General features: G+C 49.3%; 4 protein-coding genes, 1 long non-coding RNA gene and 1 other non-coding gene across 7 annotated transcripts; 2 read left to right on the top strand and 4 right to left on the bottom strand.

Moving 5' to 3' along the window:
* Positions 1–1022: 1022 nt before the first annotated feature.
* Positions 1023–48477, bottom strand: LOC144125646 (uncharacterized). Its single transcript, XM_077659221.1, has 24 exons — positions 48342–48477; positions 38981–39291; positions 35315–35546; positions 32848–32979; positions 30224–30382; positions 26015–26152; positions 25633–25812; positions 25004–25138; positions 22837–22971; positions 22019–22147; positions 20820–20931; positions 19768–19937; positions 19129–19253; positions 18075–18255; positions 17148–17224; positions 16171–16393; positions 13437–13624; positions 13112–13223; positions 10222–10392; positions 9138–9260; positions 7813–7919; positions 7319–7520; positions 5370–5499; positions 1023–2609 (listed from the first exon to the last, which is right to left on the bottom strand). The coding sequence occupies exons 1-24, from the start codon at positions 48406–48408 to the stop codon at positions 2441–2443; spliced, it is 3708 nt and encodes a 1235-aa protein (XP_077515347.1). The 5' UTR covers positions 48409–48477; the 3' UTR covers positions 1023–2440.
* Positions 48478–56000: 7523 nt separating this feature from the next.
* On the top strand, positions 56001–80201 carry LOC144125645 (oxysterol-binding protein-related protein 9-like). Its single transcript, XM_077659220.1, has 11 exons — positions 56001–56125; positions 57741–58033; positions 59018–59047; positions 63860–64022; positions 66463–66625; positions 68257–68341; positions 71055–71326; positions 72322–72444; positions 76956–77047; positions 78087–78222; positions 79871–80201. Exons 2-11 carry the CDS (start codon positions 57799–57801, stop codon positions 79997–79999), a joined length of 1428 nt encoding a protein of 475 aa, XP_077515346.1. The 5' UTR covers positions 56001–56125; positions 57741–57798; the 3' UTR covers positions 80000–80201.
* On the bottom strand, positions 64480–64551 carry TRNAS-ACU (transfer RNA serine (anticodon ACU)). Its single transcript has one exon. It is a non-coding gene; the product is annotated as a tRNA-Ser (tRNA).
* Positions 80202–81343: 1142 nt separating the features above from the next.
* LOC144125644 (uncharacterized) lies at positions 81344–97176 on the bottom strand. Of its 2 annotated transcripts, XM_077659219.1 has the most exons (7): positions 96925–97176; positions 93488–93576; positions 87616–87750; positions 85690–86003; positions 83372–83506; positions 82302–82401; positions 81344–81513 (listed from the first exon to the last, which is right to left on the bottom strand). In XM_077659219.1, the coding sequence occupies exons 3-7, from the start codon at positions 87735–87737 to the stop codon at positions 81396–81398; spliced, it is 789 nt and encodes a 262-aa protein (XP_077515345.1). In that variant the 5' UTR covers positions 87738–87750; positions 93488–93576; positions 96925–97176; the 3' UTR covers positions 81344–81395. The 2 variants fall into 2 exon arrangements, with proteins under 2 accessions (XP_077515345.1, XP_077515344.1); XM_077659218.1 differs by lacking the exon at positions 93488–93576 and having other exon boundaries at positions 96925–97175.
* Positions 97177–100354: 3178 nt separating this feature from the next.
* Positions 100355–110093, bottom strand: LOC144124316 (uncharacterized). The gene is made up of 4 exons (XM_077656950.1): positions 109817–110093; positions 106639–106751; positions 105151–105371; positions 100355–100451 (listed from the first exon to the last, which is right to left on the bottom strand). The coding sequence occupies exons 1-4, from the start codon at positions 110091–110093 to the stop codon at positions 100382–100384; spliced, it is 681 nt and encodes a 226-aa protein (XP_077513076.1). The 3' UTR covers positions 100355–100381.
* A 5752-nt stretch (positions 110094–115845) lies between these two features.
* On the top strand, positions 115846–117106 carry LOC144123539 (uncharacterized). Its single transcript, XR_013313111.1, has 2 exons — positions 115846–116421; positions 116916–117106. It is a non-coding gene; the product is annotated as an uncharacterized LOC144123539 (long non-coding RNA).
* The last annotated feature ends 2355 nt before the right edge of the window (positions 117107–119461 follow it).

Genomic DNA, 119461 nt, shown 5'->3' with positions numbered 1-119461 from the left:
TGCCACTGTGCGCACAGCGCGTCTCCACACATCGCACTGCATACGCATAGAAAGGCTCGTACCATTTTTAATATTTTGGTTGCATTTCGTGCGAACACACGCTACGAAGCAGAGCAGAGTCGACGTCGTGCTGGTCTTACGATGATGCAGTACAAATAAATTCGTAGAACAAGAGATATTAACAACTGCCATGAACCAATCAAACAGGGGGAGAAATTTGGAACCGGAAGTAGCGATAGCAGACGACTTTCCCATGATCCTCTGCGTCGACTCTGGAAAATAGACGTTTTTAGCATACCGGAGACGTACTACCGGAGACGTATGCCTGTTTACCGGATGCCGGCTGCGCACGCGCAGTGGCTCCCCCTCACCCTAACGATGCCATTGTGCATGCGCAGGGGGGGGGGGGGGGGGGGGGGGGGGGTTGGTAAACCGTTATACGTCGCCAGTATGCTAAAAATGTCTAATGAGAAAAAGTCATGGAGGAAGGAAAAAGAAAGAGGAGAGGCGGTTGAGAGAAGTTTTTTGAAGCCGACTCCCCCCCCTTACTTGGCCGCTTGCGCATTCGCAGCAGGCATTGCAGCAGACGACGCCGCTGCGCCCAGCGTTGCTATTGGCTGCACCTGCGGCCAAATACTTCCAGTAGTCCTTGCGAAAGCGCGTGACTTCCGGCACACTTTCTGGCATGCAACTCGGATGGTGAGGGCCTCTTCTGAGTTTTCCTTCCTCCGTGGAAAAAGCTATGTTCAGGCAGGTACAAATATGTCAACGCTTATGCGACAGGAAATAGCCCCTTTGGGAAACCAAACGTACAACAAATCAGCTTTATTGCGAGACAATACATGTCCTAAAAACAAAAGAAAACCGAGATGACCTTGTGTTATTTTTAGCGCTGAAAAGAAAAAAAAAATGTGGATTTCGGCCTATGAAACAAGGTTCTGAATATGAATGCCAACCCACGAAAGCAAAAACGAACCATTCTGCATACAACTTTTCCAGTCATATCACAGATGCTTCAGGAATTCTGTGCTTCCTGCGTCAGCCCTTCGCATTTATTGCACTTGTCGAAATGGGCGATGCAGCGCTTATGTACAACGAGGCGAAAAAAGTGATGTACATCAAGGGCGTACAACTGCCACGTAATGTGACCATACTCAAGCAGTGATAAAGCCCAGCAATTTGGAGAGGGACGAATGGCAGATAAACTGAAAAAAAACATGACTATGCCTTGAACCGTACGCATTCATAAGTAGTCCAAAATGATTTTGGAATGCCCCAAAGATTGAGTAGCATCCACCTGAGCGCATTCATACGTCTACAAAGAGAAAACTTGTTCACAGACCAGAAGGAATTTTTCCTTTGTAAGCGTATCGCAGCGCTCAGGTGGATGATAAGAGAAAGCTGTATAGCTTTCCTTTGTTGTCGTATGACTGCGCTATATAACTTCCATTATAATGAGTATTCGTACGTAATTGTTCTTGCAAAGCAAGAAATGAAATTTATTTTGATATGCTGACAACCGTTCCATTTTTATGTCAGAGGCAGACGAGTAAAAAGTGGCGAATGAGTGAAGAAAAAAATAGTAATACGTAATTATTCCACTTCTTTCAACTTAGTTTTTTTCAGATTGATGTATGTAGTCACATGTTTCATAATTTTTTTTTCGCCACGTATGTCTACCTGCAGTAATGGTTAACACGCCTAAAAAAGCATACAGTCACTGATGAGAAACATTCATGAGTGAACAATGACTACTATAGTGTATAAGGAAACGCCAAATAGATAAAGAGGAACAGTTAAGAGGAAATATTAAGATCGATGGATTATTCGCTACCATCGATCATGACTTCAAGAAGAGGGAAATTTAACCCCTCGGAGCGGGTTCGCTAATTTCGACGTTAACCGAATCCGGCTATGTCGGGACCTAATGGGCGGAGCATGCATTTCGTGGAGCTGTATTGCGTGCAGTGATCGAATGCCACGGAGCGTCCTTACTTATAGATCGCTGTCGATACTGCACACTCGATTGCATCGGCGTTTTTTCAGTGCCACAGCGAAGTGCCGCAGTGGTATACAGGGTCGTCCACTTGTAAGGTGAATGCAGGAGCGCATGATATCCTAAATCACAGTTCCGCAGAGCGCGATAATGGTGTCCACATCACTGAGCACGCGCATGGCAGTTTCACGCGACGCCTGCTTTTGCTCTTTAATTCGCAAGTATCCAAGACACGTTTTATCTTCGACCCTGTGCTTACCGAAGGCCATGCAGGATTGTCGTTGCCGTGGCAGTGGTAAAAAACACGTGCGTTCCGGAATGAGGCAAATGTCAGGACTTGCAATGCGCCAGAAAAGAGCAGCGAGCGAGTGGAAGAAGTGGTGCGGCAAGTTTCGCACTGCGGGAACTGCACAGCTGATCGACAACGAGGACAGAAGCGCAGTGCTAGATGTCAGTGCTCTGCTGGAGCGTCCTGGACGGACTCCAGCCAACGAAGTAGTCGCCTTCGGAGCCCAGCGAATGACGCTTGGCGAGCTCCAACTCGTCGCACACTGTCGTGGAGACGGTGGAGCTGGCGAATGTGCCGCTGCTCACTTCCAGGATGCGCTCCTTGCTGCGAAAGAGACACCCTAGTCAGGCACCGATTCGAGGACGGGGGACACCGTGTCCATATGCACTCCCTGTCTTTTAGCTCTGCTGGTATGCCTCGCCTTGTTCCAGCAGCCTCCAAGGTATGCCACCGAAATGTCCCAACACTGCTTTGGTTTGGTTAAATATTAATACACTGTTCTTAATGCTTTTTTTTCTACCCATTATGAAACGCTTGCCCTAACTTAATTTAAACATTTAAACTATAGCACTAAGCGGGGACCAGCAACGAGGGTGACACTTTTGAGCTCCATAGTACGGCGCATCCAATGCATGCTACTCCTATACACTCATCTCATCTGAACGGACACCATGGAGTCGTTCCATTACTGAAGGGTGCCCCATGAGAGATAGTGACTAATTGGTGACAAGTAGCGGTGTGCGGACAGTACTTTTTCGAATCCGGATCCAATAAGAATCGAATGTTTGCGTGATTATTCTCTAATTGTGCGAATATTTGTATAAAAACATTCATGCGGAAGAGCGAAGCGCTAAAGGGGCACCGTAAGTAAGGGGGGGGGGGGGGGGGGGGCGTAGCTGTCACAAAGACGGAACCCAGACCTCCGCTAGTGGACACCCAACATGAATTTAGTGTATTTACTCTGTGATCGTCTTGTCATGAGCAAAGAAAAATTTCCGTTTGCTTCTGATAACGACAGTGAACAAACTAGCTCTAAATCTCAGGTGATTACGAGGACAAAAGTTTGAGTTATGGCCTTCGTTATCAGGCATGAATGCAGAATTTGTTAAACCTGGCTCAACGCTGTCGCGTGTCTGAATCTTGAAGGCCTTCTGTATGATGAACTCCCCCACACGGATGGACCGTGTCGCGGCGCCGAACACTCCTTCTCGCACAGACAACGATCATGGCAGCATGCATGGTGCGGCATATTTTTTAAGCTGTCGTCGACAAAAACTTCTTGCAGTCATCCGAAAACTTGAAGACGAATCCAATTCGTTCCGAATAATTTTGGACACGCACTTTTTGACGCGTTCAACGAATCGAATAGAAGGATATTCGAGTGGCCATTCGAAAGTTTCGATTATTCGCACAACAAGGAAAACTTTGTAACAAAATCTAAAGCAGGCACAATCTAAGCGATTTGTTAGGTACTGCTATTTGAAGAACTTTATTACTACGGCGTTTTGGGACTCAGTGAAATATATTTCTAATTTGTTATAGTTATCATTCAGAGCACCGCTTTAGAACAGTGTTTAGTTTGAACGTTGAACTAGTGCTAATGTTGAAACAGCGCCAACTAGTCCAACTTTCCTCCTCAATTATTGTTACCATGGATTTAAAGCTGTAGCTGTCGAAAAACGCAACGCAAGGAGCATATCTATCTTTAGGTTTTCGAGAATGCAGTTCTCGTTGGGGCTGCAGCGCAGTAAATTCTGGCTCTCCTGGCGCTGGAAATCGAAGCGCGCACGCTACCTAACCTAGGGACGTGCGCTTGTGGGTGTGGCAGCGTGTAAAGCCCCTCAGGCTCCTCTATAGATTGCTCTGCGTGGACACCGTTGCCCAGGTTGTTATGCTATCTTTGTTTTGATCAAACGATAGTTACTACAATGCTATTAATTACCTTTTTTTCTAACGTTCGGGGAACGTTACAAATAAGCTTACAAGGGTGGAAGTCGGGGCGAACAAGAAAGGGTAACGACAGCACGAACACAAGAACCTCAGCTCTGTGCGTGCGTCCGGTTTTTGTGTTCGTGCTGTCCTTCTTTTTGCGCTGTGACAGCCATTAACACAGATAAGCGACCGGATAACATCTTCCTAACCTTATAGTATTTAGTGAAACATTTAAACAACATAAATGCCAGTTGCGCTTAATGGTCAAGTAACCCTGCAAGACCAGACCGGCCAATTGTGATCAGCCGATCTGATGACCACTTTGCAAGGAGCAGTTAAGGGCCAACAAGGGCGACACGCACTACAATGCACCACAACTAATGCATGCAACTCACACACCCACCTTCAAACGCATAGCATTGCCTCAAGCATACATAGCCAGCCTGAAGGGTGTCATAAGTGATAGTGATGAACGGGTTTTGTAATGAAATTTTTCACTGCGCATGAAATCTATGGCAGGCATCATTTTAAATATTTAACTCCGAAGTTCTGCTAGTTGAAAAGTATCATTACCTCACAAACATAGGGAAAGTTCTGAGCCACAATGCTTGATAATATCGGGAATGTTGATTTAGAGCTACGATTTGGACGTTATAACGTTACAGTTGGCAATGTTTTTATAGTTATGATTCCACTTCGAAAATAACATTTGATACACGGCAACGGAAATGCTTGGTTTTAACATTGAACTAATATTTACCACACAACATATAACGTAATTGCTCATTTCTGACACCAGAAGAACTTTCCAACGTAACGAGTAACTTTGCTGCAGCAATTTCATTACAAGATTCTCATTCTCGGTGATACCTATGTATATAGGTGGATGCTAAAACTTAATAGCGGTTTGAGCACCCACCTCGTATGCTGGAGGTCCGGGGTTCAATCCACAGTAGTGGGTACAAGATTTTCTCTGATTTGGTGCTCGAATTCCCTGGGGTTAAATGCTTGAAAGCTGGGGTCTTTGACCCCACGTCGAGCAGAGGAAGCACGTTAGCCATGGCCCTGGCTGGTTACTTTTGGCAAAGGCGGCGCATCCTTTCGACTGAACTGCTATGTCGTCCGTTCGCTCTCTCAATACCAAGTACTTGCCTGCGGCCGAGCGCTATGAGCACCGCCACGTTGACGAGCAGCAGGAGAACGGCGACACCGAAGGGGGCTGCGACCCACGGGATCAGGCACTGCAGGGACCCGTAGACGTCCCTCTGGACCGATGCGCCCACTGCGAGGGTGTCAGCCCGTACGAACAACATTGAGCGCATGCTCCGAGTTGCACAAGGATAACACAAGACAAAGGATAATGATGTGCAACGAGAAACGAAAGTGCCGAATATAACAAACCGCGCCAAGATACACGAACAACAAAAAAGATGTTTTGAATTATTGTTTCTTGCACGCGCATTCTACGGTCATGCCGAAATCACTCCAAGAGAATGTTGTGGCCTACTTTTCTACAAGAGGAGAATGTTGTGGCCTACTTTACAAGAGTAAGCCTGTCTGCCGGGCTTCAGGAATGCTTAATTCGGGGAACGTTTCCTTTTTAAGAGAATTTTAAGCGTGAAATTTTGCGAAAAGCGAATTTTCATCAGTTTTCGTGATCCGGAGTTCCCGGGCTCGAACTCGACCGCGGCGGCTGCGTTTTTATGGAGGAAAAACGGTATGGCGCCCGTGTGCTGTGCGATGTCAGTGCACGTTAAAGATCCCCAGGTGGTCGAAATTATTCCGGAGCCCTCCACTACGGCACCTCCTTCTTCCTTTCTTCTTTCACTCCTTCTCTTATCCCTTCCCTAACGGCGCGGTTCAGGTGTCCAACGATATATGAGACAGATACTGCGCTATTTCCTTTCCCCCCAAACCAATTATTATTATTATTATTATTATTATTATTCATCAGTTTTCGAAAAAAATTTAAGAGACGAAATTTTCCGTTGTTTTTCAACTTACTCTTTCCAAACTGCTGCAAGGAAAAGTGCCAGAAATAGAGATTTTTGGGTCCAGTTAAGGGAATCTTCGACTACAGCACGGAACATCACCACAGCCGGGCATATTAGTCTATACTTCTCTAGTCTTTCCTGCCGTATTGAGACTACTAGTTTTTGATGCGGAAGTTTTCTCACTTATTTGCTCATTACCATCCACTGAGCGCGAACAGGCGGCTCCAAATTACTCCCTTAATTTAAATATAATCGCCACACTAGAATACTCCAGTAATTACACCCTTAACTGAAATATGCTCAACCTTAGTGGATACCCCTAATTGGTTTGTACTGACACCACCCCTGCTTCTTTGTGCTAACACCACTCCTGCTTCAGCCGTGAAGTTTTCATCCACAGCAAATTTGCCAAGAAAGCTGTGTCACTTTCCTCTGTAAAAAGGAATATATACGCCCAGGTGGACTCTAATGAGCAATTACCCCACCACTTAAAATCTACTCCACTTTGGGGAGTCCCTTAAGATGGAAGTTTTCTCTTGGATGTATCGCGCCTGCCCGCAGCCTCGAGTTGTCTGCGCATGCGCAATGACATCGTGCAATCCAAAAAATCTTTATGGAATGCGAAGGCCACTCTTTCAGGCTTCTTTGTTCCTGCGTTTCTTGTGGTTGTTCGCCGTCATTTGCGCCCCCATCCTACTTCTTTGTTTCCTCTCCCAAAACAAAATACCACTAAGCTCTCCGCTTCCTTTGTGCGACAGGACAAGTGGGTACGCGTTCACGAGCGTTAGAAGGGGGAGCAGGACAGTAAAGTGCAATCGGCCACGTAATGCGTGTGTGCTGCTCCTTGAGCACCGGGACTACCCTTGCAGCTTTACAGCGCTGCAAGGACGCTGCAAACGGAGCTCATGGATGCAGGGAAACAAAATACGCGCTGTAAACGTGTTTTAGGCCAACTGCGACTATGAGCTCGAGCTGGGCCTCGTATAGCACAGGTTGTAGCTATGTATAGAACAGCGCACCGGATGCAAGGAATAAGTTTTCAAAACACGTTTAAAGAAGAAGAAAAAGACTCCGTTGGTTGCCAGTTGCTAAGGCGGCTTTCTTCACCTAGAGAAGGTGTGGCGAAGTGGACCGTGATGGCAGGTCCGTGTCCTACGCTGGTGGTCGCCCTGACGTCGACACTGTAGCTGCGTCCGGCCTCAAGGTCGTGCAAGAGCAGCTCTTCGACGCCGGGGCCAATTACTATGGCCTGGAGGGGAGAGCTGTCCTTCCCTTCAGTGTCGTTGCCGTCCCTCGCGATCACTGTGACCTGCGTAGGGAGCAAGCCGGCGCCTCGTTCTCGCTTCTGGCCCATGCACAGATTTGCTGCACGCATAAAGGAGGCGCGCATTCTTCGTACAAAGGGAGAGGAGCAAAGCTGGTGCGTTGTGACTATTTTGACAACAGAAACAGGAGCATGAAAACAACAACAAAAAAAAAGACAAGACAGCGCGGTGCAGAGCCTTCGTTCGGCTTCCGAGTGTCTTGACTGCCATTGCACGCTCAGCAGTAAAGAGGGGTATGAACCGAGGGCGTAGCGTGTGTTTCGATGACGTACGCACCTCGTAGCCGGTGAGGACTCCGTTGCGCTCCTCGGGAGGACTCCAGGACAACCGAGCACTTGTTTCGTTAACTTCGGCGACCACGAGCCACTCCAGCTCGCCAGGCACTGCGGGCACATGAAGCGTGCAGCCTTTATCGAAACAGGTCTGCTTCCGAGTGCGGATCGCTGGAAGGTGAGGTCGTCCAGACTCCACAACACAGCTTAGCGAGAAATCTCTTGCGACGAATATTTCTGAAGCAGTAGGTTTGTGCGAATATTTGAAATTTTCAAGTAGCGAATGGAATACCTCTCAGCCCGATTCGTTGAACGAATAAAACTACGCATCTTCAAAAATTATTTACGACATCAAGGGTTCGGACTCCACGGCTGTATAAAAAGCGGGACCCACTCCGACGCCGCACAGCACAGCTGTAATTTCATGATTACAGAGTCGTCGCTAGCACTTCGCTGTTTGGAAAGAATTTTCGTTTTGTACGAATATTTACACAAGTAGAAAAAAAGTCCCACAATTATTCGATTGGTAATAGATTTGGCTTTTGACTGCATTATTCGTATTCTCTTCTATTTCTAAAAATTATCGCACATCCCTAGCTGCATATCACCCATAGTCCACAATTAAAAACTAAGCAGCGCACCACAGGGCGCGTTCAGACCCAGTTAAAATATTGAAAACAAACAGACGTAAACAAACAAACAAAAGCTCCCAGGCTTCTTGCCTTCCTTGGCTCCCCTCAATGACAACGACAGTAGTAATGCACCCTTCCTCTAACTTAATGGATTGCATTTTATCTTCTTTATGAACTTATGTCTGATGATAAACTCGCAGGAAAAAAAAAAGTACTGCAGACCCATTGCGGGTCTGGGCCTCTGTGTCAATGCATCCGCAGTTGGGCTCACCTAGATCACGTGACCACAGAGCACACATTATCGGGAGCATCTGTCCTGCCCGCACGTTCCTACGTTCCTCTTGGCTTAGACCTACTTGAGGACATTTCTTTCTGACCAGCGCAGGAGTTTTTCCTTGCAAAATACCACTATGTCGATAGCGATGGCGATGCTGCTTACTCCGAAGATAGCACTTTTCACAAAGCTGTCGCTGTGAGCTGGAGCTGTGACTGGATACAGGTCAGTGCCTCCGGGACATTTGCGGTTATTGCACTATTCATCGTAGAAGCGCGTCGTAGAAGCACTCTTACAGACTGCCAAACACATATGCCGTTGTGCCGGTCCTAATGGCATCAACTGCAACGACTCAAAGAAAAGGAAACGTAAGCGAGAGTGTGAACATAAAAGGTGAGGAGAAAGGAGCATCGTCCTGCTCACCGTCTTCCGTGGTGCGAGCACTCACGCGAGGGCTGAGAGGCCCGTCCCCTGCACTGTTCACGGCACTGACCCGCATTGTGTATTTCTGGAACGGCTCCAGGCCCTGCAGCGTCAAGTTCGTGTCTGCAGGTAACAGAGGGAAAAGGTGAAAGCGTTTTAAACGTACGCCTGGTGATGGTTAAAGCCTATAGTTAAGGCTGTACTCCTACGACCATCTGCTCTCTGGGCCTTTAATGGGATAAAATAAGAGGTCTGGTATTTATCGTTAGCTCAGTGCGTCAGCGGCTGAATTGGTCGCACTAGGCGGAACAGTTGTGGCCATGTACTGGTCACGAATACATCTGAGCAATTTTTTCCTTTCGATGTCTTGTACTTCAAATCACACGTTGCTTTTAAGTGCACACTTTCAGCAACTCGTTCCAGCAGACACTTTCCCAGTCTACTACTCAATGATTTCCGCTGTAGAAAGATCTTTGTTTTATGCTGCTCGGCCCATTCGTCCGCCAACTGTCGTGACTCAATTAAGTACGAGGTTTACGATGCGCACGTTCGTCACTCAGAAAAAGAAATTACACCACTGGTTGGCTCAATGAAGACAAAAGCCCCTTAAAGAGCGTGCCATCAAAACAGGAAATAAGAAAGCAGCAGCCCCGTTACGCTTGACTGACCGATGATCGGGAGCGTTGCTCTTGCTGCTTTATATAGCTGCTATTGAAGAACTGTGCTCCGAGGAGAGCCGAAAGGGAGTTAGTCTTGCAGTGAAAGCACCTGCACTGCCAGCGAATGGAGCTGCATGACCGCTTTGAAACGAGTACATGTATAGCGCCATATTTCTGTGAGCTCGGAAGACTGACTGCATTTCGGCAGCTTACATGCATGTCCCTCACAGCTATAGCTAACGCACACACGGTAGACATAGAGAAGAGCAGTTCGACTCCTCGACATCCCAAACTTGAGCAATGGGCGGGACGAGAGTCTGCCGACTGGTGTTTCGATAGCACAGCTCGACTTTTTCGCACCCTTGTCGAAGTTCTGGCTGAGGTTTTCCTCCCCCCTCGAGCAGTCGCGCACCCAAAAGGCTGACCTGTGCTGTTTGCCCACTGTTCGTCCTCAGCCCGGGTGTCGGCGTAGAACAGCACGCGGTAGAAGAGCAGCGGGCCGTGCGTGTCCAGGCAGGCGGGCGCCTCCCAACTGAGGTGCAGGCTCCTCGAGGAGGCCCACACCACGCGGACGTGGCCGGGGTGCTTGCTGGGCGCTGCGAGGATTTCACTGTTTTGTTCACCCGCGGACAACTGGTGGCTTTGATGGCGGTCACTTCAACGCTTCAATAAGCGCTCGAAGGAACGATATAAAATGCCGAGTCCAGATGAAGGGAGCACTGGTACAGACGGCTGAGAGAACGAAACCAAGACATGTAAAAGCCATGTAACAATCGAACATACGCGCGGGCCCCAAATACCCCGTTTAAGATGCAGATATGCCAGCGCCTTGGTGCATATTTCGGGTACACTAAGCGCACGCGGGAATAAGCCTACCTGCAGCTAAGGCATAGTAAGGTGTAGGTTGTTACCCTCACACAATGGTACATGCCCACACAGGGGGATTGGCCAAGAATTGGGGGCACAGAGAGTTTTCCAGATAAATCTTCATGGACGAAAATAAAATGTATGCTGAGCAAGGAAGAAGTAAACAAATAGAAAGAGCGAAATTAAACGGGAAATGTAGGTCTCTGCCGGCCTACTTGGTTCTTTATCTTCTTCGCACCAGGGTGCTCTGTCAGAGACGGTCTTGCGACTGATTAAGATGCCGATATAAAAGGAGTACGACTTGGAAGTTTTAGGTACAAAGATCTCCAGAACGATTTTCCAGGCTCCGAGGCCCGGTTTTAAAGACCTCAGAGCCTAGCCCACATTTTGCACCATCCAATCAAAACATACTAACACATGATTGCATGGCAAGCCTGTCAGTTTCTACAACGTTCAAAACCCTCTCCCTAAAATACACAACACGAATGGAACATCAAAGTTGCTTTATGAAAATGGCGTTGCGGGAATGGGCCCCCAAAATGATTGGCTCACTAAGTTTACGTGCCACGCACCATACTTCCACAGTATCCAGAACGATTTTCCAGGCTCCGAGGCCCGGTTTTAAAGACCTCAGAGCCTAGCCCACATTTTGCACCATCCAATCAAAACACACTAACACATGATTGCATGGCAAGCCTGTCAGTTTCTACAACGTTCAAAACCCTCTCCCTAAAATACACAACACGAAAAGAACATCAAAGTTGCTTTAAGAAAATGACGTTGCGGGAATGGGCCCCCAAAATGATTGGCTCACTAAGTTTACGTGCCGCGCACCATACTTCCACAGTATCCAGAACGATTTTCCAGGCTCCGAGGCCCGGTTTTAAAGACCTCAGAGCCTAGCCCACATTTTGCACCATCCAATCAAAACATACTAACACATGATTGCATGGCAAGCCTGTCAGTTTCTACAACGTTCAAAACCCTCTCCCTAAAATACACAACACGAAAAGAACATCAAAGTTGCTTTAAGAAAATGACGTTGCGGGAATGGGCCCCCAAAATGATTGGCTCACTAAGTTTACGTGCCGCGCACCATATTTCCACAGTATCCAGAACGATTTTCCAGGCTCCGAGGCCCGGTTTTAAAGACCTCAGAGCCTAGCCCACATTTTGCACCATCCAATCAAAACATACTAACATATGATTGGTTAACAAATTGCATGGCACGCGTGCCAGTTTCTACAACGTTCAAAACCCTCTCCCTAAAATACACAACACGAAAAGAACATCAAAGTTGCTTTAAGAAAATGACATTGCGGGAATGGGCCACCAAAGTGATTGGCCCACTAAGTCTACGTGCCACGCCCCATACTTCCACGGTATTACTCAAACTCTCTCCCTTACAAAGTAACAACATAAACACACTAATATACATCAAAAACACATTCTCGTGTCGCAGGCTCCCTGGGAACCCGTGACCCTGGCGGTTCCCAGCGTTAGGGCAATTATCGATTTCACCCGAGCCGCCGGCGTCTCCCAAAATCTGCAAAGCGCCGCCAAGCCTGTCATTGCTGCCTTCGCGGCGGCATTCCTCTTCTCCGGCTACGTTTCGTTAAGCCGGCCCGTTCCCCCAGAGCATGCAACGCCCTTGCGCGTCGGAGTCGCCCCGGCGCCGACTAGTCGCGTCCGCACCCGACCGTACGCTACGCTTAATTACTCCCGGTCAAGCGCGAGCGTCCGGACCCGTCTCGCACGGCGGTTTTAGTCCTTCAAAAAAAAAAACAAAAAAAACCTCTGCCGACCTTTAAACCTAGACGGTCTTCGCTAAGACGGGGAGGCGGGAGGGGTGCGGCCGGCGAACAGCAGCTTTGACAGGGTCGCTGTTCGTGTCTCCGCGCGCAACCGCATCGTCGCCGCCACACGGGGGTCTCGGGTAGTTCCCGGCAAAATGCGCCTTCTCCTTCCCTCTAGCTTTGTCGTGGCCCTGGCTGGTGAACCTCGCCTTACCCGCTTCTTGCCGACCTACCGACGAGGATTAGCGAGGGGAAATCAACAAAAGGACGGATGGTTCCCACAAAGCCTCGGGCATCCACAGATCCCTTACAGGCATATTAACACTGTAGTCAAACCATCGCGATGGCCAGTGTGTGGTGCCTGCCTATGTTGTAGACAGCAAAGGCATTGGCCATTCGGGAACCTTTTTTACGCGCGAGCAGATCTGCAAGATCGGTCCTTGAGAAAAGCTGGCGCCCAATCTAAGTGCCTAAACGCTGCACAGAGTGTACGGTTTTAGAGAGCGCGTCCGGCGCCCAACTTTAGCAGCCGGCAGCCGCAACGGAGTTCCTGCACTCATCACCAGTTTCTTGCTACGGCGCGCAAGTTACGCAGTGGCTGGCACGTGCCCCATTCTTGCTCGCGTACGTGCACAACAGGGGTGCAACTCACGTGCTGCTGCTGTGAGGAAGCTCACCTCCCTCCTCTTGCCGTATCCTTGGCCGCTTCCGGCGCTCACGCGCACCTCGTACCACGAGTGCGGCACCAGGCCATCGATCTGGAACTGAAAGTCGTGCCGCGTGTCGGAATCGTGACAGCAGGATTCCCAACGCGAGCTTGAAAAAGCAGGCAAGGTAAATACGAAGTCTTCGTTTGTATTCTTACAAGAAAAAAATAGCCCTAACAGGACTCATATCGACGAGAGAGGCAAGAAACAGAGCCTACATCGATAGACCAGTCGCATGGTCATCTGCGCAGTCACCGTTGTTCTCATTACCTGTGGTGTCTGCGTGAGGAACACTTGTTCAGTGTTTCTGTGGCCGCAGCCTCCTAGGTCTCGAGCGACGACAGCCACGCGGTACTCCAGGTGGCGCCAGTGACGTCCTCCCGCGGGAGCATCCCACGTGATAAAGGCTTCGGTGGCATTTGTTCTGGCCGCACTCAAGTGCTCCACAGGGCCCGGAACTGCGCTTTCCAGAGTACGAGTGCCTGTCACGTGACCACACTACACAAACCAAATAGAAGAGACGCGATCGCTGCACTACGACAGACACGCGGCAAAGCCATCCTTCACTACCCTTGTGAAGTTTTTTTTCTTTAACATATATATACGCCATTTTAATACTCTGCATCCTTTTAACATATAGCGCTGCGCTGTGCAGATTGTGTGTCGCTGCAAATTCGGTGTTGATGCTCAAACCATGCCACGCAGTTTAAAAACATTCTGAGGGCACTTAAGCCTGCTTACGTGGAGGAATGCGAAAGCATGTATTTTGAGGAAAGGAAATGTTTATGATGAAAGGAAAGGGCGCAGCAGCTCTCACATCTTGACATCTCGGCGGACACCTCAACCGTGCCTTAAAGCATGCAACTGAAGGGGCATATGTCATCGGTCCGAACCCCTGTCGCAAGCTAGCCTCCAACTTGGCTAAAACATGTAAGCTATATGTGTCAACAGCGCGAACTCAAAAGCGGAAGAAGAAGGAGAAGCTAATACCGAGCGCTTCCTTCTTCCTGTTTTGTGTTCGCGCTGCTGATACATGTGGATCGAAACCGACTAGTCTGGCAGATGATTATATACATGTAAGCTGTATGCAAAGAGAAATGCCATGACACCATCGGGAACGCTGTACGACGAACGGTTGCTCAAAATTTTGATGCGAATGTATCGGCAATGCTGCCATTACATTGAGGTCAGCCAGTTATGCTATCGCTGAGATTTCATATACACCTACATGGATTATGGGGTGGGCAGTTGGAGACTTGGCATGAGGTCGCATTGCATCGTTATCATGTGACTATAGGTATAACGAATCGAATATCTCCCCGTTCGATTCGGTGCACGAATCGAATAGTGCAGGTTGGAAATTATTCGAAACGAATCGAATACGTTCTGAAGTTGGTACGGTGTTCGAGTAGCGCAAGTCATTGTTTTCTTCGACGGCTGCTTCAAAACCAGGCTCGCTCCGACACCGCGATCTGCCTGCTCGGGAACAACGAGGATTCGCCCACTCTTGTGGCGCCGTTTATAATGGCAGCAGTGGGAAGCCGGGTCCGACAAACACTGCCGCCTACATGCCTTATATCAGAAGCCGTGGCTCATAACTCTTGCCCGTCTCATCAACTCGGATATTGACATACCTCAATTGTTAGCCTGCAGGGGCAAAAAGATAGTTATAATATGCGCATGACGTGACGGTAGAAAAACTAATATAGTTACTTCGTTTTTCGTGCGCCCAAGCGGACATCGATTGGACGTCTTTCCACAGCTGCACCCTTAACTCCATGATTTATGGCAGCCGCTAACGCCTCCCTGTTTCGCATAAATATTCCTCTTTGCAAAAATATTTGTGCTAGTAGCGAATAATCCTAAAAATATTATATTCGTGTTCGAATCGTTCATTACACAATTCGTATCTTATTCGATTCGGGTTCGAAAATATGGCATTCGCACGCCCCTAGAGAATTATCAGAGTAAAATCAGTTGTTGCAAGCGTCGTCCGGTCTACTACTTCTTCTTGTGAACGCGTCTTTTTCTGCTGTTTTTTTCCCGTAACCACGAGCCATCTGGCCCAACAGGTTACGCTTCTTCAACAAGTACCATTCCTTTGTGTCAACACATTTGCCCACGACATGAAAAAATTGAAAAAAAAAATTGATCATGGGACCTCTATTCTTACCCTTTGTGCTGGCGAATACGGACATACATTTTCGCGTAATAACATGCCTTACGGTAATAAAGCAAAACGGATTCACCCGATCTGATCACGTAAATATGCAGACCGGACAAACGGACCGGAAAAGCCACTCGCAACCTTCGGGCATTAGACGTTAGACGTTTTTAGCATACCGGAGACGTACTACCGGAGACGTATACCTGTTTACCGGACCCCTCTTGCGCATGCGAAGTGGCATTGTTGGGGTGAGGGGGAGCCACTGCGCGTGCGCAGCCGGCATCCGGTAAACCGGTATACGTCTCCGGTATGCTAAATACGTATATTAGAAGTTTTTAGCATACCGGAGACGTACTACCGGAGACGTATACCTGTTTACCGCACCCCGCTTGCGCACGCGCAGTGGCTCCCCCTCACCCCAACAAAAGACGTTTTTAGCATACCGGAGACGTACTACCGGAGACGTATACCGGTTTACCGGACCCCTCTCGCGCATGCGCAGAGGCACTGTTGGGGTGAGGGGGAGCCACTGCGCGTGCGTGAGAGGGGTTCGGTAAACCGGTATATGTCTCCGGTATGGTAAAAACGTTTAATGCCTCTGCGCGTGCGCAGGAGGGGTCCGGTAAACCGGTATACGTCTCCGGTAGTACGTCTCCGGTATGCTAAAAACGTATAATGCCTCTGCGCGTGCGCAGGATGGGTCCGGTATACGTCTCCGGTAGTACGTCTCCGGCATGCTAAAAACGTCTAATGCCTCTACAAGTGCGCAGGAGGGGTCCGGTAAACAGGTATACGTCTCCGGTATGCTAAAAACGTCTATTGCTACAGTGGTCGCACCTCCGCGCGCCGTCTTGGCACTGGCCGAGGCGCTGTACATGCTGCGGCCCACGGAGGTGACGGCGAACACGGCCACGTCGTAGGTGCTGTCGGCGTCCAGGTCGTTGACCACGGTCTGCTCGACGTCGGCGCCCAGGTCCTGGACGCCCCTGGGCTCTCCCTGCGCGCTCAGGTGCACCTCGAAGCCCACCAGCTTGCAGCCCAGCACCTTCGGGTCGGGCTTCTGCAAACGGAGGACCAAACCGCGTCGTCGAGGCGAAACGAAACTCGCGCATACCTTTGAGAAGAGACAACAGATGCACTCGCTTGCAGCTTACCTATACCGCTCACGTCAAGTTATGGCAGGACAACGCACAGGGAGTGCAAGCGTGAAAAGGGTTTGAACGATGGCTGCAATAAATATATGCACCTAATTCTCACTGTTCGAAGTGCACACTGCACAATCGAATCTCTAGCAACGCGCCCTAGATGAAAATATGGTTTGGTTTAGTTTAGGGGGGTTTAACGTGCCAAACCGACTCAGGCTATAAGAGACGCCGTAGTGAAGGGCTCCGGAAATTTCGACCACCTGGGGTTCTTTAACGTGCACTGACCTCGCACAGCACACGGGCCTCTAGAATTTCGCCTCCATCGAAATTCGATGAAAATAAATGAAATTTATTCACTCTAGTTTCGTTCCATAAACTTACGACGCTGGGTGCACTTTAGAGAACACACTGGTTGACGTGGTATGCGGGACTTAAAAGTGCCGAAGAGACACGTCGGCTGTGAGGGACGGCGTATAGTGCGGTGCTCCCGATTGATTTAGACCAACCGGAGTTCTTTAACGTGCACTGATATAACGTTGTGCATTTCGCCCACATCGCAATGAGGCCGCTGCTGCTGGGATTTGGTCCCGCGAACTCGGGATCAGCACACCGAGGCGAGCACACACAACTCTGCCATTTCATTGTAGCGCATTTCAAAGGGCACGTCACCTCCCACTGAATGGAGAGACGGCGGTCCGAGAGAGCCTTGGCCACCACGTTCCTGGGCACCGCCTCGGGACTGTCCTCTGGAACAGGACGTGTCAGGCAGCAGCGTCATGAGGTGCTGGGATGGTAGACGCCTCATCGATCTTGTGCCTCCCCATCTTGTGAAACACGCTAACTCGAAGAAATCCAAGAATGGGAACATGTAATGTGAGGAACGAAGAATGAATGGCGCTTTGAGTTGCTTGAGGCGTCAGGCTGGCATCACGATCCATGGCTGAGATGTGCCCAACAATTCTGGACAAACGCATTTTTGAACGGGAAAGAGTTTATGAACGCAATTTTTCTTACATTGTAAGATTTCATTATAACAATCAATATATTCACAGCTCTCCCGTCGACAGGCTTGTAAATTGTCTTGTCATTAACGTTTTTGCTACCGTCAAAAGCATTCGCCATTGTTTTTCAATGGCAGTCTCAACTGCTCGTTGCTAGTGATGGAAACAAATTTATAAGAAAGATTTTGCTACACATCGGAAGAATGGACCATTAGCTTCAATATTTCCATAAGAGCACCTTATAATTTTTCATTTTTCAAAATTTTTGCCCAGGAAAGTTGGACATGATTCATGAAGAAAAACATATTACTGTAAACGTCCAGAACAAAGAAAAATTAAAATATGCTGTTCGAACTCGACATTTCATGTCACCGTTAAGAACCTAAACTGTTACGAAGTTTTCTTTGTGACTGAAAACAATATTTATATTTGCATCACCGGGAGAGAATGCTGTTCTGATCAGTGTGGCTGTCACAAAAGCATTTACACTCGCTCCGACTGGAAGACAGCTTCACCATACAACACTCCTCTGGCATCAAGGGTACGACCACGGAAGGCAACCAATTAAGCGACAAGAAGAATGAGAGGGCCAGACCCTTGCAGTGCGTGCGCGCGGACACCGGTGGGCCCCAGGCGGTCAGCTTTCCCCTGCGCAGCTGCACAGCGAACTCGTACTCTGTGTCCGGCTCCAACGGAGACACGCTTTGGCGGACGGCCGTCTGCCACGCACCCACCGTCGTCCAGTCACTGCCGGACGCCTTGGCGCGCACGTGCAACTGAACAAGCGAGCGAAAAAATACATGTACCAGTGCACTGATATGCACATGATATCTTGCATCTTTTGGAAGGTGGTTTGGTTTATGGTGGTCTCGATGTTTACTCCGTCAACGCGTTCGCTAAGGAACAGATGGGGGAACCTTCATTAACAGGCTACGACCGGGTGCGTACGGTTCGGTGAAAAATTGAGACTCAAGACCATAAGAGAGTCCTCGCAGAAGACATTTAATGCGGCTTTCAACATAGTTGTTTTGATGCCTTCTGCGAGGCCTCTCCTACAGTCTTGAATGATGGCGTTGATATTCAAACTCCTGGAGGTCCGTGTTGCTCGCTCCTTGTGCTTGCATTCGTACAAAGTTAACGTTATTACTTGCTTCACTCTGAACCACTCACCTTTGGCGCGGAGTACAGCTACGTTAAACGTTCCGAAATTTGGATGGTGAATTTTCTTGCGTGAGCACATCTTTAATGTAGCCAGCAAGCGGAGGCTCAACTCTTTCGTCTAGACTCGCAGAATGGTGAATCCCTGCTTTTATTTCTTACCGCGACTAAGTTAGCAGCAGGCAATCTATATACGTGGAAAGCAGGAGCACTGCAAGCGCTAATTTCACTGGTCCTGCATACATAAGAGCGTGAAGGGACATAAAATAAAAACATTTGAAGAAGTGAGCAAAATGACAAAGTTTCATAAGCCACCTTATCTGTCCGTTTTTAGCGAGTTCAAGACAAATGTGTGTGTGAATGTGTGAGATAGCGGGAGGGGGGGGGGGGGTAATGCGCTTTACAGAAAACCTAAGCTGCTTACTGACTGCAATTTCAAGACGCCACTATCACTTTGTGGGACATTTCTATAGAGCTGTTGCAAAGAGCACCTGATACTCGATCTGGTTGTTCTGTCCACCGCGCTTCTTCGTAGGTGAGTTAGAAGGCTCCCACGATACGACCGCTGAGTCGGCGGACATCTTCACTTGCGGCGGAGAGGTCAGCTCAGGGGGGCCTTCAGTGGACCGGAGAGAGAGAGAGAGAGAAAAGGTGTAATCGGTATGTAAAGTTGGCTGCGTGGAAACGGTTACTGTCCATCTGCATCTGCTCAAGTTAAATGAATCTCCCACTCGAACTTCGACATTAGTGCGGTATTTCTTGAGCGAGTCGTGAACAGCCATACAATACTCATTTTGTCTGAATTTTCTTTCCCTTCCAATGCATTTTTTTTCTGCCCCTTAGTGCACTCGTCCCGTCGCATTTGTGATTTAGTAATTTCCGTGGGCTTCACCGTGTTCTTTTACTGGTAAATCGCAGACGGAATTCAGCATTGTCGTCTTTAGTCTCTGCAAGCCACATTTTCCCGACATCTTCAGCAACACTTCAGGAGACAGCAGAAGCTAGAGGACTCACGTGGAGTCGGTTTCAAGCAATACTGTCCACATCATTGATTTCTTTCCAGTCCTAAATTCGGAATCCGCATCACGGTGGCAACGCAGTTCAGAGAGGGCGGGATTCATAGCACGCACCGAGAACCGTCACGTGCAGCGTTCCCACGTCTAAGCCGTGCTCGTTTGTGACCGTGCAGTGGAACTTGTGGCTTCCGGTTTCCATGCCCCTCGGAAGCACCGCCGAAGCCCGGTAGATGCCGCCACCTTCCTCTTTCATCGTCACGTTGCTCAGGATGCGCCGAGTTTCCCTGCGCGCACCGGAGACAGCGCTGGTCAACGCGCGCTGCATGTGAACGATGCAGACGAGAGTTTTATGTGCATCTCCTGCGGCCGGTTGCGGAAGCTGGCAGTGGGTGATCGCTGCCTGTTCTTTCTACTGACGTCAGCCACTGGCGCTTACCTGCACCCGCTAAGAACTGTGTTTTACTCGAATAGGCGGTACCGGCTCCTTCATAACTCCGAATTTCGTGCCAATTGGCATGCTATTCATGCATGCCGCTCATACATGCTATGCATAGGAACACTGCTACAATCCCGTTAATGCTCTTAGCTGGGCGAGTTTGCAGTGGCTTCCTAAATTATCCATCTTTTCTAACGGACTTGCATACATTACACACATACGCACACACTACGCGTAGCAAGACAGGGCACTCGCCAGACTTCAACTAAAGTTTTGCTCGCACTCACATACGTATATACATTTCATTGTGCACTCGGCATACGTGGCATGCGCCTGGTGCAGGTATCCACGTATTTCTTTGCCAACATTACAGACGGGGTGTTAACACACAGGTCGGGGTACATGTGTGTCAGCACCCATCCATAATATTGTCAATGGAAGAGGTAGATTATCTGCACCAAGCGCATACCACGTATGCCGAGTGCAGACTGCGACGTATATATGTCATGTCAGTGGAAGGAAAACTTTAGTTGAAGTCTATAGCGAGTGTCCTGTCTTGTCTTGTTATGTGTAGTAGTAGTGCGTGCGTGCGTGCGTGCGTGCGTGCGTGCGTGCGTGCGTATGTGTGCGATGTCTCCAAGTTCGTAAGAAAAGATGAATAGTTTGAGATGCTACAATCCAGTGGCGGCAAAAAACAAGGAAGGACAAAGTAAATGCAGGTCACACTGACTGGTTGCTGAGCTCGATGACAGGCTTGGGGCTGGCTTCGACAACGCACTCCAGCGTTCCCGGTTGTCCCTGGTCGATTTCAAGCTCCTCCGAAGGCAGCACCTCGGGCACCACTGAAACGGCAGTGGCGCAGCGCACATGACTACACCACACGTAACGCGCGCACCGAATGCATCCGATTCCTTGAGCAGAGCAAGAAGTTTAATATGTTCCTCCCAGTGCAGCTACTGTTTGACGTGCTCGCGTTGCACGCATGGTCATCGAAGCGTTTGTAATGGCAGCCTTGCTTGTGAAATAAAAGTGACCAAGTTATGGTGCACATGCCTGTTGGAAGAGCTAAACAACAGCAATAGGCACGCACTGAGGCACAGAGTATTTTACACATGTGTACCTTCTGTAGTACATTGGTATGCAGCTGACATAATGAAGCGAAGAATGGGAAAGGGGGTATTCAGCAAGGTCAGCCGCCCCCTGGACGCGCGCCTGACGCTCTGAGGAACTAGTATGCCCAGGCCTTAATAAAGACAATTTGTTTTCCGGCGCAAAATACTAGCGGTTGATTTTTTGCAATTGAGCGAGCAAAATTTAGTAGAAAGTGTCTTAATTGATGAAAATGGCAACATCGAAATTACACGACTGTCAAGCAAACATCAGAAGTATGCAGGAAATGATTTCAATTTCGAAGGCGCACATTACGGTTGAAATTGCGATAAAATAATTATGTTATTAATGGGTGCAAAAACTATCTGCACAAAAATGGCGGGCAATATGCTTCCCTTTTGCACAAAATATTATTTACTGGATTGGCTAAACGGCATAAAAGCCAGCTTATTTCTGAAATGAGGGGTGCAAATTTCACCTGCACCAAGGAAATCACTGCTGGGTGCAGTCCACTCTCAGGAAAAGCTGCTTGATTTCATTAGATCAGCCCACCTTTTTTCATTTATTTAAGCGTCTTACTCGTCTCTCATTTCATAACCTTTATGCCTTGAGGAATAAGCATCGTTTGAAAAAAGAAAAGAAAAAAAAGCTGCGAATTCGCTTACAACACAAATGTGCACATAGCGTGTCAGAGGGCTAAAGTGAGATTCAGAGAGCTGTTCGCAACTAGTTCCCCTGCGACAGCAACACGGTCAGTAGAAGCATTCAGGAACGCTATAAATGCAGCTACGAGGGTTGGCCACTCTCAGAATGACTCACGTTCATCGCACGAGTGTCCCCTGTGTCGTCCGGTGCACTGGCAACTGCCGTTGATGTGGTGGCAGGTCTCCCCGTGCAGGCAGGAGCAGGCCTCCGAGCAGTTCTCGCCGTACTTTCCCGCCTTGCACTCTGCATGAGGTGTACCGGTTGTGCAACTTTTATTTTATTATTTCCGTACCATGGTACGGAAAATAATCCCCGCCACCCGTGCCAAGTGATCTGTTCTTCCGCACTGGACTGCTGGCAAGGTCTCGCACGCTTGGAGACAAATTTGTGCCTTGCCTTGAGGTATCTTGCACTTGGGAACGTTACATTAGCAGCATGGAGTGACTGGTATTTTACAACGATCAGAATGATCACAGAAACAGAGTTAATCGCACCATGAGTTGTTTTTTGTGGAACGATCGCCAGCTTATTGCTGAGGCCCGTGGCTGTCACCGGGACGTGCAGCAGGCCGGCGCCACAGATCTTCTATAGTGCCCTGAGGCAGCGACAAGGAAAGCCTTCCCCACTCTGTGGAGCTACCAAGCCCGAAGAGTGCCTCACCACAGCCTCACTGCACTATAGGTAACTGCCCTTGACCTGCACATCATGAACGCGATTCCTACCCAGCCAGTGCAACGCTGGTCGAACAATCCAAGGAGCTCTTGCGAAGCTTCTGCTGATGCATCCATTATATGGAGTGTACAGCAGGAGTTCACCATCGTCATAAATTAGACTGCCCCGACACACAAAACATAATGAACAAGGGCCTCATTCCGCTAGCCAGCGTTTAGACAAGAGGACTTGCGTTATTCTGTGCATGGCAGTGGACTCACTCTCTTGACAGCTGAGGCCCTGGTAGCCGGGCTCGCAGGAGCTGCACGTTCCGGACACCGGGTCGCAGGCGCCACTGTCCTCGGCACAGTGGCACTCGTACGCGCAGTCCGGGCCGAAGGTGTCTGTAGAGCACGCTGGAAAGGAACGACAGGATAAGCCCTCTTTGTCAAACTGGCCTTGGGTAAGCGCTTTCGGAGAGGGCTGCTTAAGCCCTTATGGTTTATGCAGCCTGAAGCTGCGTGAACACGGCCGGAGTCCACAGTGGGTACGCCAGCGCTCCGTCTACGACTAATGGTAACCTCTTAATGCGAGAACGAAGTACTCGATGGCTAGGTATAGACAGCATTTTTTCTAATCAAATGACGTGCCGTTTATGGCCAGTTTATGAAGTACGGAACAGCGGTAGGTGCAACGATTTTCTGAGGCGCCATTTTCTGAGTGCAGCCCTTGAGCGCCTGTTGGTGAGTCGGCGTCCCACGCAGTCGGCCTCGGCGTAAGCGGCAGAGCGAGCGAGCAGCACAGCGCAGGATGAAACAGAGCGAAGCATAGGACAAGAAATGTGGATTAGCTCAGCTTATCCAGGATATACAAAGCGAAAGCTGTCGGCGTTCATTGTGTATACATTGGCGTTGGCGTTGGCAACGTTCTAGACTCCGATGATTTTGAGGAAAGGAAGGGAGCATAACTAGCTCTCTAGATCAGTGGACGCCTCAATCGCGCTTTGAGGTGCGTGGCGGGGGTGAGAGAGAGATAAAGGCTGCATGCATTAGCGCTGACAACGTTGTGGCAGACACGCGGTACTGCAGCAGTAGGTCGCAGCGTTCATTTAGTGACCAAGCTCTCGCGATCCAGGGTGGCAGGATGGGCGTGCTGCCTATCTAGTGTGCGGAACGCACTCAACGTTACAGGTGCTACAGATCACGTGGTGAGGCAGCAGCCGCTCCGCGGCTGTGGAGCCCCGGCGCAGCGACGGCGAAGACTCGGCTCGGCGGCGCAGCGAAGTCACATGATGCGCTGCTATGGCAGCGGCGCAGCAAGGACGTTCAAGGTCAAGCTGCAGCCCCTGGCGGAATCGACACCGCTAATCCAGTAAAGCTCGGCGAAAAAAAAAACGGCAAAAAATTGATGAGGGACAAAGAGGAGGAATACACACAACTACGACTGGCTTAATTGTTTACATTCTTTTTAGGCTGCCCCACCATACTTTTTGTACGTTATACCTAAGCCTGTTATACGTAGTGGCACAGGCAGGGGCTTAATTGTTTGCTTCTATTTAGGCTGCCCCACCATACTTTTTGTCCGTTATACCTAGTGACACGGGCTGGGGCATTTTATTTTTAAATCTTTTTTCTTGCCCCACCATAATTTTTGTCGTAGTTGTGTCCAGTTCACTTCTTACACCGTGGTCCAGTCGTAACTGTGTGTATTCCCACTCTTGTCCCTCGTATGTTTTTCAGTGTTTTTTTTTTCGCCCAACTGTGCACCAACTGGCCCAGATCTCAACTCTTTGCCAGTAAAACTTTCGCTTTAAACGTAGGGCCATAGCGAAGAGAGCCTGAGGAGGATAGCGGAGGAGGAGAGTTCGGTGGCAGGCAGAAGTCAAAATCTTCTTCATTTTTTATGTTTGTAAAGAACTTCCACTGTTGGTTTTTTTGTTTCTCTTGTTGGTCGACTATCAGATAAGAGTTATTCTAGTTTACTGCTATTTTTGTGCGACATATATACTATATTGTGATAATTTATTTTCTACTTGGCACGGTATTTATGTGTTATCTAAATATCCGTAAACAAGATGTATTGTTTTTCCTTTGTTTTGTTGATCGCACATCAGGCGATGCTTATTGCAGTTAATTGCTAATTTTGTGAAATCTATTTTTATGAATGCAAAAGCGTACAAATTTAACACTTACTTGTTACTAGTGCCTGAATATGTTGTTTTGTGCACTTATTGCATTGGCCCAGACTAGGAACTTGCTAAGGGCTCAGATGCTTTTGTCACCCAGTTTTATTTGTACATGTTAAAAACTAAATAAATTGAAAATTGAAAAACAGAAATGTGTGTTTAGGGCTTAAACGTCGTCTCATCTGTTAGAATAGATAAGACACATTCTCTCCTTGGTGTGAGGCCCTGCGGGAAGCTTCTGCTTACGCTCGATGTGGGCCTACCTTGCTGGCAGCGTTCCCCGGTCCAGCCAGCGGCGCAGCCGTCATGGCAGGTGCCGTCCGGCTTGCAGTTCTGGTTGCCGTTCCAGCAGTGGCACGTCAGAGAGCAGTCCTCGCCGAACATCCCGGACAGGCACTCTGCAGACACGCACCAAGCCGCAGACATAGAAGCGAAAGAACTCCTCAGCCAAAAAGGCCATTGCATTGGAGGAAGTGGTGCTCGGAAAAGCAACCGCGTAGGTGCATGACTTGCAGGCAGCCTCAAGAAGTGCATCGAGGGAAGCCTGTGCTGTTTTAACGGGGGAAAATTGGGGAACTGGGGAGGGTTTGTCCCGTGTCTGCAAAGGGGACAGGCAATCTAGTAAGCTGAAGTGACTTGTGAGGCCAGGAAAAGGGGGCAAGGATGAGTTTGGCCCCCAGCGTGTGATTGGTCGGTCTAGAGCGCATTCGGGTTGCCTAGACGGTGAGGGGCCCAGGAGCGTAAAGCGCCAGTTTTGGTCGGAGTGTGTCGGATGAATTGAACAGCAAGTATTAGTACAGAATATTGGTTCATAGATATTGTCGCAGTTGATACGAAAAATAAAAATAAAACAGCCAAGTCTGCGACACTACGAGGGCTGCTCGTCTCTCACCCGAGCACGTAGGCCTGGAGAAGCCCGGCTTGCAGGAGCCCGGGCACTCGCCCGAAGACGGATCGCATGCTTCATCGTCCGCGCAGTGACATCGCCGCGAGCACTGCCTGCCGAACCAGCCCGCAGGGCAGCCGGGCTTCAGCGTCGGTTGCGTCTTGGTCGACGTCGTCGGGCTGTCTCCTGCGCATGGGAATAGCGTTGCGCCGTGAACCGCTTGCAGCTCCTGCTCGCCACAGCAAAAAACGTCGTGGTTGGCAACACGGCCACAGTTGCCACCTTGATTATAGGATACTGGCATTTCCTAACCGTTTTTATCCCCTGCCCGATTGATCAGCTGGCTCTTTTTTTTTTCCACCAAAAGCCAAAGCTTTCAGGCACCCACCTGGCATGTGGCACGACTCTCCCGTCCAGCCGGCAGAGCAGCCGGCAGAGCAGCGTCCCGTGATGGAGTCGCACTTCCCCGGCGGGGAGCAGTGGCACCGCTGCAGGCAGTCGGCCCCGTAGTAACCTGGCTCGCATTCTGAGCGAGCACAGATGAATAAAGAACTTGTGAGCACTCCATTTTATACCTTTATTACCTTTCATTTATTTGCTTGTTTTTATAGTTCTTATAGGCACCACACTCCCGCCAGGCACTCCGCCGTCGGTTCTTCGTGGCCAGTTTTGTGTCCCGAAGGGGATAGCCCCCCTTAGGAATACATGTAAAAATTTTTTACTTCAAAGGAGTTTTATGATTTCACAGTGCGCCTACGATGTCGTCTCTTCGTGCTGGAAAGCCGAGCACAACGGAGAACACATTGTGAAAGTCTCAAACGTCATTCCAAAGGCAATTGCATTATTAAAACACAGGGACACGAGCTCGCGTGTGTCAACCTCGGCTGGGGGTTCCGGGGGGAGAGGAGGTGGGGGGAGTGCGACCCAAGGAAACACACATAAACAAAATTTTCCGCGCAATTTTTTCGTTTCGCAGTTCGCTTATGGAGTAAACCACGTTGTAGGGCTTGTTGGTGCATTGAATTAAGAAATTTAAACCAGCCAAAAGGACACACACAGGAAAACTGAGGAGAAGAACATAGGAAAGAGGCTGGCATCGTAACTCATTTCATCGTAAGATGCTGGTCGAGAAGAGCAACCTGGGTCGCACCTTAACCCAAGCAAACCAAATCCCTCCTATGGAAGCACCTGCCATACAAGAGCAGTGGCGTATCTTCACTTGACCACTGCACTACTGCGCCAAGAAGAGTAGAAAGACTCCCAGGGATATATGAATGGAAAGAATGACCAATTCCGCATATATGGGCATTAACCCATTATCACTATTCCAAAAACTCCCATCCGGGAAAACTGGATCTCAACACCAGAACCGGAGAGAAAACCGAACTGCTGGAGCAGCTGATTCGCATTTGGCCTAACTACTCAAATCGACCCTCATTTTTTGCTATAGCCTATTGTACTTCCACAATGCTTAGGCGCTCAAGCAACTGCGGCGTTCCGCTGCTGAGCACGAGTTCGCAGATTCAAATTTAGCCAAAACGGAGGCACTTCGTTGAGGGCAGAAACCACCAGTCTACCGAGGTTAATTATCTTTCTTTATTAAACAACCATGTCGTACACAATAATGACAGAAGCCCGTAGCAACAGCTGCCCACTGTCAGCTTCACAAAGCCCTGGACCGCCTACATTTCGTAGGCACGGCTTTACCCCTTTTCGGGGATGAGAGAGATGTTCTCCATTCGGGAGGGAGTGGACACCGATCCCTGACATGATTTATGTATTGTAGCAAATGGAGCTAGGCCGAGCCCGAACGGTTTGCCTACAGCTTCAATGCTTTGCGATCCCGACCCGGTGCCGTACTTCGGCGCATTTTAGACAGGGATGCCTCAAGTTCATGCAACGCAAAAGGGGCATCTAAACTTGATTTGGCTTGCCGGAGTACGCGTACTCGGGCCCAACCGGGTCACCTGTGCGACAGAGATACCTGTCGCACAAAGTGTCCGTACCCGTGGAGAGCCCGCCGGAGCTGTTTCTGCGTCTCCCCTCTCGCTTGAGCAGGGTCGATGAGGCTGCGAAAGAGACGCCAAGTCCCCTTCGAAGCCATCTGACGCGCGGCAGAGTTGTAGCGTTCTATAAATTTGGAGTCTGTGAGCTGTGCGGCATATGCCGCAGCCTGCTCTGTAAGTGGTGCAATGCGAGCTCTAAGGTTGCGATTCGTCTTTTGCTTCTGCCACCGTCTTCTCAAGCTCCGACGCGCCTCCCCCAGATGCAGGAGGTGACTGTCCATTGCGGGGATCTTGCCGGTGGTGTGGAATGTTTGCGTGTGTTGTTTCCGTATGTTGTTGACTTGTGTTGCCCACTCCACATAGCCGTCGGAGAATAGTACGGGGGGGGGGGGATGTCATGAGTTCGAAATGTCTGTCAATTGGTCAATTTGGCCTGTTCCCTGTTTTTGCGGGCTGCCTTCACCAAAAGCGTGGTGCAGTCACCGCCTCTTGGACCGGTTACATGTCAAACATGACAACCATACGATACAACAAGTTCGGGTGCCCGAACTGCGGAGACGAGCCCTCCACGTTCGACCCCTTCCGACTAAGATGGACAAGGAGGACCATAATGGCCGGCGCGAGGCGCGGGTGAATGCCCTGCACCGCCACTATGGCTCGAAGAAACACGTCTTATACGTCGACATTGCAGGCCCCTACCACCACTCCAGGGGGGAATGGTACATGGCTGCAGTCATACACGAGACAAAACAGGTGGACGGCTTCTCGTTCAGAGCGCCCAGCTCAACTCATGCGGAGGAGGTAGCGATCGCCCTCGCAACCTCCTATCCCGACTCTAAATTCATCTTCACAGACTCTCGCGGAGCCTGTCGTAACTTTGAGCTCGGTTGGATCCCTCCACTTCTCAGCAAATTCTTCACCAAAGTACTCGCGACTGCGATCCAACTCATCGTTCAATCATATGAGTCCCCGGCCACCAAGGCATGCCAGGTAACGAAGCCGCCCATGAGCCAGCCTGCGCACTCACTTACCGGGCACCAGGCGTTCCTTGGGAAGACCTAAACCCAGATCACAGCCCTCTTCTTTCTCTTAAAGATATTACTGAGCACTATCATGCCGAACATCGGCGCTAGCCGCACCGCGGCTCGGCTTCTGCGCTTCTGGCACCCCACCCATCCCGTAATCCTTATTTGGACCCCCGCACACGCAGGCCGCCCGGATAACGAGGAGGTCCACTCCCTCGCCCGAGGTCTCACTTTCCGGGCTGGAGTTGGACCTCCTCCACCATCCCAAGAGCGTCTGCTTACGTTCAAAGATATTCTTACCTACTACCGAGATACCCGGCGCGTTTACGCACCGCCGACTCCCTCCCAAACTTTAACCCAGTCCTCCCACTGGCGCCGACTCCGGACCCGAACTGCTCCCTACCCTATTCTCCTTCATGCCCGCTACCCCGATCCATTCCGGCTCTCTTCCTGTAAGCTCTGCGGGAAACCGGGAGACTTTGTTCACGTCCTACTCACATATCCTACCTTTCCACACCCTCCATCCCCAACCACGGCGGAGTCATACTGGGAGACTCCTGGCCAGCTCCGCTGCTGCTGACCAGCGCCGGATAATTACCGACGCCCTGAAGCGGATAGCCTTCCAAGGGCTGTCCTTTGCCCTGTAAGGGCAGCCACCTAAGGGTTGCCTCGTGGCAAGGGTTGCCTCGTGGGGTTTGCCCCCCTCTGTATTGCTTGGCAATACATGTTTCCACCATCACCGGTTCCTATGAAGGGACTGGGTAAAGCTGGCGAACGAACTCTCCTCAGGCCCTTTACAAACACCCTGCTATGCCCGGCGGTTCTCAAGCACTTTGATTCTTCTTTTGACGGCCCCCATCACCCCTTCCCCTACCCGAGAGGACTGGGAGGCGGCTCTGCTCGGCTGCCAGGAACTATCGGCCCAACAGGCCCTGGTTCGGCGGACCTGCGCAGCGGTCAGGACCAACGGGGTCCCGGAATGAGGGACTCCGCCTTGTATTGTAAGAGGCGAGACCCACTAGGGGCCTCTCCCCGAGCACCTCTCTGTACATATAGATAAATAAATGCTTTTCCCCACCACCGCGTTTCGATGGAGGCGAAACGCAAAGGCGCCCTTGTGCTGAGCGACGTCAGTGCAGGTTAAAGATCCCCAGGTGGTCGAAATTATTCTGGAGCCCACCACTACGGCACCTTTTTCTTCCTTTGTTCTCTTAGTCCCTCCTTTATCCCTTTCCTTACGGCGCGGTTCCGGTGCCCGCCGAGATACGCGAGACAATTACTGCGTCCTTTTCTTTCCTCAAAAACCAATTTTAGTACAGCAGAGCCAGTCACTGACATCTTTTTGACCAAAGGCGCGGTGAGAAGACAGAAAACGCGAAACCAATAGCACTCTTTCACGAATTGTGCGACTAGAAGTGGGGGGAAGGGGAGCAAGCGATGGAAGCCAAAGAGTTTATCTGTGCGAGATGAACAGTTCCGCAAAACTTTTCCATCTCGCTCACGTGACGTCACACCGCGGCATGTTTAGGCATGCAGGCGCAAGGCGTGAAAGAGAAACACGTATACCCTGGTTGCACTGCGGTCCCTTGAAGCCGGGCGCGCAGGAGCAGCTCATAGGGTCCGGCTTGCAGAAGACGTGCAGTCCGCAGCCCCGGCGATCGGAGTCCGGGGAGCCAGGGGTGCAGGGGCGGTCGCACTGTGCGCCCACACGGTTGGGCCCGCACGCTGCGCACGTGACGCGGGAAACGCATTAACTGCGGTCTTCGTGAGCGTGCAGGGAGGGCAACAGTGGTTCTTTGCACGATCATTGTTACGTCCGATTACCCCTGGTCGCTGCACGACGTCTGGATTGACTGATGGCTAGCCATGAATTTTCTCCGTTCTGAGATAACAAGGCCAGGCATAGAGAGAAACCAAGGAATAATCCTTACTAAATAGAGTACCAGGAGATAGTTTCTTTTCCGTCCCTTTTTTTCTTTTATCGCAGGATCACCTTGATTCAACACCAGGCTTAAACGTTTTAACAAAAAAAAAAATAAAAATAAAAGGTTTTTCGCTCTTCTGCAGGAACTAAAACCAATGTCCGTGGCAGAACCATTACATTGCGGCAAAAGGAGTTCGAATAATTTGGCAACAAAACAGAGCGTCTTTTAGACGTGTTGAAACGGGTTGGCGTGGCAAATGGTTAATGCGCCTAGCTACGCACTTACAAAACGTCGCTACTCCCCTTTCATAGACGATAACACTATCAACCCTCTGAGTATGTCATATGTGGCTCGGAAATAACATCTTATGAATGCCTTTTGCGTAACACACTTATCAGTGTCTGTACATGTACCAAAGATTAATAACGAAGCCAATCTGACTCCTGGTTATTCACCGTCGAAACTTGCGGCTGGCCTCTGCTTCGACTAAAACGTCTCTCGCACTTGTCCGCTCCATGTTGGACTGCGCATGCTCAATCTGGAACCCTCATCAACCTAACCTTTCCGTTCAAAATCGCCCAGCGCGATTGATTTTTCGGACTGCTTTTATTACTCCAGCGTCACCGCACTTCAATCACAGGCACAGCTTACTGGTTTCACCTCGAGACGCTGTATATTTCGCCGCACGCAGCACTAGTTTCAGTCATCTTGCCAGCTCACCCGCCAAGCCAAAGCCGTCTACCCTGCCCCAGCACACACTACAGCTCAAAGTTCGCTCATCATTCGTGAAAACCGCTTAGATGGAACAATCTGCCAGTCGTCGCTGCGCACCACTCCCGCCCACTTCAGCTCAAGGCTGCCACCGAATCTCTCTTCATTTGAACAATCAGCATACAATACTCCTTTCCTGGGTCTTTTGAGGTACTGATAATACAAAAATGAATTGAAAAGATTGATTGGTACGTTGGAATGGGGGGAGGCCTCCTTGATACGTTTCCAAAAGAAGAAAATTCCCGTAGATAAAATTTTGTCAAAAGATTACTTCCCAGAAAAGTTTATTTACCGGAGAGGCGCTCTCGAAAGTAGCGTCTTCCTGATTGGTTGGCAAAGAGCGGTAGGTGTGCCAGTTGGGTGAAGCGGGGCCCATAGGAACGCGCTGGCCCTTGGGCGTCCGGAATGAAGTCTCTCGGTACGACGTATGAGAAGCCTCCCATGCCTCACACGCAGACAACGGATTGTAACGTCATCTCTATGGAAAACTGAGGAAATTATCTAGTTTCCATTCAGAAACTCGAGAAATAAGGTAAAAAGCCTACCCTGAAAGCGAGTGACGCAGCCCCCCGCCGCGGTGGCTCAGTGTTTAGGGCGCTCGACTACTGATCCGGAGTTCCCGGGTTCGAACCCGACCGCGGCGGCTGCGTTTTTATGGAGGAAAAACGCTAAGGCGCCCGTGTGCTGTGCGATGTCAGTGCACGTTAAAGATCCCCAGGTGGTCGAAATTATTCTGGAGCCCTCCACTACGGACCTATTTGTTCTTCTCTTCTTTCACTCCCTCCTTTATCCCTTCCCTTATGGCACGGTTCAGGTGTCCAACGATATATGAGACAGATACTGCGCCATTTCCTTTCCACCAAAAACCAATTATTATTATTATTAGCTCACCGAACGAAGTGATCGCAGAGGCTCTCACGATTATCCGGAGAAGAAAAGAGGCAGCACTTTTCCGCGAAATGCTAGGAAGCGTGAACATCGCATTTGGCTAATTAGGCGTGATATAGTGGTGTCAGCTGCAGAAATATGAAGCTATATGAAATACGAAGAGATATGAGCTGCAGTTACAAAGTCTTTGAACTATTAGTGGGGGTTGCTAAATTAAAGAGAACGAAGCTGTGCACGCAACTCAAATCCCTCGCTTTTCTCACTTCCCCACTTGTCAGTTTCTTACTTCGTTTAACGTACTTCTCGCCAGTAAACATCTGGCATCCGACTTCGGAATTGATACAGCGCCGTCTGGGCCGTCTGTTTCGATATAATTACTTATTTATGCGTCCGAATATACGTTTTCTACCAAATCCAATAGCCGAGCCAAAAAAAAAAAGCCGTGATTTTCGGGCATTTCTGTAGTGGATCAACGAACTAAGCGCCAGTTTTGCGACTCGGTAATTAACCTCCAAACGTGGATAAAAAAAACAGCCAAATCTGGCAAGGCTAAACATAGCTGCGGTGGCCATGTTTAGCGTAGCCCAGTGGGTGTCGTGCACTCACGGGTGTCGCAGTTGGGTCCAGCGAATCCCGCGGGGCAGACGCACACCCCCCAGGTGTCGTGGCACATGCCCCCGTTGCGGCACGGAGGACAGTCCTCGCTGCACGTGGGGCCAAACTTGCCACGGGGACAGCCTGCGCATGCGCACCCACCGTGCGGGTGCGTGACTAAGTTGGATGATGATGATGATGAGGATGATGATGATGCAAAACGTTTATTTAAGGCCACAATGACTGAGATTAGGGGAAGGCTGATCGGGTCCCTAGTCCGGGGCACCGTTGGTAAAAACCGCTGCCCGTGCTCTGGCGACGAGGGCTCGTGGTTCCTCGAGGTCCGAGCTGGACAGGGCCGCCTCCCACGTTGGCTGGTTTATTATATCAATACTGCTGTTTTCCTGACAAGCCCATACCATATGGTATAAGTTTGCCTTCTGGCCACAAAATTTGCACTGTGCCGAAAAGGACTCGGGCTCAATGGCGTGAAGCGTAGCTGCATTATTAAACGACATTGTTTGTAGCCTTCGAAGGTGACATTCTTCTGATTTACTAAGACCCTTAGTGGGCCTCGGGAGTGTCTGCCTTTCAACGCGCAAATGCTGTAATATCTCTGAATATGTTGTTAAAGGAGAGGGGGAGCCTGAATCAGTAAGGAAGGACGTAGAGGGATTCCAGGGAAGAAAAACTCGGGCCGAAGCGTGTGCGCGCTCGTTTCCTTCAACTCCCTGGCGACCTGGTACCCATATTAGCTCCTTCCGTGCAGCTGAAGTCCTACATCGACTCAGAATTTTGCAGGCTAGCGGCGTGATTCTGCCACGCATATAGTTTCTATAAGCCGCCTAGCTGGGAACCTGTATCTATGTATTTCGATGCGGAGTGCGTTGCGGGTAGGGCTATCGCTACTTCCTTAATTGCTTGAGTATCCCCGTTACGAACTACAAGCCCGTCCACGACCCGCATTTGGTGTACCACTGAGATTGTTGATATCCCCTCTACAGGACCCGCAGCGTCCACGAAGAAGGCTCCTTCTTCTCTTGAGTAGCACTTGTCATCGTCATGCTATAGACGAGTGGCGAGGAGCAAGATGACTAAGTTGGATCAAATGTTTCCCTCAACGTGTGTTCATCCGTTGGCTTTCAGTCAGCCCTCCACTCCATGACTCCAAGGTGCTTTGTGTTTAGGGAACGAAATGACTGTCGAATGGGAGCATGCGCATGCTGTTGCTGAGGGTAAAGGTCGATTACGACAGTGAAAGCATACATCTCGCTGACTGTCGGTTAGGCCTTGGAAAAAAAAAAAACGGGTAGCGTTCGTTGTGCGCTCAGAAAGATTAGCGAATACTACGAAACAGGCACTGTCGCGATGGAAATAAACGCGAACAACGCGGCGCTCTTCTGCTGGAATTTTTTTTTTTCATCGCACTTTTACCTGGGTGGTAAGAAAATGCGTTAGAGTCGTCCTGTAATGCATCACGGACGACTGTAATGTCTTTTTGCTGCCACCGAAGTAAAATCGTGACGAAAAGAAATGCGAACACAAATGCGCTTAGGCTCCGCTCTGTTCACGTTTCTTTCCATCGCGATAGTATATAATGCTATGCCTCAGTTTACGCTGTTGGCCTGAAGAGTAGCAGCAAAAGTTTGAACAGATATTACATCATTCAAATGAACACTACACATGCGAAGATACCTTGCTAGAATGCATACAATTTTTATATGTACAAAATTCCAAAGCAGTGGCACTCTAGTTCACCGGCACCAAGCAAAAAACTCTTAGAGGCATGTTACTTCTTTGGTGCGCACCACAGTGTTCATATTTTAGTTTCGTCCACTCGATCCTCCTTAACGTGAAAATATTAATGTGAGACGCAAGGCTTCCGACTCCGATAGAGCAGCGAACAAGTTATGCATAAAGTGCCTGCACTCTATTCGGCACTGTAGGCATCCCAGGTGGTGAATAGTCGCTTACAAATATCTTTCAAAAGCATGACGCATATCTAATGGTCGTGTCTTGACAGCGCTTTCCTACGAAACTACACTGGGGACCATGCAGCGAGGGACGCAGAGGTAAACGATAACGGTAGCATCAAGAGGCAGCAAGAGAGCAGCATGGTTGACTGAGGTGTCCTTTCTGGAATCGAGACATGGACAGGGCATGCAATGCAAAGAGAAGATAACCGATGGTCGCTTAGGGTAAAGAGGTGGATTCTCAAGGAACGCCAACGCAGCAAGGGTGGTGAGATGAGATTAAAAATTGGCGGGGACAGGGTATAGCAGCAGCGGGCGCAGGGCAGGGTTAATTGAGGGCAGTGCACGTCATGATGATTGTGGTCACGATGGTGAAGGCCCTGCCGCACGCACGCAAATGCCGCTTCTGGTGACCAGTGGAGAATCGTGCGTACCATTGGGCATTGCGCAGTGCTGTGCAGGCACATCGAGCGGCGTTTTGAGCTGCAGCCAGGTGAGGGACCTACCGGCCACGACGAGCCGGATCCAAGCGTGAAGCCGGGCGTCCCTCTGGCCTCGGTAGTGGCACTCGTAGACCCCGGCGTCGGCGGCCTCCACGTTCACTATGGTCACGGTCTCGGTGCCCTCGTAGTCGGGCAGCTCGAGCCCTTCCAGCCGCCACACAAGGGGCTCAGGACGGTGCACGCGCTTGGTGACGCTCAGGTGCACCGTTTCGCCCACGTGCGCCACGACGTACGCCTGCGACAACACGTCACTGTCGGATCAAGAGGTGGTGCTCGCTCGAAACGAGGGGCAACAGCTTGCGACTTTGCTCTTATGCACTGGCGGGCGTGGCTAATGGCCTCAGAGGCTCACGTCGGAGCAGAAGAGTTTGAGCACTGAATGTGGGCAGGTGGAGCCGACCAAACTTTAGCACATTTCTGAAATGGTTTTTATGAATGTGGCAGCTCTGCCAGGCACAGAATCGCCCGAACACAATTCGTCACCAGTCTTTATGCAATGAATAAAATAAAACAATGAATCACAACGGTTGGACCGAGGTTCGAACAGGTGATCTCTCAAGTAATTAGTGCCTTATCAGCTCCGAGATAAAGGGGCGCCTTTTACCCCATCTTCATGTATGCTGCTCTATACTGCTGAGCTAATTGGGACCGCATGCCATGACAATGCAACGAGAGCTGGTTGCTTTTCGTCGTAGTGACCACTGAGCTCAAGAAAGCGCAGCACATGCTTTTACGAATGAAGCAAGCGGCTTTAATTATGAACCTCAGCGTTAAGAAACAACTGAACTCGAAGTACTTCAGCGATAGCAAACTATGGTCGAGCAGGACACACGCAAGGCAGAGCTCGGATAGCGCTCTGACTTGGGCGTTAATTGGTAGTAATCAGTAATCGGGTAATAAGTTAATTAGTAGAGCACCGGACGCGAAATTCGGAGGTCGTGGGTTCAGATCCCACTGGCGGCACGTGGTTGTATTTTCGTCAGGTTTCTAATCATTTATGTTTAAAAAAATTACCCTATTATTCTCCCGTTAATTAAAACCAGAAATTAAAATAAAGCCATGCCTTTATGCTTCTTTGATTCGGTGACTGTTGGCTTCCGTCAGATAACAGTAAGCGCTTTTTCCAGCATCAGATGTGGCGACGACAGCGCCATATTCAGTGTAGTGACAGTCTGCCTTTTCAAAGCATTTCAAGAGATGATGAAAAAGCAAGTGTAAGCCACGCAAGAAGCAGTGATTAGTTACAAGAGAAAAAAATGGAGGCCTCTGAAGTTCATTTCAGCAAAAATAGCCCCATGTGTTGCGCTCAGTACTATTCATAATGACAAGTGTCCACTCCAGGCGACGTCGGCGGACCACTTGGAGGTTTTAGTACAGCACGGCGCAGCGACCGTCTCTGCCTGACTTTCTTTGACAATTTAAAATACAAATTCCAACCGAAACCGCGAGCTCTGCCCTCCCTCGTCAAAGGGAAGCGTGTACAAGGATATGCCAGTATCTTTATACACGTTTCCGGCCCTGCACTGTCCCTCTGAGCAAATGACGAGACATAAGCCTGGTCTGTTTTGTTCAGCATATGACACGGCGTGACAGCCCAAAGACGACTGACTCAGCCAAAGACCTTCACTGCGTCAGACCTCATGTAACAGCGCAGCTGTGTGAACTTTATTCCCTGCGTTGGTTGCCCGTTAGTTGTTATCAATGCGATAGCACTTAGTCTGTCGTTTCACAAAAATTACCGGCTTCTCCGCAACAAAATTATCTTATTAGTCAATTCCCTGTTGACTTCATGTGTCACATGACACCAGTTGGCGAATCAGAGAGCACCACGAAATTTGAAATTCCTCATTGAAGTCCTTGACTGTTGGAGACAGGTCACGTGAGCTTGTGACGTCATCACAACTGGCCGACCGTTGCCAAAATAAAGGCAGCTGTCACCTGCCAACAGTGGCGCTGCGCGTGAGCCTCACCGGAGCTCGGGAAGAGCTCCCTGGGTGTCACAAGCACCAGCAATGGCTGTGTTTGAAACAGCCACCTGCCGGCCCAGTGGGGCATCGCTTAAACCAGTGGGGGCTTGAGGACTCCCCGCGATCTGTGAATACGACTGAGAGGGACCATGCAGAGAGCACCGCCAAATTTCCAATTCCGAAGCCCCCCGCCCCCCGCCTTCCCCAAATGTTGGAAGTTGGGCCGCTTCGAAAATGGAGGTGAATTAGTGGGTTGGATTAGCGAAATCCTGTTTTATAATTAGATGATAGTTACCTGTACACTCTAGAAGATGACTCATGCATACCATATAAGGGAAATGGAACTGGTTCCAATCGGACTTCTGGCCGGAAAATCGCAAGAACATTACATTCATTAATCACAGAAAACAAGAGAAGATTAGACTAAATGCTATCGCATTTTCTTCTTTACAAATGTGGTTAAGGAGGCCCCCGAAGTTTTTTTTTTTCATTTGAGACATACAAGAAATCAATTATTACAACACTTCAGCTCTCTGCTGGACTCACAGTTAACAAAGTTAGGAGCGCCGATTAGTCCGGAATTTGTTGGATAGCTGATTGTCAAGTCATTTGTGGTAATGAACAGCTCAGGGATGCTCAAACCGTGTAAAAATAAACGTAGCCCAGGACTCCGCAAGTAGCTGACTGCACAGTTCTTACGGGAGCCTTTGTCTGTTAGCCTCTAGAAAGTGGTCAAATTAGACACACCGGTATTTCGATGCTGCGCTCGACAAATGGTGTCGTTGCTTTAGTTGCCGACGCCGTGTTAGGCTTCGGCCATTCCGGACCGACCAAGTCGATGAATGGATTATCCGACGCCGTTCATTGAATACAAGCGAGAACTTATAAACAGCCGAACAGGATCACGAGACGTGCATGAAGTCATTGTTACCTAATCTCGTATACTATATAACTAGGGACCCTCGTTTTCTGGTTTTATTTTTATCAGCATTCCGGGGCTGAAAACCGGGCGATATATTTTGAGCTCAATTTCGGGAGGAAATCGGGCTATTCGGGGAAAAAAACTCCGTAATTCGGCTTTTCTTGGGTCATTTTTTTTTTCGTAAAGGACAGTTTACTATAGCAGCTCGTGCTTCTGCTAAATATAAAATGAGCTATTTTTGCACATTATTTCATGAACAAGCTCCGTTAAAAAATTATTTACTAATCAAGATTTTTCTTTCCTAATCTATTTAAAATATTTCGTCGCATACGTTGTTACCGGCCTCATACGGAGCCTTCTCGCATCTGAGCAAGACCGACCAGCCTTGATTTGTGCAATGCGAAAGCATTCAACATCACAGCGACGATTTTAGACGCGCAAAGCCCATGGTCGGGATGTCGGTAGAGCGGGTACTGCTTGTCTTGTTGGTAGCCACGTTATGGCCCCTCGCTTCTAACTCGCCCTTTCCGAACTTGTCCTCAAGTTCGCTCGTTTCATGAAAATTACGTTAAAAGAGGTTTAGGATCCCTTGTTAACCGAAGATGCCCCTCTTGAATAAGCACCATATATGCACAAATTAACTTGCGCAGTCTCCAGCTTTGTGAACAGGAAAACCGACAGCGTCTACTATGAGGTTCATTTTCAGGGAGAAATCGAGTTTAACCCGAATTTTAATAAATGCGCTCGGGGTGCAAGTACAACTCGCCGAGTAAATCCTACCTGCAGGGGCTCCACCTGTGCGTCAGCCGTGGGCGGCAGCTTGAGCGTGGCCACCGCGGAGGGGATTCCCCCGGACGCCAGGCGGCAGGAGAAGAGACCCGCGCGCGACAGACCCGCGCTGCCCGGCAGGATGAGGATGTGCGCCGCGGAGCCCTGCAGCAGCCGCTGCGAGGCCCGCGGGAGGCCGCCCGGCCGCTCGAAGCCGATGCTGGCCGGCGGGTGCTGCTCGCTCCAGCAGCGCATCATCGAGCGGGCGCGGTTGCGCAGGTGGCCGAACGTGCTCTGCAGCGTCAGGTTGGCGTCGAACTGGGCTGCGGAGATAGCATAGGGCTGCTTGGAGGCCGCGAGCTCGCGTCTCAAAAACCGCACCGCTGATTGAGCTGTCTCGCGCTACCTTTGTGGCTACCCAAGAGTCGTTTGGAAGTTTGATTGACGCAAAAGCTATGTGTGCTGGTCTGGTCGTTGTCGCATATGCCTCTCCGCCCGAATAAAAAAAAAAGAAGCAGCATGGGGTGCTTGCTGCACTTAAGATCGCAGGTTTGCAAATGGCGCGATTAATGGGGCATGAACGGTCTGAGGACGGACGTTATTTGAAAAACTCGCGACATCGCTGTGATGCCGAAGCTGCACCGCTGTTGCCAATGCTCGCGCAGTCTCACTGAAGAAAGAATGGCAGTGACAATCATCGCTGGAATTTTACACGTGCCACGTACGTTCAGAAGGTATAGGATTACAGGCACGTCTATACCTTGAGGCCTCATTTTGGCATGCTATGGGTTTGAATCAACTTGAAATTCATGATGGCAATAGAAAGGGCGCTTTTTCCAGAGTGATACGAAGGATTGGAATGGGCGGCTTTGACCACACATGCAGACTGGAGCGCTTCTTGCAACAACTATCTCTGCCGACTTGACACCAACCATGCGTTTAAAAGGTTAGGCGAACATCTGCGACATTACGAGGCTTGGTTTTTGGGATGAAGAATCGTGCCTTTCGCGCATGCACGTGTTGTGCGAGGCTAACAAGTATGTAATGTACACGATTCCCGTGTGATCCCATTTGTAAGGCAAAGATGATCGGTCGAAAATTAGCCGCAATTGCGCTTCAGCATGGCTTTGACGCTGTGACAAAGGGGGTTTGTGTTTTTCAAGAACACAGTGGTCATCACTGGCGCGGTTTGCATGGGTTCAGCTTCTCGAAGATGGGAGCGAGAAAGCGCGGTGAATCTCGCGACGCCCGGAATCTGTTTTTAAACATGGTAGAATTGTTTTTATTTTTCCCTGCGTAGCCACTTTGGGTCAGGACACCTGTTTAAATATTATTGCTCCTCCTCATTTGCGGCATACGTCACATGCCCGTCCCCTCTGAAGACAGCATACGTTGGTGCCCTACCGTTATATCAGAATCTTGCAAAACAAAAATGTGTTTCGTGTTGTGCCCATTCATATGACCCTCATTATCCCTGATCAGCTGGACACATTTATGCCATCACGTTTGCCTACGGTTGTTTGCTCAAACTCAATCGCCTCAGACTCATTCCTGATTACGAATGGTGGACAAAAATGTTATATATTACAGGGCAATGGTTCAAAGCCTGCCACTTTTATTATGAAAGAAAATCAGCAGTTCAGTTTCAGATGAGGTAGCGTGGTCATTAAATCACGTCTTTTTCTTACATCTTGTGTGGTGCCACGGGCGTACACTGCGGGACTCATGCTCACGCCAAAAGAAAAAAAGTCGACGTCATCGCAGTCTGTTTCCGAAAACAGTCTGCAGCGGCGATACATGTATTTATTTTCGGTCTTTCTTAACTTACGTAAGGTCTATATACAAAACAAAAAAACTACCTGGGCAATTGAGTCTCCTTGCGTGCTATGAATGCGAAAGCCTTGTGCACTGCTGCTGTTTCCGTTGATGCGTTTCTGGTTGATTATCTCTGTGGTACTCTCTGCGTTTGTGTAACTTAGTTCGCGTTGGACATCTAACTGCACAACATTCGGAGCTCATATATGAGCTCATATGTGGATATATGCCCACATATGCAAAATTGGTCATTCTCTACTTAGCATTCAAAGATCGCGGTGGGTCCTCATACCACTATCAGCTCAGTAGTTTTAAATTAATCTCGCCTGCATTTTGGCCTGCACCTGTGTATATGCGGCATATTTTTTCTCGTATCTTTGTATGCTCTTTTCACTTTTGCGTTTTCACAATCGCTCATATCGTTCCACGGGTTGGGTTGGTTTTAGTCGTTTTTATTGTTTCTCGGTTTTAGTGGTCTTATGTGATATCGTCAGTTTTACCCTGGCCTGTCTATACCCCCCCGGTCGGTTTTAGCCTTTATGTTGCCTTTTGCAAGCTTCGTTCACCATCACCGTTGCTTTTTCGTTTTGTGCCCTTCTTTTATTTTCCCCTCAGGTTTACGCCGTATTTCCATCTTTCATGAATTGCTCACTTCTGCATTCCAGCCTTATCAGTTTTAGTCACGTGAGTGCCTTTTTTTAACACGCGACATTTTTTAGGTGTCCCATTATCACACTTTGACGCGACTGCAACTGAAGGCGGCACCAGCGGCGCAACTAAAGAAGAAGGATGGAAGATAAAACATTTGTATAAGTACTTCCTTTCTGAAGTAAAATTCAATTGCAAGTCTAGCGTGTGTCATGTCTACCTACCTTCTGTGTGCGCTTTCTTTGTGCGCTAGTCACTATGTCGGATTCCAGTCTGTGAGGAGTTGAGTGGGGGGAGCAAAGATTTTGGTTTCGCGCATAAAGGTAGTGTTAATGATAAAGCGGTTGACGACGAGGTTACCTCCTACGACCCCGTGCGACTCGACCGTGGGCTTGCTCATATAAGGTCCGGAATGGTGTCCTTGATAACACGTGTGCCGATTATTGTGGATGTGGTTGGGTCTATTAAGAGTCCCTGACTATAATCAGTCATGGTGGCAGAGACAAGGTTGCCTTTAGGAAGGTTGGAAGGGTAACCCTATAGTGTGTGGCGGCCGTTAAAGTCTCCAGTGACGAGGAGCTGTGACCTGCGAAAGGAGCGCCGAATGCCTTGGATGGTTTTACCATTGTCTTTGGGGAGGCTGTAAAAGTTGAGGATAGTGATGCCACGTCCTTGTGTCGGGAAGGTGAGTTCGATAGCCGAAATCTGCGTACCTTTAGTCGGGGCATGCGTAGGAGTGCGGTCGATAAACGCTAAGGTTTTGAGGGAGAGGATGACTGTGCGAGGTATGGAATTGAGCTGCTCATAGCTAACCTTTAATGTTGTTGGCAATTCCTGTTTCTTGTAGGGCAGTGATGTGAGGAGAGTGTGGGGTTTGCGCCATGCAGAGGTTGAGTTGAGCTTCTTTTCGGCGTATGCTTCGGCAGTTCCATTGGCAAACCATACGGTGTCTGGTTGCGCCCTTTGGTTGAGAGGTGGTGTGGTTCCGGCGTCTATGTACTCGTGGTCTAGTTCTCGGGTCCATATTGTGAGGGTGATGGAGCTGATTGGCCAGGGTTGCTTGGGTGTGGGTGGTGGAGGGTGATGCGGTGATTTGAGCAATACGCTGCTTGAGGAGAAGGTCGTGGTAGGTCAGGTAAAATAGGTAGTCAGTGGCGGATTCCTGTTTTCAATGCGTCCGTTCACCATGATCTCTACCCTGTCCACCACAGTTTGCAAAAGTTGCGATTGTTCCTGGAGAAGCTCTTGTTTCATACTGGCGAGTTGTTCAGCGGCGACAATTGCAATCATGCGAGTGCGTTCAGCACGGAACTTTTGTATCTGAATCTATTGCCGGATTGCTTGGCGAGCGGTGGATAAGGTCTATGAGGGTGGAGTTGAGCCCGTGGGTTGGGAATTAAAGGGGTCTTTGGGGTGGGATTGAGAGAGATTAGCGGGAGTGGGGGGAGCCGCTCGTGAGAGTGTCTCACCTGAGGAAGCAGCGGCCCGGAAGGTTGAGGACAGTGACTCGGTAAGCATATCGGAAACGGACCAGTCTGGCTTCTCGCTGTTCGGCCGCATGTTTGGCGTTCCCTGTCGATGGGATTCCCGCCGAGTTACATCCGCAGGAAGATCGGATTCAGCCGGACGTTTGCGCTGAAGTGAAGACACCAACGGCCCAGCCGCCGCCGCACAGTCGATGGGCAGTCTGAGGAGCGAGCGCTGCAAAGCAGCTGTTTATCCCCTCTGAAGCAGGCTACGCGTTGAGCGGCGTGACGTCACTGACAGGTTTAGCCGGCGGCAAGACGGAGGAGCGAGCGCCGCGGCGCACTTGGCGGCGCAGTTGTGGAGTCACGTGATAGCGAGGCGTGACGCCACTACCATCTGCCAGGCTCGTGCTGACCCGGCTCAATGCCGTTTAATCGGAGATACATGACCTTGGAAACTTGGCGTAGTAGAGCTTACGCTCTAATAACTAGAAGAATAAGAATGTGGGGGAGCGCATTTGACAGGTCCATGAATGGCAGTTTACTAATCTCCCTCAAGAGAAAAGTACATAACAGCTGCATGTCACCGGTACCCACCTATGAGGCAGAAACTTGGAGGCTAACGAAACGTGTGGAAAGGTGGAACTTTTAAAAGACGGGAAGGAAGAGGGCAGAGTGGGTCAGGGAAAAAATTAAAAAATTGGTTCTTGGGGTGAAAGGAAATGGCGCAGTATCTGTCTCATATATCGTTGGACACCTGAACCGCGCCGTAAGGGAAGGGATAAAGGAGAGAGTGAAAGAAGAAAGGAGGAGAGGTGTCGTAGTGGAGCGCTTCGGGATAATTTCGACCACCTGGGGATCTTTAACGTGCACTGACATCGCACAGCACACGGGCGCCTTAGCGTTTTTCCTCCATAAAAACGCAGCCGCCGCGGTCGGGTTCGAACCCGGGAACTCCGGATCAGTAGTCGAGCGCCCTAACCACTGAGCCACCGCGGCGGGGCTGTGGGTCAGGGAACAAACGCGGATTAAGGACATCCTAGTCAAAATCTGCAGAGGAATAAATGGGCTTGGGCAGGGCACTAATGCGAAGGCAAAGTAACCGATGGTCCTTAACGGTAACGGAGCGGATTGCAAGGGAAGGGAAGCGTAGCAGGGGGCTGCAGAAAGTTAGGTGGGCGGATGAGACTAAGAAGTCTGCGGGAATAAGGTGGCCGCGGCTGGCACAGGACAGGATTAATTGAAGAGATATGGCAGAGGCCTTTGTCCTGTAGTAGGCGCAGTCAAGCTGATGATGATGGTGACGTAAAAAAAGACTGACCGAGTGAAGGCCGATTCAGAAGAGGCGACCTAAGAAAAGCGTGTCGCCTGGTTTGTACGCACAATGTTCTGTCGCATCATGGAAGATGGCCTCCTCAAAGGGCAAAATGCTTGGGGACGAGGTGTCTCATTGCGGGTGGACCCCTCAAAAGCGAAGAAAGGAGGAGGGCACAAAAAGCGCAAACGCACCGTTTAAGGAACGCGCAGGTGGGTGCACACCTTTGCCGGCACGAACTTTATTAACAAACTGATTACTGATGTTGTACAGTCGCGAAGAAAATAATACGGACCACGCTCCAGCGGCAAAAATTTTTTGACCCATTAAGTAGAAAACATTCCTTGTTGTTTAACACAGACATGCAAGTAATGCAACCTTGTGTCGCTTGCGCGTAAAGGCGGCCCAACTTTCCGTTTTCGTTTCATAGCTCGAAGGAAAAACTGGAACGGCGGAGCGTGGCCCACATTTGTCTGTGCTACGAGTCGCGCTGCGACGCGCACTGCAGTGGAGGGCTCCGGACTGAGTTCTGGCGCTCTTTACCGTGCACCGAAATCTTGGTAACCTGGTGGTGCTGTATTTCGCCTCCACTAAATGGCGGCCGGAATCGAAACCGCGAGCACGTGACCAGCGGTCCAACGCCTGAGCTTCCTGCACCCCCGTGTTCATGCAAGTCGCTACAGGAAGCCAGAAATCAGACACGCTCTTTTGTTCCGAAAATAGCTTCGAAATGTCAGCGAAAACTGTACGGCGGTACGTGACAAACCGACGTCAGGGGCGGCTTGCAACGTTATGCGAAACGCTGTATGGTGAATGGCGCAATAACAATGTACTCGTCAAGTTTGGGCTTGTGTGTGGTGCCGAAGTGCAAAGCGAACCTTTCCGCTGCAAAAGCCGTGTTTTACAACTGTTAACAATGTCATGAGTGCTACCGACTTCCATCACTGCAGGGGGATAATTGAAGGAAGGTCACAGACGTGATTGAAACCGCGTGTATTACTAACAGCGTTGTCACGTAGCAACCGATGAAGCGGACCGAAATATTCGCTGCGCCTGACCGGTAGTCGGATTCTAACTGGGGCTTGCGAATGCTTTGCCGCAGTGGTAACAGTCGCTGTAGTAAAACTCGCTGCCATTCAAGCCACAGTAAGTAGTCCTCGTTATTGTCTTTACTGCATGCGCTTTATCCTATAGGCCTCATGATTTTTGTCGTCGAACTCATTTTAATTGTTTTGCTTGCAGTCAGGTCCTCGAAAGCAAAAATGCAACAACCCCGAAAGTTTTCCCCAGAGAAAGCTGCGTGGAGACTTCGATGTGTGCACCGATTTCGTTACTGTGTCGCGCATACGTCGTCAGTCGGCTATCGATGGATGCGAACGCCAAACTCTTCCCGCCGTTCTTGAATCGCAACGTATACGCCCTTAACCTAGAAGGCTGCAGTTCAATTTTCTCTCTAGTGATTTTTTTAACCGCTTGTCAGAACTGCGGAGCTTAGAAGTCGAGAATGGCCGCCTCCAGCAGGGTGGCACGCTGCCGAAAATCAGGCGGATCTCGTGATTTAGCTGCGTTCATGGTTCCTTTAACCGATCTTGACGTCGACCTAGCTAGCGGTGAATCTGAGAATGCGGACTCATTATCCGACTTTACTTCAGAAGGCGAACAAGACCCGAGGTATTAGCCCGGAACATCGGTGCCCTCGCCTTGGTTAGTTTCATATTTGGGCCAGTCTTACTGGACTCCGCGCCCTTTTTGAAAATGGTATTGAGGATCCCGATGTTATTTGCCTCATTTGTAGGGTTTCCGCACCATTTGGGCAGGAAAAAATTGCGCTTACGCTGAAAAGGGTTTGCTTGTCTGTTTCGCCTAATGGCGTGCCGCACTATCGAGTCTGAAGTGATCGTTTTCTAGCCGAGAAACTGTACGAGCTAGAACTTTGTTTCTTTCAAAAGCATTTGCTATTGGATAGACAGACATTTTGTATATCATAAAGTTTCCTTAAAATTTTTTCCTTTTTTAATACAAGCATGTGTTCGAAATGTCTGTTCAAATTTTATCTCAGGGCGCCTTAGCGTTTCGATGGAGGCGAAACGCTAAGGCGTCCGTGTGCTGTGAAATGTCAGTGCACGTTAAAGATCCCGAAGGGGTCTAAATTATTCCGGAGCCCCCAACTACGGCACCTATTTCTTCACTGACATCGCACAGCACACGGGCGCCTTAGCGTTTTTCCTCCATAAAAACGCAGCCGCCGCGGTCGGGTTCGAACCCGGGAACTCCGGGCGCTCGGCTACTGATCCGGAGTTCCCGGGTTCGAACCCGACCGCGGCGGCTGCGTTTTTATGGAGGAAAAACGCTAAGGCGCCCGTCTGCTGTGCGATGTCAGTTCACGTTAAAGATCCCCAGGTGGTCGAAATTATTCCGGAGCCCTCCACTACGGCACCTCTTCTTCCTTTCTTCTTTCACTCCCTCCTTTATCCCTTCCTTGACGGTGCGGTTCAGGTGTCCAGCGATATATGAGACAGATACTGCGCCATTTCCTTTTCCCCAAAACCAATTATTATTATTATTATTATTATTATTATTATTATTATTATTATTATTATTATTATTATTATTATTATTATTATTATTATTATTATTATTATTATTATTATTATTATTCTCTCAGTCCCTCCTTTCATCCTTCCCTTACGGCGCGGTTCAGGTGCCCAAGGATATGTGAGACAGATACTGCGCCATTTCCCTTCCCCAAAAACCAATTTTCAAATTTTTCCTCGATGTCGCAAATACAACTTGATAATAAAACATGAAGCCCTTTAACGAAGCTTACGTCATTAAACGTGCGTTTTAATTAGCTTCACTTTGATGTGTTGCATTAAATTTTAACCTCATAATTCTTGCCCCCCCCCCCCCCCCTTAAAAAAGAGTGAAAAAAGTAACGGAAGCAACAAAATACGGTCATTTTTATCATGGTAGGGACCAATTTCTAGGTGAGAGTTTTCGCCCGCTTTCATTTTTAAACTGATAACGCACTCCGATTGGCGCTCCCGCAGGGACAACTAACCGCACCGTTCCCCTTTCCCACATCAAGGAACGCGCGCCCATCCGTGATCGTGCAACAGATCCACTTGCAATCGATGCCGATGTGTCACGTATTAACAACCCACGTTGGTGCGCAGCCTGCACATTTTGACCGCACACATGCGTTAGAAAAGGTGGCGAGTGTAGATTCTGCGTGCGCACGCATTTCTGCGTAAGGCAATGAGCGTCAGATTTCCTGCGTCGCTTGTTTTCTACTTCGGCGTCTCACTTCCGCCCGTTGCATCGCAAAAAGGAGGCAGTCGCTATTGAAGTATATTTTACTTACTGCACGACTACATTTGGCTAAGCCCAGCGATATTTATCGACCTTGATGGGATTATCAATGCGCTATTTTTGAAGTTGATTTTAATAATAAAACATTTGCGAAAATACAATTTTTCTTTCATGTTGCATCCTGGTTATCCCATGGAGCACTCATTCTATCTTAATGTGCAGCTGGTTTAGACGACAGAGTAAGAAAACAAATGAAGGAACAAGTGGCAAATGAAGCGTTTAAAGTGCGATTTTTTTCCCCAAAACTATAGGCGAATGGAACTAGCCTCCAACCGATGTCGAAATTTCTCCTAAGTAGTTATTTTACAAGTCTCTATGCTTACTGAAGTCAAGTAGTCTTTTTTTTTTTTTGCGCGTGTGCGTGCGTGAAAGTGTTGTGGCAATTTTTTTTCAAGCATACATTATGTGTTGTTGGTGTTGGCGATGTGCATGATATTTTGCGTTACTTGCGTTATTTTATTGGAGTTTTGGCTTCTTTCTGCCCCCCCCCCCCCCCCCCCCCCCCCCCCGCCCTATAATGCCCATGGGCGCTGTGGGCATTCTGATAAATAAATACATTTTGCCACTCGCAGTACCTGCATACAAGAATAACATGGTCAGAAGGTGATTTTTTTTTTTCCAGCGCACACGGTGGTCCCTGCATAATTTAGACACTTCACTCGAGATTTCACGAGAAAGAACACACGAGGCTGCAATGCGAGCGCGCACAGGGTTCTTTGCCATTCGCGAAGAAAAAAGAAGCGACATATTCACTCACCATCTGACACATGCTGAAGCAAAGTAAGCGACGCGAGCACCACGAGAGCCAGTAGTCGCGAAGCCATGGTGGCGGGTGACTCAGCCAGCGGAGAAAAAAAACGCCGCCGTCAGTTTTGGCGCGCGCGCCGCTTGTCGCATGCGCCGGAAACCCTCACTTCCTCGTGATGTGTTTTTGCTCTTTCCTCGCGAGTTCCGCCGGTCGGCGACGCAGTGATTAGGTGGGTATGGCGCAACCAAAGCAGCCCGGCTGGAGTGACTTTCTTTCTCCGGGATGCACTGGAAGGTGCACAGAACGGAACGACAACGTCCGTTTCCACACTGCCTAACTTGCAGTACCTTACGGGAACAAGCAGTGCGCGGCGCGAGTGAAAGAGGCCGCTCGCTCGCATTCGCGGCAATCCGAGGTATTCATGCGACGTCACAGCCGCCATTTTGTGATGCAGCGCGCAGCCTCCGAGGTGCAAACCGGAGCAGGCTGCGATTGTGGGTGCTTTCGCCGTGCTACATGCATCACAAAATGGCCGCCACTCCCTGGAATACTCCCTGTATCAGACTATTATTGTTTCTTCGGGTCACGTGCTCGTCCAGTACCAGTCGTCGGACCCTGGTGGAAAGCTTGGGGAAAACAATATATATATATATATATATATATATATATTTATATATGCACAGTGAAAAGGTCCACCGTCTGAAACCGTTGGTGAATAAACCTAGATAATCGAACCAGTTGTGACCTTTTCACTGCAAGTTTTCACTGGCCCGTTGAGCAACCCTGACTGCTTCCACACACACACACACACACACACACACACACACACACACACACACACACACACACACACACACACACACATATATATATATATATATATATATATATATATATATATATATATATATATATATATATATATATATATATATATATATATATATATATACATATCTCAGGAGGTAACGTCACAGGAGACAGTATTGAAGCCTAGACAAAAAAAAGAAATAAAAGGTATGAAGTCAGCTCCATGTCACGCTCCCTCAGTTTGGGTGTGCTAGCACTTATAGTAGCGATTCCCCGTATTTAGCCACTGTGTGCTTGTCTGAAGCCTGCTTCTGGAAGGTGGGCAACCTGCCCGGGTTTATATACCTGGCGGGTTGTGATGGCGTCACAAAGTCATGTGACATAGCTGGCAGGTGGCTCACCTTTTGTAAAGTCGCACCATGATAAACACTAGCGTAGCAATGCTTAGTCATGAAAAAATGAGACCTCAACCTCAACTGATGAGGTTGAGGTTGAGGGTGGTCGGCAAATACTTTTTGAGGTTTAGGTGAGGTCCAGATTTTTGACGTCAAATCCCGCCTCTGGTGATAGCACACAGTTAAATGTTACAAATATTTTCACACTTATAATGTTTTTACACTGCGAAATATATTTTTACATATATTGAAGCGTAAGGAGTGCAACAGACACGCGACCTTTCGGCGAGCGGTTACGTTGACGGCAAGGCTTCTTGTCGGCCGGAAATCGGTTTAGTGAGCAGGAACTTGACAAAAGTATCAAGAAAGCGCGAGAAAGCGATCCAGGTAATTAACGTTCTGCACGAGTGGACGACGCCATTATGTGACCCAAGTTGAATACGATAGCATAAACTTCGTATAAACTGAGGGGCGGTCCTTTGTAAAGAGAAACAGCACGTTTACAAAAGAGCGACAAGGATTTTTATCCTTGACCCCTTGGCAGCAGCGACCTGCTCTCCTACTCGTGAACGCTACAAAGTTTCGGTCAAAAGCACGGTGCGACCGTTTCTCACAACCGCTCCCAAGGAGGCCTTCCTCCCTCTTATGTTCGCGGTATACGGTCAGTCACCCCCGGCGGCTGACTAAACGAGGGCTTAAAAAGCAAGCTGCAACTCGCCCGCAGTAGTCACGCATGAACCGAGTAGGTCCTGAAACATCGTGTTTTTAGTTTTTTTTTCTTTTTTTTTCGTTGGCGCTCTATTTTAACGAACTGTTGTGAGGAATGTTTAGTGCGATAGCATTAGAGCTCACGTGAGGAGCAAAATCCGCCGTCCGATATCGCAAAAGTCTCTGATTGGCCGACAGAGGTCACGTAACATAGTGACGGCATCACAATCTGAAAGGTCACGTGACACTGTGACGTCATAACAAACTGCCCGCCGGGTTGTAACCTAATTTATAGCATGGCAACCAAGATAGCATTATAATTCATGTCAAGGGCAAACCGGTGTCGGCCGGTGTCCACGAAATTCGCTTATTGGTCATGTCAGGTATGACATCACAAGATAACATGACCCCATATGAGGTACGATTCAACAAGGTTACGTGACCTCAAAGGAACCAATCACAGGGCCCTACCCAGAGGAGAGAAATGGAAGAAAGGAGGGTAAACTGATCAATCGCACAAAACGCCATCTGTCGAATGTCAAGACTACTATACCTAGCCATGCGGGACAAAATGCTAATAAGAACGTTCCGCGAGGAAGCTAGGAACCAATAGAAAGCACTAGAAGGGACCAATAGAGAGGGGTTTTTCGGTTTTATCTTTCATGTTAATGATTGCAGCAACTTGTTCAGGTTGGGCTTCGGGCTTAACGTTGGCAGTTATGCTAGAGTGAACTCTAGTGCTTTCTTGGACAGCGTCATGGACCGCTGCGCTGGTTACATGTGCGGGTTTGAGATAAAGCCTATTGGCTAAGCTCTCGAGCGCTGAAACCACCCTGAAGGGTGCGTTTTCTTCATTTAGAAGGTTGGTCGTATTGGATGAAGTATTAACTCTGCCACCCTAGTCCTTGTCGCGTTTTTAGCGCTTGAAATTTTTTCTGAATATTTTGCACTGCGAACGCACACTAAAAATTTTCAGATTTTTATGGAGAAAAAGTGCGTTCATTATGGGAATACGCTATTCCTTCTTTAGACCTCTATAAGAGCGCTTGAGAGGGAATAAATTCGAGACATGTGACGCACTACACACCGATACCTTGCAGTGGATAGTACAGCAGCCCCCACCTTTATATACCAAAAGGAATAATGGAACTTCCGTATCGATGGCATTGGTGCCATCTGTGGACACCCAGGGGACTTACTCTGAATAACTGACACAGTACGGCGAGAGTTCTGTCGGGGGCAAAACTGGCACATAAGGCTCGCGGTTGCATGGCTGGCTGCTCGTGTGGCGCCTTTCGGTGTTTCTTTTTACTTTTTCTACTCACAGAGAAGACATTCTTTCAACCTTGAACGACCCTTGAATAGTTGTAAATCAAAGGAAGAACATACGCCCATTCATATCCAAGCAAAATAAAATAGTGCTGCTAAATGGACACATTGGCGTCACCAGTAGCTCTATACAAAGTACCAGTAATTGACTCTACCCCGTACAAATTAAAGAACGAAAAATGCGAAGCCAGTGATCTGGTGCCGGTGACACTGGCCTCAGTGCTTTTTGGCCTGTGCAGCTGGACCCTGTGTGACTCTGCTGCTGACTTCGTGGTCATAAACTGCTGTCAAAGAAAATGATGTCCTGTCAAGCTCAAACAGTTGCTCTTATCTCAGACAGCAGCACGGCCCGCCCAGTTCTGCGGCATAAACTTTACTCGCGCGAGCGTTGCTGCCCTTACCTACGTCAGGAGGAGCAGCTGCGCTGCCGCTGCAACAGCGTCCATTTTCGACGGCTCCCTTCACACCTGACAGTGGCAGTCTGCGAACAGCATTCCTTCCAGAGACTGGATGTTATGTGCTGTTGTTGTTGTTGTTGTTGGCCTTTGGTGGATAGAGAGCGAGAGAGATAAGTTTAATGACAAGAAGGCAGAGAGGTCGTTCTGCGCTAAAAGCCTGCATTTGCCTCTGTTCCTGCTTCGGTCTCGGTGTCTCCTCCGGACTTTCTCTTCACTCCTCCACAGGGAGGCCGTTGCACCTACGTGTTGGCGTTTCGGCCAGGCGTTGTTTTTATTTACGCGGTAGCCATGTTTAATATCTCCTTGTGCTTCAAGCTATGTCTTTAGCTCCCGCGGGTGAGGGTCCGGCACCCTGGTTCGCCAGTCTGCGGCCCAAGATTTTCCCCTGGATTCTTTCGGACGGAATGGCTTCACTGAGATTCCAGTGGCACTTGTACCTATTGGAGAAAGAGTCCCAAAACTAAAAGCTTTAGGAAGAGCTGAACGCTGTTACCAGCCACCACTTAGAAATTTCTGAGGTGCGTCCTTTCGGCAGAAGGGGCATTCCGTGCAGATCTTCGTATGTGCAGTGTGTGTCGGACTTTCTGCATTGCAGATCTTTCGCGTCTTTTCCAGTTAAGCTTTTCGTAGCTGAGCAACTTGCTTGTACCAAAGGCATAATCCGCGGCGTGGACCCATCAGCCTCTCTTCAGGAAATGATTGAGGACTTTCAGGACGCCGGTGTTGGCGTGATATCGGTGTTCCGCTGTACCAGAGACGCTGATGGGCTGATGGCTCTCGCGTGCCGACAGAGTCTGTGATTGCAACGTTTGCAGGGTCTTCGTGCCCTTCTGATCTTAAGTTATGGCCCATAGTGCGCCGCCTCGACCCGCTACATCGTCGACCGCTTTGCAATACAGGAATTGCTGGCGCTTTGTTCTTAGCAGCAAAGTTTGCAAATGAGCGACACGTTGCCGACTTTGCGGAACAGCCATTCCTCAAACCTTTGCACATCTGAAGTGTCCACTTGCAGTCTCTGTCGCGGCGATCATCCGACTGACGATGCTGGCTGTCCAAAACGTTCAGATATGATTCACCACAGGAGATAAGATTCAGCACAGAAGGTGCTCCAGAAATTATGCCTATGCACTATAGACAGGAAAAGGTATTTTTATGCAGGCCTTGCCCTCATCTCTTTCATTTCATTTCTCCATTCTGCCTGCTATCCTTTATTTCCGCTGCCCCAGCTCAGGTGCTTCAGTATCGGTGGCAGATCCCGGGACTAGCAAAAATCTTTTTCTTCCTTTTTATTATTATTAAAAAAAAACCACTTACTACTACTTATTCAGGCCTTGCTATGACATCTGGTTCAGATGTAGAGGCGGTGCTTGAAAAGTCTGTAGTCTCAGCTGTTGAGAGGGCGCTTACAGGCGTAATGGATCGCATGTTGAATACCTTTAGTGAGCTCTCCCAAGCCATTTCTAGTCAATTTGCACCTTTAGCTGTTGGTCATCCTGCACTACCAAATGGATTCTTCCCAGACTCCTATTCCTGCTGCGTCCTCGTTTGTACCGATACATGGTGCCGGGGATACTCGCCCTTCTACCGTTTGATCTTCGGACGCCGAGATGGCGAATTCACCCCAGAAGCGTCGAGCTTGTTCCACTCCGTCGAAGTCTGCCCTTCCAAACAACAAAAGCAAGAAAGGTTACCCTACCACTCCGCACGAGAACAGTGTGTTAAAATCTTGAGAATTAGAACTAACAGAGGAGTCTCTCTGACGCAATGATGAAATTATGCAGAATATCCCACACTGGCTTTAAGGTATATTCCTTGGCGCTGCCCCAAAGGAACCGGAATAGAAAGGGGAGGCACTCGATCAAAAGGAATCTGCAGATCTTTGTAGAGAAGCAAACCACCCATAGGAGAGGAGAAAGCGATCAAGTGGTTCAATTTCGCCACATGTTTCACAAAGGTTCAAGAAAGAGAGAAAGAGAGAGAGATAACTCCGACGAGCGCATATAAAGAGAGAGAGAGAACTCCGATGGGCGCATATAAAGATTTCTACTCAAAAAGCACCACGGTGTCATATCGCTTCCTCTTCATCCTCTTGCCTACATCTTCTTCTTTGTCCGTCTCTTGCAGAAGGGCCAGCAGCTCCACCAGGCGCCGAGTTCTTTGAAAGGCGTGGTCCAGGACCTGAAGATGGCCAAAAAAAATTTCTGGCTCCTTCAGAAGCCCTAGCCACTCGCAGCGCAATAGAAGCTGGCTAGGACGGCCTGTGTGGAGCCGTTGTCGCAGCCTCTGCCCCGGCCATCGGGAGTCGGCGGCGCGAGCATCGGCAGGGGCGACACTGCTCGGCAGGTTCCATCGACTGCCGGGGGCGCGGGGCCTTGCCGGTTGGGCCCCGCTACCAGCAACCAGGCTGCGGCGGCCGCGACCTGCGCCACTAAGCGGTTCTGACGAGCGGGCAGCGACGCGCCTGGCGTACGTCCGCGGGCTGCGTGGCCCGGCCGCCCCTGTGCCCGCCAACCTTCACTGGGCTCCGCAGCAATGTGCCGCCGCTGTTGGTGAGCTGCTGCTGCCGCCTACGCCGGCGGTACACGCCGCTTGCTCAACGTGCGGCAGATTTCCGATTGCGTCACACCGGGACAAGCATCGCGTCGAGTACAGCTCTGACTGCAAAGGGTTCTGGTTTACATATGCAGAAAGAGAACGCTGTGTTAATATCAATGCAACATGCCGCTCAGCCTGGAATGGCGACCTTTCTCCGTGTGTTTTCAGGCATGCATATTGTTTTTGCAACGTTAGCGAGGGAAACGAAGGTGGCGTTCATACATGTAAGGTGTGCAGTCCCCTGCATTGCGTGAGTTCTACTGTGGTTTGACGTGGCGTTGTTTTGCTGTAGAGAGCCTGTGAAGGCCCTTCATGCGGACGACTACCGGTAAAATTTATTTCGCGTAAAACGCTACATGTGCGCTGTCTTCAAAACGATGTAAAACAGCATGCGGCGAAAGGGCCACGGTGGTACCTGTTTAAAGAATTCACTAGAAGGTATTGTGTCAGGGAAGGAAGTCCACTCATCCGCACATCGCAGCAATGAGCCTCGTAGTGCAGTTTATGGCTAAAAAATTTATATATATAAAAACGCAGGTTTTTTTTGCATTCCTAGTGTGCGCCTATCACGCTAAATTAAGTACATATCACGTGCACTGTTCCATGCTTCCGTCTCATCTTAGAGAGTTCTTGTTCAGGAAGTCCTTCTCTCTGTACGAAGCTCGCTGCGCACCTCAGTGGGCCGAACGCTGAGAGGACAAAATTTCCGCTGCCAAATGCAGACGCCAAAGCGCGGCGCTGTCCTTTCCAAGTGTCACATCAACACGCTTGATTGATGCATTGAGGCTCACTGCGACATCTTTAATCTTGCGTCCGAGATTGCGCTTCATTCGAGCTGCTAGACTATAACGAGAAATGATTTGGTTTTTGGTTTTATGGGGGTTAAACGTCCCAAAGCGACTCCGGCTATGAGGGACGCAGTAGTGAAGGTCTCCGGAAATTTCGACCACCTGGGGTTCTTTAACGTGCACTGACATCGCACAGTACACGGGCCTCTAGAATTTCGCCTCCACCGGAATTCGACCGCCGCGGCCGGGATCGAACCCGCGTCTTTCGGACCGGCAGCCGAGCGCCGTAACCACTCAGCCACCGCGGCGGCTAACGAGAAATGAGCAGTAGGGGATTAATCACGCCACTGAGCCATTGGGGCAAACAGTTAGGCCTTGTGAAGACTAACTGTGGCTGACGTTTCTCCAAAGAAGGTCGCCTTTTGAGGGACTGGTGCTTTCGGCAACGCAGTTCACCTCCACAGGGCTGAGCGCTGTAGTCGCACGAGTCCTTTGTGGCTTTTAATTCCTTCGATTACGAGAGACTGTTCAGCACTTGTGCGAAGAGCAACGGCGTCTTTCCGCGCAGGCCCTGCTGGAGACAGAGCCCAAGCTCGCCCAGTTCAGCGTCGGTCAGGCGGAAGTGAGCCGCGCGCCGTCGAGTGGCGGGCCTTCCCACAACGCCGCTTCCGACAGTCGGCGAATGACGGCAGCTTCCGCCGTTGCTACTGGTGAGCATTTTTGGGACAGAAGCCGGGTCTGCAGTTAGCCTGCCTGAAATGAAAGCGTACCGGCGGCGGAGCATTAAGGCCAGTTGACGGAACCAATGGCAGGTACAACTGTAAAGCTTAAGTCATATTTTAAGAAAGACTTAAAAGGCCATACACTGGCGGTTATTTGCTATACCTGTGGCCTATGCCGCTTCATTTAAAAGAAATTATATTGGAGCTGCTTAGTTCATCGAACTGCGTTCGAAGTGTCTTTATCGCGCACGCTGTAGTAGAGAGGACTGCAGTTTTAGCCCAGGCATTTACATTTTGAATGTGTATCTTGAGGCCGTTGATGCTGTCGCAGGATCAAGTGTTAGCGTGTTTCTTTTCAAGGATGTGAGATGCTTAAGAAATGCTCTATTCGGGAAATTTTTTCACGGAATTTTATAAGTAAAACTTAAAGAAAAGAGAATATAGCTTTCCAGGAAATTTTAGAAACTGAGATATTTTAGTATTTTTCCCGACTTGCTGGATATTCTAAACTCTTGGAGGAAAAAAGGGTTAGAAACAGGGGCATTTGTGTCTGACTAAGAGAATTTTCGGTTACGACACGAAACATCACTCATGATGATTTCCCCGTTTGCTTGGCTCATGTTTTCGTTGTGCTAACTTAAAGAGGCAGTCTATAGCTTTGGCGTACTCTTGTCGATCTTTGTCGACGGCCACAACAGCGAGGGCAGGACCCTTGGTTCTGACAGGATTTTTATTTTAAATTGGCAAACATAGCCAAACCAGAACTGGTCGCGCGGGCTCTGTTGGAACTCTGCGACTCTGCAAATAGTCGGCCAACGTCGCCTGGAGCTGATATACTGAGCGCAGTACAGAACATCATTTTTTTTATTTTTGCCGGAAGAAACTTCAGACGCCTTAATTTTTTTTCGGCAAGTTGCCAGCGTATCTTGTATGCTTTATTAACCACGCTTTCTCGTAATCTGTTCTAATGTTTTCAGAAAGGCAGACTGCCACTATGCTGCCATTGGCGCTGCCGTCAGCAGCGCAGGTGCCAGAAAAAAGCGGTTGCTACTTTCTGTGGCAAATCGTCAGTTGGCTTTTGTCGACATTATTTTTAAAACCACCTTAGGGCTCTCAAATATAATTTTAATATATCCCATGCAAATTGGTTAAGCCCATGCTCATTATTGCCACTATATGCAGCTCAGTTGGCGCTGCAGTCGTCGTGTCCATATAGTTGCATAGAGTTACTAAACTAACTGCACATCGTTCCTCCTACGCCAGAGTTCGCAAATGATGTCGACTACGATGAAGCAAGACTTGCACATGAAAGATTTAGGTTTAAACTGTTCTTCCGGGCTTCTCAGTGCCACAGTCGGGTGTTCGTTTATTCGGGCAAGGGTCTTTCGATTGGCGCAAGAAAGATATAATCGATTAAAGTCAGTAGACTGCCAGTTTAAGCCTACATTGCGTGGCTAATTGTTTTTACCCCAGGGCCTCTCTCACTGCCAAAGGCGTTTAAAATTCCAGAAATGTCGAGAGCCACAGCTCGTGGCTGGGCAACTGTTTCGATCTCTGAGAATCCCTACAGAAAGCGGCCATCCCCATCGTGTGGCTCACACAGTTGCTTGTCTGGTTGTGGCGGCCGGTGCGACCGAGTCTCGTCACTCTGCGCGCCGGTGATGTCCGGGGCGCCGCCGGGCGGCTCTTCTTCGGGGCCCGGGTCGGATAAGTCCGCGGACAGGTCGGCGGTGGACAAGGCCTCCGACAGGTCCACCCAGAGCAGAGCGGGTCGCGGCGCCGACAGTTCCTTGATCTCCCCGTCGACCAGCAAATCGTCAAAGTCGTCTCCGTCGGCCAGCAAGGGAAGCCGTCGAGAACCGCTCGGAGCCGCTGCCTCCACTGACCCCTACGATGGTTAGAACTCCTCTTCACAAAAACAGCACCGTTCCCTGCCTGTTTCGGTCAGCCAGCCCTGCAGGTCGTCTTATGCCGACATTTACGCGACTTGAAATCTACATTTCCCCTGGAGTTGCGCCTCCAGGAGCGTTTGCCCCTCTTACCTTCACCGTCGGCCGTAGCAACCCGTCTCCCCAAAGCTGCCCTGCAGTATTACGTCATGATGATGCGAGCCGTAAGGGCCTTATTTTTCTGCGCTGTTTGTGAACGCCACGTAAGAGCGCGTAACTTGGCTGGGATGCTCGCGGAGGCGCAGTCTACCCGTCAAGCTAAAGGACAGGGGGTAGCTTAAGGCGCTCTTAACTTCACTTCTGTGTTTGCAGCGTTCTCGGGCAGGCATCGTGCGACCAGGTACAGTATTCGCAAGCATGTCGACGCCCGGGCGTGTTCTAAGCTAGGCCTTTCATGTAATGCTGTTATTTCTGCATTTTAATACCAAGTGCCATACCTGAATTTCTGTTTTGCTCTCTTTAGTGGCGAGAAAGCTTTTTCATCACTGCACTTCAAAAGAAAGGCATTTTGTAAGAAATGGCTGCGATTTTCGGATGAGAAGATTTGTTTTTGTTGACGGGCATTCTTTGTTGGTGCAGCATAGTTGTTGCTCTTACACGAAGCTATCGCAATCTCACGCACCCCGTGGAGAACACAAGACAAGGCCTTTCCTTTAATCGATGGCGAATGTGCAACTTGGTTGTAATGCGAGCATCTTTCTTCTGGTACTAAATCATACTGAAAGCCTGAAAGATAGCCACCTGAATGTTGCGGTCAGCGCCGCTGCATCGTATGGCACTTCCAGCTTTCTGAAAGTCGGGGTTGTGATGCAGTTGGTTGCTTCTGTTTTAAAAACGCATACCAATGGAGTTGTAACGTTAGACAGGTGATGAATGCGAGGATCAGAGAAACCTGAATGCGCATCTGATATTCTTCTCTACGCTTTTTCAGTTGCTTGCGAACAAGAGGAAGATGATGATTGTGAGTAACTATTTATGAATTGCAAGAAAAGTGTCAGAGTATTTTTGTCAAAAACTTTTCCTATGCGTTTGATTTTGCAATCGCTTTACGAATTGTCAAGGTAGTTGTCTCGCGTTTTTCGCGTGTTTTTCGCTGCTCTCAGTGCCTGCTAAGGGGGCCAATTACACCTCAAGCCGTGTTTGAACGGCTTTTTCTTTGGCTCCTTTTTCACTGCCTAGTGAGAAGTATGAGATAAATTGACTAATGTATGTTAAAATTCAACAAACACATCTTCTGTTTACCTGTCATCTGGTGTACGCCAAGAGTCGGTTCTTGGTCTTTTACTATTTCTACTATACATCATTGACTTACCTCAAAACGTCACTTTACACATACGCCTTTATTCGGACGACTGTGTTATGTATCGCGTGATTAACACACCAGAATATCATCTTGAACTAAATTCCTCATTTGACAGCTTCTGTACCTGGTGCAACACTTGGCAAATGAAACTAAAGTTTACTAAAACTGTGATAATGTCATTTTCTAACAGTGTCTCTCCTTCACTGATCAATTAAACTTTTAACGACTTATCCTTGCACAGTGTTTCGGAATACAACTATCTTGCGTCTTATTTACGGCTAACATGTCCTGGTCAAAACACATTAATTTCATTTGCACTAAAGCAATCAGTAAGCTCGAGTATTTGAGGCGCAATTTCAACAATTCTCCTGTCTGGAACCCTCATAAGCAGTGCGACATTAACTCCATTGAGAGCATACAACGAAAATCTATTAGGTTCATATATCGTCGCTATGATAACCATTTTTCATCACCTCGTGCCTTATGTTCTCCGAACCTAACCCCTTTATCCGTACGCCGTCACATTGAGTCATTGAAGTTTCTGCATGGCATCGCCAATTTTTCTTATCGTGTCTGACATCCCATATATATTCCTTCATATATTCCTCGGTCAAGTAGGAGTCACCATAGCCTTAATATTAAGCCTTACTTTGCTCGATGTAATAAATTTAAATACAGCTTTTTCCGACGTACTATTGAATTCTGGAACTTGATTCCCGGAACAATTAGGTCACTGCCAATAAACGATTTCCTGTTAAAAGTTAACTACACCTGAATTTATGCACTTTCTTGCAGTTGCATTGTATTGACTCATTCTCATTTCTGTACTGTATCTCAGTGTTGCTCTTATTTTGAGTTTCATTTGTGTCACCTGCCTTATTTCTCGTGAATTTTTAAATGTTATTGTTTACTTTGTATGACTTCTTTTTGTCTAACCCACTCCTGCAATAGCCCCATAAAGGGGCTGAAGTATGTGTAATAAAATAAATAAATAAATAAGTAAATAAATAATAAAAAATAAATAAACAATAAAATAAATAATAAATAAATAAACGTACAAATAAATAAATAAATAAATAAATAAATAAATGAAGCCGCACAGGAAAAAAGAGCCCAGTCATAAAAAAAGTCGGCAGCGACACATAACACCGCTTACTTGTGAGAAGGCGTAAGCCCGCCCGCTCACTTTGTGAATGCAGTCGCCGCGCGCAGCGGCGTGATGTAACCCGATGCCACGCAGCTGGCAATTCTACCTCTGCATGGCTATCGTAGAAGCCGCCGCGGCGCTCCCCCTTGATTGGAAAACAGCCCTAGTAACCTTCATCCCCCAGGCGGGAAAGGAAATCAACACAGACAACTTGAGGCCTATCTCGCTCACCTCATGTGTGGGCAAACTGATGGAGACCATGGTGCGGGATAGGCTCGCCGAATACTTGGAACAACAAAACACATTTCCAGACACTATGTTCGGCTTTCGCCCACATAAGTCGGCACAGGACGTACTCCTCCAACTCAACAGAGACATAATACAACCAGTCGAACACCCACATAGTGACAACTTCGTCTTGGCCTTGGACTTGAAAGGAGCCTTCGACAACATCAAACACAGCGTCATACTGACACACCTCATTGAGACCAACTGTGGCCGCAACACTTTCAACTATATTAAAGACTTCCTGACCGATCGAGCCACACTAATCAGAATCCAAGAGGCAGAATTTGGTCCGTATCAAATGGATAGGCGGTGGACACCACAAGGCGCGGTGCTATCTTTAATTTGGCGATGCTCCATATTCCGGACCACTTGAATGGTATCGAAGGCATACGGCATGCGCTGTCTGCCGATGATATCACGATCTGGTCCACAGAGGGAAACTTGCGCATGGAGGAATGCCTGCAAACAGCCGCTCACGTAGTGACTCGCTACGCAGAGCACGGTGGTCTCCAATGCGCACCCAACAAGTCTGAATTTGTGCATCTTAGGGCATCCCCTAAGGACACCACCCAAATACATTTCTCCGGATCATGTGGCCCCATACATGAGGCCAAAGAGATTCGAATACTCGGGCTCTTCATCCAGAACCAAAGAAGAGCAGACACAACATTTCCCAAACTCCGCAAAGTTGGAGACCAGGTGGGCCGTATGGTCCGCCGCGTCTCCAATAAGAGAGCGGGTTTGCGAAGCAGGGATGCCGTGCGGCTGGCCCATGCTTTCGTAATCAGCCGAATACTCTATTCAGTCCCATATCTGCACTTGCGGAAGCACGACGAAGGCAAAGTTGAGGTAATACTCCGCAAAATGATGAAGAGGGCACTTGACCTTCCTGTCTCCACCTCCATTGTGAGACTTCTTGCATTGGGAGTGGTGAACACTTTTCAGGAGCTCAAGGAAGTCCACCGCACAAATCAATACACGAGGCTAGCCCAAACGAGGTCGGGTCGGCACATGATAGCCCGGCTTCACATCCAACACGATTTTCACATTCAGGAGCGGGTCCGAGTGCCCGAACTCTGGAGACGCGTCGTCAGATTTCGACCCCTCCCCACTAAGATGGACAAGGAGGATCATAGTGGTCGTCGTCAGGCTAAGGCGGAAGTCTTGGCGAACCACTATGGCAACAAACATGGTGTCTTTTACGTAGATGCAGGTGGGCCGAACCGCGGTGGGTGGGTACACGGCCGCTGTCCTATACATCAAGAAATGCAGGTGGATGGGCTCTCCTTTCGAGCCCCAGGCACAAAAGCTGAAGAGGTTGCCATCGCCCTAACTGCTTCCGATTCAAAATCCAAACACATCATAACAGACTCGCGTTCGACCCACCGCGGTGGCTCAGTGGTTAGGGCGCTCGGCTACTGATCCGGAGTTCCCGGGTTCGAACCCGACCGCACCGCGGCGGTTGCGTTTTTATGGAGGAAAAACACCAAGGCGCCCCTGTGCTGTGCGATGTGAGTGCACGTTAAAGATCCCCAGGTGGTCGAAATTATTCCGGAGCCCTCCATTACGGCACCTCTTTCTTCCTTTCTTCTTTCACTCCCTCCTTTCTCCCTTCCCTTTCGGCGCGGTTCAGGTGTCCGCCGATATATGAGACAGATATTGCGCCATTTCCTTTCTCCAAAAACCAATTATTATTATTATTTTATGTCACAATTATGACACTGGCTGGATAACTCCACTAGCTGAATGAGGTTAAGGAACTGCAGCCGTGGTACCAATCCTACTCCCCGCTGCATAGTTTGGACTCCAGGCCATCACGGCCTAGCAGGAAACGAAGCTGCAGACGCGGCGGCCCGAGCACTCATTCATCGGGCGTTCCCATTGGCTCCTGAGCACCTGGAACCTGAAGGTGGCTGCTTACTCCTTCAAATATATCACATCCTATTATAAGGATATGCATCGCCTGTACCCATCCCCTGCAAAGGGACTGGGAAAACAAACGAACGCGTTCTGCTCCGATTATTCACGAATACAATGCTGTGCCCGGCAGTACTAAAACACTTCCATCCCGCGTTCACTGGCAGGTGTAAACACCGTGGGGAGGTGGCCAACACATACCACATGGTTTGGGCTTGCCAGCGCAACTCAGCTCTCTCCACCCACCCCAACCCTACCAGAGAGGAATGGGAGGCGGCCCTGCTTGGCTGCTCGGACCTTCAGGCCCAAAAGGCGTTGGTTCAGGCCCAAAAGGCGTTGGGCTAGGCTGGCGGCTTCGACCAATGGGGTCCCGGAATTAGGACTCCACCCATTGCGGGGCTCTTTAAAGAGCCTCACGTCCTTTTTTTTATTCAAAAAAGGCTTTTCGCCACCACAACCGACGCCGTCACACCCCTTCTGATGTGCGCACTAACTTCGTGAAGGCAGTCGGCGCCATGCCACGGGCCGCGCTCCTCCTCAAAGGTATGACGGAATAATTACTGAGTTAATGACCCCATATGCAGTTTCGGTCCTTCTCTACTTAACATTAATAGGTCTCTGGGAGTCCCCATACCACCCCTGGCGCAATGATGCAGCTTTTAAGCGATACGGCACTGTCCGGGGATGGCAGGCGGTGCCACCGGTGGGACTTGCGCGATTCAGTTGTTCCTAGCAACCTCGCGAGACCAATGGATAATTTAACTCCGACTTGCCAGGTTGCATGAGGACGCCATCGTTTATGGGTGTCATAGAGGGTCACCCCCCCCCCCCCCCCAGCACACACAAGCACGCACACAAATATCAACCTCTTCACTCAGCTTCATTATAGAACTCGGAACTTATATTAGGGTCTATGCGCTCTGATCAGTGAAATCGCTTGCATCCATCCCTGACTCGTTATGGCAACACATTGTTTCGAACTGAACATTTCGCGTCGACTGGCTCGCAGAGGCTAAAACATGCTCGCCTTGATCGGTAGCAAAGCGTGAACGCAGCTCGGGCCTGGTCCTTGCATGTCGGAACTGACGCGTCTTGCTTGGGTCGTGCGCCTGTCGCAGTGTGCAACGTGGAAAGCCAGAAGGGCGTGTTCTCGCACCTGCTGTCGCAAGTCCACTTCGGCATGGACCTGACTAAGGTGACCTTGCCGACATTCATCTTGGAGAAGCGCTCCCTACTGGAGATGTACGCGGACTTCTTCGCCCATCCGGATCTGTTCGTCAGGTGAGTCATCTGAAGGCAAATAGCGCGCGCACGTGGCCAGCGGCACGTTTCACTGTGTGACAAGGAAATTGAAAATGAAAATTGGTTTTGGGGGAAAGAAAATGGTGCAGTATCTCTCTCGCATCTCGGCTGACACATGAACCGCGCCATAAGGGAAGGGATAAGGGAGGGTCTGAGAGAAGAAAGGAAGAAAGAGGTGCCGTAGTGGAGGGCTTCATAATAATAATAATTTTGTATTGGGGGAAAGGAAATGGCGCAGTATCTGTCTCATATATCGTTGGACACCTGAACCGCGCCGTAAGGAAAGGGATAAAAGAGGGAGTGAAAGAAGAAAGGAAGAGAGAGGTGCCGTAGTGGAGGGCTCCGGAATAATTTCGACCACCTGGGGATCTTTAACGTGCGCTGACATCGCACAGCACACGGGCGCCTTAGTGTTTTTCCTCCATAAAAACGCAGCTGCCGCGGTCGGGTTCGAACCCGGGAACTCGGGATCAGTAGTCGAGCGCTCTAACCACTGAGCCACCGCGGCGGATGGAGGGCTTCGGAATAATTTCGACCACCTGTGGAATAATTTTGACCACCTGTGGATCTTTATTGTGCACTGGCATCGCACAGAACACGGGCGCCTTTCGTGTTTCGCCTGCATCGAAACGCGGCCGCCGCGATCGGGTTCGAACCCCGGTACTTCGGATCAGTATAGACGAGCGCTCTAACCACTGAACCACATGTCCAACATTCTCTGACAAAAAATTTGAATATTGAAATATTTTAAGATACTGTTATGGAAATACTAAAGGTAATATTCTATTATTCTGATGTGTACCAAAATCTCGTCGAGCATCGATCGCATCGGGAAGTTAAGAGTGCCATAGAAAGCCAATGGGGAACGCTTTTGGCGATAGTAAAAAATTTAAAAGGCTGCCGTCGGGTGGTCGGCGGATATACGGATTGTTATGCTGAAATCTTAGATTATATGAAAAAAATTGCGTTCGTAAACTGTTTCCCGCTAAAACATGCTTTTGTCCCGAAATGTTGGGCATGATGAAAACGATGCCGAAAAGGGATAGTTAAATGCCATAAGGAACAGAGGAATGGTGTCCTTGTGCATTGATCTTTGGCATGATCGAGCTCGAGTGCTTCTGTGGTTACCCAGGACAAAAAATTTTGTCCTTTGAAAATAATGGCATAGCGGTTAAAATCAGTTGTACAGTTCTCATCATGGGCGCTATTCTTACTTTTGTACGTCTTGCAATGCTTGGCCAGACTACCAGAAACTGGTTTTTTGGTAACATTATTTTCATGTCCCTCAAGTCTGATGTTTATGCAGCTACCTGTTCGACTGATGTACTACTTCTCGCACGACGTACTGAACAGGATGGGTCTACCCACGCCTATAGGGTGACGAGGGTTGTTCGCTTTTCAACCGACCGCAGAAAGTTTGTTCGGAGCCGAAAAGACAACATCCCCACTTGCGCGTGGCACGGCTGACATTGTGAATGTAGGGCGGTACAACTTTTTTCGCTAGCTGCTGTGTGCCCTTGCTGGATCCAGCAACGAGCGAAGGTGGTCTGTTTGCGCTGCCGCCTGTTCGAATTCTGCCGAAGATAATTTCTTGCTGGAAATCATTCGGACGGAACCATTCAGGATATTTCGGATTATTAATGCGAAAGAATTTCTTGGCTCTTGAGCGACGTCACTGGTAGCTGTGGACGGAAGTTGTGGACAGAGCGTATCCTCACGAACCGAATAAAAATGCAGTCGTAGCGCCATCGTGCGTCACCCACTGAAACACTCCCCTCGCAATGTACCGCGGTGGTCCAGCAAATGGCGCGCGCGAGATGACGGAGGCAAGTGGCGGACGCGTATGAGGGAGAAGGACCTGCCATAAGATAGAATGGTTTCGCATTACTGCACCTAAGCAGACTGAAGTGCGCCCCTGGAATTTCTCTGTGTTCTGCTTCAGGTTCGGGTGATGTTTGCCTTAATTGCCGCGAGTTGCATTCCGCGCTTAAAGGCGCCGTCCTCGGTGCATTACTGGTTCGGCTGCTGAGTACCAGGCGGTGGGATATAATTGTGGGCACGGTGGCCGCCGACTGGCCGCTTCAGATGGAGGTGATATGCAAAACGCGCCCGTGTGCGCTACGGTGTCATTGTAAGAAGCCGAAATTAATCTGGAGTCCAGCAATGCACGCTGCAGAGCCCATGTGCCTCTTCGTGACGATAAAGTCCGCATACGCAATGATATAAGGGCAGTCTGAGGCTAGAAGGCTTTATTAAAGCTCACTTGCCAAACGTCACTCCGTACTGCAGTGAATGCTTCTTAACTAGTGCCTGAGTTGCTGTGCAATCAAATACGAGCAGCTAAGTTTCCCGACTACGACTCCCCACGCATGGCTAAAGATGGTGTGTGATATCTTGTGTCACTATGTGATGTGCGCAGCATCGTTGACCGCCGGGACGCAAAAGAGCGCATGGTGGAGGTGGTGCGCTGGTACCTGTCCGCCTTCCACGCCGGCCGGAAGGGCTCCTTGGCCAAGAAGCCGTACAATCCGATCCTGGGCGAGATCTTCCGCTGCTACTGGAGGATCGGCGACAAACCGGGCGTCAGTGCGCTCTTTCGCGGTCGTGCACTGCGGCGCATACAACTATGAAACTTTCGCAAGATAGATGCGCATTAGTTGTGAATCGGGGTGCTTTGTTTATTTAAAACAGCAGGCATCTTCCTCAAAATCACTGCATATTCTTGGCCGTCAGCTTAAGTAGGTTTACCTCCGTCATACTGCTCACGCGCTTGAAGTCACCCTCTCTGCGAAATGCATGACGCAAGAATCTGCAAGCAATATGTTTATGGCCCTGTTTCGGTGGAGGCGACTTTCAAGGCTCGCATGCACTGTGCGATGTCAGTGCGAATCAAAGAATTGGGTCCAAATTATTCTGGAGCTGACCACTATAGCGTCCCTCACAGTTCCTGTCGCTTTGAAAGGTGAAGCCCCATCAACCAAACTACTACTACTACTACTACACAAGATACTTTTCATTTCACAAGGTGGAGTCAAAGACCCATTTCCCAAGCATTTCGCCCTAAAGAAGCCGAGCACCAGGCAGGGAAAAGCTTGTACCCATTGTATCACCGGTGGGTAAACGGCGGCACTGGGGATCGAATCCCGCACCGCCCGCGTGCGAGGCGCGGATGCTCAAACCACTAGGCCGCCGCTGCGGTATACTACTACCACTACAACTACTACTACCACTACTACTACTACTACTACTACTACTACTACTACTACTACTACTACTACTTCTACTACTTCTACTACTACTACTACCACTACCACTACTACAGCTATTGCAGCTATTACTAGTACCAATACTGCTATTTCTACTATTACTATTATTGGTGCTGTTGCTATTATTACTGCTTGTACTTTTAGTGCTACAGATACTGTTACCACTACTACTGTTGCTGCTGCTACTACATTTAGCGCGGTAGCGTTACAGGCCCCGTTACGCAGAAAATCTGGCGTCGGCGTTGGCAGCGTCGTGAGCGAAAAAATCACCGGCATGACTTTAGCAGGTGGTGCCCAGGAAGCAACCTAGGAGGCAGGTGGGCCACTTAGGTCACGTGACCTCGCGGCGTCATCACAACCTGCCCACCGGGTAGTGAGCAACTGCCCACTTAAAGCAGGCAGCAGCTACATTAATGATTAGTCGCTGGGGAAGGCACCCTGGGTGGCAGAAGTACCCACCGCTAGGAGCACCTGCCAATGCAGAGTGAGGGCTGAGTCATGTTGAACTGTACGACGAAACAGCGCTGACGGACGGGACGGAAGAGGAGACCGACACATGCGCTGGTGTCTGTCTCCTCTTCCGTCCCGTCCGTCGGCGCTGTTTCGTCGTACCGTTCAATGCAGGGTAGTGGCGCATCGCTTAACCGCTGCACCATTGCTCCAGGAGGGGTAATCTATGAATGAAAAGTAGGGAATGATCTGCTGCATACATGGCAATTAACCCATTACGCTATTGTGTCATGCCCTTCTAGTGAAGCTTTAATGTCCCCTCCAACTTTTCCTGCCACTGTCTCCTACTACTACTGCTTGTTACTGCTGAGGTCACCACCATTACTACTACAACTGCTGCTAGAAGAATAGCACAGACCAGTAGATGGCGTGTTCCACGGTGTGCCATGATTGTCTAAAATGCAGGGAGCTTTATCAGACACACCGGGTAAACGCAGGCACCAGTTGCCGACGGGCCAGTGCCCTGGGCTACCACGAACGATCTGGCCTTCATCGCTGAGCAAGTGTCCCACCATCCACCGGGTAGGTCTCTCATGTATGCCAGCGTTTACAAATTCATCGAAGAATAAAGGCGTGCGCATCCTTAAACATTTGCAGTGCCCCTTCGCTAATGCTATTTTCCGGGCTCCGACAGACGATCTTTAAGGACACTAATCGCTGAGACGTAACGAGAAACTGTCCAGATTGCTCGATCCTGTATACAGTGGCTTTGCTAGAACCACCCATGAAAACATTTCGATCAGCGCGCAGTTTCTCCTTGCGCGCTCCTATGCGCTATGGAAGCAACAAGTGAGCTAGAGACCACACGCTGACAAAAGTACGACACCGCAAACAAATGATCCGGAGTTCCCGGGTTCGAACCCGACCGCGGCGGCTGCGTTTTTATGGAGGAAAAACGCTAAGGCGCCCGTGTGCTGTGCGATGTCAGTGCACGCTAAAGATCCCCACGTGGTCGAAATTATTCCGTAGCCCTCCACTACGGCACCTCTTTCTTCTTTTCTTCTTTCACTCCGTCCTTTATCCCTTCCCTTACGGCGCGGTTCAGGTGTCCGCCGATATATGAGACAGATACTGCGCAGTTTCCTTTCCCCCCAAACTAGTAATAATTATTATTAAACAAGTGCTGCCCCGGTCGCGCGGACACATTTCCTTGAACAATGCCATTTTCATCGCAGTACATGGTATTAGGACGCTTCATATTGATCTATGAACAATTATACGCGCTCGTACATTTTTTTTCATTCTTTTGTAAAAAGACTTGTGCAAAGTAGTGATGTGTGCATGTATGCAAAAGTACTGACTCACGCCACTCTGCCTAAAGGCTGTTCCGCCGTTTGTCTCGTCGGTGGAAAGCAGCGCCGCTTTACAACGTACATAAAGCAATTGGAAGACCGCATTGAATAAAACGGAGAGAGTAAGAGCAAGTGACACGTTTAAAAGATTAAGCATTATGCATTTAGCAATCTATGGGTAATGTATGCTTACATGTGACCACGTGTTGAGATAGACGACAAGGGAACCAATAGCTTCATCGCACAACATCGCTTCGTTATCAAGCGTTTTGTGCCACCGCAATCTCTTAAGTTTTGGTCAGTTGTCGGTCGTTTCAGGCTGACGCTATTACAATAGTCGAGAACCGGTCACAGTACCGAAAGCAGAAATGTACAGCCAGGCTGGAATGAAACGCTAACATCGCTTGTGAATAAAACAAAATATCTTACCTGTGTGCTTCCAGCTGCTGTGTACAACTAGCCTGATTCATGTTTCATATTCATAAGCAAGTCGCAAAAGAATATCTCGCTGCAAAGTAGAAACGTGCAGCATATGCGTGTTCGCGTTTTTTCCGGCCTGACTTCTCTTGGCAAGGCATCAACATTCGACCCTGGATGCCGCAAATATCTTCAAGAATACAGATGTGACTCCAGAATTACGCACTTAAAGACGACTTGTTATTCTCTTCTTGCTCTAAGCTAGCGGTATGAGAAAGCAAGAACTAAAACGGAGACAGCGTCAAGTGTATAAAAACCGTTTCTCGAGCTTCTGCGAAATAGTGAGCGCCTTATTATACACTGTACAAAGGTAGCTTGGAGCGCCATACAATATTCCGCAGTCTTTTAAGGCGGTACAGTTTCCAAGTAGTTTCAGGTAGAATTACCAGTTTCGTCAAATTTCGCCAGCTACGACTCTAGCGGAGTGCAACAATGCTTTTCAGTGAAGGAAGCTTGGTAAAAATAATACCAGTGCTGCACGTTACGCTGTCTGTGTCACCCCACACAAAACAGTGCTTCAAGAAACTTAAATGTATTTATTTCCCGAAAAATGCGACCTATTCCTCGTGCGAACTAATTTTTGATGCTGTTGGACACACAGACACCGAAACTGCAGTCTTACAGCCATGTGTCTTCATCGACTGGTTGTACTGGCGTGAGCATAAACTCATCTACATCGGACATGGCTGTTGAAAAATCTAGGTGAATCAACCATAACATTTAAAGAATTGTGCAGTGCAGTTCTTTTTTTCCCCTGTAACTTGCTATATGAGTCTTTACAGTCCACTCAAGAAGTCAAATCTAATGAAAATGAAATCACTTCATTAATGAGAGGAAGATTAGGGGCTCAGAGGATCCAGCGCGTAAAGAACCAGGGCGGGCTAGTCGTCTAGGTGATCCCAGTGAGTTTAGTTCAGCTTGAGGTGGCGGTGGTTTTCAAGCTCTAGGCAGAAAAGGCTAAGATGGGAACGATAGAGTGGTGCTTGCGCAGCATGTCAGTCTCGTTGAAGCTAATGAGGCAGTATAGTTCGAGAAAGGAGTGGAACAACCATGTTCTGCTCTGACCTCGTTGTTGGCTACCCACATTGGAGCCCAAATTCGACTACGATATTGAAGCAAATATGCGTTTGAACTTGTCCGGACCAGTCCAGTGTGTAAGATTTGGGTGGATGGCTTATGCATCTCAGTATAAAAACCCAACAGGAAGTTTTCTGTCGTCACAACAGATTTCTTGTAGTATGTATGGCTACGAACTTGTAGGAACAACAGAAATGTTCGTAGTAACAGCAAAATTTCTGCAGTATTGTGCTGTCCCATGTAACGACAGAACTACATGCAGAAAATACTGCAGGAGGTGCTGCAGTACTAAAGAAAAAGCGGTTGCTGCGACCGAAATATTTTGTTTCATTTTGGGCATGATTTCGACGGGGAGGGTCCCGCACAAACGGGCTGCGCGTGTGCTGCAGTGTCCGCCTTCTACGCGGAGCACGTGGGCAAAGGGATCTGCTGCAGCGCCTACATCTGGACCAAGTCCAAGTTCCTGGGCATGTCCATTGGCGTGCACAACGTGGGCCAGGGCACCATCCAGTTCTTGCGTCACGACGAGGAGTACACGGTGAACTTCCCCAGCGGCTACGGCCGCTCCATCTTCACCGTGCCCTGGATCGAGCTGGGTGGCACCGTGGACATCAAATGCGAAAAGACCGGCTACAGCTGCACCATCCAGTTCCACACCAAGGTGCACCTGCATTCCGCCTTCACTTCGACTGGCTGTACACAGCCACACGAATAGTCTCTTTCAGCGTAGATGTACACGTGTTGGACATTGCAATTGTTTTTCTTTCGGTTCTGCTCCCTTCTAATGGCCCGACCATAGTGGAGCGTGGTGTATCTCGAGGCGACAAAAATAAGGATGGGGTGAAATCTAAATGAAATGGTTGTGTTATCCTTGCCCTGCATGCACTCTTCCTCTCTGAGATCTGACACCGTGAAGTAAACGAGGGAGGAAGTTAGCTACTTGGCGGGGGTGGGGGGGGGGGGCATATTGGAAACTGACCGATTGGTGGGAGAGGGGTGGGTAACGGGAAAGGCGTGAATAGGCGCACGTTGAAGAGAGACGGTTTCCTTATGTTTAAGTTATGTTTAGTCCCGCGTATTCACTAAGGTGTAATCAGTACTTTTGTTTGGGTGAGTTGGTTCATTTCTTCAAAGTTACGTATCTGCAGGGACAAACGAAGTAACGGAAGCGACATGAACCTGTACAGGCATTGACAAAAGTTTGCGGGACGCGGATACACGAAAAAAAAAAATCCCGCGTTGCCTCGCTAGACAGTCAACTGGTACTTTTCGATAGAATGAAACACGTATGTATTTTTGGACTTTAATGGGTTTTTTTTGCGCGCGAATCCGAATCTCGCAATCTTTTGCCCATGGCTGTACATGTACATGCCGTTTATGTTACTTTGTTTGCCCCTGTCTTCCTTGCGCAAGCACGTAGCTTTGAAGTTAGGTCTACTACGCTGACGCAGATGCTCACTGGATCAGCTCAAGTAAAGGCCCGAACAAACCGAAGGTAACAAGCGAGAGCGTGCTGACGCAGGTCGGTTGGCGCCCCCCATGGCTGTTCTAACTGGAGAACGCGGCAGCACGCATCGACTAGCTCGTTTGCGCATAGTGACATGCTCATAATTCGAGACATTAACTATTACTCACATCGTTCCGCCCCCGGTGCAGCCCATGATTGGCGGCCAGAAGCACCAGCTCACGGCGGAGATTTTCCCTCCTAACGACAAGCGCCCTTTCCTCACGGTGGATGGGGAGTGGAACGGCGTCATGACGGCCAGGAACATCCACGGGGTGAGGAGGCGTTCGCATGGCCCGCTTCATTCGCTGTTTGTGTGCACATTTTAACGCGAGAGTGTCAGTAGCTCCATGTAGGAAAAAAGTGTCCGGAGTGGGCGTAACCAGAATTTCGAGAAGTAAGCGCCGGCTTGTCGCCCCCTGTTGAAGAGAACGCATTGCAACTCTGGATGGCAGAACGGCCAACTGAAACATCCAGCAATACATCCACGTTTTTAAGAATAACAGAACAATGGCTGTCACGCGTGCATCTAGCGATGGGTGCCCGACCATAGTTGGGTTGGCGGACGGTTTGAAGTGGTGCTTCGCGCCCGCGACTTCGGTGCGAGGCGGCTGCCGTGTCTTCTGCTTGCTTCGCTGCCAAAAATGTTGCGGAATTGGATCGTGCCTTCCTTTTAATATGTGGTTAGGTTAATGTTTGGCGTGCAGCTCCCCGGGTGATGTCTCTCCCGTGGAACTCACGTGAAACGCAATTATCATTTGCCTTTTTTTATTAGTGCAAAGTCAAGTTGGGGAAAACGCCTTTACACCAGCGCGTCCCCTACACACGTTTACGTCATGCAGCTAAGCACGAGAAACGCTGCGCGCAACTGCTACAGAAATGCCTTTTCAGTAGGTACTCACAGGAGCACGCTGTCGAGGCTATTTTATTCAACTATTTTAACGAATATTCCCGAATCGGGGCCGAAGAACTACTCCAGCCGGCCGAGCGGGCGTGAGCAAGATGGCGAACCACTTCTGCTTGCTCGACTTCTCAGCCGTGTGTCGTTGCTCCTTCCTCTCCAACATCGCCTCGATGGCTTTCGTCAGGCGGAAGAGCTGAGGGAAAGGCCGCACAAAGGTTATGAGTATCACAACACTGAACAGGGTGGCATCCAGCCTCAAGCACGATCTGACTTGCAGTAGTGGCGCGGCTTCATCCGAACGACATGCACGTCTGTATACGCGGAGGTCGGTGCGATCAGCGAGCTTGGGTGTTGCTGGTAGAACTTCGCAGTCACGTCGCTGACGCGGCGGATAACACGGAGTGTCGGCGCAGTAACGGCGACAAACGGGTGTCCAAACACACACACGGTCGCCTGGCTCGTACGTAACAAGTCGCCATCCGAAGTTGTAGCGGCCAGCGTCTACGTTCTGTTGACAGTGTACTCGCTGTCTGTCCAGTTGCCCTTATTCTTCCACACGCTGAACAAAAACGGCGACGTCGAGGTCAGGATCACTGTCACACTCCGGGCCAACGGGCAACACAGCATGCAGTGTATACAGTAGCAACTGGACGACCGAAGACAAGCTGTAAGGGAGTGAGCGTCTCCTCCAGGGCCGTACTGTAAACGAACGTTACGTATGGGAGAATTTGGTCTCATGTACTATGCTCCACATCAACATACCCGGAGAATATGTCGGCCATGTTTGTGTTGAGTCTTTAAACCAAGCCATTTGTCTGTGGGTGGTATGCTGTCGTACGGCTATGCGCGCTGGGCTTCATACTGAGCACAGCCCGAGGTAAACGGGCCGTGAAAGCAGCTCCACGGAGGTATAGTCATAACCGCAGAGGCACCACGACGCAGGACAATGTGTGTACAAAAAACTCGGTTACTTCGACAGCAGTACCGTCTGCGAGTGGCATTGTCTCAGCGCACCGTGTAAATAGTCCGTCCCGACAGCAATCGAACGTTTTACGCTGGATGACTTCGGGAAAGAGCCAAGTAGGTCCATTCCGTAGGAAAGGGATCTTCGGAGGAGCTATGGGGTGCAGAAATCAGGCGGGTTTTCCACGGCGTTGGCAGTCGTGGAAGGCTTTAACCTAGGTCCATGCTGACGGAAGTAATCTCTGTCAATAGTACCTTTGCCAAATCTATGCTAAGGCACGGCGGTTTCCCAAGAGGCCGGCAGGTGGTTCGTTGTGTCAAGCGCTCAAGATATCCGGTCGCAACTGGGATGGTACGACGAGAAGGAACGCCTATTTGTTGCTGTCAGAGTTGCGCTTGTAGAGGACGCCACATTGCAGAGTGAAAGATTACAGCCCACCACCATTGCAGCCTTCCAGGTACTCGATGAGCACCGCTAACTCCGCGTCCGCCCTTTGAGGCTGCGCCATATCGGTTGCGCTAACACCACCAATTAAAGGGAAATCTCGGGCGATTTCGTGAGAAGCCAGGTGCACGGGCGCGCGTGATAAGCAATGTGCATCTCCCGTCCCGGCTTGTAAACGGAGGCTCCACTTTGACAATCGACAGGTCTTTGAGGCTGTCCAGCCAGCACAACGAGTAGTGGCCACTGACAAAGCGAAAGTCTCTTCCGTAGATGTATAGTCGACACTTGCTGATGGCCCAGAGTAGCGGCCGCAAGACATTCTTTCTCAGTCGTTGAATAGTTGCATTCCTATCGTGAAAGTGTTCGGCTCGCGTAAGCGATAACTCGTGCGGCGCCGTCCTGACACTGTATCAGGGCCGCCCCGAGGCCAACGTTTCTGGCATCAGTGCGCATATCGGTTTCAGTGTCTTCCTCGAAATGGACGCGTACCAGTGCATTTTGTAGGTGGCGGCGAAGCTCCTTGAAACCTTCTTCATGGTCGCTTGCTTCCCCACAAGAAGGGTGTGTCGTCTCTAGTCAGTATAAGAGCCCCAAAACCGTCGAACAGCCTTCTTGTCGGTAGGTCTTGGGAAACCGGAGATGGCAGCGGTCTTGTCGGGATGTGGAAGAACGCCAGGGGCGCTGACATGTCCGAAGGAGCGAAGTTCCTCAAAACCGAAATGGCATTTCTCAGGCTTGATTGTAAGTTGAGCGCATTTGAGCACTTGGAGCACTGTGCGCTGCCTAAGTGTTGGTAGAAGGTAAGAGAGGAAATGACGACATCGTCCAGGCAGACGGGGCACGGCTGCCACTTAAGACGAGATAAAACGGTGTCCATCATGCGCTGGAACGTGGCCGGCGCTAAGCAAAGGCCAAACGCGAACACCTTAAATTCGGCGTAACGAAAGCAGTTTTCTTGCGGTCTCTCTCGTCCACCTCTATCTGCCAGTAACCGATTTTGACATAGGAGGAGGAGAACTACCTGGCATCATGCAGTCTGTCGAGCACGTCCTCAATCCTGGGGAGCGGGTGAACGCCCTTTTCTTATCACGGTGTTCAGTTTCCTGCGGTCCTGTGCGCTCCCTTCTACATTCGTGTTGCAAACAACCTGAACGGTCATCCATAAAACTTAAGATCCACCTTGGCCACCACGCCTCTTTAGCGCCATCAAGCCCCCCCCCCCCCCCCCCCCCCCCTATACACCTCTCCCCCAATCTACATATACATCCATGACTGTTTACTACGACTGCAATCCACCAATTTCATAAGAATAAAATTGGGCGGATTGCCAGAAAATTGGTTGAAAATAAAAGCACACGGCGATGCAGTTCAGAAACGGTTCCACCAGTGGAGGCCCCTGGAATAATTTTGACCAACTGTGGATCTTTAACGTGCACTGACATCGCACAGCACACGGGCGCCTTAGCATTTTGCCTCCCCCCGACCGCGTCGGCAGCGTTTCGATGGAGGCGAAACACATAGGCGCGCGTCAGTGCACGTTAAAGACCCAGGTGGTCGAAATTATTCCGGAGCCGTCTACTACGGCACCTTTTTCTTCATTTCTTCTTTCACTCCCTCCTTGATCCCTTCCCTTACGGCGCGGTTCAGGCGTCAGCAGATATGTGAGAGAGATACCGCGCCATTTCCTTTCCCCAAAAAACAGTTTTCATTTTCATTTCATGCGAATTCGTGGCAGGTGTGCGCTTGACAGCTGCCGCCATCTGTCGATCGATCCTGTCGCAAACTGGGCATGCGCAATAGAAGCTGGTGGTTTGATTTTATCCTGTGGAGCTCGAGCAGGAGAAGGCCGCATGCGCAGAGTGAGTGGCCCTGTGAAAAAATGACCATTGTTAAAGCCGCACTCCCACACCGCCTCAGATGGATGGATTATATACGATGAATGGGCGACTATGCGGTACACATGGCTGCAAGCATGACGCACAGCTGCGAGCGTGATGCACTGTTGCAAGTGTGATGCATTGTCGCGCGTGTCGCACGCCTACTTTCGCTCCCCCCCCCCCCCCCCTCATCAGACCACAATCACCCTTCTCCACAATTCACTCTTCAGCAAATGGCTTTCAGCACAGTAGAGCTTAACCGTGCCGCTAATATGGGTGTGGATGCGTAAACGAAGCAGACTTCCCACACTCCTCCCGCCCAGTGCACGCTCCGGCTTCTCTTTATCTCCTTCAATTACTTTCATTTTCCTTTGAAACTCGTACTCAGCGCCGTCAAAACCCATTTTTCTTTGGTGGCGGTAACCTTCGAAGTAGAAAGATTTTAGTGAGAGCTCCCATCTAAACAATCCGTCGTTCGCGCGCAGACACACACAACGGCAGGCATGCTGGCGCACATGAAACACGGACGAGTGATACCCCGCGGCGCGAGTCTACCCGATGATATTCAACATGTGCTGCCTTTCGTTTCCCCGACAGAATGAAGTTACTTTTATCGACACCACCACGCTGCCCATTACCAAGAAAATCGTTCAGCCAGTCAAGGAGCAGGAGCCAAATGAATCACGCAGGTGAGCGACGGGCGATGTGAGGGTTTCGGTCTCTTCAAAAGGTCTCTTTCGACTGGCCTCGATCGACTTGACGATGCAAAGTCTCCCTGCAGCATACTGCCAACAAAAATAGTAAATGCACCACGAAAATGAATTTAAAGCTTCGGAGGACAGCTTAGAACTGCATTCAGAAGATGACAAGCGCTACAAATGCGTTTTATCATGCTTAGCATCTGCCGCGAGTGTCAACCGTTACTTCTGTGCTTGCTTTCTAGAAATTTATTTGATCTGTTTCCATGATCCATTAACATTTTCTGCCAATATATAGTACAACCTGCGTCACCCTTGCGTATAGAGCGCTCGAGTGGTGTCCTCCCCTGCATAAAAGTCGACACCATATCGTAGCGTCTAGCTTTTAAAGGCTGCGCTTGCCTGGAAGTAGAGCCACATGAAACTGCAAGCAAGTTGGACACAAGCAATTTACCCGCAAACCATGGACTGCTTTCGAATTTCACTTTACTGCGTGGTGCAGGCTGCTCAAGCGTTCTACACAAGGGTTACGCAGACTGTACATGAGTGGTGCCTATGTAGCTCACCATGCGACATGCAGGTTGATGGTTAAGGTGCGGTCGTAATTGGCAGCTCCGAGGTCATCGCGTCGACCTTGACGGAAATGCTCCGTATACTGTCACCACCCGCCGCGGTGGCTCATTGATTACGGCGCTCGGCTGCTGACCCGAAAGACGCGGGTTCGATCCCGGCCGTGGCGGGCGAAATGCTGGAGGCCCGTGTACTGTGCGATGTCAGTGCACGTTGAAGAACCCCAGGTGGTCGAAACTTCCGGAGCCCTTCACTACGGCGTCCCTCATAGCTTGAGTCACTTTGGGACGTTAAACCCCCTGTAAACCATAAACCATACTGTTACCAAAAGCGGTTTGAGGCCAGTATGGCCCAACAGAATGTTTACGAAACCAGGCGCTTTGGTGCCGTTGCGCGTAGGTATCGGGAGGCGATAGGTGTGCAGACTATCGACCCTAAGCGCGCACCCTTCGTCGCGCAGAATGTGGAAAGACGTGACCCTGCATCTGACGCGCAAGGACGTCGACAAGGCCACGGAGCACAAGTCGATTCTCGAGGACCAGCAGCGCAAGGACGCGGCGCAGCGGAAGGAGACCAACACCGCTTGGAAGACCAAGGTGCGAGCAGCCCCCGTTGGTGCACGGCGGTGCAGAAGCCGTGCAAACAAAGCACACGCTTGAGTCGTAAAGGTGTTTGCGTGCACGGCGCACGTACCCAAGCCCTGAACGCTACGAAACAAACACTTCAGTGCTTAAGTAACTCTATTTGCACAACGTGAACGATGGACACGGGACGAATGTCATTGTTTTGAGGAAAATCGGCCAGTGGCCACAGAATGTCGTCTTCCTCCACAACATCCCCGCCGCGGTGGCTCAGTGGCTAGGGCGCTCGACTACTGATCCGGAGTTCCCGGGTTCGAACCCGACCGCGGCGGCTGCGTTTTTATGGAGGAGAAACGCTAAGGCGCCCGTGTGCTGTGCGATGTCAGTGCACGTTAAAGATCCCCAGGTGGCCGAAATTATTCCGGAGCCCTCCACTACAGCACCTCTCTCTTCCTTTCTTCTTTCACTCCCTCCTTTATCCGTTCCCTTACGGCGCGGTTCAGGTGTCCAACGATATATGAGACATACTGCACCATTTCCTTTCCCCCCCAAAAACCAAAAACCAAACCAACCACAACATGTTTTTCAAGGCTCGCTGTGAGCCTAATGTACGGTAATCTGCATCATGTTTAGCTGTCTCCAGCATGCTTCTAGTATTTTTGGTTTTGTCAGTTTTTGTGACGATGTCAGAATGACTCTGAAAAATAATTTTGTGCACTTGCATGCTTTGCAATTACCAGCCGAATATCGTGGCCCCTGGCAGTAACGTGCAATGTTTTTTTTTGTTTTAGTTAAAACAACTCCCGCTCTGCAGAATGTTCAGCGCCTCGCTGTGTCTATACTTTGTCCTTTTTTTTATGGCGTTCTATTTAATTTAACTTTACGTGAAGCGCACTAACTTCTGATGAAGCCAATGTTGGCTTTCCCACACGACATCGGCATCGGGAAGTCTGAAGTGCGGGAAACACGGTGCAGCAACAAAATATCGACGTGGTCTTGAGCGAGCACGAAGCCTTTGCTGCTGCAATGCATCGCTGGAAATGCAGGGAACGCCGCGTGCTGTACACGGCAGACGCGGAGGTCACAACTTTTAAATGCTTGGGGTGTGTCTCGCGTGTACCGCAAGCAAGGGACAACCAGGCTCTTAACACATGTTCCGTACATGGTTTACGATGAGCATGCAACCCTCGCATCTCATGTGACTGAATATGCCCGTCAGCGGTGGGCGTTTCCTGCTCGCATGGAGGCGCAGCGCATGGCCATGTAATGCATCATGTGCACCCGCTGCAACGTGCACCCACGAAATTGGTGCCTTTTGAAGGCATTCAATGAGAGCTTTCGAATGGTGTCACAACCACACACGACCTTTGTTTAACATGACGGATGCGGCAGTTGTTTGATAGCATGTCAGTTTTCTGCGAATACGAATGCACGGGGCACAATTTAAACATTCATGGATAACTGAGTGAGGCAGTGCAGACGGACAAGCAAGAAACAAGGTGAATTCCGACCGCAGAGCGAGAGCAACCCTTTCAGCGAAGTAGCAGTAAGGAGTCTCTCTATACCTATTTTCACCACGGTGAAATGCATCTGAACGAGTAACGGCCAACCGTGCCAATTTTCAGGACCGCAGTTAACGGTTTTTTTTCTTTCTTGGTCGCAGTTGTTTGAGCCGCAGGGAGAAGAGGCATGGGTGTACAAGTTTCCCCTCAACAAGCGAATGGCCAGAAGAGGCGGCGCTTCGAAGAGGGACAGCAAAGACCTCAGCAGCACCACTAACGCGACTTCATGAGCAGGTGCAGCTGGCCCCCACGGCAGCGAACGCTTTGGTGTTCGTCGGTGTGATTCCAATGGCCAAACCAGCACCTTCGTTGCAGTGTGTAGCGTCTGGGGGAAACGGCCACCCCCGACAGCTGCTCTGGGTCCACACAGAACGACTTTAGTACAAGCCTGATGTCGGTGTTGCCTCACAAGACTCCGTGTGTCTCGTGAAATGGCTTGATCCTTTCCTTTCCGCCACCCAGGTCTCTATTTTTACACCAAACACTCCCGGGGACACCCAAGTGTACGGTACTTTCGTATATTGCGAGTATTTGCGCAAAAGCGATGTTGACGGCATCTACAGGCTATGATACTAAATTAGGCTCCTCGTGGGCGCCGCTGCTCGCGCCAGTTCAGCGCCTGCCGCGTTTCCCTTAGCGTGTCTTGATGAATAAATGCACTATGGTCGGGGCCAGGTGGTTCATTTTTGATGCACGTATTTGCGCGAAAAAGACCAGGACAAATGAGAAACATGTACTTAATGTTAACCACATGTAACGGGAACACGTGGTTTTGTGGTTCGTGCATCGAGTACCGGCGCCTCGCATATGCACCCTGACCATACAGTGTGACGAGGCTCAAGACACAAAGCCAGTCCGCCAGCTGAGCGGCGGGCTCACATTTGAGATCAGTGCTTTGAAAGGATTTATCGTGGCCGAGGCAGAAAAACTGTTGGTGGCGTGACTACGGCACTGATGTCAGATCCTCAAATATTTTGAGTGACATAAGTTTGTTGCGCGGGCGGCCTCTGATTAAGCCAACAGGACAACAAGCATTTGTGCAGTTGGTCCCAGAGTCTGGTCATTTTATTCAGAGTTCATTCATTCTGAGGCACATTGGGCCACAGCTAGAAAGGCACGAAAAGTTTTATCTGCTCGGATTAAGCCCAGTTATCTCCGAATTGGAACAACAAATGTGACTTAATTAGAGCGTGGCGCACTTAGTGGAAGGTCCCGACACCACAAACTAAGCTCCTTCGTGTTAGCATTATAGTTACCTTCTCTGATCTTCTGCCCACCGTATATTCAGACCTTTCGGACAAGAAAGAACAGTCGGGTGACACGAGATTACTCCGACAGAGAAGCTTGTGTGTACACCGTTTTGTTGCCCAGCGCCTTGTAAAATGTAGCTTGCCGTTCACAGAAGGCAATCAGTGGTGTATATAGTTTCCACTCGTGTCGTCTTAGAGGGAAACGCGAACCAGGAGTACTTCAAAAAAAAAAAAAGACAACACAGGCGCTTTTTCAAAACTACTACTGGCTCGCGCTTTCTTCTGAAGATGAATGATGTACAACTCGCCATCTTGCCACAATAAGTTACACAGCGTAACAAACCAAAAGCAACCTAATTTGTAAGGGACTATTTCACTACACCAATTCACAGGGTACGTGGGATGTCATGGCGGTGAAAGAGTTCCTCCTGGAAGCCGCATGCTCCAAGCCGTCGTCGTCCTGTACGTTCTCAAGAAGCGTGGATCCAGACGTCCTGATCAGAAGCACATCACAAAAAGAGAAGATTATTGATACGTAGCAATGCCTCACTTTCAAACGCTCGTCAATTTCGTCGCTAGCCGAATTAGGTACGGTGCAGGACAAAGGCTTTTTCCATCGAACCCGATATGCCGCGACAGCCACGGTCACCATAATTCTGCGAATTTCAGAATCTCCCCCCAATAGAGGCATGTGAATATGGATAGTGTATGTTTATTTGAATAAGATTTGAATATGTTATTATTCGGTTTGTATGGAATCGAGAAATTGGTATTGGAGAACCTTACAATATTCGGTAGCGATCGAATACCGCAGACTTCAATAAATCCGACCGTGGCAAAACCGCAATATCTGGGCAAGTTACTCGAAGATCGAGTTTGAAGTGTCATCATGCAATACAAAGGTAATTTCTTCACTCTCTTTTCTGTCGCTTACTGTGTGGAACAGTCACATACGGACGCTGCTAGGTCTGGACCACATGAGAAACTCCGAAGGTGAGCTTTCCCACATCAAAACAATGACTCCAGAGGGAACACGTTATATGAGAAGGTCGAAGACGTTAAAATTTTCTGGGGTTTTTTACATTTCAAATGTTTCACTGAGTTATTAATAAGGCCACAAGCCCAAACTACCCTCAGCTATACCTCCCAAGTGGCGGATGTGGTCGCTGTCGGCGCCCCTCGCCGGCCAGGTGGCCACGGTCCTCCTGGTGGTAGCTTGACCTAATTTCGGCCTCTCTCCCTCGTCGCGTGGAGATTCGAAAGGTGTTACCATTCTGATTACCTGCGTATCCTGCGTGCTGCCAGCACAGCTAGAGCCGCCAGCAGGACGGCCACTGCCACCGCGCTGGAGACCCAGGCCAAGATACTCGCCAGGTGTGGGCCTGCAGAGAAGGCATGCATCCTTGTTGCGGCTATATTCTTCTTACCGACACTTCTTAGCTTTCAAATGCAGCACATGCGTGCGCAGCTGCCCTGGACAAGTCATTATTTGTTCCTCGTGTGAGGCACTCCGCATGCGCTGGATAATTCAAATTTCTTTATGACGAAGGCTACAATGCTCATTTTGTTCGTTAACACGAACGCAAGCGCACCGTTGGGCAAACGATATTGACTAGAAGAGTAAAGCATGCATAACCGAAGTGCAGCACTGTAAATACAGTTGAGGCAGTTGAGACTACCTCCGTGCTGTAACCGCACGCCGTGCGCTCAGAACAGGCTGCGATAGTGAACATTCATCGAGGCTTTCGAAATCGACCAAATTCTCGGTGTTTTCTCTGCCAAAAACGTGGCCAAACTCAGTTGCGCAAGGGCTAGCGTCAGATATGGCACTCCCTCATAGAGCGGTTGAGGGAACATCTGCTGGACTGCACTGAACTCTCAGCGCGCACCACAAAAATAAGTCAGATTCACCTGAAGACCACCTCGCTCTGCTATGCTAACGAAAATAAGCGTGATGGAATGATAATTAAAAAAATGCAGCAACACTTAGCACTTGAGCTTGTCAAGTCTGACATACAGACGACGACTGTGAGAATGATAACTTGCAGCTCTTGTTTAGGCTACAAAACCTCTGCAAATATTACTGCAATTATTAGAACCTGACCTTCACGCTCGACACGGTGCCGAACCTAAGGAGCGACTGTTGATCTCTGCAGCTTTGTTTCCCTGGTCCCCAGACCAGGAGCGATCTTTCTTCAACTGTGAACTTTCTGCGAAAGCTATACATACTTTACAATTTTTCATCGCAGCCGTTGGCTGCGTTAGTGTGGATGCTAATGAGTATTTACTCCATAAACAAAATATACTTCACCTTTGGGGAGGTGGTGCTTCCCCTAAATACACTGAACTCACCGCCACTGTCTTTGGTGCAAGGGGTGGACCCGTCGGCACACAGGCATGACTGCTTGCCGTCGCACACAGCGCTCTTGTCTGAGCAGCCCGAGTCGCACGGTCCAGGTTGGTTCCCGGATTTGGCGGACACTTTGGCTGCGAGAAACAAGACCAAGAGGCAGTCATGAACTCACGCTTTTGCTCCACAAATATATTAGTGCGGAAGACTTGACGAAAAAAGAAAAAATCGCAAGGACGCCTAATTACCCCATCTGCTGGTCCTAGAAGCTGTCGACGCCCTTACCGGAAGTGACGTCGCCTCCCTCCAGCCAATGAGAGAATTTTTTATGACAGACGGCACATTTTATCCTCGACGGGGCTATAATGCTGTCACATCAGAAAAGTTTGGGTCCTCGGCGAGCACCATTAAGTTTCTTTGCAGAGGCAGCGAAATCAACGACGTCGCCGCGGCAAGGTTTCGCACACGATGCTTACATAGAATGTGGTCCAAAGCATGGTTAGAACTCTGTCGAAAAGGTGGCTCTACGGCGCGCAGTTGTGAATTCTTTTTTAGCTCTCCCGTTCTCCTGTGCAACGCACGAGGGCACCTACTATTCACAAGGCGAGCATGAGTCGGACTCTAAATATTTCCCTCGCTCCCTCAACTCATGATTCGGTAGTCGAGCAAAAAGGACCACGAAGAAAAGAACGTGCCGTTCGGCGCGAAATTTTTGACAGCGTCGACAAAGCCCCAAACTTCGTTCCTTTGTGGCTATACCGTGTTTGTGACCAAAATAATAATAATAATAATAATAATAATAATAATAATAATAATAATAATAATAATAATAATAATAATAATATTAATAATAATAATAATAATAATAATAATTGGTTTTTAGGGAAAGGAAATGGCGCAGTATCTGTCTCATATATCGGCGGACACCTGAACCGCGCCGTAAGGGAAGGGATAAAGGAGGGAGTGAAAGAAGAAAGGAAGAAGGAGGTGCCGTAGTGGAGGGCTCCGGAATAAATTCGACCACCTGGGGATCTTTAACGTGCACTGACATCGCACAGCACACGGGTGCCTTAGCGTTTTTCCTCCATAAAAAAAAAAACGCTAAGGCGCCCGTGTGCTGTGCGATGTCAGTGCACGTTAATGCACAAATCACTGTGTCGGGGTAAACTGTCGTTGGTAAGCTGGTAGGCAAAAAATTGGACGCCACAATTAAGCTCCGCCTTAAGGGCATGATGCAATTGCGTTAATGGGTGCGGAATATATGTGCGGAATTTGTTATTCTCAACTTCACATTCATAGATCGCTTGCAGTCCTCATACCACGCCTGACGCAGTGGTGCAGCGGTTAAGCGATGCGCTACTGCCCTGCGATGGCAGGTGCTGCCACTGGTACGTGGTGCTTGTGCGACTCAGGTACGACACCGGATTTTAAGCATGCTGCAGAAGGGGAGCTTGAACTCTATCGCGGAAAATCTGAGTGATGGAAGCGGAGGCACTGTGTGCTTAAATATAATGCCCCAAGTGAAATGAGCTGGGCGGCTAAAATAAATAAATGAATATATGGGTACACGATGTTCGAGACGAGACGAAACTGCGCGCCTATGGGCAAGTGCAGCCTTAATTGAGTTGGTTCTGTGGCGCTGTGCACAGCATGCAGGGGCCTTATAGTATAACCCAGAATTCGGTGGTCAGAGATCTCAGAACAGTAGGTCGCTGACTTTTCGGTACACCCGCACTCCCGCACCACGTATTTGACCGCCGAGGTACGATAATAGGCTATCAATAATAAGCAGACAGATTTAGAGGAAGTAATAGTGTTCGATGAAGATAGCCTCGAGTGGATATTGTTCCGTGCCCTAGCATTCACCGGCGCGCAATCTTCTGTACTGGGCGCGCGCCAATCGCAATCGCAGTTGGTGGAACTGCATTTTGACATCAATTGCACGCAGCGTTTAGCGAATGTGTCTGCAACATTTTCACCATCATCATCATCGTCATCTCCAGCCTGACTACGCCCATGCAATACAAAGGCCTCATCCATCCACCAAATTTTCTGCCGTCCCATGCTACGCTTGCCTTCTCTTGCAATCCAGTCCGTTGCCCTTAATGACCATCGGTTATTAACGACCGTTACGTGCCCTGCCCAAGCCCAGTTCATCTTGATTTGGATGTCATTAACTTGTGTTTGTTCCCTGACCCACTCTGCCCTCTTCCTGTCTCTTAATGTTACGTCATCCTTCCCATAGCTCGCTGTGCGGTCCTCAGCTTAAGCTGAACCCCCTTCATTAGCCCCCAGTGTCGCTGTATAGAAGGGTGCTCACGCTGGACGACGAGCTGCTTGCTGCGTGCCAGCGTCCCCATGCCGTCGCTGAAGTGGCAGGCGTAGACGCCCGAGTGCTGCGCCGACACGTTGGCCAGTCGCAGCCGGCTGTGCGTTAACGTCGCCCCGGACTCCGGGCTCAGGGGCGTGTGCCACACGCGCAGCGACGCCGCAGACGCGGGCTGTCCCGTGTGCGCCGGGACGACGGTGCCATTGTGGCGCCACTCGACTTTCATCGGCTCGTGGCTGGCAGCCGCGCACGTGAACGATGCCGCGCCGCCCTCTCGCACGTGCATCACGTCACGAGGCTGCGTGCTGCGCAGTGAAAAGTCTCACCTGCATACACTGAAGCACACGTCGTCGGGGTAAAAATGCAGATGACAAAGGGAGGAAGGGGTGCCTTTCTTCTCTTCAGAAACTCGCTGTTGTTTACACACCAGGCTTATCTTGCTTAAACAGACGAGCACTATGGCAGGACATCACAAGAGTTCTACCTCGCATAGCATAGCACCCAACGTAATTGTGATGGGTGATGCTGGTGGAAAACTTTTTTAATGTTTCAAACAAGAGAGTTTGGGAGTCAGAAGACCCCGCTACATGATCGGTATCCTTAGTCCTGGACACCGCACGACGAGGCCCCATCTCGCACCCGCGTTACCGGAGCTCTTTGGGACTCGAGTGTGGAGCAGTTGAGAAGGGCAGTCTCCCATGCTTCTCGGGTAGGGGTAGGGGAAGGGGGAAGTTGAGGAATATGAATACATGCCCACACCATGCGAAAAATATCGCAGATCTCTCCACAGTGCGGGCAACGGCGGTCGCTGTGCATGCTCGGTGGCCAGACAAAAGGGGCGACACTCGGCCGTGGGTTGGTGACGCCGGATCCGGTGCGAGGATGGGCGCCACGAAGACGCTGGTTGCAGTCGCGGAGCTGAGCAGCAGAGGTCACCCTTTCTAAATAAAGTTTTCCACCATCGCGACCATCCGCTTCAGTGCGGTAGCGACGATCTGTTCAAGGAGCTGGACAGAGTTAACCGAGTCCCGCACACCTTGGGTATGGCCCTTTACTTCCTCACTCCTTCACTGCAACCTCCTCCTCCCCTCGCCCGAAACTGTCTGCCATCCACATCATTACATTAATATACCCGTTACCCCAATGCGCTGTGAGCATTTCTGCATAAAACCATAACACACACACACACGCACACACACGCGCACACACACACGCACACGCGCACCCACACACGCTCGCACGCACACACACACATACACACACACATACGCACACACACACACACACACACACACGCGCACGCACACACACACACACACACACACACACACACACACACACACACACACACACACACACACACACACACACACACACGCTCGCGCACGCACACACACACACACACACACACACACACACACACACACACACACACACACACACACACACACACACACACACACACACACACACACACACACACACACACACACACACGCACACGCACAGACACGCGCACACACACACACACACACACACACAAACTTAACTTATTCCGTATAGTACACAGCGAACCCAAATTATGCCTTTATGGCAAGTGTGCAAAATAAAAAGTGACATTACTGCCAGCAAAACACGATTGTATTCCCTTTCTAAAAGTCGTTGTGAGCTGTTAATCGAGAGAAGCATGCGTGCGAGGCCACTGACACGAAGGGTCTATCTAGTCTACAAGAGCGATCACGAATACATTAAGTGCTCTCTGCTCACATGAAAAGACTCAGGGCTAGTCGCTGACAGTGAGCCGCTCTCTCTCTGCACGCCATGGGCCAGAAGTGTCACTTAGAAGGTCAGTCAGTGCAATCAGGAAGGGCGGCGGTGTAGTATACACACATAAGTCATGGCGAGACAAAAACCTACCGTTGACGCTGCGTGGGCGTCGCTCCAGCGGCATCCCTTCTGCTCCTGAGCAGAAGGAGCTGCTCGTGTGCCATGGCGCTTAGGATGACGGACAAGAAGATGGCGCCGTGGCCGGTCCTCATGGTCACCTTGTGGCTGCACGAATGTTGCGTAGGAAATTGAATCGATGATTTGCTTGGCTTGCTCTGTCTTCAGCGAATTTCGAACGCCGAAATCGGATGGAGATTTCTCACGCAACGCTTTCTCAGCTGGAAAAGAAATGGAAGCCGTAAAAAGAATCGACGACAAGAAGGAGCTCGGTGAACGTAGTACAGATGGCCGATAGAAAAAAAAATTCCTTTAAAAAATTCATTTCTGCACACTTCGGCAGCTTAAATTAGCAGTTGATGAGCGCCATCGCTAACGTTTCACGCTTGTGTCAGCTGACGCCGAACCTTACAAGGAAGCAAGCTAGAAGACTGAATTCCGCATCCTTCGAGGCTGGGTTATTTGGTGGTATCTCTGTATGCGTAAATTTAAACTAATTCTCTGTAGTTAAAAAAGCTCAGGAAATTCGGGCTTCTTCTTTGCGCAGCTGTCACCAAGTGCCAAGTGGCGCTGAACACTCAAAATAATAGCGGGAATTACGAATGTTCGGTACATCCCATGGATTTTCTATGCCCGTTAAAATAGGTGGCATGAGCGCAGGAAGCCTTTTGTAGGTAATAATTTGCAGCGAGGAAGAAGAGTCGGCCACGATAAAAATCACGTCTGTTTGGAATTTATCGAGACTGTCTAGTTTCTCAAAGTTGGCGACCAACAGATGCTGCTAGGTGCTGACGTCAAGTGCAGTCGAATGCATTTATAACGAAGCGCTCCAGCCTCCAAAATCCTTTGTCACACAGGCCCCTCGTTGTAAAGGTCGTGCACCGTATCGCGCGCAATATAGAGAGCTAAACGCGTTTAGCGGAAGAAAACATTTGTCTAAGGTGAATTCACGAGATGCCTAATGAAAGAAGCCACTAATTTTCTTCTAGGCACTTAGTCCTATATATGGAAGAATGTGCAACTGCAACCGCCCTTATTACATTGCGGCACGCTTCAACTGGCTGGCGGTACGCTTCATTTCAATGGTTTGGCGAGGTTTAATAGAATTCGTTGCAGCATTCCTGTGTGGTCGTGTGCCTTGGCAGACCGTGCCTTGGCAGACCTTAACCATGATCTAACTGCTACAACAATAAAGTACAGCTCGGTGACAAGAAACCACATTCATGTGCTCCAGCATCGGCAACTTGTTGTAAGCGGCACAATTGTCGATAACAAGGGCAATGTTGCGGTTCTGCAGCTGCATCATTTCCTCCACCTGGAAAAGCCTGCTAGGATTCTCCCGCGCAGCCTTCGCTGAGGCGTCAACCGGCGCTCCCTATGCGCATCGCAGCCCATTGGCGGCTGCGCAGGGCGGCTGCGCTATGTGCGTTCGATGTAAAGCAACAAATAACCCGCCGGGGGAGCCTAAATTCCTTCGTTATAGAGGCAAATTTGTTGCAGCGGTGTTCGCTGTAGAGCCTTCACGATACATATGAAGGGTAGGAATTTGGCCGGGACATATGAAATTCTTACTAATACAGGTCGTTTCGTCGTATAAGCTTTCGATTGCATATGAGCAATAATGTCCAGGAAAGGTGAGCATGAGCCAGAGTTGTAAGTCAGGCGTTACAAGTAAATTATTGCAGAAAATTTAATTTCATTGGAATTTTTAATGCATTGAGTACTTTCTGCAAGGGGCAACGTTCTCCGAAATCCAATTATCTTTTTGGCGGTAATCGATTACCATAGTAATCTGTTTTTGCGATTTTCAAACAATTGTTATGAAATGTGCTAAACGTTAGTTTGATCAACCCGTGCCATTTGCGAATAGCACGAGGGTCCAAGATGGGGTTCCTGCACTGGCAATACTCTATAAGCGGTGCATTCGAAACTGGTATAGAGTAGGGATCGCCCCGTAACCCATATCGAGGAAGCATGTGAGAACATGTGAAACGCATTAACAAAAAACTTGGACGACGCTTAATCTGCCCACAAGAGTACAATGCGATACCATCAGAGATCCCTGCTGAGCAAGTGCTGCTCTTCCATAAATTCTCAGGTTGCGCGGAGTCCTCATGCCACTACTGGCACAATGATGCAGCGGTTAAGCGATGCGGCCATTTCCGGTCGGGCTTTTGAGACCGAGGTTGCTCTTCCGAAGCTCTCGTGAGGCTCATTTTTGCCCAGATCGGGAGACCCGCCGCGGTGGCTCAGTGGTTAGGGCGCTCGACTACTGATCCGGAGTTCCCGGGTTCCAACCCGACCGCGGCGGCTGCGTTTTTATGGAGGAGAAACGCTAAGGCGCCCGTGTGCTGTGCGATGTCAGTGCACGTTAAAGATCCCCAGGTGGTCGAAATTATTCTGGAGGCCTCCACTACGGGAACCTCTTTCTTTCTTCTTTCACTCCCTCCTTTATCCCTTCCCTTACGGCGCGGTTCAGGTGTCCAACGATATATGAGACAGATACTGCGCCATTTCCTTTCCCGCCCAAAAAACCAATTATTATTATTATTGTTATCGGGAGGCGGGGTTTTGTACGGGAGGCCGTTTTTCTCGACCAGTGAGCTCATGCCCGGTGGACACGGTGGGCAGGTGGCAACTGCATTGAATTTACTTCAATTAATTTCATTGTCGCCAGCCACGCATGGTGGGCAGGTTGGCCACAAGCCGATGAGCAGGCTGCCACTGACTTTTTCCTGACACGGACGGACGGGCAGGGGCTATTAGCGCGATAGCGCTGGGGGTCCCGTCCAGGGGAAAATCCGGCGTCGTGCCACAAGTTCCGCAATTTGTTGCCATTCCTGAGGCCCGTTTTACGCTTCACTACTTTTACTCTCGACGATGACAGAGACGGCAGATTTTCCCCTTCAATGGTAGCTGGGCCTCCCGTATTGTTACGTGCAATTTTCGGCGAAGAGACACTTTCGTTCGTATAGTTGTTGCGCATTTCTGCTGCGCTGTTTGTGCGCCTAGTCTACAAATACGTTCCTTATACCCCACACCCCCCCCCCCCCAAAAAAAAAAAAAAACATTGGGGGGAAGTTAGCGCTTGTGACAGTGCGTTTTACGTTCGGTAGCGTTCGCATATACATCCAGTGTGATACACTGACCATTTCTAACAGCCACGGATCGGCGACTCGACTGTGGTATAACGCTGATAAGTATTGGAAAATATAACTCTCAAAAAATGCTTACGTAATGCTCCACGGTGCGGAGCGTCGAGCATGTTATTCGACAGTGTTCATCATCACACAACACACAAGTGCGGTCGAGCGTTGGCCTCCTCAGTTTTCCAATGCAGTCAGGAGCCGACCAGTAGAAATAGTATAACCATATCCGAGCCGCCGTCCGGATAAGAGCTGACAGGTATACGCGTGTCCATGGACGAGTCCAACCGTAGGCCGACAACACTCGGCGTTCCAATCTTGCGTCAGGCGTCGCTTGATGAAATCCCGGCCGCTGTTCCGACATACGTGCGGTGCGATGTCCGTGCACGATAAGGACGGTGGAAATTGATCTTACGCCCTGTACTGCTCTGTCCTTCACAGCACCCCCCCCCCCCCCCCCTAGTGCTGATTCGGGACGTTAAACCTCACATACCATAGGCTTGTTGTTTCCTCGCTTTTGTGATAGATGAAATGTAATGCCTATTATCTATCTGTTTATAAAGTATTGCAGCACGTAAGTGAAGCAGTTACAACACATGAGGACGTTGCATTCCCAGACGACTCTTTTAGTCTGAAAGAACGTGTGAAGCGCCGCAAATATCAGGGCAGGGGTCACGTACAGACTGAATTTCCACTACGGGCAACTGCGGCTGTATTAATATACTTCGTGTATATACAGTAACTACTTTCACCGGGGATGACGAACTAAACAACAAACTAAAAGAGCGGAGGCATTATTAACCTTTCTAAAGTTATTAGCACACCATGAAGGAAGTGCAGTTAACTCTGCAAGAAAATCGACACGTCACTGACACATGTTCTTTTTAGTGCGCTAGCACTCATAGTGGCCATTCCCCGCATTCAGGCATTGTTTGCTTGGTTGTTTGCCTATCTGTCCGCCTCTTTGTCTGAAGCCGGTTTCGTGGCAGGCTGCTCACCTGCCCACCGGGTGGTGGACAGCCTGCCCACCGTGTCAGGCGACAGCCCATTTAAGCTTGCGGGGTTCTCAGAAAGAGCAACCTGGGTTACAGCCCAACCCAAGTCCCACCGATGGCAACACCTGTCACAGCACCTGCCTTGTGCCACTTTGCCACTGCTCGCCTGCCCACCGGGTGGCTTACTTGCCAAGGTGCAGTCGGTAGCAACCAGGCGAGAACCTGGGGCGCTAATTAGGCGGCACCGCCCCTAAGCGCACCGAGCTAAGCGGAATGAGAAGCAGCGGTTAGGAGGGGAACGTGATTGGAATGAAGCTTGCACAGTAGCTAGAAGAAGCTTGCACAGTAGTAGATGTAGGAGGTGGTAATTAGGTGGAAGCCTGGTGCCACCTAGAGGGTCGTAGCTCCAACCGACAAAGGAGGTCAAGCTAGCGCATGTATCCGCATCTGACCTAATTATCTAAATCCACTGACCATTTTTTTTTACGTAATAGGCTTCCAGAAAACCCCACACAACCGCATTCTTCTGCTCAGTCCCACAAAATCTTTCAACCGTAGCTGCCGCGACAAGAAAGTGAAAATCAAATTCATGTTTCACGCTTGCTACTGATAGATAGGTCGTGTCCCCTCGCTATCTATCAAATAGTGTGGCTAATTATTTTAAGAGAAAATCCTTAACACTTAACGCTTAACAAAATGGGAAAGAACTCCAGAGACAAGTCACTTTAAGTGCACCATCCCTGCGAAGGTATTTATATAGCCTGCTGCGGTCGAGCAACCGGGAGACATAAATGCTGTTTCTGTTCAGAATTTCAAGCCTGGAAGAGCGAGGGCTCAGAATTGATCATCAGAAGTACCACAAAGAAGAGCAATCTTGGTAGGGATCTTCATAAAATTAGATTGGTAGAAGCTTACCTGCATCGTCATCATCATCATCATCACATTGACTACGCCCACAGCAGGACAAAGGCCTCTCCATTAGCTCTCTAAATAACCCTGTTCTGTGCCATCTGCGGCCACGATATTGCCGCAAACTTCTTAATCGAACCCGCGCCCACATAACCTTCTGCCGGCCCTTTCTACGCATGCCTTCTCTTGGAATCCACTCCGTCACCCTTAGGGACCATCGGTTATCTTGCCTTCGTATTACATGCCCTGCCCAAGCCCATTTCTTCCTTTTGATTTCGACTAGGATGTCACTAACCCGCGTCTGTTCCCTCACCCACTCTACCCTCTTCCGGTATCTTAACGGTACACCTATCATTTTCCTTTCCATGGCTCGCTGCGTTGTCCTTAACTTAAGCTGAACCTTTTTCGTTAGCATCCATGTTTCTGCCCCATAGGTTAGTACCGGTGAGATATAGCTGCTGTACACTTTTCTCTTGAGGGATATTGGTAACCTTCTATTCATGATCTGGGAGACACTGCCATATGCGCTCCACCACATTCTTTTAACGCGACAGCGTTAAAGGCCCCGTTCACCAGAAAATCGAGCGTCGGCGTTGTGATCAAAAAATCACGAGCATGACTCTGGAATATGGTGCCAAGAGAGCAGCCTAGGAGAGGGTCACCTAAGCCAAGTGACCCTGCGGCGTCATCACAACCTGCACACCGGAGAGTGAGCAAACTGCCCACCGTGGCAGGTGGCAGTTAAATTAATGACTGGTCGCTCGGGAAGATCAACCTAGGCCACACAATGCTCACCAATTGGAAGATCTGCCATCGCAGGCCAGTGGCGCACCGCTTAACCGCTGTACCACTGCGCCAGGAGGGGTATGAGAACTCCCATGGATCTATGAATGCAAAGTAGAGAATGACCTTCTGCATATATGGGAATTAACTAAATACGCTATCGCGTCATACCCTTAGGGCGAAATTTAAGGGGCCCCTCAAATTTTCTTCTAGTTATTTCTCTCAAGTCATCGGGATCTGCGGTCACTACCTGCTCTAAGTGCACGTATTCTCTTACCACTTCCAGAGCCTAACTGCCAACAGTAAACTGCTGCTCCCTTCCGAGACTATTTAACGTTACTTTAGTTTTATGCATTTAATTTTGAGACCAATCATTCTGCTTTCCCTGTCTAGGACATCCATCATGCTTCCAATTCATTCTCTGAATGACTAAGCAAGGCAAATGAGCAGGCAAGCGGAGGGAAAAGAGGGGCTTGTTATGACATACATGACAGAAGCCAACAGTCGCCGAAATCAAGGACCACAGGGGATACATATTTTTTAATTTCTAGTGTTCGTCAATGGGCGATTAACAGGGGGATAATTTAAAGATAATTGATTTGAAAGAAGAAGAAAAAACAACCATATGCCGCCGGTGGGTTCCGTTCATGGTTTATACTTAATGGGGGTTTAACGACCCAAAGCGGCTTAGGCTACGAGGGACGCCGTAGTGAAGGGATCCGGAAATTTCGACCTCTTGGGGTTCTTTACCGTGCACTGACATCGCACAGCACACGGGCCTCTAGAATTTCGCGACCATCGAAATTCGACGTCCGCGGCGGGATCGAAACCGCGTCTTTCGGGCAAGCAGCCGCGCGCCATTACCACTGAGCCACCTTGGGCAGGGCATGCAATGCGAAACAAATATAGACGATGGTACTTGAGGGTAACGGACTAGATTTCAAGGGAAAGGAGGTGTAGCAGGGGGCGGCAGAAAGTTAGGTGGGCGGATGAGATTAGGAAGTTTGCAGGCATAAGGTGCGCGCAGCTGGCAAAGGACAGGGTTAATTGGAGAGACATGGGAGAGGCCTTTGCCCTGCAATGGGCGTAGTCAGGCTGGTGATGATGATGAAAGTAACAAAGAAAGTATTATTGCATAATAAATATACGATCAACCAAAAAAAACAAATGTTCCAATAAACTAAGATATCTCGGCATGACAAGTACCGACAGTCTTAATTGGGATAAGAATATTGAAAACGTTTGTGGGTCCGCTTTCATCTACCCTTTAAAGAGAAACCTAAAAAAATGCCCCCTGTGGTGTCTAACCGCGTATACTACGATAATTAGGCCAACATCGGAATATGAAAGTACTGTCTGGGACCCTGACAGTCGCACACAGATTAAAAAGAGAGGCTAGCAGCCAGGTTTATTTTTTCATGTTATGAATGAACGCAATCGGTGACTGAACTTGTCGATATTGCTGGTGTACAACTGTTCACCAGTTTCAAGGCAAATAGCACGCCTAGAATTCCTCTATGGGCTTTATATTAAAAACCTAAAGATGGATCCAGCATCGTATATACTGCCTGCTGGACGAGTGTTAGCCCGTACAAATCATGTTTATTGCATTAAACCTTGCACACCAACACTGACGCATTTATATTTTCCTGTCTCATCCAAGCTATTGTTGAGCGCAACCGTCTTGACGCCTAGGTGTTTACAGGTTACCAGCGCGCTGAAAGTTTTCAGCGGAGGTTGGAAACGGTTTTCAAAACAACCGGCGGCAGACCCGCCGCTCGCACGTTTCAGCGAGGAGCGATGACATTGGCGCATTGTGGGCGTCGTTACGGAGGCACAGCTGGGAACCTGAGCAGCGTGACATTTCCTCGCACAAGTGGCTGGCAGCGCAAGTGTTACATTTTGTTGCACTTGTCCCGCCGGATTTATGCAATACGCTTTGGGCCACCGAGACATGCGCAAATGCTAAGCGTGTAGTCGGCGTCAATCAACGAGGGGCATGAATTTAGGAAATATCTTGCTGGTAAAAACGATTAAGAACAGGTCAGAACCTTGAATGGCCGTCGCACCGGCGGGGATAGTCACCGGTGGCACTGGGGTGACGAATCTCTTACGCAGAGGTTTGTAAATACTGGTGTTGATTGGCCAAAGGCAACGCAACACATGCTGGTCTGAGTGTCCGCCTTGCACCAGGACTAACAGCGTGGAAAATGACACGGACCAAGTCAGAAAAATTACATACAGCGCGGGACTTAAATTGGTGGTTTAATGGGGCAGTTAACTGCCCTTTATACGCATCCAGAGGCACTTGTCCAAACATACCTCAAGAAAAAACCAAAAATACAAGAAGGGTGTCATTATTGTAGTAGGCAACAGTTGCACACGTCTAAAAATTCTGCTCATGATCTAACCTCGGTGTAGCGGCTGCCTTGTTTCCATAATGATGGCCGTTGACCGATAATTGTGTTTTGTGGGCTATTAGCGCCTCCGGGTATGTAATTAGACCAACTGTTCCAATAACTCACCAATTTAGGTCAGTCAGCTCTTTGTGATTTTTTTCTGTCTTCGTACGTGTCTTTTCGCGCACAGTTAGATCCTTATGGCTACACGTTTTGACACGCTGTAGCAGCTGCAAGGCTTTGGCAAGGCATTTCAAATTCATCTGTATTGAAGCCACGTCGAGATCGAAGAGAATGTGGAGTCTCGGGAACTCCCAACATTTCTCACAACTTCGTGCGAAGAACTGCGGTAGCAACTCGACCGTCACGTTTCTTCCTAGAAATCGATTACAATCGATGCCCTTTTCCGACGGTGGTGAAAAGTTCGGGAAGCACAGAAGAGAAGTAAACAAGTTTTACAGCTCTGCAATGCGCAGATGCTCGCTTCAACTGGCGAGTGTTGTTGTGGCGGGTACAACAAATTATGCGGCTTTTTCTTCCTCTCTTGCGCTCTCTCTGCCCGAAATGTCAGCTTTTCCCGGGGAGGGGGGGGGGGGGGGGGGGGGGCGTCAAGTGCTCGTCGTAAGGCGCTCGGAAGAACCGACTAAAGGCTCTTCCCGAGAACAGCTTCGGATAGTCTGTGGAAATAAATAAAGAGAAAATGTGCCCGCTGGAACCAAACTTCTCATGCTCAACAAGATTACCGGGAAAAGGGCATTTCTTTCTGTTTTCTTTTTTTTTCTTTAAGTCATCTAGGTCAGGGGAACGAACGAATGAGTCCTTGATCAACGCTCCGAGGAATACCAAAGGGTTTCCCTGGAACCGAACCACGCGCGTACTGGCACCTTTTACGCGGAAACTTCCTTCCCGCAGGCAGTCGCTCTCCGTACCGCGACGACGTGGGATCAATAGCTGAGCGGCCCGTCTGCACGTAGGGCTCCGTAGACCGGCGAGCGATCGCTTTTCGGGGTGCCGGGAAACCGAACGGCAGTCGCGCGAGAGTCTGCTCACCTCCGCAGTCCGTATACCACGTGCCGGCCGTAGGCAGAGACGCTCCGCTTCAGCACGTTTGCCGGCTGCGGACGTGCAAGTGGCGGAGGAGCCCCCGGGGCGGCGCTTCTTCCGACTCACAGCGCCGGTCCCCGCTGCACATGACGTCGGCCACGCGACATCCGCCACGCGAAGGGAAACGCGACACGCCAGCGCGCATCGGCTGCGGCGACAAGGTGTACGGTATCGAGCGGCTGCGCGCTGCCGGTGGGCCTCGCAGTCTGCGTCCAGGGCGAGGCGGCTGCGCGTTTCATGTCCCGCCTTCCGCCGGAGGTAGCGCGAGTTAGTTTGCCTTCTCGATCTGTCGTTCGTTGGGACGCACGCGTGACCCGCATTTAGTGGGCGGAGGTAGGCGGCCAGATCGCCTAGAGCAGCCACCGGTCGATCGAGTACGCGCGCGAAGCAAGCACCGTGGAAAGGGACGGAGAGATTGATCGGGAATAACAAAAGGGCCCGTTCCTTGATGCACCGTCGTTGCTCTCGACTTCCTTGGGCGGCTCAAGGTCTCGACTGAGATAGAAGCGTACGCACCATAGAGGAATAAAAGTGCAGCACAATCGTAGGTGTGTCCTCGTCGGGCGTCCCCTTTGATATTCCCTACAATTGCGGCATTTCTAAGCAAGGCTAACCCGCAGCCTTTACATGTACAAGCCAGCCAGCCAATCAATCAATCAATCAATCAATCAATCAATCAATCAATCAATCAATCAATCAATCAATCAATCAATCAATCAATCAATCAATCAATCAATCAATCAGTGAAATGCGGGACTCACTAGCCTTACCCTACTAACTAATTGAAAAAATTCTTGCTCTTTCAGCTGCTTTCTTACGGCCTGAAAGGCTGAAGTTGTCGGCCGGCCACGCTTAGACTGCAGCGGGAGACGGGAAACCACCAAAAATAGAGCGACGAATCTTTCGAAAAGAACGACTGCCCGTGCGTGATCGTGCCGGCGCATTGTTAGGAACTCTCGTCTTCACTTTCTAAAAATGTAAACATATATGAGCATCCGCGTTTCCTCTTCTAGCGGGTCTCCGGCGACCTCCATTGCACACGGGTGCATTTCGCCAACGACTGACGATTTTAAGCCAGGAGCAGAAAGTCTGCAGGGCCCGCCTGTCAGCGGTGTGGGTTTACATCTTCCAAACTGCTCCAAAATTGCGAATGTGCCTGTGGTTGGCGCACCTGTTTCAAGGAAGCGCCTCAGGCCCTAATGAGCGCGAATCGGCAAAGAGAAGCCCGCCATATAAAATTGGGGCAAAGATGACCTCGATACATAGCAGGATGTAACAGAGCCATGAATTAACGCGAAAAATGGATGCGGAATCGATAAATAACAACATGCACCACCAAACACACAACCTAATGAAAACTTAACGGGCCCAGTGATCGACCGCATCATGTCAGCGCGGGCGGAGCTTGCTTTTTTTGCTGTAAGTGAAAACATGGAATTACTAAAGACAGAAAGAATTGAAGCATATACACTGGTGAATGAGAGATGATTTCGACTAGCCGCTGCGGACCCTTACACATCGAACCCGTTCCGCTCGCAGAAGCGAGCATTTGGACGCAGACTTTGGTGAAAACGTATGCTGAAAATAGGTGCTTTTTTTTCTGCATTGGTAGCTCGTTCGAAAGGAATAGACCCCGTTTGGACACAATATGCTGCTTAAGCTAAGCGCTTTCTTGTGCAACCACAAAGGAGGGACACTGTGTATGGTTCACTATAGATAAAACCTATATACTCCTCCTCTTAGTCAATTAAGTAGCAACATCCGTCCTGACCGAGTTGCATCAGCGCTTAAAAGCGCCACAGCTTTACGAATGAGCACCTGCTAGCACTGTGATAGTCCCTGTAGGCATTCCGCAGGGCATCGACATCGTTCAAGCGTTCACTCACGGAACGCATTATTCACAGCCCGTGACACCACCGTTCGGATAGATGACAGACAACTAAGCAGACGCAGTGACACAAAGAAAAGAAGGAAAACCGGCACTATAAAAACTGACAGGAAGGCGAGGCGTGGACGGAAAATGATTCATCTGCGCCGCAGGACGACTGTGACTTTGCTCTAAGCGTTAATCATCGCTCTAAAGGAGCGCATCTACCTTCCTTAAAAGCGACGCTCGAAGTACGAAAACTAAGTGGTGACAAATGCTGCGTAAAAGTTCATGGAGTGTTTCAAATCGTTTTTTTTGTGGATTTGTTGTATTATCACAGTCTAATGTATTCTTCTGGCATTTTCTCAGCGTTGTCTCGTTTGCTTCGCAATTATGCGGAATTCGGGCTCAAGAATGCTCGACCACTAGTCACGTAAAACTAGTTTGAAGAGTTGCAGAGTGGTCGTCGCACAGGAAAAGGGGCACGCGCTATTACGCACGCCCCATGTAATACCTGTACACTATGCTCGAATATTCACACGAAGGTCCGCATACGACACAACCTCTTTCAAGATTTTGTGCTTCTTAGCTTTGAGTGGTCGATCCTCGCCTGGTGGCGGCGCTTGAGATGAAATACTGAACTGGAATATCTTGGCCTTGTTTGTTGTCAGGCCGAGATCTTATCCTTCGATATACGACGAAAAAAATTCATAATTACTGTATTCGGTAATGCGAAATTTGAGCGCAGCTCTTCGCTGCTAGCCACCCCAGGTGGAGTCTCGTTCTGCTACGTAGACAACCGGTTACGCCGACGAAGGTGACGCAGACACGGACACTGGTCTTTCCTTCACCGTCACATGACGCTCAACTTAGCCTCGAGGGTGCAATGCGATAGCACTGGAGATCGCTACTACCCTGTCGCATAGCTTCGGCCTACATGCTGCATGTCTACGAGGAAATGGTCATCAACTTTTCATTCATAGATTGCAAGGAGTCCTCAAGCCACTGCTGGTGCCACCTCTCGTGATCAATCAATAATTTAACTGCCACCTGCTCCGGTGGTCAGTTTACTCACAATTCGTCGCAAGGTCACGCAACCAAGGTCGCAGGTGGGCCACCTGCTCTCTCGCTGGAAGAAAGGCAGCCTTAACGCTATCGAGTTGATGCTGCTAAATAAAGTTGCGTAGATGCAGCTGAGACTCATTACGCTTCTCGACTTGGCTTCCAAGCTCTCTCTGCTCTGTTCAAATGAAATTATATGAATTGATTGCATGCCAGCCACGTGAAGGCATTCTCTGCACCGACCTCAGTGTAGGAGTATCATAAAAATGCAAAAGAACTGCAGAAATTGTATTTATGTCGGTATTGAAAAAATGCAACGTGTATGCGCTTGTAACGCAGTACGAAAAACTAAAAAAATGAACTGAAACAGTCTTCGTTGCACAGTACAGCGCAAACAGGAGTTTGGGGACACTCCTGCATGCGCCGTTGCATAAATCGCCGGACGAGAGGTTCGCAGTACTGCCGGCGAGGATGCTATCGCGCCGTGGGGGCGGTCATAGGAACAGGAAGAGACTTCCAGTTGAGGTAGGCCAGGAAATACAACCTGCGAATAGAATGGGACACGTGAGTGAGTAAGCGAAGGGTTCCCCAATGCAACAGGGTGCCTCAATGTAGAGCTTCACCATTTTGGGCGGTGACAGGTAAGCCATCTGTGTTTCTCGAGTCCAATTTTTGAAGCATCGCAATATCCTTCTGCAATGTTGCATTTCCGACTGACTGGACAAATATATTCTTCAATATAACTCCCAGGAGTAGAAGCTTAATGCCCATGCGATATGTATACGCAGTTCATGTGAAACAAAACGTCTCCCTGCTGCACAATGGTTGTCACCACCCTATAACAAGCACTGGCATCTGAACACCCAACTCCGCAATATTTCATGGCACCGCCAGTGAGAGACCGCAAAGAGAAAAACGCAAGGAATGGTCCGTGCTGATGATGAAAACAAAACATTCAAGGAATTCGGTTCCCCAGCATGCTTTCAACATTTCATTACTAAACAGTAGCCAACACTTTTTTTTTCTTTTATGGCTCGAAAAGTATAAGATCGGATGGTATTCTATTACAAAGGAAGCTTTTAGGCAACAAACACAAAGGAACTTAGAAAAAGAAAAAAGAATTTGCACAGTTGTTGTTTCTTCTTTGTTCTTGGTGAATACTGGCTCCTTGACTGGGCACATCAAAGTACGAAGTCAGTGTGAAAGTATATTTTTTTCTACTCGGAACAACAATTCCTACAGTATAGCAAAGAATACCGGTGGCTTTCAAAGACAGACCGTATACTCCATGCTAATTAGTCACCGCCACGGATTGATAACGTGAAGACCTTACAAGAACTCTATTTTCCACGCCCAAGCACGGACTGCGCCTGACAAGGTGGTAGACACCCCCATCAGAGCACTCAAATTTCCGATTCGCGCATTCGCTTTTTCGGGATCATGCTACAGGAGAGCGTACCGGAAGCGGAGAAAAGCCAGCCCGACATCTCTGCATCGGAACTCTATGCAACGAAATTTCCGGGCGGCTGCTCGCTTCTCTGAAAGCCATTCTTGCAATCAGTCCCGTGAAGTACACGGCGGAAGCAAACAAGGGAAACGGGATCAGCGAAAGTTTCAAGGCGTTTCATTTTCAGTCGTTCTGCGTGTAAATAAACTTTTGACAATCCAGGCAGAGAACTTTATTCTGCCGAAATACCATTTGTAGAAAAGCTGCTGTGGAGGCGTGCTGTAAACGCGCTTGTTCGCGCATCTGTATGTGCAGTTTTCCTCGACAGGCGGTTACTTCATCTCTTTCACCTGATGCAGCGAGTGCCTTCTATAGAACTCCGACTGACCGCCATTCTTTTGCATAACTTTCACAACGCAACTGAGCGAAAAACTGGAAGTGAAAGAAAAATACACTGCATTACATGCGCACTGCACAAGAACAACACTTCCAGAGCATTTACTAATTAACGAATGTCTTCGATGCATTATGCACAGAAATCCTGGACCGTCACAGTAAAGCTCTAAGGCTGAACAGGAAACAAGCCAAGAGGTTTTCCATTGACAAAGACGCTATCGTAGTACTGCGCGGGAGGGCCACTAAGAAGCAGCAGGTGATGGTAGTTGTATATATGGTCCCCATATGTGTTGTTCTAGGAACCGTACTAGCAGCGTTGGTCAGTTTGAAACCCCGCCGAAGAGAACGCAGGCAGAGCTATACGACGAAGGAACATGCGGGGCTAATGAGAAATGGAGCTTACGCCTCCGATGGTGCTTGTATTATCGACGGGTATTATCATATGCGTTAAATTCAAGGTTAAATGCCCCTTTCAAGACTCAGGAAATCTTGTTTAGGAGAAAGAGATAGTTGCAGTCCAGGTAGCACCGAAACGTTATGACAAGGTTAGATTTCGTTTTGGTCAAACGTAGTTACGTTCATCTGAATTCCATTTTCTTAAAATAGTTAAGGAAGCTAGCAAATAAGCAGTGAAGTAACCTTTTCCGAACATAAGTCAACATTTCAGTAACATATATTCAAATTCTGACAAAATGGTAAAATAAACACGCAAGACCAGATATCTGCCAATTCTGTGATTCAAATCAAATCAAATCAAATTTATTCCGCAACAAAAAAAGGTTACGAGGAGGGCAGGTAAAAGCTGTGAGAAACAGCTTGAGGAGCCCTGACCCCTAGCACACGGGGCAGCATAGAAGCGGGCGGCTAAGGAAGAACACTTGGACAAAACACATACATAATTTAAGCAACATCATACGAAGAGGAAAGCACCCGGAAAAAAAAAGTCAGTGCGGCATCATTATACAAACATTTCACGCAGTTCTTTTGGTGATATACCAGATATATAAATGTTAGTTTCTTTTAATACGTGATTTAGAAGTGTGGGAAGTAGAAATTTCAGCATTTGAAATCCATAATTGGTTCTGCATTTGGCGACGTACCACACTTCGGGATGGCGAACATTATAAATAGGGAAGTTTTCCGTAAGCCGTTCTAAGCTTGTTATGGCATCAGTGTTCTTTAGTAAACAGAGTTTATACAAACGACATAGCTTGTAGTCATGCATTGATGAAACGTGAATTATGTGGTGCTTCTTGAATAAACCTGCAGTGTGAGCGCGATAAGAGACTTCACAGGCCAGGCGTAAAGCTCTTTTTTTTTAAGACGGAAAGTTTACTAATATTTCCAGCTGTTGTTGTTGACCACACAAGAAACGCTCAACTTAATAAAGGAGAAAATAAAGAATTATATATGAGCATGTTAACAGACGTAGGGAAGAAGTAGCAGTGACGGCGCATATGCCGGTTGTCTTGGCTAGTTTATTAATAATATAGTTCACGTGATGATCCCATGTCATGTTTTGTGAGAAGTATACGCCCAGGGATTTAAAGTTTTTGACCACAATGAATCAACACACTGCAAGTAGCAAGGCGTAAACGATGGCAGGGCGCGCACTACAATACAGCACAACTAATACAGGCAGCTCAGACACACATTCTGTAAGGGATACCATGGGCTCAGGGTGATACGTTTGAACCAAGTTACAGCAAAAGAAGGGGCCCCACGATTTCTTCGTTACAACCGGCGCTTAGTCAGAGCGGTACCCAACCTTAGTTGCAACTGCACAATGCCAACGGTCATTGCTGCCCCTGTGCACACCGAGGACAACATAGCTGGCGCTTAGCGTGCCACCAATTTGCGCTGCGGGAGACGAGCACCAGGTGCCCACCACGTGGCCAAATACATTAGCGAATATGTCAACCTTAATTGCCAACACCCGCCTGTGTCTCCTGCAGTACGCATGGGGCTTCAGCACCCAGACCACGGTTATCGGAGCAATAATGTCTTGGAGCGCCTAATCGGATTACTCAGCTCAGTTTACTAGGCGATAAGGCCGCCTCACAATATCAGCAATGTTTGTTTATAGTTATGATTTGATTTTTAGAATAGCATTTAGAGCAGAACATTAGCCTATAGTTAAGTATGAACGTTAAATTACTGTTCGCGATACAACATGCAGCGTTATTTGTAAGTTGTTAAAGTTACAGTATAACACTCCAAAGCAGCATATGTAACGTTTCTGCAACGTGCACAGCGATTTTATACCATTATTCTAATGTTCAGTGCTACCTGGAAGAGAGCTATCGACGCATATCTGTCCTATTACGAGCTCGCATATGAGCCTCTGCATTATGCGTTCCTTGGGAGTCGCCATATTGCTCCTTGGGCTGTTACGTGAACCGGGCGCTAGCAAGGTGGAAGCGGTGGAGGCTCCTGCTCGCAACCGTCTAAAGAGCAGGTGTTAAGACATTTGCGTGCTCCCGATGGAAATGTACGTACACACGGTTCTTCGTATGGAGTTCAAACTAGCAGGTGTGCGACCAGCTAAGTAGTACCCCTGTGTCGAAAGCAATACTGAACCTTCCATTACGGTGCTTTTCTCACTCGCCTTCCACCCCAAGAAAATAAAGATGTGGTTGTGATGAATGAAAAGGTGCAGCAACTGTTTCACTCTCGGTGGGTTCGTCAGTCGCACTGCGAGGGAAAAGTGACGAAGAGAGTGAACTTAGGAAGGCATATGTTCGAAAGGGCTTATAAAAATAAAAATAAAAATGCCCTGCGCACAGAAAGAACGCGGTCCCTTCATATCATCTCTCGTGGCGCTGTTCAGGTGTCCAGCGAAAATGCGACGATTGCTGAACTTTCTCGTTCTCGCATTTCTTCCCTACGTACAGGATTGACGTCACTGTGTATGCCATGTCTGAGACCAAGAGCGCAGCGAAAGCCTGCGCGTTTCTCTAATCCCCTCAGCAGCATCCGATTCGTCGCGCGCTGAGACAGCTGCTTCCGAAGCTCCATCTGCGCCCACCTAAAGCCCCAACTCGATGGACACATCCTACGCGTACCGGCGGAGCGCCTACGCGCACGGGCGTGCGCTGGATTCTGTCTGCGCATACGCAAAGCGCGACGCGCGCCCAGGCGCGAGCAGTGCGCAGATATCTGTACATGTCAGATATCCGCGCCTGAGCGCGCGCGCATCGGAAGCGGGGTTCGATTTACAACAATAGCCCCATCTCGATGCACACATCCTAGCTTAGCATACGAATGTTCGTGTCGGAGGGCCCTTGCAAACTCGAGCAGTTTTCAGATTCAGCTTTTTCGCAGACTACGACGAGCGCGACGCATATCAGTGGCGCGTGCCCGTGAGTGAAGATCGACGCCCGGCGCGGAGGATACTGACCAGAAGTTGTACAGCGCGAATCCGACCCAGCAGGCTGTGTGTGCCATGAGGAATAGCGCTAGCAGCACGGCCAACAAGCGGGGCACGCGGGCTAGTGCGCGCGCCGCCTGCAGCCAAGCCAGGGCCAGCACCACGGCCATGGTGAAGGCGAACAGCAGGCTGAACACGAGGCGCCGCTGATGGCCGACCGTCTCCTCGCTCAGCAGCCACTCGCGGAACGTCTGCGGCGCCGCAACAATGACGTCATTGCAACGAAATAAATGCAGAAGGCTACCACGTAGGTCGTAGCGCTTATCGGGCAAATTAGGAAACAAAGTGTTGTAAGCTGTAATTGGGAAAGTGAGCTCACGCGCTTCGCCAACTCCAGGAACGAAGAAGAGGCAGCAATATTTGCTGGCTCTTTCCTCCTTTTCTTTCCCGAGGGTATTTACACCCTCGCCCCCAAGGCCGTCCCGGATCAAATTGCCTCACGCATATTTTCAGCGGCCATAGGACATACTGCGGACAACGGTCACAGTCACTGGTCAGTATACAGTCGCTGAGCTTCCGGTCCAAAAATGGATGACACCTGCACCGCGCACTAGCCAAAACTGACCTGAAAGAAAACAACGCGAAGAGCCCGGCCTCCTGTTGCCAGAGTCCTTTGCGCTATTTTCCTTTGAGCGTAGGTGTATAACAAATCGCCATTCTCCTGCTGCATTCAAGTAACCCACACAACCGCCTCAAGTCGCGAAAACGGTACTCAGAAGGACAGAAGTGACGCGTCGTGAAGTGGAAGCTATATTCCTGCAGTACTTGAAAAAGAGAAAAGAAAAAGAAGCAAACCAACGAACAATAAAAAATGGTTGCAGTTGAGCTCAGTTAAGAGCTGTTTAGCGAAATCGTCCCGACTTGGTAGACGGCTCCGGCAGACTCTCCGTCCATAGCGAGAACTGCAATGCGAAGGCTGCGAGAGCGGCGCCGGCTCCTTTTTCGAGCACGGAGATGTCACGTGGTTAGTCAAGTGACCACAGCTGCCAAGGCGGCGGTCGGCGCAACGGTTGGCACGGCAGCGGCGCGCGGTTGCAGCTGCGACGAGTGACACGTGGTACGTCACGTGGCTGTCACGCCTCCACCGCTCCTCCACTTGAAGGTCAAATTGCGGCGCCGATGATATTGGCTTGACTAGGCCAGTCAAGCTTTCACTTTAAAAAACTAAGAGTCACGGATAAAGCGCCCTGAACGAGTCGACCTAATGACAACATTCGCTAATCCATATTGGATTACCCGATTCAAGCAAGGGAAAACTGTTCAGTTCAACTGATGTCAGCAACGTGATTTCTATACACAAAGTGCAAGTGCTGGACTTATCACATAATAATTGTCCAAGTTTGGGAGAAAACACAGAAGTTTCCTCGTTATGTGCCTGCACGCATTTTTACGAGGACGTAAGGGCGGCAGTGACAGACAGCGTGGACTTCATCTGCAAGGTTTTCGCTCGTAACAGACCTTTTGATGATCCCAGCGGATGATGAAGTCGTAGTGGCAAAACTGGCAGGAATACAAATGGTTCTGGAAGACCTGGACTGCTACGCAGTTGGCGTGGGCGTGGGTCAGCTCTCCTGCACAGAAATAGAAGAGCGTTTCTTTTCTGATCTCTACGCGTCTTAAACTTACGGCATCCCGACGCTTATCGTCAAGACAAAAGCAAGGCGGCAAGCGAAAACAACGCGCTCGCTGTCTTCTAAATCAGTGGCAGCAACAAAGGATAACTTTTGCAGTGTCAGAAATTATTGCACATAGGAGCACTTTCCGTGACGTCTTAATTTCTATTAGTACCATTTCCTGTGTATTCACAGTGAGGTGGTGAACGTCCATAAGTACACCCAATTATTTCTGACCGCTTCGTAGGAAGGGGCTGGGCCGCGCAGGTTACTGCTATGCAAATCGAACCGCAGGAATACCACTATATCAAATGTATCTACTGAAGTGCCAACAGAGGAAGATGTGCCATGTATTAGCAACTCACAGCGATACGAACAACCGTATAAGCATATGTCTTGTTGATTTGGTTGCGCTCGTTGCTCCAGCTCGAGGAGTGCACGGTTTCGTATTTGCTTTTTTTCTTCAATGCCGTGTTGGCCCCTGCACATCACAACCGTTTGCAAATGCGTGCACTTGGCTAAGCTGTCATTTGCCGATAGCGAAAGGGCGGGTGATTAAGTACAGCAAATTGGGGAATGATGTGCGTAAGTGGCAGTGGTACATATGGTATGCGCGCTATACGTCCTGCAGCTGCCAATTTAGGTCATAAGAGACAACCTGGTGGAGAGCTCCGGGTTAATTTCGAACACCCGGGGTTCTTCAACGAGCAGTGACGTAGAGGAACACACGGGCAGTGTTTACGTTTTGACCCCGCCTAAATGCGGACGCCGCGGTCGTGATTCGATCCCACGACTCGAGGCTCAGCAGACGAACCCCAAAGCCACACAGCCGCGTACCGTCTCTGGTAGGAGCAGATGTCGGCGCGTGGTTGCAGGTTTAGTTAACTTGAACAGTGAAGCTAAACAGGCAGCGATTCAGTGCACATTCGCAAATCGTGTTAGCGAATGGTACGCAACACGATCTTGCCAGAGAAGCGGCAACTTCCAGGACCTGGTCGAGGGTACTTTATTTTGCGTGAAATTTCTTTCGCCGGTTGGTGCAGTCGGTATAGGCCGTGGTGACAGCTGATTGCCGTTTGAGATGTAACCGCGGCAACGCCGTGACATGCGGGCGAGAAAACGTGCGCGTGCCACGGCATTTCGGAAGCTGTCGCAGCTAGCTAGACCAGCTGTGCACGCTCATTGATTGCACCGCTGCGATATAATCCGGAGCAACGAGTGCAGCAAATCGAAGAGATGCAAAGCGGTTTGAAAGACGCCCAAAGAACTACCCGCAATGCGCGTACGTTTTTCTGCTGCCGTAAGCGGAAGAAACCCGCGAGCTATACGGCGAAGGGCGGGTGCACTCATATATAGACGGGCCGCCATGTGTGGCGAGGACATTCACTCACCGAGCGCTGCGGGTGTGTTAAAGACAGATAATCTTGAGAAAGAGCATTTTAAAGTGGTTCTTTTACTGATGCCTTCTTTTGTCTTCGATATCTGCTGCCCGTGGCACAGGAGTGACACTCATCAAGCAGTGTCTCCGCAAGAGTATCTAAAGTAAACCTTGCGTCGCTGTTGTTGCAGCTTCCGGCGATGCTAGATCAAGTGTCAGTCGCAAAGCGGTCAACGGCAACGCTGCAGATTTCATCGAGCAGCGAAAGCTGAGCGCTGACAGACACTCAGTGAAGAGGATCATCATGCTGCAAAACGTTCGAGAGGAAGAACGTGACGTAAAATACGGAGTTTCTCTTTTGATGCGATGAGTACTGCCTCAGAGCATAAAGGAAAGAGATGTATAAATGAAAGCGGAACATACGAACTCGATGATGCGGCCTCTGTGTCCACGCAACGATACTGTGTAGTCCAGTGAGAAAGTATACCTCTAATGAGACCTCACAGTTGCACCATTTGGAAAACTGCGTCCGTCTTTTCATTTTCGTGTCCTTAATAGTACCTTTCTCGGAGGTATTACTTAAGGGACGGTTATATAAAATGAACCATCTTAGTAGCCATGTGTTGCGCGAGTGATGAATAATGGTTAGCAGAGTGAGCAAAGTTGGATGTACTATACTCGCAGACAACTTTGTTTTCCCACTGCATGCTTCAGGAAGGGAAGGAGACGGGCCTTTGTCTCTGTGCCATGGTGAGTGGGTTGTTCATCTTTCGGGCTAGTGGCGCGTATATGGCTGAAGGGGGAAGTCGGAGAGAGGTGTGGGGTGGCTAGCGCCGAGGAGCCCACTCCCCACGGCACGGAGACTAATACCTGTCTCTTTCCTTTTCCTGCTTAGACTTAGCTGCATAGTTGTCTCCGAGTACGTTTCAGCGTTGTTCGAAAGAGGGGAAGTGGAGGCATGTTTAAAAAATTAGGATATAAGCTGCCCATTCGGCGCACAATAATCCGAGGAGTTCACGGCGCACGGTGATTTTAAGCGGAGGGCAACCGCGGCGGGCTATGCGTTCCGGCGCGATAGTCTAGGGTGCAGTTCGTACTTAGCCGCGAGAGAGAGGGGCAGAAAAAAAAAGTGCTGTGCTTTGTCTGCTCAGCTGCGTGAAATCTGTGGCAGGCATGGCTTTGACGGTGCGACTGGTTCGGCATGATCACCGTATACTATATATTACTAAAACGGACCTATTAATAATAGGTCATGCTGTCAATTACCCCAACCTCGCTACTGGAGCGCACCCAATCTTTTACCCACTGGGGAACGTGACTAGACTTCCCAAACCATGCATGTGGCTACAACAGTTCACAGGGCCACAGAGTTCTCTGGACGGAAAGTTCGACCCTGAAATCCTTAGGGCGCGCGGTACAATTGCGGCAGCAGCGCTGCATGCAGCAATGAACAATCTATAGCCTTAGTGGTAGACAAGTGCACCGCGCAGGTGAACCGCCACAGATAACTTTGCGGCTGAGGTGGTCGGCTGCGGAACCCAAGGCCGCAGTATCGAGTCTCGGCAACGGCACCCCGCACACCGACGGAAGCGAAAATCGGTCGGTGTGCGATGTCAGCGGTCGCTGCCGTACGTGGCTCACGTACCTCTGCAGTGGCAAGGCACAACCATGCTCATCTGGTTGTCGCTGTTGTGGCAGAAGCGGCACACCCGTGGCGGAGCTCCGCCAGCCTGGGCTGGAGTCGGCGCCTGAGTCGAAACGGTCCTGGCGGGCTGGGACTGCTGCTGTTGTGACCGCGTGACTTCCGACTGGGCGGTGATTTCGTGCTGCGAGCTGAAATCCTGCTGACGCTGCCGTTGTTGGGCCATCACGCTTTCTTCGCCCCCTTCTTCTTCTTCTCGCTTTATTCGCACGTGCGACATGCCCAAGTATAGCCAAGACAATGAGAACTAACGGTAATCGACACGGGGACGTCCCTGCTAGGCTGTCATACTCTGCCATTGCATTCACACGTAGCCAAATGAGAGTTAGGCTGCATGTCCGTTATCTTCCAAACCAACTATGCAGAGATCGAGGGTTTAGTTCGGACAGTCACGTGAGTGGCCCTTCGTTTTCCTCTTCCGCGCCCCGACATGATGATGAAAAACTTGGCAGACGCTTAAGATTTGCCTTAAGAATGAGACGCGATAGAGTTCCATTGTGGTCGAGCATCCGCTGATTTAGATGACACATCAACATTGAGGGAAGGCGCAGACTCAGAAGATGCGCGCGCCATCCGCCGGGCCAGCGCCGTGCATGGCAAAGGGGGGTTTCAGTGGATGCCTGCAGGATGGCGCTACGACTGCACGCCAAGATCGGAGGAATTATACTGGAAACGCAAGGTACTCGCTTAATTCCGGCATCTGTAATTTACATGCTCATAATTACTCATGTACGCCTCAGTATATATATCGAAGATACATTTCTAAGAAACCCTCGCATTCACTAGACGCGCCTTTATTCATGTTCAAACGTCGAGCCGTCGTGGCGGATGTAATGGTAACTCTTCCTTTAAAGTTCTTTAAAGCACATCCAAGAAAAAAAAAACATCCCAACAATCTAAAAGAACTTGATCTATTGTTTCACGTTTTTTGCATAAAAACAATTTGTCGACCAAGGGACAATGAGACCATCATGCATTCATGTTTTAACATCCTCATTACATTAGGTTTTTATCGGTAGGAAAACAGGACATCCATTATGACACCATTATCCTCCTTGGCCTCCATAGTTCACGGAAAACAAGGAAACAATTCAACAGTGCAGATGTAATTGTGAGATCTCCACGCGAGCACTTCATTGAAGGTGTCATACGTCTGAAAGAAGTGTATCGGGCACTGCCTGATCAGCGAACATGGATAAATGCGCTTGATAACTTGGCTGAACTGAAAAAAAAATTAACTCGCCTTGTCAGCGCAAGTGTTGCTGACATGTTTTACCTGTTTGTACACGTTGTAAAAATGAAATAAGGAAAAAAAAAAGCCGTCGTGGCGGAGTAGAAACGTCCCCGTCTCGAACACCGCAAAGGCCCTGGTTCGATTTCCGGCTTGGACGACGTTTTTTTTTTATTTATTGAGTGTGCGTGCCCTGTGATTTTTACGCAGTCCCCGATTATTTCGTCGCATGTGTAGTAGAGGGCTGCGCCAGGCACGGGAAATCGGCTAAACATGGCGTAGTGAAGGTATCGTTTCATAGCTGCTTTGGTCTCCTCGATCCCCGAGACTAGTCCGGTTGCTGCCCTCAGTCCAGGGCACCGTTGGCTGCCCCGACATCTCTCGTCCCTTTGATCAACCAAAGCTGTTCTAAACCAATGGAGGGGGGGGGGGGGATTGCTGCTGGGCATTAAAGGTATTTGAGGCGTAAATTGGGAGTAAATGTATGGGTTTGGAGCTGTCGCCAACTTGTGGCAACCGCCCGGGTGAGGGACCCTCACAGGGGTGGCTATTCCAGTCTGTAATATTGCGTGATCTCGGTGTAGGCGCGGGTTTCCCTGGGTGCGGTTATTTAATGGCGCTGGGTGTGTGCGTCCTTCGTTCCATTCATGGTCGGAAAGCTTCGCTGACGGATCACAACGCTACGGCGAGTCTGGGTGCAGAAGCAGGGAGTGACGTTGACCACACTTCCCACTGACAGGGCGATTTTCACTGGTTAACGCGAGAGTCAGCGACAGCTGTTAAGGTATCTATAATTTAAGATATGTTGTGGTAGAGAATATGAGAGCAATCTCACATCTGGATAGTGCTAGGGCGCTTTTTTTAGAGCTACGATGTAACGTGAGCAATTACAAGAAAGTGGCCATTCAGGCAGCCCGCGGTTAAAGGTACATTAAGAGTAAATTGTAGTTGGCCAGTTTTGAATGATCAGCGTGCTCGAAAAACATGAAAAGAGCCCACTTTAACTCACAATGGAGGTCTCTTTTTTTTTAACAGAAAATGTGAAAAAACGAAGTAAATGTATCAACGTCACCAGCTGCTTTCACAACACACTTCGATGACGTAAATACGACTGGTTGTGTAGATCTCTCAACTCAGACCAGGCGGCCATCCATCTCACCGGGCCCATATATGTTTTGACGTTAGCATTAAGGTCGCAGTTCGAATGCAGTGGCAGAAAAATGTTTAACTACGCACTTGGATAGCATAAGTTACGGATATCAACAGAGCCAAATAGAGTGAAACAATTGAATTTTACAGAGAGCAGAGTTTCGGAGTTGTCTTCCGTGCTTCTTTCGAGTCGGACCTCCTTGTGTGGAAGGCCCGACGCAATATAGTTGTTTATACAGTACAAGCGCGTTGTAACAAGGAAATTTCAAACTTGGATGATTCTAACACACCAAATATTTTTTTTTCTTAGAAGGGCGAAAATTTAATTGGTGGTAAATAAAGGTTATCCACTATTTAAGGTTGCTCAGACCTTAGTGGTTACGAAAACTGCGGTAATTGAGTTCAAAACGCTAATTTCCCTTCTTAGGCTCTACGCAGACCATGTCAGGCAAGATTAGGCCATTATAATGTTCATCTACCGACAACCACACAAACGGTTGTCTTGCCTTAATCTTCAGTTCACTTGACAGGTCTCCGTTTTTACTCTCGAGCTCATTATTTTTACGCCGGCTCTTACCTCTCGCGTGTCAAAACAACACGCGCGTACAGGAATGTGAGCCGCGAAGAAGTCTATTTTTTCTGGTAGCCTCAGCATACAGCCATGTAGTGAAAGGTGTGCTTAGCGCTTCCCTGTGGCAGCTGCGTAGTGCATCACTGACTGCCAGGAAGCGAGAAGCTTTTCCATGACTTGTGTGTTTCTAGATGCACTGCGGGCGCGTCTAGATTGTACGAGACGTGTCGGTGGAAACCGCTAAGAACTGCGGAAAATGTGCCGGCTGCTTCCTCCTCCTCGCACCGTCCGCAGGATGAAACACTAAGCTCGGACCCTATAAAAGGCGAGTCTAGTTATCTTGTTTCCGCGCCATGTGCTGCTCCTGTTGCAGGCATTCCGAAGAAGAGTGCTCATACAAGAAATGAAAGGGGGCCTTACGCCGGAGCTGAGTCAGGGAAATTCGACGCCGGCGGTTGTATCAATAAGGGGCAGCTGCTAGCAGGACTAAAAGGAGGACAGAAACGCTTCGGCCGAAGGATAAGAAATTTGTCTCCAAGAGAAACCTTTTTCAACGGCAAGACCTTACTCAGGTTTTTGTGAATTATAGATAATTAAAAAGATCCCGCTTGTATCGCAGTTGTGATAATTGCTTCCTTGTAGTTAGTTCTTAACATGTTAATTTCTTCAAATCCACTGCGCTAATTTTTTTCCCCACTACACAAACTTGCTTTCCTCCACCAATCATAACAGCATATTTGCTAGTTCCTACTTTTTGAAAGTTCAGCACACCTTGGCCGTTTTTGGACCCCATAGAATCTCGGATCTTCGTGGTGGCCTCGTGTACGGGGAACTGGAGGGCCTAACAGAGGATAAGAATTAGTTCTGTTGTTTCCTTGTCGTAAATGCAACAGCAGCAAATGTAACACCTAGAGGCAAAATTTTCTCGCAGTCAGTGCCATTTAAGAGTGAGGGTAGAGGACAACTTCTGGCTCTAGTCTCAGATCGTGGCATTGTTAGTGGCTGACTTACTCGATTGAGGGTTAAGCATAAACATGGCTAACATTCGTACCTTTGAAGTTTTTTGAAGACTTTCAGACTTCGCTAAAAGACACTAAACACCATAAAATTTCTGACAATCTCCGCTAGTCACGCATTAGCCCTTGCACATGAATGAAGTCGATCGCCATTCTTAAGGAGACAAACTGCTTGCAAGCCTTGCTTTTTCTGTTGGAAAAACACTCCAGCTTGCAGAAAGAAGACAAGATGTATCAACTCTACAAATTTTGTTGAAGCCAGCCTGTATGAGTCGGTTTGATTGATGCTCATGAATCAGCGAACAAAATAAAAGATTGTACACAGATTTCTAACACCACTTCATCTACTACCTAACCTCATGTGCCTTCCGTAAGCTAGTTTTTGCCATAAAAGTGCCGAAAATACCGTCAATTTAAACGTCGGCTAATTTCATCACTGAAATCGACTTGTGTTGTTCACTGCGAGACTTTCCTGTTTTGTCAATAAAGGTTCGGAATTTTGCTACTTTGCATTGGAGAAGGCAGTGTAAGGAGGCGCAGCAAGTGCGTTGCAGTAATCTCTGCAGAATGGCGCGAGATTTGCCCGCTGCGCGGCTCGATAGCTTGCTCAAACACGACCGACTCACCGGCGCACCCGGATGCGGCGCCTTTCATTCGCAACACTCCTTCTGTGCCCGAGTGCAACGATAACGGCTGCTGTCGCTTTTCAGCATGATCTCCGAAAAAAAAAAAACAGGTCGGCAGAGACACTTACGACTGCTTACGTACGTGCTGTGATCGCCGCCGGCAGCTTATCTACAGTTCTAACTGCTGCAGCGTCTGGAGAAGAAATTAAGCTTCTCAGCGCTCGCAATACAAACGGATAGCTTCTTCCGTTCACCTGTGTTGCACGTCATACTAGCGGGCCATGATGTACTCCGCACATAACAGGTGCTCGTTTCTGATATACACTTGGCCATTGCGTTGAAAAACTTGCCAAGTGCGAAATTCACGTAGAGTCAGGTTTTCCGAGTTTTTCGCTGGCTTCTTTCGATCTCTAAACGAACAGTGTGTCTATCTTAAATTTAGGTTAATAATAATTGGTTTTGGGGGAAAGTAAATTGCGCAGTATCTGTCTCAAATATCGTTGGACACCTGAACCGCGCCGTAAGGCAAGGGATAAAGGAGGGAGTGAAAGAAGAAAGGAAATTTAGGTTCAGATTCCAGGCTACTACCCTATCCTGTTATGATTGAGATGATTGCTCCGAGATTATAATCATTACATCATTACGTTAATGAAACAAGGACTAACGCATTTAAAGAATTTTAACGTGTTGTTAGCGTTCCTTCCGTGTAGTATGTTATGCAACGCATGGTTAGTTGACTTTTGTCATTTGTTCCCACTATCAATTACTGCTAGTGTCATTTTTCTAATAGCCTAACTATGGTAGCAGAGTTTTGTTCCATGCCTCAATAACACACTTTTTCATGCATGTTTTGTTATCCTGATGTTTTCTCTATTACCACTGCTCACGCTTTACTCAGAAGCGGTTGAAGTTTTCAATACAGGTATAATTTCAGTGTCGGTGGGAAGACAGGAGGCACGATAGAGGAGGCGCCTGGAAGGGGACATACGCACTTTCCCCAAGCCTGCAAAACAATATTAAACTACTTTTTTGGCACGAAAAAGGAAGCTAGCACTCGACACAATGACAACGTGGTACGCCAGCACGGCCTACGCTCCAACACTTGATAACAGTCACCTAAACACGCGAAATTAAATTGGCTTGCAGCTTTTCAGGGGAGCGTGCATTGTGATCGGAAAACATTGGAGATCCAAATTAAGCTAGTACTACATGCACAAGGTGCGGTTCTCTAACGCAGGTGCGACGCATTGCTCGCAAAGCGGGCTGACAAGCGGATAGTTGCGTTTGCTTTTCTCAAAGGAATCGGAAGAAAATGTTTCTTGCAGCCAGTTGGCCTTGCGAAGAAAAGAAGACGCCAGCCAGCTTTGAAGAGTCCCAGATACACTTGGAGCATCTTCTTGGAAGCTGCGAGTCAAGACACGCAGATAAAGGGCACGGGTACTTGGCAGTGCTTCGGGTTGACACTGCCACAGATCTCGATTCCTCACTGAAAGCCTCTCCGTCTCTTATGTTCGACGCCGGTGGCTTGCAATACATAGTCGACCTTTGCCAATGCCATGGCTAGAGCACAAAATGAACGCTTCACGTGACTGCCACGGGTATTTGAAGTGCCGTGCTCTGCCTGCAATGACTACCCGGCCAGGTAGTATCTAGTGCTCTTATCTCTCCGCAAGGTGCCCCCACTGGCGAGGAAGCTCCGATATAAAACCTCGCGCAATACTCTCTCCAACAGCAGACGCTGTGTATCGGCGAGAAGCTTTACTTGACGTACCGTCAAGCGGCCGCATCACTGCACACGAGATCATGGACTCGGACATCTGTATCCTCATTCACGGCGAATGCTGCGACATTCTGCTAGCCCTCTGACCATTATGGGCCTTGGGCCTATTTTCTTACTTTCTATGCATGCCGCCCATGGCGTCTGGTCTACATGCAGTCCCTCTTTGCTCAATAACGTGAGTACAGCAAACGTTTTCGTCTTACGGAATGCGTATACATGAAATAATCTCCTCCTGGGCTTGGTTCAATCTTATCACTAGAATTCCTTCTACCAGTGCTAGCTGAGTGTCCGTAACCATGGGCAATAGAAGAAAACACGATTTACACGTGTAACAGGTAACCATGCAGTAACAGGTACCACGAATAGTGCCGCGTCAAGCCTAGTTAACTGTGTGTTAAGCTGCCCAGCACTTAACGCCTCAACAGCGTTCTCGCCGGAAATAGTTCCCATCTTCCTTAAGTGCATTTCAGCATTTCAACAAAGCGCTCTCCATTTTCCTGGTTGCGTAACAGGTGTAACAAAATGTAAGCCTTTTATTCATTCTAATTCGCTTTGTGACGGCTAATATCCCTGCTAAGGCGCTCATGAGGACCGCCTGCCTGGAATCGCTGGCTTGACTAGTTATGACTGCTATAATCGGTTCCGTTTTTTTACCCCTGAATTCCACAGGACCGACACCGGACCACTAATGTGCACCCAGTGAAGATAGCGCCACGGTTAAGAGCTTCTTTCCAAGCAAGCCTCATAAAGCCAAGAAAGTCGGCGACATCAATCGACCCCATATGCTACCGAAAAGCGAAGCGATGAAGCACCAAACTAATCACTGGCTCCAGTGAAATAAATGGTGTTGAAAAAAAAAATCACGGGCGGCTTCGATTGGGGCTAATCACGAATTATTGTCCGCCAGCTTGGTTGGCCCTTGTTCTGCAGTTTATCTTCACTTTCCAAGTTTTGCTTGATTTGAATTGCCTTACCCTGGCTGATATATCCTATGATGTAAGTTTGTGAGTTATTTCATCATTTTAGACTTGCACTGCAGTAGAACTGGTGAGTCCTCGTACCACTCCTGGCGCAGTGGTGCAGAGGTTAAGCGACGAGCCAGTGCCCTGCGATGGCAAGTGCTGCCACCTGTGGGGCTCGTGAGACACCGCTAGGCTGCTCTTCCTGAGGGACCTCTCGCAACGGCTGCCTCCTCAAATGTCTCGGCGGCATGATGTGCTGAAACGTGGCGTGGCTATCCAGTCTAACAGCAGCTCGAATGGTGTGCGCCACTTTTTCTATCCAGAGTGCCTTGGTTACATGCACTGTACCGGCTACAGTATTACGGAGCACGCCTCGGTGATCAAACTTGTTACGCCTTATGTAATGAAAATTAGCAAATACGTTATGCACATAGTAAAGCAGGTTCTTTCTTTTCAGCTCACTTGTTTGAGGTACACGTTGATTTGGCTGAGGACGTTTAGCGGACAGCCAGACGATGGACGAACGAATGACACATGGCGGAATAGAGGAACAGGACTTTACAGTAATACTTCAAGAACAATACAAAAGCTAACTCATCCGGAGTTCCCGGGTTCGAACCCGACCGCGGCGGCTGCGTTTTTATGGAGGAAAAACGCTAAGGCGCCCGTGTGCTGTGCGATGTCAGTGCACGTTAAAGATCCCCAGGTGGTCGAAATTATTCCGGAGCCCTCCACTACGGCACCTATTCTTCGTTTCTTCTTTCACTCCCTCCTTTATCCCTTTCCTTACGGCGCGGTTCAGGTGTCCAACGATATATGAGACAGATACTGCGCCATTTCCTTTCCCCAAAAAACCAATTAAAAAAATTACAGTAATACTTCAAGAACAATACAAAAGCAAATACATAGATAAGAAACAGAAGTTTCGCACTCAACAAACTCAACTCCTCAACTAGCGGCGCTCAATACTCAACTAGCGGCGCTGAGGATATGGAAGCACAGAACGAACAGACGAGATATTACTAAGACGACGGTATATAGAACACGCAGCCCGGTAGGCGACCATTTAGATCAAGGCGGCTGCAACCTTGGCGGCTGTTCGAGCGAGCTGGTTCGTCATGATGAAACTCGTAGCGCTTGACGGCACGGAAAGAGCAAACTAGACAACATGGGCGCGAATTTTGAGCTGATTTTAATTCCTTGCATAACAGTTTTTTATACTTTATCGATTTTTATTTACTTCAGTTACCCTCTTGGCCCGGTGGGCATTATAGAGGGGAGTGGGGCTTGACAAACAAAAATAAACGGAGGGGGAGGGGAAACAGGGGTACATAGCATGAACAGTTATGAAGCCAATTGAGGTTTGGCAATGCAGAGATTACACAGTAAAATTATAACAACAGCAAGCAGAACACTAAACACACACGTAAGTAGCAAATTATTTAATGCCAGAAACACTGGGCAGGGCGGAATCAGTAGCCTAAAAAGCAAGGACGCTCAAGATATACATACAGGCAGTATGGTAGCATGAAAACAACCGTATTTCAGTAGGTTATCACGGCGCGTAGCTTAATTGAAAGTTATTATTAATTGTTCGTTCTGTCCGTGTATTCAAGTTTCGTCATAACAATTATGATACGGGGGCGACAGCATGTGCTGGTGACTTAGTGGTCATCGGCAAACGAAGCTGCTCGCGGTTTGCGTCGGTAGTGGTTCGAAATCCCCTCAGGACTGCAGTATGCAAAGCCCTTTCGTGCTGGGCACCATTCTTTCAGAAAATTTCAGAACGGTTCAGAAAGGCTCGGCTGCAGGTTCGCGTTCATGTTCGGTTTCGTATTGGGCCTTAAGTTCGGCCTCAGATTCGCTGTGTTTTCCGGATGATGTTCACCCGAGTTCGCCGGGAATGGTAACTAAAAGCATATCACGCTTAGCGCGCTGAGAACGTGTCCGCAGGCGACTCGTCAATGGAGACAAGTGCAATCGACCGTTGCGGCCGTTATCCAAGAGGTTGGCTCGTAAGCGCGTAAGAAGAGTATAGTATATCTGCGAGGTTGCTGTCTCGTTTCCGACGCTCCCACTTCACATAAGTTTGCGAGACAGAGCGCAGACGCATAACTGTGCCGCAGCCTAGACGAGCTTCGAGTGATTTTGCTTTGATAGTGCGTAAAGGACTCGGATAATCTGTGAAAACGGAGGCGCGTGTTCGGAGTCTAGGCCGGTCTACTCCAGTGCTGTCGACAAATGCAACGGCCT

This window comes from Amblyomma americanum, chromosome 3, assembly GCF_052857255.1.
Source record: "Amblyomma americanum isolate KBUSLIRL-KWMA chromosome 3, ASM5285725v1, whole genome shotgun sequence".
NCBI classification, from domain to species: Eukaryota; Metazoa; Arthropoda; class Arachnida; order Ixodida; family Ixodidae; genus Amblyomma; species Amblyomma americanum.
Note: the sequence above shows the minus strand (reverse complement) of the source record. Positions and strands in the feature narration are given on the sequence as shown.

Bases quoted from the DNA above. Each gene is read 5' to 3' on its own strand.
- LOC144125646 (XM_077659221.1), bottom strand. From the start codon at position 48,408: ATGGCTTCGCGACTACTGGCTCTCGTGGTGCTCGCGTCGCTTACTTTG. The intron at 20,932-22,018 runs GTGAGTCATTCT...CTGCCGTTTCAG, and splicing joins GGGACACTCGTGCGATGAAC to TGGTGCCCGAGGTGCTGCCT. The intron at 18,256-19,128 runs GTGCTCTTTGCA...TCGCTTGTTCAG, and splicing joins ACAACCAGATCGAGTATCAG to TTGCACGTGCGCGCCAAGGC.
- LOC144125645 (XM_077659220.1), top strand. From the start codon at position 57,799: ATGTCCGGGGCGCCGCCGGGCGGCTCTTCTTCGGGGCCCGGGTCGGAT. The intron at 64,023-66,462 runs GTGAGTCATCTG...TGATGTGCGCAG, and splicing joins CATCCGGATCTGTTCGTCAG to CATCGTTGACCGCCGGGACG. The intron at 68,342-71,054 runs GTAGGTCTCTCA...CGTGTGCTGCAG, and splicing joins AGTGTCCCACCATCCACCGG to TGTCCGCCTTCTACGCGGAG.
- LOC144125644 (XM_077659219.1), bottom strand. From the start codon at position 87,737: ATGAGGACCGGCCACGGCGCCATCTTCTTGTCCGTCATCCTAAGCGCC. The intron at 83,507-85,689 runs GTGAGCACCCTT...TGTTTCTCGCAG, and splicing joins CAAGCAGCTCGTCGTCCAGC to CCAAAGTGTCCGCCAAATCC. The intron at 81,514-82,301 runs GTAATCAGAATG...GCTTCTGATCAG, and splicing joins GCAGCACGCAGGATACGCAG to GACGTCTGGATCCACGCTTC.
- LOC144124316 (XM_077656950.1), bottom strand. From the start codon at position 110,093: ATGTCGCACGTGCGAATAAAGCGAGAAGAAGAAGAAGGGGGCGAAGAA. The intron at 105,372-106,638 runs GTCTGTTACGAG...GCGGCGCCGCAG, and splicing joins TCCGCTGGGATCATCAAAAG to ACGTTCCGCGAGTGGCTGCT. The intron at 100,452-105,150 runs GTCAGTATCCTC...TTCTATTCGCAG, and splicing joins TTCGCGCTGTACAACTTCTG to GTTGTATTTCCTGGCCTACC.